Consider the following 136838-nt stretch of genomic DNA (forward strand, 5'->3'; position numbering starts at 1 on the left):
GATAAACCACGCCCCCTTTTCGCGTCAAACGCGTCTGTGCATTGACTTTGCATGAGGTCTGGACGCCGCGTTTGGTGTGAACACAGCATAAGACATTTATTTATTTATTTATTTTTAGACTCTTAAAATGATTGTGATTTATTTTCAGCTGCAAATTGTTGTCATACCTGACCTACCGCATGTTTGTATTATTGATTTTTCTTATATCTTTTTTCAAGAATTACACTACACAATCAATAAAGAAAAGCATTTATTCTAAATATTACATGCACAATGGAAATATAGATAGAAGTGCAAATATTGCATCTCTTCCCAAGAGAGACAAAGTAAGAATATATAAATACAGCTGCAGAATTCTTTTGTTACATGTTGAGAAACTCCTGAAAAAAGTAGAATTACATATGTTATATTTCTATTACAGATCAATAATCAAACTGATAATGGTGAAATACAAAAGTTACACAATTTGAACTACAATAATATGATTAATACAACTCATTAAACGACAACAACAACATAATACGTCTCGCCTGTATCCCAGACTACACTGGGTCCAAAATATCAACTTCAGTTACCTTCAGGCAGCTCGGTGAAGGGGAACCGTTAGTCAGCGCTTTCCCTCTTTGATGCAGTGTTTCATGTACTCACGAGCGAGTGAGTCAGCATCGTCCTGACTGAAAAGCAGATAAAAAAGAATATGAAGTCCATCCATCCATCCATTTTCAATACCGCTTATCCTCATTAGGGTCGCGGGGCGCTGGAGCCTATCCCAGCTGACATAGGGCGAAGGCAGGGGACACCCTGGACAGGCCGCCAGTCCATCGAGGGCACAGAATATGAAGTGAAGAACTAAAATCTTACATTTGAAAAGGTCAAATGCATACGGTGGGCTTTTGCTTTGGTCATTATAGGTCAAAGGTCTTGAGACAGCAGGTGGTGGTCAGCTGTTACACAAGACTGGAAGAGAAATGTGTAAACAAAACACACTCGGACCGGGCCTCCCCCGGATAAGTCTGATGTAAAGCTGGAAAAACTCTGTTCCATATATTATTTGAGGGCTGCACTGTTGCCTCACAGTAAGAGGGGCCCGGGTTCGGCTCCCGGTCTGGGCGGTCCTTCTGTGTGGAGTTTGCATGTTCTCCCTGTGGCAACGTGGGATGTGGGATATTTGCATGTTCTCCGGGTTCTCCGGCTTCCTCCCACAGTCCAAAGACATGGAAATTGCACATAGGTGTGAATGTGAGCGTAAATGGTTGTGTGTCTCTATATATGTGCCCTGTGAAAAACTGGCGACCCCCGCCTTCGCCTTGAATAATGTAATGTAATGTTGTATTTGGGCAAACTGTGGAGAGGAACATTTACCACCTTAACTGTAATTCCTGGTAGAGCCCACATACAGTATGTCACTAAATGTAACGTAGACTACAGACTCAGATGTGGTGCTAGAAGAAACCGTGCCCCTAAATGTCAGATCAATCTAAAACATCACTCCCCCCTTTGAACGGATGGCTGGCAATAGAAATGCTGACCTTTTTTCTATTTATTGCAATGTGTTGCATGTTGTGCATACCTGCTGTACTTCTGGTTATAGACAACAGTAGCTTGTTTATTAGTCTTATCCTGTTTTGATCCTATTTTAGGACATGTAAGTTACAGAAACTTGTTCTTTATACCGGCGTTCATGTTGCTTCCCTCACAAAAATAAACAAACAAACAAACAAAAACGTACCAGTTCTGACTGATCAGGTAGTCCACCAACTCTTTCACCTGGTTAGGTCGGCCATTCGACACAATGAGCTGCTTCAGATGCTTGAAGTGTTTGGTCTTCAGCAGTTTCTGGTGTTGTCCATTTTGGCTGATAAAGGTTAATACAGTCTCCCTGATCTGAGGAATCATAGAGGCAATAATGTCATAATATAATACAATATAGTTGAAACTAATAGTAATGGCAAAAAAGGTTGCACAAAAGAAAATATATTTTAATGCACCAGACATCTCTTTTGTTTTATACTTCAAAACAAGACAACACAGTTAACATGTTTACATTATCTTAACTAGTTCCCTTGTTCACAGCTTTACTGATGCTGATACACACATATAAAAACTATATACATATTGTGTTACAGGATTTGTTAAAACAACAGCTGTTATGTAGAAACTACAGGATGTAGTTAAACATTTGAAATTGCTGAAAAAACTCAGTTAAAATAAAAGCGCTGAAAGAGCTTCATGTTTTAGTCTCAGTGCAAGGTTTGAATTAAGCCGATTGAGTTGGTAAAACCTAAACTGACATCTAACCTGTGAGGGAACTCCAGCTAATTCCCCAGTGTTCATGAGCTCCTCCACCTGCTCAAGGACAGCGACCGGGTTACACACTGACAGAAAGCCCTGGAAACGGACAGAAAACACAGGGATGGGTGTGACACTGTGATCGTGATGAGGGCCTAACAGATACAGATCTTCCAAACGATTCCTCCTGACTTGTTGTATTGACATGGAGTTACTCACCTGGATCTGCTGAGCCTTTTTCATGGCACAGGGGATGAGAAGGAGTGTTCCCAGGGCAAAGGCTGGCAGATTGAACTGTGCAAAGCGATTGGCAATTCCTATCAGGTCCAGATTCAACAGGAAAGGGCACCTTGGGAAGAAAGATGAGTGTCAGGACGTTTAAAATAAACATCAAAGAGAATATGACATAATATATACGCAATCACTGCTTTTCTTTGAACAAATTCCAAAGTTCAATAAATCAAACCCATGTGCATGAAACAGACTAAAGTGTCACATGATGATATGGTTTCAAAACGTTAACACAATGTTCATATTCTAGCACTAGCAGTCCATGAAAGTAATACGCAAATGGAAAATTGGTATATGGTTGAATACGAGGAGCAACATACTTGAGCAGGAGAACAAACGTTCTGTAGAGTGTTGCCTGCTGATCAGGACTCAGAGGCACCGAGGCTGTCGAGACAGATCCGACAGGAAGGATGAACAGTGCAAACGTGGATATCAAAATTAACCATTTTAATGAACAACCTTCGAGCCAATCCATAACAATTATTCTACCAAAACATTGTATAATAAAAAGGTCAGTACCTGAAACAAAAGGTGCCAGTAGCATACTCTTCCAGGTCCTGGAGAAACTGGAAATCTGGGAAGAAAATAAAGTAATTAAAATTACCGTTGCAACCTCTTCTCTATTATCACTTGTCATATTGTAGTAGTGATAGTTGGAGCCGTTTTTATTTTTGGCTCCACCTCTGGGATGTCTGCTGGGGGTCACTTGCCATTTAACAGCACATTTCCCATCTATATCTCGACTGTCACAATTAAATAAAAGCAACTGGCCGACTTTGAGTCCTGGTTCTGATGCTTTTCTTTGTATATATTTTGAAACTGACGACATTTCTCATATACAGTTTGGGACCACATTTTAATTTACTTTACTTTAAATGTGTCTAAAGTAACAGAGGAAATACCAACATTATTTTCCTTTATTAAAATAACAGCGATGAAGTCTGACGTTACCTCCCACAGAGCAGGCACAGCCACGACCGCCTCTAGCACCTTCTGGAGGTGGCTGATCTGAGAGGGAAAAACATACCAACGGTTTTATTTTGAAGTGCAAAACCGAGCAGTCTTTATTCAAAGTCCCCTTCAACAATTCACGTGTGAGATACTGCGTTCAATTATGTTTTTATCAAAATGGACAAAATGGACAAATATTTTTCTGGTGCACGTCCTCTCACCAAGTTGAAGGCCAGCAGCTTCTGAAGCAGACTGTTCCACAGCTGATGGTCGTACACCTGATACTCCAAGCACAGGTCTGCCACCAACTGCACCGCCTAACAGGACAAAAGGTGCTTCAGTTTTCCTGCGTGCAGTTTGTGTGCAACATTTCTCATTGTTTCTAATTATGTACATTTTTTTGTTGTGAAACTAAATGAAGAAACTAGCTGGAATAGTTTAAATGTTTTAAGTTAGAAAGTACCTGCGGCTCATGACTGTGGTTCTTCCACAGCCCTTTAACCAAGCCCTCTTTGGGGCTACTGAGGAAGGACTGCACAGTGTAAGGGATGTTTAATGCCTCCAGTTGAGAGACAAAGATGTAGCACTTAATGTAATATCTGCATGGGAGTATAAAATACAGAAACATTAACACATCTTACACTAACAATTAATTATTCCACCAGTACTATCAAACAGATTTCCCATTACTGTATTTTGGTCTTGGGGATCTGCAACCGAGCCTCCAGAGTGGCAGAATCAGCGAGACGGACGAGACAAAGCAGAGCTCGAGTCTGATGGCAGAAGGTTAGACGAGGCCCAGAAGTGCTGAGAGGCTACAGGAGGAAATACAAAAAAAACAAACAGACATTAGTCCCTTTCTCCGGAAACAGAATTTTGACTCACTCTAATTTATGACTCACCCAGGTTTTGGCAGATAGGATCGGGTTTAGAAGACGGACAGCATCCTCCATTGGGCAAGACTGCAGCATGTACACCACCCTGAGGGCATCAAGTAAACACAATAAACAGAGAAGCCAACACACGTCGCTGATACAACTCATGGCCAAATCATTGTGCCCGTCAAATGAAACAGGGAAAGATAATTGTACGAGTAATAGAGGCAACTGTCAGTTTTAAACTGTATGTGCTGTACAGTACATTACAAGTACTCGACAAATAGATAAACTTACTTCATAATTAAATTCAACAGACGTTCTTTGATCTCAGTGATCAGTGATCTCTCACTATTACATTTAAGCACCAATTCAAAAGGGTTAAAAGAAAACAGTGCTTTCTTTTTTTATTGAATTAAAACATTTTTTAAACATAATAGAAGGGTATTCAGAGGCAATGTCTTACCTCATTAAGTCTGGATCCTCCTCGCTGACACAGTCATGATTACTAATATCCTTTATCAAAGAAAAACACGTTTTATCAAATTTCTACACAAAGGACTAAGTGATAAAAACACAATGTAAGCAGATTAACAGGAGACAAACAGAAACAGTGATTAGCAAATAGAAATTCGGTAATAAACTCAATGAGACAGACCTTGGTGACAGCAGGGCCTGTTTTGCAGATCCATTTTTCCAGCATCATGTTACGGATATTCAGGAGATCCACATTGTTGATGGTGGCTATTTCCTTAACCACTGCATGTATATCTGCTCAGAGGTAAATGCTCAAGTTAGGATTCACCACTGCTGATGACTTTGTCCCACTTACAACATATTGAAAATGTTTAGCCCACATTATGATCACAAGATAGTAATATTAATAAGTAGAAAATAATTGATACTGGATAGTTAAACAATTCAATGTCGTACAAAGCAGAGAAAAGCTAAATGGACGATATAACGCGCTTTAATCCAGTCGCCATCTTCATCACATGAAGCTGGTCTTAAATACTTCAGCTTCTCCAGCGGACTGCTGTATCAAAGCATGCTCACCAGGATACAGTTGACCTCCTGGTTCTCTGTAGCGCTGCTCCACACCACTCTGCTCATACAGGGCCACTATGAGCCTGGATGGCAGCCCCGTCAGCTTCAGATGCTCTGGGCTGTTCAGCTGGCTGGTTATCAAGGTATTCTCAGTAGCCGAGCGCTGGAACTGCAGTTTCAGCTTGGACAGAAATGTCTCCCCTCTGGCCCGCGCTGCCTCCTGCTCAGAATTATAGGGCAGTAGATTAAAACCAACCAGATTATGAAAAACTAACCAGATAAAGATGTGAAAGATGTCAAATGTGTACTGTTTGATTTCTGCAATCACTTATATCGACCTCAAGGTTTGGATCCTTCAGCCAGGCCTCTCCGAGAGCCAAACAGAACCTAAGAGAATGTGTCTTCTCATGGCCTGTGGAGAACAGGACACCATTCAGTCCAGAGAAAACACACACAGAGTGACGTGGCAGTGTATAATCTGCAGGTCAGACCTGGTGGCAGCTCCTGGGTGATCTTGTGGGCGGTGGCAGCTGCCCACTCCGGGCTCTGGATGCAGTGGATGTACTTCATCATGGTTTTGGCTACCTTGAAAGTCTCACTATTGCAGCCATGCCCCTGACCCTTTTTCCTCTGGTCCAAGAGTAAAGGCTTCATCTTCTTCTCAAACACATGATTTGCGGCTGACATGTATAACTTGTCAAGGCTCACCTGGAATGAGACAGGTAGGTTTGACTAACAGTCAAACTTTATGGATAAATCTATCATTTTCATGATTATATATTATACGTGTATGTATTATATGATCATGGCTACTTTTTAGATTAGTGTGCTTTACCTTCATCAGTTTGCTAATCAAAAGAAGTGTAGGGAAGGTCTCCTCAGTGAGCTCAGGAGCTAAACACAGAAAAACATTTTAGTTTCTTAAGTCTTAACATATCTCATTAACTCATTAAATATTGATACATCCAAATGACAGATTTGCCAACAGAAGCTACACAAAGAAGTTAAACACAGTAACAAGTGTAAAATATTTGAAATGTTAGGACCTCAAATGAGTTTAGAATAATTCCTCCTTTAAGATTCTACTCCATCACATATAATGCAATCAGAATATTTTGAGTTTGTCAGCTATAATATTTTAGAATGAAAATAAGACAACTGACTCACAGATAATCTTCCAGTAATGGTTGGTCTGCATAAGCAGGTGGAAGGGCAGTCTGCTGTTAGAGTGCGGGTTTGGCAGCTGGCTGTTTTCCAGAAGATAAGTGTTCTCCACATCCGAGGTAGGAGAGACGCGCTTGTAGGACTTCAGGTGTTGAAGGAGGCCCATTGCCTGTGGATTACAATACACTGGTTGCTTGTCTGCAAAATACATTTTGAAGACCAGGAAGTAATTCTGCTTTTAAACACATGTGGTCTTTTTACCTGACTAACAGAAAAGGTCGTCACATTCTCATCCGCAGCCTCGATGATCTTCAGCACTACTTCGATCCTCTCATAGTTGTACGGACTGAGCTGTACAAGAAATGCATTTTACAAGTTAGGTGAATAGCTTGAATTTAGTTCGGGATAGAAAGTAATACTTACTTAACTACGACAGTAAAGTGCTTTCAGTGTTTGCCGTTGCAGTTCTAAACCAAGTACTATACTGTATGTCATTCTGGACCAAATTCAAGTAATTGGTTTGGAAACTGAAAATAACGGAGCTGCGGCACCATAACAAGGATGTGGATATAGCTTTTTGATGTTTCATGATTACTATTAACTAAGCACTCTTGTGTTGTACGTTTTTCTTGAATCATTTGTCTTGGATGAGCCTCTGGGTGAAATTTAAACAAAATTAGAAATTATCAGAAATGTCATTTATGTAAAAGAGGTTAGAAAACTATTAACACAGAGCCTTCATGCTAACACTAAAAGGACCCCCTCTTCTAGTTTGTCCCCCCATGCACAAACCTTGAATATGGCAGCACAGAGACTGTCGGTGAGCTCGCTGGTGTTGTGTAACATCGGGATAATCTGCAGGACTCGCTCCAGTGCGTCTGCATGACACAGAGGCTGCATCTCTTCCTGCCCTGTGCCGTGGTCACCTGCGGCTTCCTCGTCCTCTTGGAGCAGCAGTAAGGTGGTAATGTACTGGTTGATCACACTGTCACGGTCAAGACCAAAGGTGCTGCAGACGGGAGCAGAGAGTGAGCCCAGGAAGGAACAGAATACGAGCCCATACGAGACCGCCCGGGACACTTCTGGACCGGAAAGGAAATGCATTGATATAGATTGAAGAATTTAACATTGTAGAGTGAGCAGCGGACCTGCAGTACTGGAGGATAATGTCTGGAGTGATTCTCTGGTTTTTCACCAAGTCAGGAATCAGTCTGCTCTTCATCTCAGGCCGCTGACGGAACACTGGTTGGATGGATATCTGTGGCCGAGCAGGAGCAAGCATGGTGAATGCCAAGTCACGTTAAATGTCAAGTCAAGAGGGACAGTAACTCGTGAAGTATACTGTGAATAGAAATGCGAGTGGTTTTCATCCACACACCTCCAGTTTGCCGAGCTTGATGCCCCATTCAGCATCAGTGATGACAGAGAGAAACTTCTCTTGTTCCTCTGCCTCCCCGTACAAGCAGCAGAGATCAGCCCCGATCCTGGCCACAGCCTAAAGCAGCCAACGACAATTTTAATTATCAAAAATAAAAAAGGTTTGACGATAACATACAGAAGAACAGTGAACATATTGCCTACCAAGATTTTGTTATAGTTTTGCCAGGTGTTGTCAATAACCTTCCACAGTAGTTTGAAGACTTCTGCTTTGGAGAGGAGTGTACAGAGGCCAATAGCCAAATCACAATCAACCACCCTCCAGTTGAACACCTGCAGCCCATATAAATAGAGATACAGTGATTTAAAAGCATACTAAAACGCAGTATATTGGCGACTACCATCTCATGACATGAGTCTGAGCAGACTCACCTTGTTTAAGAGAGCCACAGCAACAGCATTCAGAGACAAAGTAGTTGTCTTTCGAAGATTATTCAAGCATACATTGTACTTCTTAAGCTCTTGGGAATCGTAAAGCTGAAAGAAGAGTAAACAGTTTACTGTGACATTATCACGATACACATTACAAAATATCTTTCCTCGGCCTAACTGGCAAGTAGCTATTACTATAATAACGGTACAATTGATCCAGAAACACATGGCGGTGGCACCGATAGCACCTCTGGATATGTTGCAGCCATACCTGGACACTAAGATTGATGTTCATAACATTAGAGGTGACGTGCTGCAGGCAGCTGCCGTATGAGTTGACCAGCACTCTGAGGGCCAGCTCCAGCTGACTGCACTCCTGTAACATCTGTAACATGTTGGCCAGGGGACCCAAGAGGGGCTGCAGGTAGTTTGAACCTGTATGTGGGCCAGGCAAGACACATGGTCAACTTTGAAAATGACAAATTCCAACGAGAAACAATGAAATATAAGTTTTAGTACAGACCGTCTTCAAATGAGCAGTGTACCAGACAGGAACAGTCCAGTGGGTGCAGTTTGATATCTGCAAGATTAGTGATAAGCTGATGAGACCAGTTAGCTGGAGACTATCAAAGGTGAATAGATGATTAATTTGAGCATCTTACCCAGAGAAACAGGAAGCAAACAGTTGGTAATTTCATATTGGACTGGAAGCGCAGAAACTGGGTCCAGAACAATGCAGTCTTCACTAAAAACATCCTGAAAAGTCCACTGAGAATGTGGATCTTTTTCTGTCTCCAAGGTCGAATCCTGGGACATGACACAAACATTTGTGATATGCATTTGGCTAATTTCACAATTTTGTAAAGTTGTACGTTTGTAATCAATTTGAACTACCATCAACAACACAAGAAGTCTTTTACTGCAATTGAAGAACATCAAAACAAAACTATGTTAAATAATAAACTATTATTATCTAAATCCTCTTAGAGATTTCACCAGGAAGATTCCCAGTTACTAACTTGCAAAATAAGACATCCAATTTAAATGTCTGCAGAATATATATCGTATAACATATCAAGCATAAACCAGAGTAAAATAAAGTAAACACAGTATCATTGAATGGAGAAAGATACGATACTGACCTTGGCTAAGAAGCCATAGTTGTCTGATAACTGACACTGATGATAGACATCCATAGCTATCCGTGTGCACTTGCAAAGCTCCAGACAATCCAGGAGTAGATCTGCAGAAGTTATTATTTAAAATATGAACTTAAAGAGTTTACTTGAAGCAAAAGATTCATGGTAATACAGGGAGAGTACACTGGTACACAATTGGTCATTTTCACATTTAAGATGAGACTGAGGATACATTTATAGTCTAGTTTTAACAGCAAAAGGGTTTTACATTTTATCTGCAAGCTTACAACAAATTAACGATTACAAATCTAATAGTTGAATTGTGAATTCGGCAGTGATTCGCACAATAGCTATTGATTAACCAACATAAAATGTGGTTGAACATAATTGATTTTGCAGCGTTTTTTACCTGAGTGGCACGTAGCAATAGCCTGGCAGGCAAGCTCATGGATGACTGCTGGCAAGTCCATGTCTTCAGGAAGCACCATTGGTACATCTGCCTCCAGCATCTGGCATAACGTCTTGGCAGCAGTGAACAAAACCTTCCCTGTACAGGTGTTATAGTGGTGTTCATACAGCTCACTGAAAATATGGAGGAAGAGGAGAAAGAAAACATAAGAGATTCTCCATGTGCATCACTGGACAGGGATGTTTTTTTAAAAATCTGAATGAAAAAAAACAATTTCTCTATAGTTTCACTAAGAACTCAAGGGGGAAATAAACTAAAGCAAGGCCACTCCTGGATTCATACACACGGCACAGCATACACACACGCAAACCTGAGGATCTTGAGGGCCTTGTCCACCTTGCCCACCCCGAGAGCTCGCAGGGCTAAGTCCGACCAGAGCTCCTGTTCGGTGCGCTGCAGCTGCCTCCCTAGACGACGCAAGCCAGCTTCTGTGGAGATGGTCTTGGTCTTGCCATCGGGGTCATTAGCCACAACTGGAGTTGGCGTGGCCTTCCTCTTAGATGAACGGCGGCCATGTGTGTTTTCATAGGCTGTGATGTGATGCTCCTGGATTTGCTTTCTGATGTTTGGATCCTCATAGTTTGAGGGGGTGAAGAAAACATCAAAGTCCTCCTGTTGGAACAAATAAAGAGGTTGCCGGTGAAGAAGATGATGAAAGAACAGATGGAATAATAACACCTAAAACATTCCTTAAATGAAACTTACCTGTAGGTGGGCGATCGCCTTAAACATGATGAGGTTGTTTTCACACTCCATGCTTTTAAGAGCATCATCTACAGAGGACATGAAACCTGTTTAAATTTGATCATCAATATCATAATAAAATGTTGATTATTACATGTGTTAGAGTCATTATAATATTTGGATATCACATTTGTGGCCTAATATATATTATTGGTCCACTTTGCTTGGTTTACTTTGTTTCAGTATATTTAACTGCACTTTGATTTCAATATTGCTGAAGTTCTTTCAGCCTTTTATTGGTAGCATCTTCTGCCAGACTATTTGCACATGACACAAAATCCCCCCCAAAAGCCCTTATATAGTGTTGAGGTTAATATAGTGTTTGATGTTTTACTGCTCCATGCAAACTTTCCTAACTCATCCAACGCGTGGAGGTCAGAGCGATAAGGATTGTACTTACGTTTTTGGATTACATACAGGTATTTCAGAGCCTCCACCATCACCTGAGCTATGACCATCTGGTGTTTCTTGTGCTGTGGAAGACAGAGAAGAATTGAGATATACTGTAAATGTCAGAATTAATGCATGCTTACCATAATGCTGTTCTATTATGTTCAGATCTTGAAGCTCCATTTGATTTAATTTTCATGTCTGGTCTACTTTAAGGAATATTTTCCTATAGCTGCGTAAGCATAATCTCAACTGCGATCACAGGCGCTGAGGGAAAGGCTCCCAGGCAGGGAAAATCCTGTTATATCATATCAACTTTTAGTTGCAGCAGAGGTGTAATGTTAATGACATCTAAAGCTAAGCAAAAACTAGCTCTTATTCTTAAAATGCGACAAAATACGACTTCAGTAGTCTGGAAATTGCTAAATTAAGCAGGGAATATGAGCACGGGAAATGCTAATTATGTTTAATTTCAGACACATAACATCTTCCCTCTCCTCACCTCATCAGATATGTGGTCTTTGTCCTCCAGCTGCAGCCTTGCCCAGGAAGTGAGACGCTTGATCACACACTCTGCCTTTGCAGAGGACAGCCTCTTCAGGACAGTCATGCTTTCCTCCGTCTAAAAAGCAGCATAACATACTTTGCATCAGTATGCCATGGAAACATTAAAAGAAACAATTTAATCTAGGCGATTTCATGTTTCCATGTGGATGAGCATACCTTGCTTTGGCCAATCAGCATTATGAGATACAAGTAGTTTATCTGCAAGGTTGGAAGTTTGTGAGCTTCAGCTAATGTCAGGGAGTCTTCTAAAGACATTGGCAAGTCTTGCTTCAGAATGTATCTAATCAGCGTCTGGGAAAATATACTGTATATGACACAAGGCTCATACGAAGGCACCGCTGAAGTCAAATGTCACATAATAAATGAGATCAAAATTACCATAATTTGAGTGCTGTTGGAGAGGTCGAAGTTGCGGATGCCATAGCCCCTGAGAAGTTTCCTGATTTCCATCAGATGGTAACTCTCCTTTAAAAGCCCTTGTCTGGGGAATACATCAGCCAATAAAAAACGATATCGAAACTCATAATATTGCCAAATTTTACAGTATGAAAAGAATCATGGTGATGACAATGTGAACATACTTTGGTCCATCCATCTCCAGGTACTGTTGAACCAGTTGTTCTACCACATTACTCCAGGGCACTACAGTTTTCTGCATGATCTCCAGCACAGCATCCACCATCAGCTGGTAGTAAATACAATAATGTGAGATTTCGCTAATCTTGGTACACAATGTATTGATCTTGACGATTTTTGTTAATCGGTTGCCGTTAAGGCTGTTTTTCACACAAGTATTTGCACTCACAAACCTTTAAACATGTCATGAACTGCATGTGTAATGGTGTTACAGAAACTTACGTCTGTATCAGTCATACAAGCTAGCACAGCCACTGCTTTGGCTTCCCATTCTGTGAAAAGTGTTGTGGTCTGAGAACTACAGCGCTCCAGCAGATCCTAGTGAAGATGAGGAGAAATCTTTATCAGGTATTTGGAAAATGAAACGTCTGTTCCCAGTGGGGTCGGCAGTGATGGACTGTTACCTTGATGTACTGGAAAAGTAGCTCATCTAAAGGAATCGCATGCTCTTCAGTATACGGCAGGATACTGCTTTCCACTGTGGCTGCAATCAGCTCTGGAGCCGGAACTTTGTCCAGCATGAAGAATGCGACACTACGAACACTTCCCTTTCAAATTCACAAGGAAGAACATATTGAAGATAGGAACAACAACACAAAACCCCCTCAACATGTCCCCTAAATGCATTATTTTCATACAATCCGGCAGGTTAATACAAATAAGTGTGTCCTGCTGAAGATATCAGTAGCTTGCTTGAAACTCAAATGTAGTTCAAATATGTCATGAAAAAAAGAGACAAACCTTCTCAAAGACTGAAAGTGAAAGTCTGCAGTTGTGTTTCTGGTTGAGGTCAAGGAGCCGACGGAGGTTGGACACCAGGGACTTGAGGCTCTCCACCTCCTCTGCACCGTAATTATCATCCTAAAAAAAAGAAAGATAAAACATAGATTGACTGTGTTATGTCACTATAATTCAGCTACAATTAGCTCCCACAGGTAAACCATGATTGTGAAGGCACATAAATGTATAGCGGAAAGAGAACAATGTGTCGAACTGACAGATTTCATCCATGTCCAGAGAGAAGGGAGTCCAACCACAGCCAAGTCCAACCCGTTCTGGGGCCAAGCACCCTGGAACAACATATTACAGTTATAAACATTGGTTTAACTATTGTGACTGACATGTACTTACTATACAATGTTTTATCTATTGACACTTTATTATCTGTTATGCGCCTCACCGCTGGAGTGAAACATTTTTTCATTCCTCTGTATGTTTGGTACATGAATTGACAATAAACTGAATTTTTTACTTTTATACAACCAATTGAAGCTATGCGCGTTGCTATTGCCCATTATACACCATTGTTATTTTAGCCTGGCCTTAAGTGTTTCAGGCTTTTTTCTTTCTACCTTTTCTGTTAACTCCAGATTCCGTGCCCTCTGCTCCAGCCATCTCGCCAAGATTTTCTATGGGCACATCATACAACTTTTACAACTGGAAACATAGCACCATATTTTGAAATGAGCAATGATTCCTACCTGTCCTGGTGGAAGCACTCTTCTCACAAAAGGAACAAAAACGGCCCTAAACCAAAGACAGAGGTCTTGGGATGGCAGATCCTCTGGGATGGCACTGAGCACGGCTTCGAGGTTGCTCTCGTCAAACTCGGCTGCAATCGGTCCCTGTTACCAAACCCAAGAGTAAACATCACAACTGGCCGTGACACTAATATATTTCTCCTAGTGTTGTTTCATGGAGTGCATGAAGCTGTCTTTACCTCATATCTCAGCCAAATGAGTTGTGCACCCTTCATGTCTCCCTCTCTCAGGTGGATCAGAATTTCTCCTAAATTGTCAGTGCAGTTCAAAAACTCAATCCAGGCGATGCCACTATGGATGACAGAATAACTTACTAAAATAACAAATACGTGTACATTATGAACAAACCACATGATTAAACATGTATTGTACAACACAAGAGACCACTAAGACTTTGCTTTACTTGAAGTTATCTGGGCCGTGTAGGCTGCAGAAGGTTGCCAGCCTGGCCAGGGCCTCTTGGATCTGTAAGGAGGAGTATCGTGTGGCAGCATGGTTTAGTATCTTCTCTGCCGTCTCAAAGGTCGGCCACGGAGCCTTGAGGCAGTATTCCACCACATACTGCTCATCCTAGGAAATGCAGAACAAATATTACATTACATTACATGTCATTTAGCTGACGCTTTTATCCAAAGCGACTTACAATCATGTTACATTCATACACTGTAGACACAGCTACAGGGAACAATTCAGGGTTAAATAACCTCTATTAGTGAGGGGCTGAGCCTATCAACATTTGTAAAATTAGTGTAAAATTAAATTAGACTGACTGTGATCTTCATCAGGTTGGTCTTGGCCTCCTCCACAAGTTCAGACCACACATCCTGTCCATAGCCACCCACCGATGCAGAGGCCAGCTGCTCCAGCACAAAGTCAAGCTTCACCTTGTACACAAGCTAAACAAAAATAGGATTGATAGTTGTATAGCCCCAATTAAGGAAGTAATGTACCACTAGCTGCACCACCATTCTAAAGTACCAATCATATTGTACATTTCTGCTCTGGTCAAATATTAATTTTGCACTTTTCACTGACCTCTAAATCCAGCTCAAATGTGATGGCAAACTTTTCAGCTTCCTCAAACATGTGTTTGTGAAGAAGTCTGCTAAGTCTGAGAATAGAGAAAAATCTTAGTCAGTCAAATTATACTGACATCAAATACAATACGTGAACCGCAATTGATGTGGAAATGTATCCCATTAAAATGGAGGTACCTGTTCTCAGGCAAGGCCTCTGTGAAGCATCTGACAACCACAGCAGATATGGGCTCTCCACGACTACTTGATAGAGAGCAGGGGGAAAAAGACCAGTTAATATTTTGAAACATTCACCATATCGTTTGAGTACTGGCTGAACATTAAAACATGTCCTACCTTTCTGGGTTCTCACAAATCCCCTCAACTAAATAAATTGTATCCTGAAAGCAGAGGATAAAACAACTGACTTCAAGGTGCAGACATATTCACATCCAGAAATAGCACGTCCATATATCCATCCGTCCATATAACAAGTTTACAAGCGTTGATTGTTTACCATGTTTATTTTTGTCTGGACAAGACAGGAGACTGAGGAAACATCCAGAGAGTAGCAAATAGTCATGGAGGGCAGACATCGTATTTGCAGTGAGTTGATCTGAAAAAAGTAAAACCAGCACATCAAGTTTAGAAAAGGACTTCTTAATAATAATAATAGTAATCATCTTTTACAGTTTCTTCAAAAGGAGTTGCACTGCTACCCGACTCTTGTCTTGATTTGTTAGTGTAATCATCTTCATGCTGCCCTTGTCTTGGCTGTAACACAAACAGATGTATTTCAATTGTCAACATTGTTTAATTGAGGCACATTCCTCTGTATATCTACAGCTACTGTTTGATAAAACATAGATACATACGCCACCATGGAGGCCGAGCCACATTCTGTAGTGAGTTTAAAGTCATGAATGGCAAGGTCCTGCCAACAGTGAATCATGACAAGAAAATGTAGGTCCCAAAGGCTCAGGGCATTCTACAGCCGGAAAAAAACAAAACACAAGCCATCCATATTGTATGTAATTAAACCTGAAAATACGTTTGATTGAACCTCATGCAATGGTACTTCCAACAGCTACAGGTGATAGTACTGAACTCACCTCAGTGTCAAGAATATACAAGTGATTTTCCACCACCTCCATCCTCCTCACACCTTTGAAGTAAATATATAAGGAGAACGTATTTAACAACCCTCACACAATCTAGTCTTAGAGGCATTCTAACTGTTTTACTTGTTGTGCAACTGTATCATATTGTGTCTCTATTTCTTATCATTTCTCTTTTCCTCAATACATTGATTCACTATATATACACACACCCACTTATATGTTCTTCACTAACAAAGTTAAACGATAAATATGAAGATGGTAATACATGTTTAGTATTAAGATAGTGTAACTATGAACTGAACATTGGGGCAAGACCGTACCTGGAATTAAGCTGTCGTTGATAGAGTGAGCAAGGCACATCTTGCCCTGATGAGGGTCCATCATCCAGTGAGTCACAATACTTTCTTTGTCCCCCTGTGAAGTTAATGTTGTGACAAATTACATCAAGAAATACATGTTGTTTTACTGCTTTATATAAGCAGTAACTATCATTCCTAGAAAGGTTTTATTTACACTATTTTAAGCTTCATTTAAAGTGTGTCTTAATAAAATGGTAAACATTGGTTTCATTTTCAGCTTGAAAACATACTGAATGAGACATGTAACAGCACAGTAAGAAAAGGGAGGGACTGGCGAAAACAACACATATTTGACGTACCATCGCCCATTATGCTGTCATCCACAATTAATCAATGTATCATAGCTGCAGGTGGTAAATAAATGAATAACACTGACCCCGATCATTAAGTGAATTTCAGAGCCCAGATTGAACATCACTGCTGTACTGCAGCCCTCGTCATGGTAATCACTGGTGGAGCAGAAGTCTATCTTGATGAGCGACTCGAGCTGAGTTGAGGAATAATGTGATTAGAGAAAAAATAGAAAAAATACAAATGTACACTTTTATTGATCCCCTTGGGGAAATTCTTCTCTGCATATGATCCATTCTTAGTTATTAAGGAGCAGTGAGCTGCAGTGAAGCGCCTGGGGAGCAACTGGGGGTTCAGTGTCTTGCTCAAGGACACTAGGACATGCAACTATGGGGAGAGTGGGGATCAAACCGGCTACCTTGTGGTTATGGGACGACCACTCATCCCCATGAGCTACAGCCGACCCAAAGAGTTCTGCTGTAAAAATAAGAAGTTAACTTAACTTACATCATTCACAGCTCCCAGATCCATGTTTTCAATGGCTGTGTTAACAAAAGATGAATGAATAAATGTTTAGTCAAAACAATGGCTCCAATAAAACTTTCAGTCTAACACACATGATGTTTGGATACCTATCTCGATCTTTGCCAATGCAAGGTTTGTAATGTGGAAAAACCCATCCTCTACGAGAAGGAAGACATGGTACATCCCTGTCAACAAAAAAATAACAAAAAACATCTGAGAAGTTGGCAACACACCATTAATTAAAGATTCAGATTTGGATGACGTACGTAAAGATTCAGGTAGAGATAGAAATTCCTTCAGGTTTGTACACATACACCTTTGTTTCTCAGAAATTGTATAATATTCATAAAGATTTACCTAAGGATTCCTTGTTCTCTTCTACGATGAGATAGCGGTATGTCTTCTCATCTTTACTGGATGGTTTCTCTACCAACGCCTACAAACCCAGACAATAAAACAACATGTTAAAGTACATAAGTGAAACACGTGCAACACAAACTCATTAAAAGGACGACTATCCTATAACAATTCAAAGCCAGACCCAAAGTGATCACAGCTCATGTATTCTTACACTATTTGGCCTGATAGATATCAAACAGAAATCATACCCTGGTGAGATGGATTCTCTTGGTTGGCACATGGATCAAATGAAGGTTTCCATTTCTTTCACAGACCACCAAAAATTGTCCTTCCAGGCATACATCAATGGCATCCACATCAGTTTCTGAAAAACAGGTATTAATGTACAGAGGTTACCCAGAAAGGTGAAACTACATAGATACAAACGGGATGATGAAATATGGCATGCGACTGAACAATATCTTCAAATGTATTTAGTTTAAATTATAAAGGCAACCTTGACACAGAGAAAGCAGCGTCCATCTGTCATCTTAAATATTGGACCCACTGATATGAGTGCAGCTACAACGACCATCTCAGAGGACACAAACTGATATTTGACAAACAACCTACCAAAATGAAGATGCAGCAGGATGGTCTGATAGTTCTGGTCAAACAGGATCACTGTCTTGTCAGCAACAACAATGTTCCAGTTTGACCCACTGGAGGAGGAGAGACGGGGGTCTGTCTCCACCTGCAAGAACCAGCATTTTCATCTCATCGCTGACAAACTGATGTAACTGATATTATTATTATTGACTTACTGTCGTACTTTATATGGACAACATGGTTAGATTACAAGAGTTCTTGTAACATTCATGGAAATATTGACAACCATTACCTCATTTGCAGTGGAGATGTTGACCAGTGTATCCACCTGATACAAGCCGCTTCCATTCTCCTCCTTGGACGCACTGCCGAAGCGGACATTGTTTGTATCCTCGTTGGTCAGAAGTTCAACGTCGCTCCAGATCGCCATTTCGACGAGCTAAAGTACATAGAGGAACACCTTTAAAACTTTTTTATTTTTAATCTCAAAATGATTTCGCTCTCACGCTTACTTGAAACACGATAAATTAGACATGCTAAGTTAGTTGACATTGTCCACATAAGCTAAGACTTTAGCTAGTTGCACATTACTTCACCTTAATGTTATGATAACACTAGTTAATGCTCGTGAACAATTTCAGCTGAGATGTACAACAACAACATTTAGACTAACTGCTGATATCTTTGACCGATCGCGACTTAGCCGGAACGGCAGTCGACTACAATGTAGCTAACTGACGTTACAGTTACCTGATAGTAACCCACCAATCCGTTTAAATAATCAGATAGCTAACGTTACAACAGAGAGATTAGCCATAAAACAACAGTAAGAGTTGTACAATTTGGCGGGTTGCTGGTGATATTTGGGGTCTCTTTCTCCTGAGTTTTGTCTAACAGATACAACGTCTATCCCTGGCTAATTATTAACAATGTTTCCTTGTTTAATATTGCCTGAATTAAACCACAACCACAGTACGTACTTCAATATTATCCATTTGTAATCCAAACGTAAGCATGTAATTGACGAAGCATGTTTGGGCTGTACACAGTCTGAGGGAAAGTGTTGCCTGACAGGCTGCATTTAGGGGAAAGAAGGACGTCTTAAAGAACGGGGCGGGGTATTTTAGGAACATCCGGAGAGCGTCGTGGCGTTGCCAGGTTGGATATGTTTCAGTCTATTAAGCGAAGTGATCTGACAAGAGATCTTTACTGCTAAATGTACGGCAGTGATTTAAAGATTAGATAATTTATCAGTGATTTAAATATATTTTCAGGTTTTAAAATAAGATTAAAAATACCAGCTCTATTCCTCTTATTGCAGTTATCAGCCTTCAAACGTTGCACTCACCATGGTAATCATTGGATATATGTTATTTAATGGGATATCATTGAATTTACTTCGATAACATTGAATTACCTCATATAAGTATATATATATTAGATACTTTATGCGGCCCTTTTGGTTGTTTGGTCCGCTGATCTGGATCTGGGTTACATTAATTTATGGGCTAGAAAAAGTAATATCTGGCAACCCGGGTCAAATTAGCTGAGCAAGACATCGGCAGTGTAGCAGCTCCGTCCCTCTCCGTGTTCATATACACGGTCAACGAAACGGTTAGATATAACTCACAGTGGGCTTCAGGATTATGTCGGTAAGTACCATTATATAACGGTATTCAAGACCTACATAATGCACGGAGATACAAACAACGTTAGTTTCGTTTTACGATTATATTCAGAACAACTTTTTCTTTAAGATGGCGGTTAGCGTCGTTAGCTTAGAGACCTAAATTAACGCTAGCTAACGCTGAAACTGCTCTCTGACTGAGGGATGAGCGCTGTGGGATTTAGCTCGTGTAGGTAGTAGCATGCTGGCTAACTGGCTTGTTTTTGTTTCAATGCCCAGAAAAAGCATTGTCATGAGACTCAAGAAAATCAAACGGATGCCGTATTTTGTGAAAATAAGTGTCTACTTTAATCGTCAGAACCGTTCGCTAGCAGCTTTTTAACATCGGGTATCGCCAACGTTACTGTTTATTTAGCGAGCTGGGGTTAGTTGACTAACGTCAGTGCTTTTGATGGCACGTCTGAAAGCGCTGTTTTAATGTATATGTATGGTGACGTTAACCCCTGGACCACTTGACTACATTAGTTATATTATTCCTTACCATCTGACTGGGCATCTTTTTATTTAAGTTAAACAAGTACCATTATTCAAGGATTTTACATCTAGCTATACCACGGAATGTACAGTGACTTAAAGTGCTGGCCAGCATAAGGCTGTGCAACGAAAACAAAAACAATCAAACTCGAATGGTGCTCACACGAGAGAAAGCGTGAACAAAGGTGTTGGACTGTGGGGATGGGGATACAGCACATGAACCCATTCTTACCAAACTGTTAATTTAAATTAGTTTTTTTCAGTTTATTTAAATTCCCTCTTTGCTTAAATGTTGTCTTAATTAATAAGTAAAAGGACGTGTTAAAATGAATTATATATATATAAAAAAATTCAAAAAATAAAATAAAAACTTTATGAAATTAGTGTGTATTTGACATGTTGCCGATCACAAGAATGGTAAGAAGTAGCTCAATTATACAAGGATTACTGCCATAAAGTCATTGGTACAGTGACATTAAAACACATGTCCTATATGACCCTGTCTAACTATATTTGGTTTGGTTTACAGTTATCTCATACCCTGCTGTTATGTTTCAAGGTTTTATAATGGTCTAATGTCAACTGCTTTTGGGAGTGTATGCAATAGCATTGTTAAAAAATATCAAAGCATTGATATATACAGATACTGACTATTTAAAATGGTTTTCAATTTTACGCAGTATTGATACATAGATATATATTGGTACCAGTTGCACTTTCTGCTCTCTCAAGAGAGGGCGAGTGGAAACAAATACAGCTTTTTATATATATATTTTAAATAAAAATGTTATGCCCTCAATCGTGTCGTGACATCACTGGTATACAACAAGGACATCAATACTTCTGGATAGAGACGGTGTATTTAAGTTGGAGTGAAAAACTATTAATTTAACTGTTTTATTAAACTGAAAAACTGGACCTTTTTTTTTTTTAAGAAGACAAAAGAGGATTCAAACATGCAATAAGATATTGGTTTTAGGCTAGCAATCGTCCTGTAATCTAAGCTAAGTCATTTTGACGGTATGCAACTTGTGGAATGTGGGTAAATCAGAAAGCTAAGCAATCCCATCATGTTAGCATTGCTTACTTATCATCCCATCATCATTTAATTTATCGACTGGTAGACATAGGGTGCTAAAATAATCCTTTGCAATGCTAAAATCTGATGTTTTTAGCTAGCTATAGCATTTCAGCCCTTGGGTGAATATTGTGGTGACAATTGTTTTCACAATATGACGTGTTGCACTGTCTCTCTACAAAACCATAAGATTTGTCGCTAAATGTTTTTACCGTGTATCCTTTTCTTCCAGGGAAGTGACAATGACTCGGTCGACATGACCAGAACAGGCTCCCCAGTTCATCACAAAAAAAAACACAGCATGGAGTCATCCAGATCTCCCAGGAGCTCCAAACACCACCATTCTCGTTCAAGGTCACGCTCCAGAGACCGAAAACGTTAGTATACAGTAACCGTACCCAGACAGTGCTGAAAATGGCAGAATAATTGGGGCCCTGGTATTACATTTGTTCTCAGTAGACTCATGAGATCCATCTGTAGAATGTCGGACAAAAGGGCTGAACACTGATTTCGCAACAGAAATAGAGTTGATTCCCCAATACTGCATAAACTTTTTCACTAACTGCATAAAGTACTATAAACAGTAGCTTTACTGTGCATTATTCCAAACATGCTCTCGATTTTGTTTTACGAGTCTGCTGAAAAGGTAAATTTATATTTGTCAGCACTCTGCTTTCTGCTGTTTCCAGGTGACAGAAAATACAGACGGAGTCGCAGCAGGAGTAAAGAGGTAATTGATCAGTTCATTTCTTTTGTTCGAAACAGATTTGTATGTGTTTTTTTTGGATGATAAATTTGTATTCCTCGTTAATTTTAGGTTACGGTGAGTATGTTTTATAAGGTTTAATTTGTTACAGTAACCAAAATTAAGAATAATAAATAGATTGAGATGAGCTCGCTGGAAAAGGGAAAGGGTCCTCTTTTTTTTTTTTTAACCTTCCCCATGTTGACATATCTCAAAGGATGCTTTTATCCTTGGATATCTGTCATTGTTTGTTACCATATTAAATGGTGAAGAGTAGTTTTTTTTTTTTGTTAAATACTGTGTGTAGGATCACATGATAACATTTCTATAATAAATCATACTCAGCGTGCTAATGCACGAAGAGACTGAACAGAAGACCCTGCTGACATAGCAAAATAATATGTCTACCACTGGGACAGGTAACTATCTGCCATTCAAACTCCTATTTGTCTCACACTATTTGTAGAGAAAAAAATAATTAACTCTTGCATCTCTTTCAGCTAGGGATGGGCATAATTAAAAAAATCCTATTTATCCAAATTGCATTTCTGTGTAATGTCAGACTAATTTGTCTGGATAAAGAGTAACAACTACTGCCTCCCTCTTTATGGATATGCCACATTATGATAATCAAGACCCATTCCAAACTATGTTCACATGAGATAAAGTTGGTGTGCCTCAGTTATGAAGGGAATCTGACATAAAATAGTACAACGGACAATAGATCTCGTGAAATAGCGCATTGTAGGAATGCATTAAGTGTTTTATATTTAAATTATCATTGTGTGTAGTATGATTTGGACGTAAGTAAAGAAGCTGTAAAAAGTAAGTCGGATGCCCATCCCTATTTTCACCGTTCAGTGATTTTAAAAGTTTTTTTTTTTCTCTCCAGAGAGTCGGATCGTACGGTTTGCATGAACACTATAACAAGATGTTCCAAACATTCTAGTTTGATTATTTACGTCATTATATTACATTTACATCCAAAGTGACTCATTAAGTGCATTGTGGGTACAAATAGTGCAAGAATCATGCGGGTACATCAACATAAAGTATGCCATTCCATTGCTACACTTACAGACAATATGAGGTGGAGACCACGGTGCAGCCTGAACAGAGTTCAGTCTGCGATGGAATTCCATTGTAATTAGTGTATTCAAATAAGTCTATATCATAGAAATGCCAACACTTGCAATCATGCTCACAGAATGACATTCTGTATGTTTTGAAAGTGGATTTTAAAAGACAAGGTTTTTTTCAACTTGTCAACATTTATTACATACCGTCTGCCATAAGCCATGGTACTAACTCTTTTTGTTGCACTATTTTCCTGAAAGAGACAACTTCTTCTTAAAACAGGCTCGAAAGAGGGACTCAGAGAAGCCATCAAAATCACACAGAAAAACAGACGAGGGGCAGGAGGAGCCAGAGAGACTTTCTGCCGAGAATGGAGAGGAGCGATCCAGGCGCAAAGACAGGAGACCCTCGAAGGGCCGGAGCTTGTCCAGGTCACACTCAAGAGAGAGGTTAGTCTGGTCAATAAACTCCATGAAGAACTGTGTTCAGCAGGTTGAACTTGTTTAATAATTCAGAAGGAAATACAGTGGTATGTTATAGTTTCTTGATTAATAATGCTTTGCCAAGAATCTTTTTTGGGTTAACTGAACACATTTCTCAACATTTTTGATGAACAGTAGATCATCTGTTCTTAACATGTATCAAGGATCCATGTATGCACAATGAGTCACGACACTAATTTATTTGATTTGTGTTGATGGATCCTATTGCCTTCAGACGGCCTCACAGCAAAAGTAAGGACAAACGGCGATCACGCAGCCGGGACAGGAAGAAGAAAGCTAGGTCTCGCTCGGGTTCAAGGACCAAACACCGTCATCATAGCAGAAGTCGCAGTAAGAGCAGGTGAGCTTACATTGAACTTTGAATTAGGGGTGGGAATGTGGGAATTAAGTATTTTTGAACTTTTGTCCTGCATGTTCACCATTCTGCTTGTTATTAATAGTATGTTCATTGATTTTTATTTATTTTATTTTTTTTGGTTGTTCCATCAGGGAGCGAAAGAAAAGGAGTGAGAAAGTGCGCAGAAAGAGTCGAAGCAGGTCTGTTAATCCACCTGCCTTCCGGGGCCGAAACGCAGCTATGGATGCACAAGAGGCCCTGGCCAGAAGGCAAGGCAACAGTTTATGGGGCATTTACAATATAGATGGTTGGTCGTTCTGTTAAGGCCAAATCCAAGAAATGGTAGAGGTGCTTATTGCATCTGTGTCTCATAGTAGCTACAACAATTTATCATAGACATTGAACATTGTTACTGCCCTGCTAATGCCTGGCAGTTCAAGAATATGACATACCTAGCAGGCAAAGCACAGATTAGGTAGCATTAATGGTACCTAAGAAAAATACAGAGTACAAATACAGGTACAGAGAAATAGATTTAAGCTGACAATCAGCAACCATTCAATTCTGAACATATTCAGATGAAAGGTGTAGACCACTGAGTTTGGCTGTCATCTATCTCCAAGTTGCACTTGCCAGAGTGCATTGTTGTTCATAAAACCACATTGGTAGGAAAACAAGGAATCATAAAATCGCAATAAGTGGGGTGTATTGCTGGTCTGGAACAGACCATGTCTGGCCGGGGACCTTTGTTGCATGTTACCCCTGCTTTCTCTACTTTTATTTTCTTTCAAATCTCTACTGTCCCCTGTTACATGAAAGCAAGAATGCTCAAATACAAATGAAGTCTGGCCGATGTCTCCAACATGTGAAGCTATGATTATAATTTTTTTGCTTGCATGTAATATCACTTTTAGGTAAACAGTAGTGGGGAACAATAAGCTTTTACACCAAATGAGTAACATGATCTTTTATCTTCTTCCAGGCTGGAGAGAGCCAAGAAACTACAAGAGCAGAAGGAGAAGGAACTGTTGGAGAAACCGCAGCAACCGGAGATAGTTGCCGGTGAGAAGGGCTTATTGTGCCTTTTTTTTTTTTTTTTTAAACCTTGATGATTTAAGTGGAAATTGAGTTACTTACAATGCTGGTCTGTGTGTTTTGTTTCCAGTGACTGCCCCTATTGCGGCAGTCGCAGCTGCAGCGGCCACCTCAAACTCTGTCCTAAATGTGGCAGCCCTTCTGGCCTCTGGGACCCAGGTCACGCCTCAGATAGCCATGGCAGCACAGATGGCAGCCCTACAAGCAAAAACACTGGCAGAGACGGGTATCGCTGTACCCAGCTACTATAACCCGTCTGCTGTAAACCCCATGAAGTTCGCAGAGCAGGAGAAAAAGAGGAAAATGCTTTGGCAGGGAAAGAAGGAAGGGGTAAGATTGAATGGAGTGGTTATTTCTTAATTATCTAGCAGTTTTGTGCATGCATTTCTTTTTAAAGATATTCATTTTTTTTTTTATTTGTATATATTCAATATTCCATTTCTGTTTTTAAGGACAAGTCACAGACAGCTGAGTTGTGGGAGAAGCTGAACTTTGGAAACAAGAACCAAAATGTTAAATTCCGCAAACTAATGGGTATTAAGGCAAGTACAATTGTAATTTTATTTAACTAATGGGTATTTGATACTGCTGTAAAACTGAACTTCTTGTAATTAATTGAATGCGGTGTCTATACAGGGAGAGGAGGAAGCTGAAGTTGCCAAACCACTTAATGAGGAGGGCTTGAAGACTCTTCAAAAGCAGGAGGAGATGTTTAGGAACCTTGACGTTCAGTATGAGATGGCTCGGTCTCAGACACACACCCAGAGAGGAATGGGCCTTGGTTTCACCACCTCATTCTCACGTGGAATGGATTCCATCTAGTATTGTCCACTCATCTGATCATATAGGACCACCATGTCATCGCTAGCGCTCAAGCTTGCGCGGATGTTTCTCTGAATCTGTAATTTATTTATAGACTAACATCTTGCATATTGGAACATTATAATGTAAATAGCCAGATGCTGAGTTTGTGTTTATGAATCTGTACTGTAATCTTTGCAAAAGGACGCATCCGTTTGACTGGTTGATACTGGTTAAAATTAGATATTCGTTTGAATAATGTGGTAGCTTTTCTTTTTTTTAAACATGAATATATATTGATTTGTGATTGTTTCGACAAACTGAATATAATGTGGTTCAAGTGAACACTGTTTACATCCATTTAGCGAAAGGCATCTGAAGTAAATTTTGCATTATCAGAATCCCACAGATTCATTTCTCCTGACTTGAAAAAAACTAAACTGTGGGTTGTAATACATTTTGTCTTCTGGATTGCCATGGATACAGATGTGCTCAACAGGAGAAATCACATACTTCAAATGTTCTTAAAATAAATTAGTTTTATGTTGATTAAGATTTTTCATACATCACCTAATTTGTGTTTATTACGTTTCTATTCAAATGAACTCATTGTTACGAGGGCTGGGCGTTAACGATACAAAATTATAATTGGTTTTCCAAGTTCCATTCATAAAGTAATTACTAAGGCAAAATTATATAGAATTAAATGTCAAGTTTTAGGAACTGTGCATTACACGGTAAACAGAAAAGTAACTTATCCAATAAAACAGTCGCTTTGTCAAACAATTTGCTTAAAATCTAAATTGGAAATCCACTCCTATTTACATATAAGGCTGGAGTACAGCACATGCGCCACACCTGTGATGAGGTTGTGGTTGGCAAACTCGAGGATAAGGAGCAGTATTGGGTACTCGCTGTGTCTCTTTTCCATGGTGGACTCATCACTTAAGCCCATCCAATGAAGCAGCAGTGTTTGCATGGCTTCTGGGAATAGCTCTGTGGCGAGCTCTTCTGCAGGTGGCAGGTCACTAATATGTTCAATATGCTGTACTTTAAAGCCCTCCACTTTCTGGCTGATGCTGCTGTTGGCTGCATGAAACTGTTGCCCGAGCCATCGTCCTACACCACAAAGCAGGGAACTTGAATATGCACAGCCCCAACCTTTGGCCTTCAGCAGGGCTAACACCGTTTCTGTTGCATCCTTTTCTTCTAGGGTCCCATTTATGTGCCGATCAATGTTCTCCAAAAGCATCAAGATAGTCTCCAGCTGTTCTGTGTTGCTTTGAGTGTCAGTGGAGAGTTTGTCGTCCAAGCTGTGCAATTTCTGTCTCACTGTGGATATAACTTGTTGGCTTTGCTCAGCCTGCAAGCTCTGCTTGGGAAAAGAACAATAATCGTGATCTGACGATGTATCGCCGGTGTCACTGCAATACACATCCACTGATTCCATGCCAACATGGCAATGCTGAGGTGGTGGCATTTCGAGCTGCACATTGAGGCTGTAACTCATTTTCAGGGGGCTTTCATTTATCTGCGATTTCCAAACGTCCTACAAAGGAAAGACAAAACAAAAGATATCATGGGGTATGTATAAAACAAAGCAAATGGTTAAAGTAACTGCATAATGTTAACTGTACTGCACCTGGAAGTTCTCCAACACAGCAAGCTGCTCTTGCTTACTGTACAGCTCAAAGACTACTCGAAAAAGTCCTTGAACGCTGTAGAACCAGAGGCTGTTATTTGCAGTATGTACCTTCAACCCATGGAACCTGTATGCTGCAACAGGAAACGGTTTATTAGTGTATGTGTGTGGTGGAAGCAAAAGCATTGTTGTGGTTCAATTTTGTCTTGCATATTTTACCTGAGGAAAAATTTATTTTTGTTGCGAATCCTTTCTTCGCAAACTTGGCGTGGTATCTGGGATGGTTCTCTGTGCGGATGTCCGTGTTGGAGAAGACATCAGCTCCTAAATATAGAGGAACCACTGGAGTCTAAAAAAAATACAGAGATGATACGTGCCGTGATATACTGGTATTGATATCCCAAAAATTAAATTGATATGTTTATTCACATATAATAATATACACACACACATATATGTGTGTGTGTATATATATATATACACATACATGTATATATATACATGTGTATATATATGTATATATATATACACACATACATGTATATATACATGTATATATATATATATGTGCCGTGATATACAGGTATTGATATCCCAAAAATTAAATATTGATATGTTTATTCACATATAATAATATATACACACACACACACACGTATATATATATCTATATATATATATATATACATAGATATATATAGATATATATACACAAATCTATGTGTGTGTGTATATATATTTAGATTAAACCTTCATTACACCACATGAGACTAATAGCAACAATCAAGCGTCAAGTTTTCAATTACACAGAAAAATAGGATTTCTACAAAACCTGGCGTTATCAAATCAAAAAGCCAATCAGCTCTTCACGCAGGCAACATGCGTTTCCCATCATGCAGTAGGGTGTGAGCAACTTGATCGACTTTATGCGGGACTGGCTCATCTCAAACGAGTAATCTCGTGGGGAGCGAGTGGTCGTGCACCTCTGAACATGTAAAGCTTTGTTGATATTCGCCGTCGTGGCGCGAGCCTCCGCAGACCGCGCACGAGCTCCGAGCATGAACGGAGGCGTTTATACTCCATGCGCTGCATTATTCTCCGAAACGCCAGAGGGCGCAAAGACTAAGAAATACAACGAGTGTCACCCATCGATGTGCCCATAGCTTCTTATATATAACCGGAAAAAGTCATAAATCAACCTCAACAATTCATATTGCTACATGGCCTTTGTACACGCCCTTTAGGGTGGTGTATAGGTCCTCACCTGAAACCAAGGGCTATGGGAAATATAATTACAAAAAAAAATCTACATTTTCGTTGAAATATATCTTTGAGCCTGCACTCACCTTGTTGGAGCACTCAGTCAGACTGAACGATGTCAGATTCACCAAATAAATATAGCGAATTTTCCGTGAACCCCCGTCCCACTGCGGTAAAGTTAAGTGGATAGTTGAGCAACTTGACATTGCTGGATGCAAATTAAACTTCTCACTCGGTCACAATTGGAAATTGTTCAGTTGTAATCAGAATCTTTTACAATAATACTTGAAACGGAAGTAAAGAAGTCAAAAGGCTGCAAAAAAACCCACGAACTGTCTGACTCAAGAAATAAAAGCCGTGAGCGTACGTGGAGTTTTACCCCTCAACGTTGTTTTACGGACAAAGCAAGCCGCTATGAAAAAATGTGGCTCCTCAGGGCCGTGTGGTCGTGGTTTATTTGTAATGTACAGATTTAGCTATACATATTTAGAAAATATGTAACGCTAGTGTCCTATCCCTTGTTATTTGTTTTTGTAATCTGAGATCTCAACCTGTAATCCAACGTTGTGGGCAAAATATTAATCAAAGATATACGTGTACCTAACACGTGACATAAGGAGAACCAATGAATACGCAGAACAGTTGCTTTCACCTCTGAACCCCTTTCCTGTACTGCAAAGCTTGGTAAAAATGGCTGAAGTTGATTTTGGGGATAGTGAGCTCTTTCAGCAGCTAGATGACTCCGCACTGCCTCTCCCGACGCATATTCGCTTCACAAGTGATGCGGAAGACCAGGAGGAGACGAGCCAGCTCCCGAGCCGGCTGGAGGAGTGCGACGACTCCATTCAGAGGCTCACTGAGGAGAATATCCTTTTGTCAATTGCGCTAACTGTGTGCTAGCACTGTTGATGTCGCGTTAGCACGAGCTAACGTCAAAAACAGCCAACGCACAACCTCGACGTGTGTGCTGATTGTTGTGTATGTCTTCTGTCTATTACCTTAACTCGCAGGTTACATAAATATTTGAGAAGACAACTGAACATCCGACCGAGGTAGCGTTATTGTTAGCCGACACCAAGCAATGCGCAAATGAATCGAAACTGATCAAGTTACGTTAACCAGCGCCGATCTTTCCTCCGACTTTACAGCGGCATCGCAGTTGAAGATGTCAACATCGACGGGCCAGCTCTTCAAGTATTTTATACCAACAACATTATTTCAAAGTAAGGAGTCAAATGGATTTATTTTTTCACTTGTATTATTTGTCACGTCTGTCTAAGTTGACTGTCAAGTTAATTTACTGTTGAAAATATATTTACCTAAACAAAAACTACAATTAATGTCTCTTTTAGGCTGTGTCGTCAAGAAATTGAAGATTGCATCTGCAGTGTGATTTTGAAGCACCAGAAACTGAGCAATGAAAAGAAAAACACCATCGGTCAAATGAAACCTCAGGTGTCTACCCAGAATGTATTTTATTGTGATTTAATATTAATAGTTTTTTTAATTTGCTAAAAAAGAAAATGTTCTATCCTGTATGAAGAATTCCGCTTTTGCTATGGATGAAGATCTGCAGACGTCTTCTTCCAGTAGTGCCAGAACAACTGAAGCATTTAAAGTGAGTATTTACTCATATTTCCAGTGACTTGCATATTGCACAATTTCTCGCCACATGGAAAAGAAAATGTATTCAAATAGTCTACATGCAATGTTATTATCATTAATTATTTCCATATCTTCCTGCTTTAGGTGGTTGGAAGTGTCCTATATTTCACCACATTCAGTGTTGATACACTTGGACAGCCTCTGGTGAATGAAAACCCCCAGCTGACAGATGGTTGGGACATTCCAACGTATCTTTAAGATGGATAAATTGATAAATCATCAAAACTCGACAGTCTCGTCTGTCAGGTCATCTGTTGTATCATGTCTATTTTGCCATGGGATGATGTTCCTTTTAAAGTATATGTCCTGATTTAAAATATATTATAACATATTCAGCATATAAGTGGGACTTCTGTTAAGGTGTTGAAATAGACAAGATAAAGAGTTTGTTGATGATACACTTCCTGAATTGTTGCAAAGCTACCACCAGGTTTTCAACCAAGTCATTGGCACAGATGGACAAGAAATAGAGATGAAAGACAAAAGGTATGTCAGCCTATTAATTCAGCTTTATTCAGTTTACGTCTTTGGTTTATGACTTGCTTTGTTTCGTTGCTGTGTGGCATAAATCCATATAATGAAACCATCACGGATCTGTTCATTATAGATCCAAATCAATGTGTTTCAACTGTGGTTTGAGTGGCCATCAGCTGAGAGACTGTCCCAAGGTAAGACCAATTAAGCATTACTATGCTATGAGCCCAAGTTAAATATAAGAAGGGTTTTGATTTGCCACATTTATACACGTTTTCCTTCCTAGCCTAAAGACATGGCTGTCATAAATGAGAGAAGAAAGGAGTTTAATCAGAACAACAACCAGCCCATGCAGAGTAACCAGCGGTACCATGCTGATGAAGTGGAGGAGCGGTTTGCCAAGTACAAGCCCGGAGTCATGAGGTAGGATTGTTTTTTTGTAAAAAAAACAGACACAAACATAATTTATTCACATTCAATATCTATTGTACAAAGTAAAAAAATAATCTTGATAATTAATTGTTTGACATTGTGTTATGCTTCGAAAAGTGAGGAGCTGTTGACAGCTCTGGGACTTGATGGCAACACCCTCCCTCCTTTAATTTATCGCATGAGGCAGCTCGGCTACCCACCAGGTTGGCTCAAAGAGGCCGAGATGGAGAACTGTGGCATCACACTGTATGATGGAAATGGTATGTTTTTAAATGAGTTTAAACTTCTGTGGTCGCACTGATTTTCTCTTGTAAACTACTGGAAAACTAATGTTATTGACATCTACAAAGGTTGGGCTGAAATGCGTTTTTTTTCTCTCCTGTTTTCTAGTTTCAATTGTTGATAATTTGACAGACGATACCAATTCACAAAACATCTCTTATGATGTTTCCAAGCTGGTTGAATTCCCCGGCTTCAATGTACCTGCATCACACGAAATAAAAGATGTAAGTCTTAAAATATAAACATTTCTTGAATATATCACTAGTTATTTGTCAGTCAAGTTGTCTAAATTATATTTATGTTTGCTTTATCTTTATCTTCAGTTTTCTAAACTCTGATAGAGTAAAATGGAAATCAATGCAATATTCTGATGTGATTTCATCAGCATTTGTGCTCAAGTACTTGAATACTTAAATTTGAATTATAGTATAAATACAATTTCATTTCCTTTTACACTTTTAAGATAATTGATTTATGCAAATACAGTACATTTATTTACTTAAAAAAGGCATGAGTGTATTTTGTCTATCATAGGAAATGGCATCCTAATGGCCGCACACTGTTATTTGAGTCAACATTTTTAGTGGCACGGCATCTTTACAACAGTTGCATATTTCAATTGTTTTTCTGTTTTTCTGACCTCCAGGAGTTCATGCAGTATAGTTCAATTCCAATGCAGACCAACCACTTGAAGCAAAACTACGCAGCCTACCTGTCCAAAAACTTCCCAAAGGTAATTATCTTAAAGTCCCTGAAGTGATTGGGAGTTTCCTCTCAAACAATGTAGGCCACACCTGCTTCTTAGCTTCTATCTGACAGCCTTGCGCAGCTCGAACCAAACTTTCTGGATGTTACATGGAAATACTTACGAACACCGTGAGTACTATTTGTCTGGCCTTTTCACTGTAGTTTAAAATGACACACATTTGTAATAGAAACTATTGAGTTACTATCCTGTTCCATAAAAATTGTTGAATGTTTATTATAACCCTCGATCTTGGTACTTGATCTTGATTCTTAAACATGAGTAGATTATAGGTAGATGCATTACATTTTCCTAAGGTGACCAAATAATGAAAATAAATCTTATAAAGTCACACCACTTTGCTCCCCCATGTCTATTGTTTCCTTATGACTGGTTTGCACAGCTCTGGATTGCTGGTCATGTGATTGGCCACTGCAGCGTGACGTCAGCTTGAGTTTATCCAAAAGATGATTCTGTATTAATTATTCGCCAGAAAGCGCTGCTTGGTTTTCTTTTTCTTCCCTCAACCCCCTTGTGGTCTTCACTGCCTAGGTTTAATGCACTGCCCACATTTAAGACACCTGGTGTGAATGCAGCCTCAGCCTGCCACTTGGCTCGAGAAAACCATTCATTTTCACATGCAATGGATGCTTATTTTTCATAATCCCATTCAGACAGCCATTCACAATGCACAGTCCTCTCTGACTTTCCAGCCTCTGGGATTTATAGTTAACATGGTTTATACATTGACTGGAACTGATGGAGAGAATGTTTAATAATTCAGCTTTCGGGCAAAGCCCTGAAATATTTTCAGTCCATGTGTTCTTCATTGCCAACAGTCTGGTGCCGCCTGCAACAAGAGACGGCATGAATCTGAGTCATCTCCCCAGCAAAGGAAGAAGACGAGGTCCAGTCCGGATCGGAACTCAGATAGGAGCTCAGACATGGATATTGAATCGGGTAACTGTTCGTCTCAGTTACATTTTTCAGCAGGCCCTTTTTTTGTGTCCTTCGCAAGTTACTTGATCAAAGACTGAAGCAGTAATCTGTAATTTTCCTAATCGTGTTGCTTCATGACTTGATGAAAAAAAAAAAAAAGCTTTTTACAATGTGTTTTTCTAAAAGCAGCTCCTCGGTTTTTATTTATTGCTCAAATGCAGAATAATAATAACAATCACTTTCTCTTTTTGGGTGTCTCCTCAGACCCAGGAACACCGTATAATCATGGCCACAGGGATTTCCAGTTCCAACCTCCGCTACCCCCTGGCTCCCCTTGCTTCAGTTCACCGCCTCCTTTACCCCGGGGCACTCCCCCGGCTACGCCCACTCCCCCACCGCTCCCTAAAGGTACACCTCCTCCCACACCCACTAACGGCTCCCCAGCTCTGCGAGGGAATAAATGGGTAGTCGTTGATGACACTGCGGACGGAACAGAGGATGAATTGACATTGGAGGAACTAGAGGAGCAGCAGAGGCTGATTTGGGCCGCTCTAGAAAATGCTGACACTGCCACTAATAGCGACTGTGAGACACCTGCAGTGGGAACACCTGTACCCAGTTCAACAAGTGTGTCCACACCTGCTAATGTCTGCACCCAAACAGAGGTAGTTGAAGAAGTGATGGACACAACAAAGCCTACAGAAACCTGCCACAGCAGTACAAATCAAAGGGAACCAAGGGTTCAAGAGATTTGCCCTCAGAGTCCTGGTCCAGTCAAAGCCCAAGATGTCAGCCCTCAGAGTCCTGGTCCAGTCAAAGCCCAAGATGTCAGCCCTCAGAGTCCTGGTCCAGTAGCCCAAGATGTCAGCCCTCAGAGTCCTGGTCCAGTCAAAGCCCAAGATGTCAGCTTTCAGAGTCCTGGTCCAGTCAAATGTGAGGAAGACAACCCACAGAGTCCAAATCTAGTTTTCTTTAATGACGAGAAGATAAGAGCTGTTCCTCATCGGAGCAGATTTGCAGCTGGCATTGTTCCATTTGAAGAAACGCCAGAGTTCACTGAGGTTGCTGAAGCCACAGGGACATACCTTAGGATCAGAGACTTGCTTAAAAGTTCCCCTCGAAGTTTGGCGAAGAAAAATTAAATGTACCGTCTTCGTTTGGAAACCAGTATACGTGAAAAACTCTTTTCATTTTCATTATCATACTATCAAGCATGACTTTTAGGTGTTTTTTATTTTGTACCAAGTTGATTGTCTATGCTTTGTATACATTTGCTCTGTAAACATACCACCAGGGATAGGCATTTAAGGTTATGCTGCAACAGCAATAGTTTGAAGATTTCGACCAATTAGTTTTTTTTTTTTTTTTTTTGTAGCAGTTGTTACTCATGCTGTTAATTTTATTGTAAAATTGTAATTTTCCTGATATGCATTAATGATGTTTAAATGGCTTTTTCTATTTGTCGCACTCAAAATACTATTTGAGTAAAAATGCTTTCCCTTGCTTCAGTGCATTATTTCATCTGGCAGCCATGCATTTGATTTATTTTTGCTGTATGTTGATGGCAACATGCAAGCTAATAGTGTAAAGTTGATTGTTAGCCATCTTTATCAGAGCTCAGTGAACAAGTAGACCCTCTGTTGCAATAATCAGTTAACTGTCCTTAACTGATTGCTTGATGCACATTGCAATTGCATATAATTGGAACTGTTTGCATTTGTTTACAAAGCTTGTTCTACATTATCTTTGTTCATTCACTATTCAACAAATATATTCATATCACAACTGACAGTTCATTCCTCCCTTTTTTAAATAGATCTGCCAGCAAAAAGGCATCAAAATGTTCAAATACAGATTTTATATAACTTTAAATAAGAAATGTGTAAGGCAATAGAGACTGTTATGATCCCTCCTTTCCACTAGGGGTCTGTGTCCAGTTAGCTCGCTCTTTTCTGTCTTTCTGGACGTTGATCGACAGCTGATGAGCCACACCTGAGCCCGCGTGGTTCCAGCTTTAAAGTCTCTCCACCTGAACATTGACAGCTCTTTAGTTTGTTCCAGACATTGTCACACATCCACATGTGACATTACTGATTACAGACTCTCCACAGTTGTTTGGTTTAGTTCATGTTCTTTAAATAAATGTGTTTACTTTTAACTCGTCTGGTCTCCCATTTATGTTGCAGCCTTTGAGCTGGGTTGTAAAACGCAAAGGAGCGTTGGTCTGTCATGATTAACCTTTTTAATCAAATGGTCTGGTGGGTTTTCTTTAGCAAAAAACCCGATACGGACTGATTTGATTGGTAATAATTTCACATACGCATTTGAGAACTTTCTATTTTTAGAAAAACATTGCATGCTGTTTCAAAGTTAAGGGAATTTCCCAACATCGTGACTTGTGTGACTGTCGTGTGTCTCTATGAATGTTCAATTAATATTGCTAAATATTAGAACATACAGTACACACCAGTATTTGCACTTCCACATACTCGCATACTAACGCACATATGCACGCAAACACAAACCCGTGGATATGCTAAACATCGGACAATATCAAGATAAGTATGTCAGCTCTTGCAAAGAGAAACTATTGAGACCATTGACTATAAAAGAACATGACTCGTACCTTTTGTGATAAAGCTATTAATCGCAGACATACATTCATGAGTTTAAACTCAACTTATTATTTATTTCTATTGAAAAGTCAGAAAGTCAAAATCTTGAACATTATCTTGTAATTTATACTCGGATTTTCTTCTTCTGAATAATCTTAAAATGTTGGTATGATAATAAATCTGAAGAGTCTGAGATTAATTAAACCTGGTTTTAGTTGGTCCAATTGGTTTATTTCCGTAACGTGACTATGCTTGAATAATATACCATTGTTTGTTTAACATTATTACAACATGTGAACCGCCCAATAGTAAAACAAATCCAAATAAAATAAAACAAGAAAAATACAAATATGAGCACATTTGAGTTTTACGTGACTCCCCTTGACTTCCTGGTTGCAACAGTAAAAATATATATATACTTTATTAATCCCCAAGGGGAAATTTGTTAAAAATCAAATAAAGTAAAGTTTGTGTGTCTGGAAATAGTGTTGCTCTCTTTTCGCAGTGAGGGAGTGCTCCATCTGACTGGACATTTCGTCTCTGTTCGCGCACTGTTGACGTCGGACAGACGGCTCGCGCACCGGGCTGTGTTCCCGTCTCTGATCCGTCTCAATCCGAGCAGTCACTCGTCGCGGTTCTCCACTTAACTGTTAGCTCGCTAGCGGTGTATTTTCTCCTGAGAAGACGCCGGCTGTCCAGAAACATATCAGGTCAGTATTAACGAGTTCACGTTGAGGTCACGCGTTTCAGTAAACTTGCTCGTCCGTTCGCTGCTGATAAACCAGGAAACCGAGAGCCAGGCAAGGTGGAAGTTGTCCAGGTAGTGTCTCGGTTACTTGAGGCGTCAGTTGAGCTAGCTAACCAAGCTAACCAGCCCTTCTCTCGGTCCCGACCACGGGCCCTCGCTGCTAACGTGAATCGGACATATTATTACCGTGATCACAGGCTCGGATTCAGCCGGAGACGTGACAGTACAGTCGACCAACTTCTTATAGCAACAACATTATTGGGCAGTTTGCCTTTACAGGTGAAGTATGCTAATCCGTAACAATGTGTTGGGCTGACTCTCAACTTGCAGCAGCAGTGTGCCCTGCTGGAGTGTCGGGGACGGAGCGGACACTTTTGGACTTGTGGAATTTGCTCCAGTCGCTGTGTTTACCACAGCGGTCGGTCGGTGGGCTATAGGATGTTTAAACGTGTGTCTCTTAGCGGAATACGTTTGCATTAACGGCTTATCGTCTACCAGAGACATCGATGTAATTAGTAAGGTAAGTTAGCTGGTGTGGTGTGTTTTAACTGGCGGTCAGGCTCACCAGATGTGCCACCTCATCGACAGCTCTCAATCCGTTAGCTAACGTTACTGATGACATGAAAGCCAGGACGTTAAAAGGCCATGTCGTTGCCCAAACCTCAGGATACCTGACTTAACAGGTATGTAGTATGTCAACGTAGCAACTGCACACGTTCAATAGCAGAGTCTCTCCATTTGACAGCTGTGCGGTTTAAAGGTGCGACGTAGGCATTCATGGTTAACTAACATCAAGCCTTTCATACAAAAGCAGTTTAACTTGTTAGTCTGAGCTTTGATGGGTTGTAGTCTTGAGAATTGCAACGGCAATATCACTAGAAATGTTTGAATTATAGTCTTTTTACTTCTCCATGTGGATGGATGAGATGATGGCTAACATTGGTGTATATGCTATACTATATACTCGCTGAAATAGGTTTTATGTACGCTTGTTGACAATGAGAGTTGTTAACTTGAAAACCGGTGAATGTGTATTCACAGACAACACCAGTGCAGAATGCGTCTGGGTCTTATTCTGTGCTCATGTCCTGTTAGTGCTTTTCTAAACCTTCCTTTGTCAGTGCTAGCAGGGTCCGACACAATCATCCCAGCAGATGTTTCCTCAAAAAGGAACAACCAGAGCTCGATTTGGCCTTGTGATGACAAAAGCATAAGTGTAGGAGTGAGGGTTACATCTGTGAATACACACCTCTGAAGACGTAATGTTGAACTTCTGTCATTACCAACATGGAAGTTGACTATGTCAATGCAGTCAATTTGAGATGGCTCAGTTCTGTTTTACAGGCTACCATCTACACGTTTCTATTTGTGTATTTACATCAGAAAACATTCATCCAAACTACATGGGATTTGGAGTTATACATAAGTTATACAACACTTTTTTATTATATTGATTCCCTTAAACATTGGTATTTGGCTTTCTTCCTAGCTGCAGATTAAAGTGACTGTCAGTGGCAAAAGATTAGCATTAATGTAGTGGGAAATTCTCCAGACTAAGAGGACGATTATTTAGCTGACTGCTTCAGTTCACCAGACAGAGCTGAAACATCCTCTGTTAATGCTCACACAAGTCGCAGTAAAGCCGGGTGACGTTCAACTGAGGCATCATAATGCAGTTGGTTTTTAGGCACACTAGTCATATTCCACAGGCTTATGTGTCATTCATAGATATTGATAAGATTTGTGACATTTTTTAATGTTGCCCTTTTAGTTTTTGTACAATAGTCTTCAACTATTGTAAAGCGTTCTGGCTCAGACCTCCTCTTGACCTGAGGGAACTAATCAGTATCATTCAAAGGCACAGGGGGAGAAAACTGGAATGCTGCATTTGAATTAGGTCACTGTATTCTGATGGCCAGTCTTTACTTTCCGCTGAGAAATATCTAGGAGGGGGTTTTCCAGCGTGTCTTGTCGCCCCTTTTGGTAAACCTACACAGTGTAGCTCTTAGGAATGAAAGGTATGTTTTTATGACACTGTTGAACATGTTCTATATTAATTTCTACCCTGTGTGAGGTTGAGTGTCTTTGCTGACTTCAAACTACTACTACTTGCTAATCCCACACTAATATGTCGTGATCATAGAGGCCTGCTTGTACACATACAAATACATAATGCAGTAATTGTAAGGTCATGTGGTTGATGAAGCAGCTTATCCTTGCTTTAGGTTGCTGAAATGCAGTTTGCTTTTACAGACTGTGGTAGCTCAATCAAGCATCAGTCTTGGTGTCCTATACTTTCTATATGCCTGTTCTGCAGAGATCATGTTGGGGATGTTACAGATCTGGCAGTAGATTTGCCTGAAAGTTTTACAGTATTTTGACAGTAGTTTTCTGTTTTGATTGTATTAATCCAGGCAATAGCAGTATAATAACCATAATACAGCACTGAGTCATATTGTCAAACTACTAATAAATTCAGGGGGACCATGTTTAAATAGTACATTCTGCCAATCAATGCTGTGGTGAGGTAATCTGACAAACAGGATAATCTGCTGCTGATTGTGGTCTAGTTCCCAGAGTAATCCCGTTTTAGGAAAAAGTGCCAACCAGATTTAAAGGATTTTATACACCAGATTTATAGATTGAGTGAGAGAGTGTTTGGGGTACTGCTTGTATTGTGATCAAGGTCACAGATGATGAGCTTTTCAGAAGTTCATGATGGCAGTAACATAGACTGCATATCGTCTGGCCTTTGACAGCCTATTTTTAGATGTGGCGTGCTGTGTGCGTGTGCTGAGGAACTTGTTGTCATAACAGAAACAAAATGCCTCCATTAACAGGACACCATGAAGATGCAATGGACGTGCCTTATCTGTAGCCATTTATTAGTTTACTTATTACATTAAATGTTCTCTGTAAGTGCCACCCAGAGCAGAGACAGGAAAAGTTGATTTAGTTGAATTTCTTGTTAATCAGCCATCAGTGGTTATTTGAGTGCTCATTAAAAAGATATGCTTTATTTAAGTAATATATTTCTTTTTCCCCCCTTCCAACAGGGTCTTTTTGTGAGCAACACTTTTTCTCCCTCACCCCTTTTCCTAGTTTTTCTTTTTGTTTAACATATTTTGTTTGTTTTTAATTTAATTTTTTTTTGTAAAATTAATTTTGGTGAGGAGAGAAAAACTTCACCATCACAGAGCTGCAACTTGTTGTTTTGATGGTCTGGGGTCATTCTGTACCCTACAACGGAAAGCCTTGGGGGTCTAACGGATCACAGGAAGAAACATGAGCACAGCCAAGCCCAGTGGGATCAAAGGGCCCAGCAAGATAGCAAGACCACCAGCGACAGCAGCCCCCAAGACCAACCCCAGTACAGGTAAGAATCTTCCCTTGTGCAGCTTCTTCCAATTGTGGCAGTGCAGTGTTTGCTTTTGAGTATTCCCGAGCCAGGGGTTGTTTGGTTCATGCTTGTGTCGCTGGGACCATGTTGATTTTGTGTGTTTTTCTGAAATTCCAATAGAACTGAATGTGATATTATGGGTATATAATGTTGTGTCACGCTTTCTTCATACTTGTTGGCAGACCTGTAGTTTATGCCATAATACACCTTTGCTTGTCGTGCCTTGTAGCTATACCTTTTTAATGGGTTCATGCAGTAGTCTCATTTTGAGCAATGCAATTAGAAGTTTCAGTTTAGAGCAGTGCCACACGATCCTCCTCAAGGAATGCTAGGGAAACTCTGTACAGCTTAGTCCTAGTTGGTTTAGGTTTGCAGTAAAGGGCTCAAAGTCTCATAAGCAAAGCAAGTGAGTATTTTGTGCAGTGGATTGGGGATAGCATTCAGGAGATGTAGGCCTCCCAGCTTTTACACCCACATCTTGCCAAAACAAAAGTAATAATTCATATGAGACATTTTTTTGCTTTTGAAACATTTAGCAATTTCATGTATTTGAAGAACCGGACAATTTGAAGTTATGTATACATGTGGTTTACTATACCTTTTTTAAGTTAGTAAATGAACACATTTAGACCGAAAGAAAGATTAAACCTGCGTAGTCAAATCGTTACATCAAATCACATGATATTGAAATGGTTTTATGACGTGTCTTTTTTAAGACCCCCTGTTCGTTTTCCTTATTTTCAGCGGGAGCTAAAGTGAATGCGGTCGACAAATCAGATGCAGGTGCCGGTGAAGGAGATGCAGAGGGTGCTGGGGAGAGCTTCCAGATAGGGGAGCGTGTATGGGTAAATGGGAATAAACCAGGCCACATACAGTTTTTGGGAGAGGCACAGTTTGCCCCAGGACAGTGGGCTGGGATTGTTCTAGATGAGCCAATTGGGAAGAATGATGGGTCAGTTGCAGGGGTGCGTTATTTCCAGTGTGACGCCCTGCAAGGAATATTTACCCGCCCTTCAAAGTTGTCTCTCACAGAAGGGGAGGCTAATGGAACTCAGACGGCACCCCCCTCTCGCGCTACATCACCCACTCCTTCAGTTGGCAGCGTAGCATCGCATACACCTGCCACGAAATCAACATTATCCTCAACTACCACAACAACCAAGAAGGCCTTCTCCACTAAGCCAGCTACGCCAGCTACACCATCCTCCAACCTCGCATGCACAAACAGTGAATCTCTCTCCAACCTCTCCGAGACTGGATCAGTCAAGAAGGGGGAAAGGGAACTGAAGATGGGCGACCGAGTATTGGTAAAGTTTGCTACATTATCTAACCAAAAAAAGATACCAATTTCGTTTCTTGATATTCCCCCATATGACTAACCAAACCCTCATCTTCTGTGTAATCACAGAGAAATTAACACATAAAAATACGGTCGGCGTTAAAGGAAGTACTGCTACTAACACTGTTGAATGCAGTCACCATCTGTGTGCAGTCCTGTACATGTTGTTGCATTTAAATAATTACATGCTAACCATATGTTGTTAGTTTGGCCTCATTCTGTTCTACCACTGTTGAGGAGATTAAATGTTGGCTAATATTTTGTGCTTTCTTCTCAGGTTGGTGGTACAAAGGCAGGAGTGGTACGTTTCCTTGGAGAAACAGATTTTGCTAAAGGCGAGTGGTGTGGTGTGGAATTGGATGAGCCTTTAGGAAAGAATGACGGAGCAGTGGCAGGAACAAGGTACAAAAGCGACTGGATCTGTAAATAACTAAAAGAAAAGTTGTTTTTCTTGTTAACCACATGTATACTATGATTTTCATTATCATATTCGTATTCTGTTATGTTTCCCCAGATATTTCCAGTGCCAACCCAAGTATGGCTTATTTGCTCCAGTGCACAAAGTCACACGCATTGGCTTCCCTTCCACCACACCAGCCAAAGCAAAAACAACGGTTCGCAAAGTAGTAGCCACACCATCAGGGCTAAAGCGAAGCCCTAGTTCCTCCTCCATCAGCACCATGAGTTCTGTGGCCTCCTCGGTCAGCGCCAAGCCCAGCCGTACAGGCCTGGTGAGACATGGACACACTCGGTTTCATCTGTTATTTTGAATGTTCTGCTTGCTTCCTCATCTGACCGTGCTTGTATTCTGTCTCTCCATAGCTAACAGAGACATCATCACGGTATAATCGCAAGATTTCAGGCACCACAGCCCTGCAGGAGGCGCTGAAGGAGAAGCAGCAGCATATTGAGCAGCTTATGGCTGAGAGGGACATGGAGAGAGCGGAAGTTGCCAAGGCTACTGGCCATGTTGGAGAGATGGAGCAAGAGATTGGCCTGCTCAGGGAGGATCAGGAGCAGGTCAGCTCTCTCAGTGGTTCAGCAATAACAAACCTATTGATCTTAAAGAGAATTAGAGTAGCCTGGTCACCTACATTGATTCTTTTTTTTCTTTTTTTCTTAACCTTTCCGTTGAAGATGGAGACCAAGATGGATCAGTTACGTGCCTTGGTAGAAGCTGCAGACAAAGACAAAGTCAACCTGCTGAATCAGCTGGAGGAGGAGCGTAGGTAAGGATTCTCAGAGGTATCACCAGTCATGGATATACAGTCACCCATGACGGTATGTCAGCATCTATTGCCGGGGTATTCAATTCAAATTCAGCGGGGTCCAGATAGAGAGAATATCCAAATGCAAAGGATCACAATAATGTCTAACTTGCTCGATGATTTAGTGCCATATGTATTGAAGTAGCCCGACAGTTGTATCAACGTCTTTATGTAGTCCAAAAAAAATAGAATAATATCAATATTTATATTGGATTTCAAATTTGAACTGGATGAATTATAAATAATGCATACTCTTATAATAAATAAATGTCCATCTCTCATTTCAAATAAAATAAGGGCTTGATTAAAGAAATAAAATACATAACAGAAATCTTAATGTTACTCTTAAAATAAAGTACTTAATTTTAGAAAAGAATATCTAACTGAACTGTCCATGCCTTGCAAATTTATATTCATTTAATTCAGGTCTGATGAAAAAAGTCAAGATATCCATATTATTCCACTTTTCTCTTTTTGGAGAACGCCATCTAAAATAACTTCTCGGACTCACGTACCAACTGTTAGCTCTCGCTCCCGGTCTCCTCTTGTGTGTCTGAATATCGCAGAATGCAATAAATGTAATAATTCTCAGTTATAGGTCTAGGTCCAGAGACAATGACGTTTGGGGTCCGGATTCGGACCACGGTACGCATATTAGTGACCCCTGATCTATTGTTTCCATTTTATTGGGTCAGTTTGTTGAAAGAGAAAATGAAAAGAGACACGACTAGGCACAAATAAATACATACTGATATCCATATGGTCTTAAGTGAGCATTTCCATCATGTTACCAATGGAAACTATTCATTCTGCAGTCTCAATAAGCGTGTTTGCATGGACAGTTTGATACTGGCTTCATCTTGATGATGTCCTTTCAAATGCACCCAGTGGTGCAGAAAGGCTCTGGCTTTGATGATGATGATACAGAAATATGGTAATAGTAAATGGACCTGTACTAGTATCACACTGTTCTAGTCTTCCGATCACTCATCATTCACCCATTCATACACTGATGGGAGGGGCTAAGGTTTCACCTCCCCAACATTCACACACACATTCATCCACCGTAGCCACAGCAACAGGCGCAATTTGGGGTTAATTGTCTTGGCCAAGGACACGTCGACATGGGCTGGCAGAGCCGGCGGTCGAACCGCCGATTCCTCTGATTGTAGGAAGACACTGCTCACCACTGAGCCACAGTCAAAGTGCAAATATATGCATACCGAATTATTTATCATATAAAATGTATATAATATAAAGTCCTGAGGAAAGATATGTGCCTGAGCTGGCTTGCTCTTCATCTTTGTTTACATATGTCATAAGTTGTTAGTTCTCCTGTTATTTCACAACTCCAACACAATGTTTTTCTGTTGAACAGGAAGGTGGAGGACCTTCAGTTCCGCGTAGAGGAAGCTTGCATTACCAAAGGAGACCTGGAGGTAAATTCACAACACAAAGCCATGCCATTGAAACTAACACATTTGATTCTTGTTTGAAACACAAAACATTGATAAGTTCAATTGTATTAAATCAGACATTTCTTTTTTTATATAATACAAAAGTGGATGTTTTGTCCCATCTTTTTTTTAAAGTCAGAAGCAGCAGGTGCTCCATTCACCACTCCATTCCATAATTGTACAGCACATCAGTGTGTCTCCTTGTGTGCAAGTCAAATGCGATTTAACGTTGCAAGAGATTGACTCGTATACTTTGTCACAGTTGCGTCAAAAGCGAGCATTTCCATTATCTCTTGTTCATGTTAGCAATGGAAACTATCCCTTCTGCTGTCTCAATAAGTGTGTTTGTGTTGACAGTTTGATACTGGCTTCATCTTGCTTTTAGATGATGTGCTCTCAAATGCACCCAGTGGTGCAGGGAGGCTCTGGCTTTGATGACGAGGCAGAAATGAATAAATACGGATATCCATGTGGTCACTGAACAAAAAGCTTATTGATATTGTTCTAGTAGGGTTAGCCGAGTTAAATACTTATTGTAGAGTTAACTTGTATGTTATATATTATATTTTGGAAATATATTGTCCCCGTTAATTATCAAAGCTAGGGGATTGTTCCTAAAGGGTCTATGTTTTGCTTTTTCCTTCACATAATGTTAAAATGTTAAATGTATAATGTCAAAGATTTGTTATTTATTCCACAGTGCTACACAGGGGACCATCTCAATTACCTTGAAGGCAACCGATCTCAAACTAGATGTTTAAATTGAGGGCTACAGGGTTAGAATATCCCTTTATCTTCTTTTAAAATGTGTATACTAACAGTTTATTACTTACTCACAGCTGTGGATATATTAAAAACTTGCATGCAGCTTGAAAGATGCCAACAAAACATCTTCTCATCGGCCAAACTCAAAAATGCTTTGTTGACAAGCTGTTGAAAGTGTAATGACTAATGTTGTGCTATAACCCTCGGTGCCTCCCTGTTCAGTGATGTGATGTTATTGCTTCTTCTTCCTTCTCTTCCTCGTCTTATATGTTGGTCCAGTGCTCAGCATGGAACCACTGGAGATGCTCCCTTGTCATTTCACTGTCCAGTCACAGACCTGTATTCAGTTTGCCCACTGCAATTAACTGGGAATAACACTCAACTTCAAAACCTAATGTAATTTTTATACAAAGATAGATGTGCCAGGCTACATTATAGTGTGTACCTACTCCATGGGTATGCAGCCATTGTAACCCATCAGTAAACTTGCATTCAAAGTACCCAGGAAATGTACAGTGAGCCCTAAAATATATTTCTAAAAGTTTGATAGTGTCATAATCCTATTATTCTTGTCTCATTCATAACCTTTGTATGTGGTATATACTTAAGTTAGTCAGCCATGACAGTTGATTTTGTCATATTGTGTCCATCAAACACTTAATCTATGCCCCGGTATAAGCTGTTGGTATAACATTTGAAATTGGTGCCGTTTCCCTTTTTTAAATTAAACTTTAAGTCAATATATGCTGGGTAACATGCAAGAAAATAATCACCAAAATGTGCCAGGAAATGCTTCAGTAAGTAGCCATAAAACCATTAGTCGTAGCACACAATAACAAGAAGTCAAATGGGAACCCTTTCTGCTTCTTGAGCCCAGCAGCCTGAGCTTTTACGTTACTGATTGATTTTCTTAAGTTGGTCACAAATCATGCACATGGTGATCTGATAACTGGTGGATTCTATTACAATACTTTCTCTATACATTGTAGACGATGCCTCATCACCAAAGAGAAAGCAGAGTGACTTGATAATCCTTCAGGCTTAATGATTTTACCAATATAAAATCAAGACATAATGTTGGTTTAGATTTAAATGCTAATAATCTGTGCAGACTCTGGAGGAATGTGTACAACATTAGATATCTTCTATGTGCTCCAATCCATTCAAGTATGGGGGTCAGGAAACAGACATTACTACTTTCTCTCCATGATGTGGTGAAGTCATTTGTATGTAATATACTTGCTGGCTTGACACATTATCAGATTTCCAATGTATCATAACAATTAATGTGCTTTGTTCACCAGGTGTCAATTTTGCATGGTTACTTATAAACTGCCTCCATCAACATACTCATCCTGCATATTCATAACACATGGGCCCCTCTTTGGTCGCTTGTTTTGTATTTCCCACCATTCTTTGACAAATTCCCTGTGTGCAGCTGTTTATGGCACAACTGGAAAGTTCTGCATGGGGTGTCTTTCCATTTTCCGTCATCATTCCCTTCCCACCCAATACCATTTACCCAATCTCCCAAATACTCATATACACACACTCTCTCACACACACACACACACACACACACACACCATCAACATTATCCTTGTCCAAACACCTCCATCCTCTGTCCTGTCTCACTCCCTCTCTGTCTGCATTGGGCTGGCATGTGATGGTGGCACTGGTGTGTTCTCTTCCTCTCCTCCTTGTTTACTAACAGACGCAGACCAGACTGGAGCATGTCCACATTAAGGAGCTTGAACAGAGCCTACTCTTTGAAAAGACCAAAGCTGAGAAACTCCAAAGAGAGTTAGAAGACACTAGGGTAATGAATTCTGCTCTGTAGTGTGCTGCGTTGGAAAAGAGGGCCTGTGCCGGGGAGAGTGGCCAACACATTTCCAAGGGGTACAGAAAGGTGCTGGGTAATAACTGGAGCTTTGCTTTGTATGAGCTTGCATTTAAGGCTTCACACAAGAAAAATAAGTTAATAACATAGAATTAAATAATAAACTAATGTGTGTGTGTATATATAATGTTTATTTAAATGCTCAAATCAGTGCATCTAGTGTAGAGTAAGATTTGCTAATTTAGCTTGACATTAACTACAGAATAATGTTGTAACCTTTTTGGAAGTATCATCTTCCCTCACATTTATATTGATTCACTCAAAATTATGTTACGTTGTGTAACATTCTATTATTACTGTAAAATAATAACCATATGCGTCTTTCAGCTATCTTCAGTAACAGCTCTTTTATTTGTACTATTTTTCGATAAGTCCCCAACCTGAACTCACTCTTGCTTTACTGGTATCATTTCTTAACCAGACAAACAAACTTCTCGCTTGTCCCCGTAATCATTTCCTCAGTGATCCTATGTTTTACTTCCCCAGTCCTTCCCAGCATCCATTTGTCCTGCTTATTTGGTGTCCCTGCATTTTGCTAGTCTAATACCTGCGCCACCTCCCAGACTTTTTTTTTTTTTTTTTTTAGGGCTATAGTTTCCACAGGTTCCATTTCAACCATTATTTGATCAAGAAAATGTTAATTTTGATTAAATTATTTAATTGACCAAGCTATTAAATATTAGGTTGAAGCAGTACAAAGGGTTTTCTTACTTCATACCTCTCCTAAATCATGAGGTCAGTATTACCATGAATTCAGAGATTGAGAGCGATAGTGTAATGGATGGTGGAAAATGTCTTGCACACTCCTATAGCTCCATACATGCTTTCAGTGTTCGCCTCCATTATTTGGACCATACTGTTTATAGCCATGAGAGGTCAGTATAACACTTTATTTTTTTTAGATCAATGTTTTTCATGCCCTCCTCATTAAGCAAGCACATTAGAAACATTTTAATGTTGCTATTACCATGTGTGTTGTTGTCCATAATTCCAGTTAAACAATCTTTTTTTTTTTCATCTGTTCAGTAACGGTATGATCAATTCTTGAACACACTTGTTACTATTGTTACTATTGCTTCAGTATGTCAGACACATCTTTTGAATATAAGATTTCTGCTCTCAAAGGTTGCCACTGTGTCAGAAAGATCCCGTATTATGGACCTTGAGAAGGATCTTTCCCTGCGTACAAGAGAGGTAGCTGACCTGCAGCTGCGTCTTGGGACCCAACAAGGCTCCGAGGACTCTACTCTTTCTCCCCTTCTGGAGGAGATAAACTCTCTGAGAGATCAGTTGGCTACCCAAGTAGTTAAGCAGCAAGAAGAGCTAACAAAGTACAAGGAGAAGCTAGAAGCTCAAGAAAAGATCCACAGTGAGGCAGCTGCCCATCTCCAGGCTACATCTGTAAGGCTCTCTGGTGACAACGAACAGTTGCAGATGCGTGTAAGCCAGGCTGAGAAGGAGAATGCTGATGTTATTGAACTGTGGCGTTCCAAGTTGGAATCTGTCATTGCCTCTCATCAGCAAGCCATGGGTGAGCTGAAGGTGTCCTTCAGCAAAGGTGCAGGTGCCCAGACAGAAGAACTTATCGAAACCAAAAGTGCACTAGAGGGTCTGAAAATAGAGCACAATTTGGCTCTAGAGGAGGCTGGAGCCAAGCATGAGGCTGATGCTGCAGCGTTGACTCGTGAGATGCAGGCACTTAAGGCACAGCTGTTTTCTTTGGTTGAAGACAAGGAACGACTGGAAGAGTCACTACGGTCCAGTGTTGACAAAACAGAAGAGCAGCACCTTGTGGAGATGGAGGAAGTTCTTGGAAAACTCCATAATGCTGACCTTAAGGTGAAGGACCTAGAGGAGAAAGAAGCAATGTTGGCACAACAGGCCCAAGATGATGACAGAGAAACCAAAAAGCGGATTTCCGAAATGGTGGCTCTGCGCAGCCAAGTAGCACAAGGTAACCAGGAGCTTGTGACCCTGAAGAGTCAATTAGAGGTGGTTCAGAGCCAAGGGAACAACCAGGGAGCCAAGGTGGGTTCTTATTCACCTCGTGACCACTTTCATATTTCATCTTCAGTGCGTCCCATGTTTGAGCAAAGTTGTCCTTTTTTCTTCTGTTCGGTTAGTATGTGATTTCCAGACGATGCTTTTTCGCTTTGTCCATTGTAATTTTCACTTCTATAGGTCAGTGAATTGAACTCCCAGTTGGAGGGCCAACAACAAGAAGTCCTCACTTTACAGCAGAGTTTGACCACTGTTCAGCAGGAGAAGGATGCCCTGGAAAAGGAGCTTGGAGGCCTGGTGTGACTTTTAACTTAATTTTGGATGTGCATACCGTACCTTTTGGTGTTGGGATAGCAGTCATTATATTTTCCATTTTCAGTGCCCTTTGATGGAAGAAAAACTTACTTTTCTCTACTGCAATTTCTTGTTACTTATCGGCCAACATATGCAAAGATACCAATATCTGCAATGAGCTAATTTCAGCTCAAATATCTGCTCATCTGATGTATCAGCGGGTCAAATAATAAACAAACAAGTATTCAAATTCTGTACAAACCACAACAGGTTTTGTACAAACCACGATAATCTTAATCATCACTCTTTGTAAATTTGCTATTGCTGAAATTCATACACAAACATTTGATGCAAACATATTTTTCCAGAAACAACGGTTGGCTGAAAGCACAGAGGAGCAGACTACATCAGCAAACACTATGCAAGGTAAATGACAAGCAATTGTAACATTTCATTCGGTGTATAAAGGCTTCTAGGATCTAAATTGTAATCTTTTTCCTTTTGCAGAAACACTTGAGAAGCTCAGTAAGAAGGAAGAGCAGTGCACATCTCTGACCACAGAATCAGAGTCTCTAAGAAGTCTACTTGCCGGTGAGAACAATAGAACTGCATTCATCTTGAATGTTTTGTAAAAAGTTTTGTATCTAGTTTGCTTTTTTCCCCATTTCTCGTTGAACCTTACAAAGTTGTTTTGTCTTAACTCAGGGCTCGAGAGGAAACTGAAGGCTGCAGATGAAAAGCTTGAGCAGCTCTCAAAGGCCAAATGCAAGCTAGAAAATGATATTTCCGACATAAGGAAGACATCTGGTGATAGTTCAGAACAGCTGACCAAAATTAATGATGATCTCATACAGAAAGAAAGGTGCCACACTTCATTATGCCCTGCTCTTATATCACTTCATTACTCCACAAAACATATTATACCAATCGTGTCATTTCCCTATGACACATTAAGAAAGGTTCTTGCCTTTGTTCCATTCCATGCTGTAGTCAATGTTTTGTTCAGTAATCTAACCGGTCACTGAACATCCTCCTCAGATGTCCTCTTTTTTGTTATCACTCAGGAGGCTTGAGGAGTTACAGAGTCAACTATCAGAGGAGAAGGAGAAGGTGGCACACTCGAATGAACAACTCCAGCAAGAACAACTCCGCAAAGAGCAGGAGCTGATGGAGACCAGAGATGCCCACCAGTCTCAGATAAGTGGCCTCCAGGAGAAGATTGATAACTTGGTAAGTATTGTTGGGCAGTTGCAAAAATGCCACAGGGACTGTGTTTGAGAATTGAACTGCAGATACTTTAAAGTTGTATGGACATTAAAATGTGTGATACTTTCTTTCCCAGCATTGAAAAATCTTCCACTTTTCACTTAAGAGTATCCCTCAGTCACGGGCTGCTTCGAAACAAGTAGATCATATTTATCTTTCCAATCTCCTGTTTTCTAGGAGAAGACTGTCAAACAGGGTGAGACCCTGGTTGAGGAACTTCAGGCCTCACAAGAGAAATCCATCTCTCAGGTTTCAGAGCTTCATGTTAAGGAACTTGAGGTTCTGCAGAGTCAAGTTGACAAGTTGAAGCAGGAGCTTTCCTCCAACAAGGACACAAACCTGGAGCTTGAGAAGTTGGTGTCTGAGCTGCAGCCATACAAGGAACAGGCTCAGGTAAGCACAAACCCTCGGAAGGTACAGACTATATAGGTATTGGGTGCATTAATCAACGTGTTTACAATGTTTGCCAGGAGCCTGTTTCATGTAAATTGGTAGTTTTATGTTTTACTGACTTTACTAATGTGCGATAATTGAAAATCATTCTTTATGTCAATGAAATTTGACATAAATAATTATTTTCTAATGTATATTATCAACAACATTTCACGTTTAATTACCATCATACACACGCATACATTTGTGATGAGTTCCTCATTTCTACCCAAACATAACCTCTTTCATATTCATTGGATGGTACCACTTGCCATATGCTTGCAGGGGTACATCTGATTTAAAATGATGTTTTAATGTATTTTAAGACCATTCATGATTATTGCACAAGCCAAAAATAATGCTTACGATACTTAACGAGTTCTTTTGTGACTGCAAAATGGTTATCTATGCACTGGGTAGGATTCAAGTTGAATCAGTACTAGCATTTACATACTGTATTTACAGCTATTGATTTTTATTGTTGACTACTTTAGCAATGTACTCCTGCTTGCATGGTTTATGATATTTCATTTAAGTAGAACATTTTCACTTTTTCCCCAAATTCTTAATTTTTATTTGTTTCTATATTATGAAAGGCTATAACAGTATTTATTTTCCCATCATTTTTATTTATAAACAAATTAAATCAAACCTACAATAATACACAGAAAATTCTTGTGCAATGTGGATTCCCGTAATAATTTTCGAAATTGGTAAAAATAAAACGTCAAAATTAACAGGAATAGCAATTCAAGTTTAAAGCTTTTTAAATGCAGCAACAAATTGGTTAAATGTAAATTAAGATTCCAGTATATACTGTACATAGTTTATACGTATATAATTGAATTGAAAAGTTTGGCCCCATGGACACAGATCAAGCGAAATGCATTAGTATTGCTATTGATGCTGGTTCAGCTACTCTTTGTTTGTATGTCAGTCAAATTTGTTGGCATCAATTTTGTTAATACATGTATTAAAAATAAGTGCTGAAGTGAAAATGTTCCACCTTTTTTTATATTGCTGAAAAGCTTTTGTGGTGTAAGCTGTGGTGTGATCTTTTGCCATTTTGATGCTCCTGCAGCTTAACCTTTCCAATTGAATATCACTTGGTTGGACATATTTGCTTGGTTTAGGTTTTGACTCATCTTACTTTTCCCTGTGTGTGTGTGTTTATTTATATATATATATATATATATATATATATATATATATATATATATATATATATATATATATATATATATATATATATATATTCATTCATTCCCCTCCTTTTTTTCTTTCAACTTTATTTTCCCAGTGTCATTCTGCTGAGCTTGACGCCTACAAACATGATGTTGAACGTTTGACAAAAAAACTGGAAAAGCAGAGTCTAGATCTGGAAAATACGTGCAAGGGAAGTGAAGATGTTAAGGCTGAGAAAAGCGAACTGCAGACCAAGCTCTCTGCCCTTGAGATTAGTCACCAGGAGCTTTCAGTCCAGAATGAAGAACTGCTAATAACTAGGGATAAGCTATCAAAAAGTGTAGAGAGACTAATTGCCAACAACAAGTGCTCAGATGAAGAAAGGATTTCATTGAACAAGGAACTGGAGAAGCTCAACAATCTTCTTCAGGAAGTACAGACTGAAAGCAAAAACCTGAAGAATGCCAAAGGTGAATACCAGGCCCAGATTGAGGAGTTACAAAGACAAAATGCAGAGAAGACTGACCTGCTCCTTAAGTATCAGCAGGACATCAAGCAAATTGAGACTAAAAAGAAGCAACTACATGAGGATTATGAAACTGTCTGCAAAGAGAAGAACCAGCTTGAAGATGACTTCAATGAAAGCCGGTCAAAGCTCACATGTGAGAAGGAAAATCTCATTTTAGAGAGAGATTCCAGTAGAAATGGCAAAAAATTGCTTGATGCAAAGAATGCTGAGTTGCAGGCAAAACTTAAATCCTTAAACTTAGAAAAAGAAGATCTTACAATGAGTAACACCCAGCTGCAGGCCCTAACAAAAACACTGACAAAGGAAAAGGTGGCGATGTCTTCTGAAATTAATGCTGCTTTGTTGGATAAAAAGAGCCTTGAGACGGTGAAGGAGGAGCTCCAGAATAAGCTCAGTGCTGCCAAGAAGGATTTGGAGAGCTCTGTCCGTGAATGTGAAGAACTTAAAGCCTCCAAAATGAGCCTGGCCCAAATGCTTGAAGAATTCAAGACGAGCAGTCAGGTGACTGATTCTGAGAGTCTTCAGCTTCTGCAGGAGAAAGAAGACTTGCTTGCAATCCAAAGAAAAGTCTGTCATGAGAAGGAAGAGCTCCTCAGAGAGATGGAAGAAATAAAGGAGAAGTTTCAAGTCTCAACAGAACAACTGTCAAAGTCCAACGAGAAATTTAAAGACGCTTTATCATCTTTTGAGCAAGAGAAGCAAGCATTTCGCCTTCAGAATTCCGAAATTGAAATTGCGTTACATGTTATACGAAAAGAAAAGATGAGCCTGGATTCAGAACTAGAGCAGCAGAAAATGGATTATGAGCGTTTGGCAGGGGAGATGGGAGAATTGGAAGAGAAGCACACAAAAACCATATCTGAGAATAATGCTCTTTCTCTTGAGCGTGATAAGCTAACTAGTAATATTCGAACAAATAAGGACCAGTTGGATAGTTACTCAAGAGCTAATGACATCTTTGTTCAAGAGAAGTCTCATTTAACAACAATGCTGGAGGAAACCAAACGCCAAAAAGACGGCGTTGAAGCAGAGATTACCTCTTTGAACCGAGAGAAGGCTGACCTACAAAGTGAGCTGCAGAAACAAACCTTTGATATTGAAATTCTTGAAAAGGCCAACGCTGAACTTGTTCAAAAGCACAGTAAACTAAACATGGATTTTGAGAAGGCTAATTCAGAACTTGTTCAACAGGTTGATAACTTGACAAAAGATTGTCAGCGTCTGCAAATGTTGCAGACTGCAGCGGACAATAAAGTACCGTCCTTGCTTCAGGAGATCCAGGAGTTAAAATGTCAGACTGAATCAATGTCGGGGGCCAAGCACCTTCTGGAAACCCAGTTACAGGCTGAGTCCAGTGAACGAAATAAAGTTATATTTGACAAGGATGATCTAGCCAAACAAATTGAGGAGCTGCAGAGAACATTGTCCAAAGTTACACAAGAAAATAAAGAGATTTGTTCTAACCTAAAGAATACTGATGAGCAAAAGAAGGCTTTTATGATGGATATGGAGGATTTGAAGACTCAATTGAAGCAGCGAGAGCAAGAAACTAGTCTGTTGACAGAAGATAATGGGGAGCTATTATCTAAGCTGGAAGAAAAAGGCAAACAAATGACCTTCCTGACCACAGAGAAGGAAGACCTGTTAGCTGAACAGTGTAAATTGGAGCAGAACATTTCTTCTCTCCACACAAGCCAAGAAAAGTGGCTCGTAGAACGATCGAGACTCCTTGGAGAGATAGAAAACATGAACGCTACCCAGAAAGAGCTAGAGGTTGACATCAAGAGCCTACAAACTGTAAAAGAACTTTTGGAAATGCAATGCAAGAATGCTGTCGCGGAGGTTTCGGCCTCTGCCGTTGTGAAAGAAGAGATTTCTTCCGGCATCTCAAACCTAATGGCTGAGAAAGGTGCCCTGCAGGTGGAGAGGGATGAAGCCACCCAGAAAGTCATGCAGCTGGAGTCCCAACTAAAAAATGAAATTTCTAAGCAGCTTGAGGTATTCCTCTTCCAGTAGTACTCACTGACTCTCATACCTTAGAGTAGCTGGAGCTATGTCACCTTATCACTGCATGCTTGCTGGTTTCTGTCCCTTTGCGCTCACCTTTTTTATTTTCGTGCCTAATTTTCATCTTCCATCTACTAACTGCTGTAAATTACCCTTAGCTCCCAGCCTGTGCCTGTGGGTTTATAACGTGATCTAATTAATGTGAGGCAAATTATTTCGGCTTACATAACTATGTCTAAGGTGATCTTTATCACGCTGACCATCTGATGGTGTTTCATATTTCATTTCATTTGACACATAGTTGCTAGAAATTATAGGCCAGATAATCTGCTTTACAATTTAATTCAGTCAAACTTTTAAGGTTTTTTGCAAAATCTCTCTGGTCAAATACACACAAAATAATATTCAGAAAAAAATATGATTTGTTGATATATATAAAGCAGCTTTCAGGGGTTGTCAGTATCCGTTCTGAGGCCACAGGAATATTTTAGAGAACATACTAATGAACTTCCTGCTTAGTGTAATTTTGATGTTAATTCTCAACCAGAACTTGAAAATTTAAATGAACTGACATTTGAATACCTGATTCTAAATCAGAAATGAATGCAGATAAAGCATGCAATTAATTTATACAAAGATATTGTAAAAATCATTGGTTGAAGTCAAACAATGCATTATGAATCACATTTCTTATTCGGGTTGGTAGAGGTCAGAAGGTGTTTCTCAATCAACCATTTGCTGCTATCAATTTGAAATCCTTAGGCTACAGAGGCCTCTGGCAAGACTGCTGAGACCCTTGAACAGCTGACGAAGGAGAAAGCCAGTTTGATGCAGGAGAAGAACAAAACCCAATTTTCTTTGGAAGAAGTCCTGAGCTCCAAGCAGAAGATGGAGGCACAGGTAAGAGATGCTTTTCTTACTTGGATGTGTAAGCTTTGAGAGATTTTTGGTGTAACTGTAAATTCGGCAAATGAATGTCATTATTGTTTCAGCTGAAAACATTGAAGAACAATATTTCCAAATACGAAGAAGATATAAATGTTTGCAAAGAGCAACTTTGCATAGAAACTGAGAGGACTGAGAGTCAATGCCATGAAATGTGAGTATAAATCCTTTTGTTTTGGCTGCTTGGAAAAAGGAAATCTGTCAGATTTAAGTTTGATTAGTACAATATCATTGATGGGTTATGTTAAATCAAGAGACATGAAAAGCAATAAACCAATATGATGTCTACCTGAGTTGTCAGAATATGTTAGATGATTGTAATGTTTGTATTCATTCAGTGAGGAGCTTAAAGTAGCAGTTTCTGTAAAGACGCAGTCACTGCAGATGCTGCAAGATGAGAAAAACAAGCTGACGCTGGATATTGATAACAATCACAAAGCCCGGAGTGATCTTGCGAAGGTGCAACACTTTAAAAACCTTACATGAATTTACAGGCACCGGAACATTTTGTGTTTTAACCATTGATCTGCTAACCATGACTGTATTTGAACGATGCATCTTTTTTTTTCTCTTAGCTCAAGGATGAGCACTCAAAACTCAAAAAACAGCTGAAGCAAAGGTGAGAGAAGAACTTTTGTGATTTGGACATTTTCTCAGATCTCTGCAAATTTCACTAATACCTTGAAAGCCTTTTGTCTCAATAAACACAAATGCTTTCGCCTGTGTGACACATGTTGAAATGCAGTGCATGTTTAATTAAGCAAATGGTATGTCATGCTGTTCTTTTCTTTCAAAGCCTGCCAAATAATGCCTTCAGGTACTTCACAGCTTTAGTACTATGTGATGTCGGTCATCATCATTTAATAGTATAAATATATTAACCACATATATGTAGGCAGATATTTAGGAACAAGCAAGGCATGGTCACATTGCGTTTACTTTCAATGAATTCTCCCAGCAAAAGAGGATGTGATGCCATGTTTCTGATGCTAACGGATAACATGTTTGGGCAAAGCTTTACTCTGACCTGCGAGTCTGCTGGACTGAACCAAAACACATGCTTGAACATTGTCTGTCATTCAAGCTTTAGTTGGGAAACGGTGAATGTTTGAAGTGTAATGTGACCATTCCTAAGGGCAAAGCACATTACATCCTAAGTCATTATACACATAATGTAATTTAACCTGCAGCCTCATCTCTTTCATATGTACTAATTTTGCATGATCTTTTTCCATTGTCCTCCGACTTTATTTAAATTTTCAATATGATGTCTGTACTAATAAGTTCCTTTTGATATAGATATCTGCAGTCTTACTATTTTGAAGTGTACTAAGTATTTTGACTGAACAACTGCCAGAGAAAAATGAGTCTAAATTGTCTTAATGTTGCCTTAAATGAGTGAGAAAACCCAGGTAAATAGTTTGAGTTCCACATTTTGGTAGATTGGGGCCAGTTCTTCTCTGCCTGGAGAGATTGTTTGCTGTACCTGTGATATTTAATCGATATTGTATTTGATAGTGAGAGCACCTTGAAGGAGCAGTTTGACAAGGAGAAGGCTGTCCTCCAACACTCCATCCATAAAAACAGTGCCTTAATATCAGAAAAGGACCAGCAGGTGGAAAACCTGAGGAGTGAGGTGAGAATAAAATGAAGTGTGTGTGTGTGTGCGGGGGGCAAAAGAAAGAAGCTAAAATGAACATTTCTTACATTGAAGTCTCACAGGATGTCACTTCTAGGTCAAAGATATTGCCCTACTTTCATTTTTAATGTGCATCCTACAACATGGCTTACCTGAAAGGTCAACTTGTAAAATTGTGACCAAGAAAGCCCTCGAGTGCAAACCTAGTGACACATTTCTTATTGCAGGTTCAAAACATTGGTTATGCCGTCATTCTCTTCAATCCTGTTTTGAACTTAAAGATGTGAGGACTCTGTACTCTGAGGTCTTGACTAGTAGAAGAAATACTCAACTTGAATGTATGCTTTTATTGCTGTTGTTTTTAATAAACTCATTCAGTTGGTGACTTCACTTGTTCACATAACATAATGTTTTTGAGCAATGGGTAAAATGAAACGTAACATCTTTTTCAATATTGAAACGCCTTGTTGTTTTCCTCTCAGCTGGTTGGACTGCGTGGGGAAGGTGACTCAGTTAAGGCGCTGCAGGGTACAATTCAGGCCTTGGAGCGGGACAAGTTTAATCTACAGGACCGAGTTCAGAGACTGGAGAAGGACCTGGCCGCTGGGCCTGATGCCAGCAACAAGTCCTCAGGTAAGAGTGTGCTTAGCTCATGACTCGGCTAATATTTCTGATGGCACTAGGTCGATTCTCTGTAATGTGACCTCCAAAGGAAAACAAGATAACCTACTCCTGCGTTTAATGTGATCTTTTACCGGTTTCCAGGTGATGCAGTTTTGGACCAATTAAGGGAAGCTAAGGAGACTTCTGAGAGTCAGGTGTGCATATCTTTACTCTCATCCTATATAATACCAATCGCATGCCTGGATAGATTTAAGTGTTTTGCCATTCATAGATTCAGTGTTAGGATGCTTCCCATACACTGGCCCATAGTATTTTCTGGTTTGACAAATATGTATTGCCATTTTCATCCTATTTGGGCCAGTCGTACGGAAACAGTGTTTCCGAATGCTGTTTGTGAAATGACTGTGCTGCTTACTCAGACATTTACTGACGAATGCTATCTTTTGATGAAGCAGTATAATCTGAATTTGACAGTTTGTTTACTGATGTAGCGCTTACAGTATAATGTTTTAAACGGGTTAAATGAGACATCCCAGCTCTTACAGCGGTAATGGACATGACTCGTGAATTGGTATCGCAGTTGTATTAGAATATTTCCCCGACACTGGTGGGACGATGGTCATCAGTCTCAAACATTTCCTGCCTCTGTTTACTCAAATGTTTTACTGTGTAATTGATGACTTGAATATGTTGTCTGGTAACTGGGTCCTAATTTGAATCTAATTATTTATTTATTTATTTTATTCTTCTTCTCTCGTTCTCTTTCTTAAACTCCAACTCCTCTGCCCTGTCTCTGATGTTGGCAATGCTACACCGCCATCAGGCAGCGGTTTGTTAATGTTTTTCATCAGCTTCACTTGTGCATGTTTGTCTCTCACTGTGGCTCGTATGTTACATCCAGTTGATCACATTAAATCAAGCTTGATTTCTCGATACCTTCAGCATAAATAAGTCCTCTACTGAAATTCCTCGGGAAAGTTACAGTTATCATAGACGCTTAGATTAAATCTGTTACGGATGACACTTACTCAGTAAGGTGCTCATAAGTGGGTATTTTACTGACTCTTCTTGTGACTCATTCCAAGCTTGGAATTTTCTTTGGCTTGATAACTCACGGGGACAATTCACCTTCATAGTCCAGATTAGATTCATAATTCCGGGGATGTGGCGGGGTATAGTTTTACATATCTATAATAATGTTATAGGATTGAGGCAAAGTCTGGGTACATAATACAATAAATAAATGTCACAGGGAGACCCTATATCATAAATAGACATTTGTTGTATTATAGATTGTGTTAGAGATGATCATTCATCTGCATCAGTAATGATGCTACTTTTATGCATCTACAGATTGAGTTCCTGAATTCTGTCATCGTTGACCTCCAGAGGAAAAATAAGGAACTCAAGGAAAAATTGGAGATAATGGCAGCTGCTGCTCTCAATGGGAATAATCCAAGTGGGCTGGAAAACTATGATCGGTAAGTCTCATTCATAGCAGACTTTCACAGACTTAAAACTGCATAGCAGTACAACTCAATCTTTTTAGATACACACAGAGCTGCTCTCTTTTTTTTCTGCAGCCATGACAAGGAACCCCCGAAGAAGAAGCTTCCACCAAGGCTGTTCTGTGACATCTGCGACTGCTTCGACCTGCACGACACCGAGGACTGTCCGACACAAATGCAGATGCCCGACTCTCCTCCACACACCACCTACCACGGCAGTAAGGGTGAAGATCGGCCATACTGCGGCATCTGTGAGGTCTTTGGCCACTGGACCGAATCCTGTAACGATGACCAGACCTTTTAAGCCTTTTTCCAACCTTGTTCGCACAATCAATATATTTGCACATTGTTAGATTACGCTGGGGTTTTGGGATTTTGGTTTGTACGTATGTGCTTGTTTTTGCCAAGCGTCTTCATTGTCCATACCAGTCCTTAAGCGCTCTTATGGGAGAATGGTCTCAGAATCTCTTCAGAGAAAAAGACAGACAACATACAGAAAAATAATATACAGCAGTTAACAATTTGCAATCCTAAATGATTTTGGAGCAGAATGTTAGATATCTTTGGTTTGTGTGAGTGAGGGGATGCTGCAGGTGGATGTATCGTTTAATTTATCAATATCCTAACATTGTTTGCACAGCTTGTTGGGGAGTTAGTAAGATAATATAGTATCGTGAAAAATGTTTATTTGAAACTGTAAATTACTTGATTGAAACAAATATCAGCTGGCGCAAAAATTAGTGAGCGATAGTTTATTTTTTTATGCCTGGAGATACTACGGACTCTTTCCAGGTTTGATAGTATGCGTGTTATTTTGTGAATGGTAATCACAGGAGGGAGATTTTTCTCCCTCTTGTCTGGAGTGGAGCAGTTAGACCCACTGCAGTTTGGCTTTAATATGAACTTCATGAAGGAACTGATGGATGATTGTTAAAGAAGAAGCAGTGAAATCTAAAGCACTTCAGAAGTGCTGTAACTTACTGTAACCCCTCAGTTCCAGTGAAACAGCCTTTCCAAAAAGTTTCTTTACAATTAAAAGATAATTTCTCTATGAAACAATGAAATACTTAGGTATGTCTTTTAAAAAACGTTTTAAATATCTGTATTAAAATAAATAAATAAATTGTATGTATAATTAACATCTCTGTGTTGACTGTTCAATTGAAAGTGCTTTGCAGTCACTCTTTATGACAGCACACATTCATAAAAGATTTAATGTATTGTTGGCAAGACAATCTGAATTCAAAAGCTAAGGCTGTCTATCAGGTGCACTATGCTACTACATTTGTACAGATTACATAATAATGAGGGAATGCAGGGAGGAACGGGGGACATTTTATTTATTTTACTGGTAAGTAGATTGTAACACTTGAGATGAAGAAGCACTCGTAAACCAGCCTGGCCAGGAGTAGTTGGAGGAATATGGTTCCTGGTGTACAGTGGGTCAAACTGACAAAAGGAACTAAACCTGGTGGAGCTGCTAACCTGCTTGCTTCAGGAGTTTTGGTGTGGGAGCAGAAGTTGATGAGCTTCAGATGCAGATTGCCATTTCTCCAGCTCCACATTAAACTCCACAGTCATCGGTTCCAGTCGGACGGACGTGGAGTTTTCTGAGTGGACGTCCATCTCGCATTCCTGCCCTCCCTTTCCTTTGCCTACATAAGACGAGTTCAAACGGGGTTCATGATGTTAAGCAGACTGAAACGAAGAGTTTACTGACTGATACATAAAAGCCTACTGCTTTTAATTTTTCCTTTTGGATGCTAAATACTACTTTCTTTAGTAATGTTCCCCATGACACAAACCACAGATACTACACTGAAATACAAATATTAACAGAACACTTTTCCCCCCCTTTTTTAATGAGCTGAAATAAAAGATCTGACTTTTTCTATACACACAAAAGTATTATTCCTCACAAATGTTGTGCTCAATTTGGTTTGAATCCATGTTGGTGCCGGCTCCTCCTTTGTCAAGATAATCCATTCACCTGACACACGTCATATGAAGATGCTGATTAAACGCCATCATTATTACACAGATGTGCCTCGGGCTGGTCACTCTAAAATACAGTGCAGTTTTATCTGGAAAGTAAGACATTAGGGCTAAATAATTGAATTTTTTGGTCAAAAGACACCCAGAAGAAAAAGGGGGAGAGTCAAGAGGCTGATTGGATTTACTCCATAATTCTCAGAAATGACATTGGAGATTGCTTATGGACATTTGATTCACATGCAACAACTCGTTGCAGCTGGACATTCCTCCTATCAGCATGCCGATGACATGCAAAATCTGTGGAATTGTGTTGAATTTTAGAGTGACCTTTTATTGGGACCAGTCCTCGGCACACCTGTGTAATTATGACGCTGTTTAATCAGCATCTTGATTTGCCACACCTGTTGTGTGGATGGATTATCTTGACAAAGGAGAAAAGCTCACTAACGTCGATTTAAACAAATTTGTACACAACATTTGAGAGAAGTCTATTATGTGGAAAGGAAAGGATTAACGTTAGATGTTTTATTTAATCCAATGATGAATGGGAGCAAAAACAAAAGGGTATCAATAATTAATAGGCAAAAGTGGATGTATATTTTAAACCTATTTTCATAGTATTAATTTATGTCAAAACCAATCTAAAAATATCCCCTGTACTCAGCTGTACGGTTAGAAAGGTGAAGTATTATTCAGACGATTAACCTTTTGGAGCTGCTATATTCTTCGGTTTAGTGCCACTGCCTCCTCTCTGCTTCGATTCCTTGTCCTTCTTCTTGTCCTCTTTGATTTTCTTTCCCAGATCCTAAAGATGAGTGAAAAACTTATCTCATAAGTCCCAATTTCAATGAAACCTTTTTCCTGTTGCAACAATATTTCCTGTGAAATGGACAAGCTAAAGCGTGTCTACTAACACTTGTTAAGCATGTAATCTTGCCTTTTCAAGTGTTTGTGCTTCCACCCCAGACTCAGGGCGCAGAGCCCCAAGGTCACAGAGGACATCAACCTTTTGTGCTCCTGTGACCAGGCTTTGCAGGGGGATGTGGACAGAGCGTAGTATTCTTCTGATGGGGGCGTCCTGGACCAGTTCTGGAACAGGTTTCTTCTTTTTGTCTGTACATTTGTCTTTGGTGGATCCAGATTTGATTGGAGACTGAGGAAGATACCACCGACATTACATCATCATGTTGAGATGCAGTCTAATTGTACCTGTCAAAGTAGACTTTGACTACGCACACAGAGCTGATGTGACAAGTTCTGGTGGACTTCCCTGTTTCTTTAAAACCATGATACAGTGAAGGTACTGGTAACCATGCAAACAATTTATTTTTGGATGTGAAAATGAGAACACTTAACTATTTCCCAAAAGGAAGGCTGAAATAGAATATACATTTTGGGTGAAAATAAAAAAACCCTGACCTGTGCTCTTTAAAAAGTCAGACTGCACCAGCATCAACCAAAAAAATAATTACAATACACTCCCTCTTTCTGATCCCCACTACCTCACACATAACTTCTAAACGTATTTAGTCTTTCACAGCTGCAGAAACATAATTGCAGCTTTTCAGGGGCATGAGAGAGTGAAATTAGCCAAAAGGAAGGGCTTCCTCGTTCATTGTGAGGTTGCCCAAGGGCATGTCAGTAGATTTGGCAGCTGCTGTAGATTTATTGGACACTCGAGTCACCAGCAGATAAATGGAATAATAAAGCGTGCAACCTTCTGGTTATTTCATATTATATATATATATATATGAAGATAATCCCAAAAAATGTTGCGATTGCTTTTGGATTGATGCTATGTATTATAACATAGAGTTTTAATAAACATATTGAACTGTAATAACTGCAGCACTTTCCTCAATGCACTGGCCACAGTACAATGAGATGAAGAACAGCTGAGTCGGTTTGAATGAGGGAGTTGGAGCATAACAATTAGCGTGTGACCAGGGGTAAACAATTAAAATACCAGATAGACACATGCACAGATGTAAAGAAATCACTTTTTCTTTCTTCTATTCATTCCTATTCAGGGAATAAACAATCCAGGATTTCCCTTAAAGTCTATTCAATAGTGTCATGGTCCAGTTGTGCCTCTCATTCCTTGTGTTTCTTGTTTGGTCCCCTGTTTGTTCTTTCTCTGTTTGTGTGTGTCTGTCTGTGTGTGGCACTCAATCTCCCTATTGCTGCCAATCACCATGCACAACTGAGACCCATTCACTCGTCAAGCTCCTGCTGTATATCTACCCCGGCTCTATACTCCAGGCTTTACCAAATGGTTCAGTTTGCCACCATTGTACAAATGCCACTGCCTGTTTTGTAGTTAGATTCTAACGAATACTTGAGTTTACCTGAGTACTGTTTGTCCTGTGAATTCCTGTGTCTCAGGATAATACTCTGCCTGCCTTGCCCAGTGACAGCCAATCTGCTTTCCAGACTCCAGCTCTGCCACTCTCCTTGCAATCCCCAGATCTATAATCTCACCACCCATTGACTCCAATAAGCTTGTGAACCCTTTTTCATACCTGTGTGTGTCCGAGTTTTGCTCTTCCTAAAGGGGTGTCTTTCTACAGTTTGTCATTCATTAGGAATTAAATGGTGAGCTCACTTCTTTCCCTTTCCCACTTTTCTTCTCTTTTACAGGTCGGCTGGGATTGGCCACATGGACATCTTCAGAGGCTGCAGGCCATGACAGGACCTAAAATGGCAAATACCAGAATATGAGTGCTAACATATATATCATCTAAACAGTTACCCACTCAAACCATGTTTTCTTGACCTTTTCCTCCTCTATTGTAAGATAAAGTCCTCGATTGAAGAATCTCTTTAAGCCTCCCAGATCACTAACAATGTAGGTTTGTGTGTGACTGAAGTCCATGCACTCTGACCAGGTCAGCTTTGATGTGCTGTGTCCTGACACTGTAGAAAAGTCAGAATAATACACAAGAACAAATTTGGCACAAACATATGGCAACAGAAAACAGATAAAATGTAAGAAGAAAGAAAAAAAAGTGTGTGAGTATATTTTTTTTTGTGTGTTCAAACAACTGTGTCAGCTCTATCAGGGTTTGTGATGTAATCCATTTTCCTGTAGGCGTGAAACCTGTGTTATTACCATGGCAGGTTTCCTCAGTATACACCATTACGTCTTGTGTGGATGATTCTTTTTCACAGTTTCTGATTGATTGTAGGTCAGCATCACTGAAGCAGTCTTCTGTTACATGTGCAGCCTCCAATTCAGACTTCCTGTCTAAGTTCTGGTAACAGCACCACAACAAAAAGAGTATTATTAATTATTTTAAAGACAGTTTCTGGACATTTTTACTCGACATCCTAACTCCATTTTCCCCATTTAACAGTGTTGGTTTTAAAATAATATAACTAACAAAACAAGGCACATTTAAAACTAATGTGAATTAAAGGCACATATGTGCATTGAACAAATATAGATGCCTAACTGTTTTGTATTGTTGTGATACTTGTGACAATACATTGAATCTAATCTAATTGTATAACAAATTACATTCTTAAAGAACTGTAACATCTAATGTACATATTATTTTTTAAGACACTCTTGTTTACTAAATAAATAATACAATGTATTAACAAAAAGCCATAAAAAATGTAATTTAATTTTCATATGTGACATTCTGGGCAGTGTTAGAAAGAAAATTGTCAGAAGGATATGTCACCAAGTTAACAGTTTGATGACTGATGAACTCATATGTGATGAAATAGGCGTAGGTCACAACAGGAGCATTTTCATCCACTCTCATCAATGGGTTTGGGATTCCCTTCACCCTGCCCACACTAACTGTGGCTGATGCCCGGTCCACTATCAGATCTGTATGGAGAAAATTACAAAGCTGCTGATTTAGGAAATTAAAATGTTCACAGGACTCAGTCCTATAATTCACTGCACAGTCCACAATCTCACCACTGTTCTTGGCCAAGCCCCTAAAACACTGCCTTTCATCAGCAGAGAGCCATGACGTGTCCAAGCAAGAGAGCTGTGGGAGACTGTCCACAGTGAAGCCCGGGTAGGAGGGAGCCAGAGTGAATGGGTTTCCCTCCAGCACCAGCGTCCTGAGGCAGGTGAGCGTGCTCAAGGCGCTCAGCAGGGCCTGCTGGGCCTTAAACTCACAGTCACTCAGGTCCAGACTCACCAGCTGTGGCCTGAGGTCAGAGACAGTCATTGTTTTTACAGAACAGGATGTGTTGTTGCGCAAGACTGACGACTTTTGAAAAAGAGTACAAATTATTTATTCTTAAATAAAACACAAAAGGCTGGTTTAGGAAATATTATCTATTACGTTTGGCTGGAAAGCAATTATTTCAATAGAGGACTAAAGCGATTTTTACAACTGTTTGTATAAAGTAATTATGTCACAGAAAAAAAAAGAATACAAAAAAAAACGACATAATAATAAAATCACGACATAATGATTATCTTGCCTTAACTTGCAAACAATAAACATTGTGTTTGTGTGTGTGTGTGTGTGTGTGTGTGTGTGTGTGAACTAACCAGTGTCTTCCAGTAAGATGACGGATGTCGTCATGTGAACCCAGACTGTTTGAGCCGAGGCTGAGGTACTCTAGGCGGGGAGGCAGACAGTTGGTGAGACTGTTTAGGGCAGACAACCGGTTGGCACGTAGCTCCAAAATCTTTGAAAAAAACACAGTTGCAATCAAAGTTGGTCATCCCCACATCACAACACCTGCTCCACTTTGATCTATGAGTTAGAAGCAGGGCAGATCGATGTGAATCCCCCTTCAGTGACAAACTATTGCAGAGCAAACTCACCTTCAAAGTGCTGGGAAGGTTTTCTGGAGGGATTTCTGAGATTCTGTTGTCACTGAGCACCAATTCCTCCAGCTTTGAGAACTTTAACAGGCTGTCATCGATGACTGATACCTGAACACAACACAGACAAAACATCAAGAACAACTTTTCACAATTGTGTTAAAGCATCAGCATTTACTGACATTGTTCTTTGTGTTTGAAACCAGGTCAGGAGAGTTGTCACAAGGTGTTTCAGTGGTTTCTCGGAACCCCTCATTCATCAGAGGAACCAAAAACTAATTGAAAATACTATGAAACCAGAAGGGATTTAGGGGATTCAATATCAAACTTTGAGATTTGGGGAATACTCTTAACTACTTTTGGACGTCTATATCAGAATAATGTGGGTTTAGGGACACTAAAATAAGTTTTGGTATTTAAACAAATACCATATTGTATTGTCCAGCGAGGGCGGTTCTAGTGGAAAGCCTCCCAGCATGCACAAGGGCAACAGGTTTATGGACCCACATTATGGTGTTCCTACAGGTCATCTGTAGTTATTTCGGTCGCAAAGAGGAGCAGATATAGTACAATAATAAAGTACCCTTTTGAACTGGAAAACGTTGAATTGCTGAGTTTTTCTCAGAGAAAACCCTTTCATGCCATCGTGTTTAAGAACATTTTACAACATCATGGGTTTGGTTTAACGGGATGCTTATTTATGTCTTAAGAAAGACTGTACATGAGCATGGGTTGAATCAAATTTTAAGTACAACTCAGTACACTCACATCCTTGCCCACAATGCGAAGCGCAGTGAAGTAATTGTAAATGAAGTCTGTGTGCAGGCGTTCAGGAGTGAGCACAGCCAGTTGCCTCAGGGCCGGAGCTTGAGGGCTCCATGATGTCTCATGCCGCCATGGAGAGTGAGGGCAGCTCAGCAGATCCAGGAGGGCGTGTATGTCCTCTGTCTCTGCTTCCTCTGGACTGTCTTTGGTCTTTCTCTGAGAACAGAATCGCTCCGTTTATTGATATCTATATCTAAGCTACTGTATGCAGTGATGGAAGTTCTTTAAACAACTCAATATACATGATACCTTTTAAAAGATAATCTAGAAAACACTGCAACCAATTTAAAAAAAACTCACCCAGGTGCCGTATCCACAAGGAAAGTCATTCAGACAAAGGCGCTGAATCTGCTTCTCTAACACAGCAGAAAGCTTGATTGAGCTCATGTCTGTCAACATTTGTGTTCAGAGAAACACAAGCACCAGTATGTAAAGATACATCAGTTTTTCTTTCGTCAGTCTTCCTTCGCTAGCTCAGTCTTTCAGGGGAAAGGCCCCCGGTGTTTATTTCCAGTCAGTTGCTTGGCAACAGCTGGGGCTCGCTCCAAAAACACTGCATGGCGTCATGACTTCAGTGTGAGTGATTCAATTAAGCCTACTGAATTGAAATTAATGGTTAGTGTAAGTGATGCAAATAAAATAAAACTTGTTTCAGCTCAGGAATTGTTTTAGACAATCACCTCGACGACTCACCATGAAATGTTTAACATGCGTTGACAGTGCACTCGCTGTGGACAGTGGCACGATCTGACTTGGGGTCTTAATGGTGCTAAGCCATCGTGAATGTTATTAGTAACACCTGCGTTGTACCTGCTATGGCAAAGTCAATTTCTACTATGAAAAACTCTGAAATGAAATCTATCCAACTGCACTAAGTGGCACTCACTGGCACCCTCTAAAGGTACACACACATAGTCTTAAACAATCATCATTTCATCATTTAATTTAATTTTCTTCATACATTGTAATGTAACAATACATTTGTAATCATTTTTCTGCCATTAGAGTTTGAGAATCCCAGAGGATCAAACATGTTGTTATCTCTTTGAGGGCTGTAGCCAGACAATGCTAACATGTTGATGTCTAGCAGGTATATTGTTTACCATGTTTATCATCTTTGTTTAGCATGTTAGCATGCAAATATTTCTTAATCAGCACAAACACCCAATACAGATGAGCCTGATGGCAATGCCATTCATTTTGCAGGTGTTTGTTCATAAACTGAAGCGTTGGACAAATTGAAACTTGTAATGGTGGCGCTGGATGAAAAGTCAGGGGATTACCAAAGTAATTACAATTAATCTTGAGGCTAATTTAAATGTCTGTACCAAGTTTCATGTTAATCCATTTAATAGTTGTGGAGACATTTCATAAAAAAACATGAATATCAACCTCATGGTGGTGCTATTAATGTCTGGACAAAAATGTACAGCAATTCATCCCTCAAACCATCCCTCAACATGTTCTTAAACCTTGTTTAAGAGTTTGAACTCCCAATTGATCTTAAAATAAAAAAAGCTGAGAATAACACCTCTGCATTGTGAGCAGTGAGTTAGTCTAAAATTTACAAATTTGCCTCTTTACAATCTGTACACGTATACGACACCTTCTGTCCCGGGACCTCACATCAGCACAGGAAAAACTCCCCCCCAAAAACCTTTAACAGGGAGAAAAAAGGAAGAAACCTTCGAGAAAGCAACAGAGGAGGATCCCTCTATCAGGATGAACAGAAGTGCAATAGATGTCATGTGTACAGAATGAACAACAACTTGAAGAATAGATTATGCAGTGGAATCAATATGTGCAGCTCTTATATATCTGATACATTGATCTATTGCTATCTCGATCTGCCGTGACTTAAATTACTTCAATTTGAAATAAAAAAAAGCTAATTTGAGGAGTAATCATCCTGGAGTGTGTTTTCCACAGTACACTTATTTCAGAGATAGGACTCATGTTACTAGAAAATGATTCTCACATCATGGTATAAAGTATTCCAACAGCTCAATGCTGGTTAGTAATTTAATTACAGGTCAATGGAAAAGGAATAATTGTAGATAACAACTAGGAAAAAGTAAATGCGCAAAACAGGTGTTTTAATAAAAAAACAATAGAACTTAAGTAATTCTTTGCAAATATTTAAAAGAAGAAAACGAAGAGCAGTGTGATAAACCATGTTGGTTTATCACTTTACACTCTTAAGGTTTGATGGCCTCATAGCAACAATGAATACCTCTGCCTCTGGCAGGTGGTGATGGGTTTAACAATGTACCTTTTCAGACAACAGAGTTTTATGTTTATTTTTCATTCATCTGAAGTCTAGATAACTTTGATGTAGATGACTTTGTGGCAGTTTGCGTTGCCTTCCCACGTATGGCACACATTTAGAAGACAATACCACAAAGACGTCATGCACTGAATGATGGCATGGCAAAAAAAAATCCCATGTTCTGATATATAAGCACATTGAGTGCCAGTTAAGGATTAACTCAACAACAAAAAGACACAATTCAAACCATGTCTGTTGGAAAAGGTAAGCTCTTTTTAAATAAAAGTTAATTAATCTAGGATTTCTCGTTCTGCAAAAAAGTACAACAAGTTTAAACTAAGCACCTCGGCGTAACAATGCTTGAGACTTACTTCGATAATTATGTTCTGATTTTGGAAGTATTGATTGATTGATTGAAAAATCTGAAGGCATATGAGCTTCTAAACTATATTTGTTGACAGTATATTGTTCTCTCTTTCAGTAAAATCAGTTTAGAATCTGAGATGTTGATTCGAGATACATTTGAGCAAGCTTCCGGTTATTTGTGTGTCTCACCTCCTGCAGAGCTCCTGCTTTCCTGCATTGTGATGATGCATATCTCGTTTATGAACTTCGAATCAATTGATTTTGGAAAACTTCGGGAGAACATGAAAAAACTGGATAGCTTTTCTGTCTTCTGTCATCTACAAAAGGCGGAAGACTCTTACGTAAGTAAACGCATCTTTAAGTTTATATCATATATAGTGCATTAACATTGGCAGACGTTTTCCTAATTTTAGAATTACATTTCATATTAGATATATTCAGTGGTTAAAAGACAATTAATGTAATAAAACATAGAGATACTACAAAATAAAGTGTCCTCCTCACCAGGAATGTAAATAAGTACATTTGGTACATATAGTACAAAGTACTGTAATTAAGTACAAATTCAAGGTTTTTGCTATACTTGAGTATTTTCATTTTATACAAATGTATACAAATATTGTATTTTTTATTGCATTATGTTTTTTAGTTACTTTTCAGATTACAATTTGTCATACCCTTCTTGTGCAGTCCAAACCCTGTTTCACCAAATATAGTGATTCTTAATTAGAAATATTTTTGACAAACTGAAGGATAAAGCTTTCCTTCATGTGTTAGGAAAATGATCCTGTTACAATTCATAAACTATTGAAAAAAAAGGCTATTTCATGAAGAGATTACTTTTGAGGAGACAAGTGGTTCTCACAGAACACACACCACAAACATTTGATGATTTTATAGAGTATGATGCATTGCTGTAGATAAAACTACCCAACCGTTTATAAAGGATGTATATACTAAATAAAACAAACAAGAACATCTCCAGCAGTAAAAGCCAAACATACACATGAATGCAGCGGAAAATATGAACAGTGAACATTTTGTTGCACACTCATTGTGAAACAATGCAGGACTTGCACTTCCACTTAAAGTGGAGTATTTTCACATTGTGGTTTTGACACTTTTACTGAAGTAAATGATTTCTTTGACCACTGCTCCTTATGCTGTAGAAAGAGGGACCTTACGAACCAATTATGAGAAGTTATGATTCTCACTTCCTCTCCAGGTCAAGCATATGTTTGGAGGAGAGCCACCATGTACATTGGAGCCCATTGAGGGTATTACTTTGAAAAACACCACAGAAGAAGGTCTCCAGGCCTCCATCTGTGCCATCATCGACTACCTTGACAAGCACCTGCCGGAAATCATGTCTCTCTTTCGTAACAATAAGCTCATCCTCAAAAACACTACAGTGTTCCTTTTTCACTTCAATAATGCTGTTAAAAGGTCAAGCAGTGATCAAAATAAAACGGGCGCCTCGATACATTGCCACAGACCCGTCACAATGCAAGACCATTACACTATGAAAGTAAGAGGCCTTCAAATCATTACCAGTATCAGGCAATGGGTGGAAACTTTCACGGACACACCCATTTCCCACATGTGTATAAAAACTTGAAAAAAACATTGATATTTATTTAGTTTATTTATATATAAATATATATGTCGATGTGTTATTTAAGGTTAATTTATAGTATTTATTTATTTTATGTTGAATGATGTCTTCCACATTGGCTGTAGCCTAATAATATATTATTTAAAAAAAGTTGGCAATAATAAAATATTTGAATGAGATCCCTGATGCTTTTATATGTATGTATATGTCTTCATTATTGAGAAAATTAAATGTGTACCACAAAAAACAGTTATCTACTTTACAGATTAAAAATTAATTGTAATGTTACAAATATGAGTAGTTGTTGGAAATTAATAATGTATTGAGTGCAAACAGAAACTAAAGTTGGAAAAATAAGAAAATTGTTCTTATAATAAATAATTTCAGCTCGGCCCGTTACAGGACGTGTAGGTTTTTCTAGACAAATTCTTAAAGAGGGAATCCCCAGAAAGTAAAGCTTATATGACTCTTTCGGAGACATCCAACACGCAGGGGAACATTTTAAGATGCTGATCTTTATCCCAATAAAAGTGATCATCGATGGAAAGATGGATCAGAGAAAGTGTCACCTCAGAAAACCTCCTGCTGTACTGGTAAGCATATTGAAATGTTACACTCTATTTTAAACCAGGTTGCAAAGTTAATGTAGTAGTGACTGTATGCTTCTCTCACTCTGTGTGTGTGTGCCTGTGTGTGTGTCTGTGTGTGCGTGTGTGTGTGTATTCAAATCGAATTCATCTCCACTCTGTGCTCTTTCATGTCACGGATGCAGTCATCCTCTTCCTGTGCCTGCTCATCCTCTTTCTAACAGCCTGCGGACCTGTTAGAAAGGGGATGGAATATGGGACCTTGAACGCAACCGTTCAGCTGATGTGGGAGGAGATACAGAGCATTCTGGGCCACCTCGTAAGTCTTTTGGAGCACAATTCAGTCTTTTTTTTTTACCTACAAAAACTTTTTCCCATGCATTAAGTTGTTTCTAAACTCTGATTAACGATTGCGTATAGCCCACCACAAGGTTACTTTTGGGGGATTCTGTTCTATAATCACGCTGGGAGCATCACTCGAGGAAACGTAGCATACTTTGGCTACTCTACAGCGCTGGGTGTTCCTTACTGACATGGACACCTATACCGTACTGACCAAGTCCGTCTCCTGCAGGCTGTACCTGGTCGCCCCAGCTGCTGATAACCAGCCAGCGCACTCAGGATCTGGAGCGGCTGACGAGCGGCCAGGCGGTCCAACGGGGCTGCAGCCTGCCCACCTTTGAGCAGGACATGGACTGTTATGTTTATGTCAAATGTATGCTGGAGCTTCTGGACCAGCAGCTCAGCTCAGCAAAGTTTTGATTTCACTGCTTAGTAGGAATATTGCATTTATTTAAGTTACACAGTTTTCAAATTATAACATTCATTAAAACATACATTTTTGTAATCGTGTTTTCTGTGGCTGAGAAAGTAAACTTGTTCTGGATATTACTGCATATCAGTATCTGATAACCAAGTAATATTTTTGTTTTTTTAAAGTGACATTGCTTGAAAATAAACCAAGTCCAGATTTTAATTTGTGTTGCGTTTATTACGATTCAAAATCATTTAAGGCATCAAAAAAGTTGTTGCATGAAATTGGGAAGTGAACAAAAACACTCAGATGCACATATTAAATATATTTACTTCTTAAAACAAATGAAATAAAATATACGCAAATCCAATCGGTAATGATATACTGTACATAATCAGGTACAAATGCCCTCTCACAGAAACCTGGCATTTTTAAATCAGAATGAGGAAAAAAACTAAAACGTTTGTAACATTGGGGCTTTCTGTCATCATTTGAGGACTGCTTTTCCTGTATTTTTGTAAATTGAGCTGTATTTACATCAACAGGTAAATGATTTCTATCTTGTAAAAAAAGTCAAATTGACTATTAAAACCGATATGCAATTCACAATAAAATGCAAAAAAACTGCACAATCATCAAATAAGAACTGTGGTTCTATTTGCCATCAAAAAACTCAAAATCAGTGCTGAACCACAAATAACAGTAAAAAGACTAATTAGCCTGCAGCGGTCATGAGTAAGGGCACTTTGACGTTAAGGCTGTACCTCAGACATGCAGACTAATTCTGCACATTGTCTAATTCTCAAGCGGTCAACAGAGTCAAGTGTGATCTCAGTAACACAAACAATGACCTGAATGGACGGGTGGACTACTCTTTCCGTTTCTGTGTAGTGTAACTTTTCACAGATTGTTGTCTCCTGTCTGTCTTTAGCACACCTTATAAAATAGTGTAATTAGGAGGGGGAGAAAACAACAGGTAAATCAAACCCTGTGATGTAACCTGTACCCTTAAACAGACATGTTTTCCTGCTGTAAAGGACCCTGACTCGATTTGTTCATAGCTGAATGAAAAACAATTACATTGACCAGCGCATCCCTGAGTGACCAACAAAGAACAGGAAGACGCCTACGACTACTGTGCATTCAGCTGAGATCTTGAAACACTGTACATGTATATATACTGAAGTATATAAATAATCTGTACTGCAATTTCAGTTATGCTCCCTATGAGGGCTGTAAGTAACATCTCTTCATTATGCTGTGACCTGCCCAGTAGAAACCCATGTATGCAACATAATGTATTTAAGATGACTGCTTTCTTGTACAATTAGCAGTTGAACTTGCTGGAAATGGGCAGAGCAAGCTAATAATGAGGGGAAATGTTCATCATGGGTGGGAACCAACCAAGAAACCCCCATTGTTAACAGTCTAAATAACATTCACTTGAGTAAATGAGGGAGGGAAAAGACAATTGCGGTCTCAGTTTTCTTGTAATAATCACCGACCAGCCAGCGAGTGACCATGTTTCAGACGATCCGAGACTTTCTGATGGGAAACCTTTCTGGGTGTTTCAGAGATTCCAAAACACACAAACTATTCTGACAGCTAGTCCTAAAGATCCCACATTCATCTCATCTCCTTGTTGTTACAACTGAGTGAGTACATAACATTTACAACCACACAATATTTCCCTTTTTACAACACAATGTTGTGTTTTTTTACATTATAAAAGTGACTCCAATTTTAATATAAATTGTTCAAAAACCAAACAACCAGTACAACCATCAACTAAAATATTTAGAAACTCTTTACCTGAAGCCGGTGATGATAGTATTAGCTGCTGTCATTAAAGAAATATATAAAAGCCACAATTGTTAAAAATGTAATGTCAAAGCCTCCCTGTGTGCATCATTCCACATACTTGTACATACAGAGTAAAAGTAGCTTGCATTTATCATTGTGTTTTTCAGGGAAGTCATGCATCTGTGGAAGACGTGGTGGCCTTGCTGAATGTCTTTAAGATAAACTAGAGATATGTCATTTTGATGATTGCTGTTAAAAGATTCAGGTGGCTTTTGGGTCACCTCATCACCTCTGAGAGCAAGACCACCCATCTGTATGTGTGACGGCCTGGATGGCTTCTTCAGACAGCAGGGACGGATCACTAAGTATGGACGTGGTTGTGCTCAGCTGGCGGAGGGTACTCAGCACCACTGAAAAACAAGAAACCACATTTTACTAACCCGACTGTAAAACACAGCATTTGGAAGACAACTGTCATGCTATTTATCATTAGAGTGCTTCACAGTAGGCATGTAATAGATTCACCATTTGTTCAAAACTGATTGTGATTTGGCAGCTCGATACCTCACCTATAGTTCAACTTGTTGTAATAACTGAGTGTGAGTAAACCCACTGCTGCTACTTTGAACACTCAGGTTTTCCAAAGAACCATGCGTGTCAGTGACTCAGAGGAACTCTAAAAATGTTCTTACAAATTATTTGACTGCAGGTCACTTATGAATCATTAAATCTAAGGGGAGAACCCTGCTAAACATGGAGTAAAAAGCTAGAGCAATAACCTTCTTAATTCTTAATAGTTTAAACTTTGACTTCAGCGATAGACATCTTTTGAAGTCATCAGATCCATTAAGTGTCATAGCTAAAGTCAAACTGAGTCAGAAACAAAGGCGTATTATTTTGACCAAGTGGGAGGTGAACAAAGATTATTGGAAAGTGTGATCATCACCATTTCTGCCCAAGATATTGAAGATAGAGTAATTTATTGCACCATTAAAAGATGAGATGCGCTGTTGAATTTGTTTTCATATCATGGTTGCTCGATAACAACTTGAACCAAACAAAGATAGTGAAAGATAGGAAGTATAAAACCTAATAATAAGTAAATTAATTGCTCACACTTTGTAGCTTGAAGGAAGTCCCTGCTGGGCTGAAAATGATCCAAAACTACTGATACGACTGTTGGTTTATGCTGGATGTCTATAAGAAATAGTCCTTTACTCACTGGGTCGGAGCGCTGGAAGGGAGCAGTGACGATCGAGCCATTGCATTGTGGTCTGACACAGCTCTGCTCTGCTTGTAGTTAACACCATCCCATTGAAAGACTCAAAGAGAGGCTTGATAATGATGCTGAACTATAACAGATGACGGTCAAGGATCGGTTATACTGCAGAGTGAGACAAATGCAATTCGGCCTGACCGACTGTTTGAGTTTTTTCTAACGTGCATTTAGCTTTGATCACTTCATGCTTCAATCTTCGAGTGGCTTGAACTCAAAAGTATGCAACTAACAAAATCAGAGATTGATTTGAAACAAGATTAGTTCAACAACATGACTACTGCATTTGGTAGATAACAACAAATAACAGCAATTCCCCTTCTAAAACACAGTCCGACTGGTAAAATTGTCAATGTACATTTTTGGTCATTATCATATTTTTAACCCTCTAGGCACTGTGGCCACTGAATAAGGTTTAAAAGAAGTCTGTCTATATAACCTTGAATAACAGTGGCTTGGTTTTTCTTGGTGTTTTAAAGTGTTTCAGTTGTGTAACATTTACTTTCTATTAAGTATTCCGACTGTGACATAGGATTTATATTCACGTATCAGTCTGATCTGAACAAGATGTCTCCAAAAGCCAAATGCTCACACTAACTATACTCTCTTATTATTATGCAGAAAACAGTGTCAGAGCTCCTTTATTGAAGGATACAATCCAGAACTTCCAGTTCTGAAAAGTGCGGTTCTTTACATATTCATTGAACCTCTCCTGCATTCGCTCAAACCGATTTTGCCTGATAGGGACCCCTGTTGCAGGCAGCTGCTCCTGACACAAGCTGTGGTTAAGCAGAAACAAGAGACAGAAACAGTTGAGAATGAATGTGTTGAGTGCACATTGAGTATAGCAGAAGAGTGGTGACACATATACAAGTTTTAACATACCTAATGGAGGAGTTGATCTCCTCTATCTCCTCTCGTAGCCTCTTGACCTCTTCCAGCATCTGCTGCCTCTCCTGTTGGAGCTTCCAAATGTGATCCATGGTCTTCTGCAACGTGACTGCATTAGTGATCTAAATGCAGAAAGTGCATTAATGTGGTAGGAAGGGAGAGTAAATAAAATACTTAGAGCTATATATAAAGCAAAAACTGTGCACAAAAATAAAAATAGTGACATCCCAAAATTAATATTTTTATGACGACACAGACTTACATTTGATTGTGACTTTAGAGTGGGAACCAGGTTGCAGAGTGTTTTAAAGCCAATGTTTATGTTTGATCGTCTCTTTTGCTCAGAAGATGTGCATGTTGTCCTCCGGCTCTGTCACACATCAGTAATGGAAATATTACACACAGGATTACTGTGTCTCAATTCATTTTTAGCATGGGGGTTTATGGTTAACGCACATTAACAAAAAGTGCCATTTCATTTTCATAAAGAAAAAAGAAAATCAACGATTGCCAAAGCCTGTGAAGGCCAATATGTCATTCAAATAATAATATCCACTCAAAAATGTATCTAACACACTCGCAAATTTATGTTAAGAAAAATAAACACACAAACCTGATTTTGTTCATTCTTTACCAGAGGTATAGTGCTGCTGCTGATGATCAGTGACTGGGGACTAGGAACTTGATCTAACCCATGTGGTGATCCTTCAGCTGATCCTGGTTGACTGTGACCTGGAAAAAAACAAAACAAAACACTTGGAACAAGTTGTGGGCTTTGAGTTATGGTGTACTTTCTGGGTGGAGTTAAGTCTCACCGACACTAGAGGAGGCTTTCTGACTTTTGCAGCTGGAAGACCTTTCTTTGGGGACAATCGGCTGGGGAGACTTCTGTGTCTGAGACAAAACGTGAAATCCAGGAGTCTGAGATGCATGAAAAAAAGAATACAAAATAAAAAGCGGTGCAGATATGATCTTTCTATAACTTTGTAACTTATCACCTTAGTTTTAATTTCACACCTATGAATTCTGCACAATAGCAGAACAAACAATGAAATGTAAATGCTGCAGTTTTGTAATTTTCTTTTGGCAAGTCAATACTGTGAGGACCCACTGTTGCGTAAGATCTAAAAACATACCCCTCCAAGTTGAGAAGGAGTGATGATCACTCCAGTAGTACGGACCACATCTGCTTTCAGAGGCGATGGTGTAATAATTACAGCATTAGCATGACCTGGGAAAGGGGCTGAGAGGATAAACATTGGCAGTAAGTTTTATGTCCATACAAGAATTAGCTATATTTGTTTACAACTGGATTTCCTCTGACTTTTCCATCTTTAATTTTAATTTAATATCTTGATTTTACAAAGTTATTTTAAAACAAAACCAAGTGGCACACTAGTGGTTAGGTGGTTTGGGTTAAGAAAGGCAAGAGCGCTATCTTGTGGTGATTAAGTTACAGTAACAAAGCTCCTCTTACAGATGCATGCCATTATCCGAACCGCTTATCCTATTCAGGGTCGCGGGGCGCTGGAGCCGATCCCAGCTGACATTGGGCGAAGGCGGGGTTCACCTGGACAGGTCGCCAGTTTATCACAGGGCACATATATAGAGACACACAACCATTCACACCTACGGGCAATTTAGAGTTTCCAATTAACCTGAGCTGCATGTCTTTGGACTGTGAACATGCAAACTCCACAGAGAAGAACTGCCCGGGATCTTTCTGTGAGGTGACAGTGCTAGCCACTACACCACCGTGTAGCCCTCCTCTTACAGATCAACAATGTTAAATGCACAATTGCAGAACGAAAATCTGGATCTTGAGACCAGAAAAAACAGACCTGTGAGGATGAGGTGGGAGGAGGCAAGGGTGTTAGCAGGAGCAATCCTTTGCACAGGGCGGATTTTGTTGGCACTGGATGACTGAAAGGGGCGAGGCAGGGCAAAGGTTTGAGGGTGGTGGACAGACGTGGCAGTTAATGGAGCCAAGGGCTGAAGCTGAGAAGGAGGAGTTGGAGGTTGTGTGGATATGGAGCTATAATCTGAGGTGTGGCTGAAGGTGGTTACTGCATCACTGGGTTTAACAGTCGAGGAGGTCTTGTGTGTAATCACAGATGGTTCAACAGTCTCATCCAGTGCTGGGGTGTTGTCCAAGGCCGATGGAAGCATGGGTGCTGCTGAGGCCATATCCTGACCTGGAAGACACTGTGCCAGAGGATCACGGGATAATGGCTGAGAAACTGAGGAAAGAGCTGCTTGATCTCTTGGCGCCACCTGCCCAGGAAACAGAGGCATGTAGTTTTGTACAAAGACAGCATCATCTCTACCACCAGATGTTCGACTGGTTTGAGTGGCCATGGGAGAGGAGATGGGCAAGGGGCCAGGAGCGGAGATGTTGTTGCTTGTGAGCATGGAGGACATTAACTCGGCCTGGAAAAGGATGAAGCAAAGGGAACAAACCGTGAGTCTTTCTCCTCTCAAAAACGAAGCAGTTTAAGCAGCAGGTCATCTATGAAAAGTGCTGTGTCAATAAAGTTTAGTAATATTATTATGTTACAATATTTTTTGTGAAACTATATTAACACAGAAAAATGGAAGAAGATCTGCCAGAAATCCTCACAAAACACCAACAAAAAGTCTTGCATCAGGGAAAAACAGTCCTTGAACAAACTTATCATGGTGGTGTGTGTTCGGAGCCGTGCCTTGGGTTGGTGTTTACCTGTGACTGTGAGCGGCTGCTGGGTTGAGGGGTGACAGATGGTGCAGTGGGTAAAACAGAGGTGAAGGCAGACTGACGGAGGCTGTGGAATAAGTCTGGAACAAGAGTCTCTATGTTAGCTAGAGGTTAGTAAAACCACACTACGTTTTGTGTTAAGCTAAGCCGACTGCTTTAGCTGAGTTACAAGAACATGTGCGCTTGATTTCTATAAAGTGTGCACGATTAGTGTGTGTGCAGCACTACTGCAGCTATGGGTGGCGCCTTACTCCTACCCTGCAGTGGATCAAAAGAGTCCATGAAGTCTAGGTTGGGTTGTAAAGGGATGAGTCCTGGTTGGATCATGTCTGCGTTCCCTGCATGTGCTGTGGAAGGGTAAAGAGGCAGAGGTAGGGAGAAGAAGTGCCAGTGACAGTGAACAAAAGACAGCAGTAACAAATCAAATGTTAAATCACTTATTGGTTTAACTTATAAAATAGACAAAAGATTTTCTCACCAATCTCCCTTGGATTAGGCCAGGCTATGGGCTGGTGCGAGGCCAACGTAGAGAACAACGTGTCTGAAAACTCAGACATCAGAACATCCATGTCGAAGAGAGGGTCCATCTCCATAGGGGCAGGTGCTTCATTATACCTACGAGGCAGGCGGCGTACAGCTGTGTCTTCATCCTGATAAAAGCAGACACGGAGCATCTCTGGAGAGACTTCCCCAAACAGCAATAACTGCTCCTCTGGTCCCTTTGAGTGTTAAAAATGCAACCACCAAGCGAGTTATTGACACACACGCATGCAGTGTTGAGTACAGCCAACATGGGACGTCACTAATTAACTAATAAAAAACTTTGTCTGCACACTTCATGCACTAATCTTAAAAAATAATTCACTGTATCTATATATAGACATACATTTGAGTTACAAGCACAATTAAGTGAAATTAGATAAAATAACTTTGTTTGCATCGTCAAAGATGATATATGACAAAGTATGTAATTATGTGAGGGTGACTTGTTTAGCGTGAGTTAATTACATTATTAACATCCGATTGATATTAATAGTAATGTTCATCTCGGTTCTAACAGCACTTTGTTGGCTTGAGCATGATGCAGGTTTGTATACCTTAAGCAAGCTTGAGAGGTCATCATCCGTGTGCTTTTGTAACTGTAAGGAGAACGTGAGTGCAACATTAGATAAATATTAATGTTTTAAGACCAATCGATCAAACAACACACATGCAAAATACCCAGAATCCCCCTGAAATATTACAGTGCATTTACAAAAACGGAACAATACAATACCCTTTTTTTAAAGTAAGTTCTCCACTTGTGGTATTCTCTGATGACAATTTCAATTCGTCTTTTCCAGTATATCCCCTCTGTGGCACTGCCCTGCAGAAGAAAGAGGAAGACGATGCATAACAAACACACAACACAAAGGAAACATAAAAGTAAGTGCGTGAGAGGCTGGACATAAAATCATACCCATGGAAGGTTTTTGGAGATAAGAAACCAAACAAAGTCTCTACTGCTGTATTATCAAATGTTTCTGTCTTTACCTCTGCAGGACGATGAACGTCCACGTCCATGCTTCCATCCAGGGGAGTTGCAAAGTGACAAACAGGATTCTCCCTTTTCTCCACATCTGGGGGTAGAACAACAACCTTAAAGTCACCCTCAGTTGAATTGAAAGTTTTTTTTCTACTAGTAAATTATATTTACAATACAATAAAACCTAAATTAACACATGTTGCAGCATTCATTTCTTACATTAGACAAAATAATGGTCTTAGCTCAGCTTGTAACTCAAGAAAAGCTTGACCCAGTTTGTGTTTATTTTTGGGACATGAATAAGAGATGCCATCAGTCACTGTCACAAAACTGATTATGGTATGTAAACAAACCAACACTACTGCAGCAAGTTGCAAAGACGGCGGCAATATTTATCTTTAAGTCATGGAAAAAAGAAACAAGTTATATATTGTAATAGTTTATGAATTAAAAAATAAAGCCTGGCGACATCATAGACCCCGAAAAAGCATATGTGCTGAAATGTAGATGAATCAATAAAAGAAATCTGATTTATGAATGTCTTCCTATTTCTGATTACATATTCTTGAAACAGATCCTGATGTCTCCACACTTGCTCTAGCTTGATTAAAGAAGTGTTCAAATTCAAGTCACTTAAATACTATAACAATAGCGTCTACACTCATGGATACCAAATGATAGAGGAACTCTTACACTGCATATACCAGGCCCTCCATATGGCGTTGTTGAGGCGGATCTTGTCTCTCCAAAGCAGTTTTAGACCTCGGAAGTTCTTCCATTTGGGAGATACCAAATTACCACTGAAAAAACAAGAACATTTGCAGTGAAATAATCTTGCAAGGAAGTCTATGAAACAAATACAATTGCTTAACTTTTACACGTAGAATAATATCTTAATACTTAATAAGGGTGATGCTACACTGAGCCAGTGCACGTTACATGAGTTACATGTCGGACGACCGTTTCAATGATGCACCGACTTAAATGTGGCTCCTAATGCCAATGAGCTCTTCAACAACATGTTTATTTTACAATTGACAAAGAAAGTTACTTTTTAAAAGAAATTTGACATAATAAAAAAATTGTAAAAAAAAATGTATTACTCGTTACAGATTTTTAAACGTACCTCTGCCCTGAGAATCAGAATAATTTGAAAAGAAAAAGTTTCAGGTCCCCTTGATCAACACTGGCTGTGTACTAAAAAATACTTTGAGATATAAAGCAAAACAAACAGGCTGGAATCTGACAAGATTACACTCAAGTCAGAAGGATAGTTACAATTGTGATCGGAGACAAGGAATCAAATAAACACCCAGGAGTTACAGTGTGTGCTACAGTGTGTGACAGTTTTCATAACAGCACAGTGACATCACTGGAGCTGTGGAGAGTCCATAAACATTAGTGTACACTTTTGTTTAAATTCAAACAGGCAGTAATAAACATCCAAATTGCCCTCAGCTCTCAGATTCAATCTGAAATGTTAAAGACCACGGACCAATCCAGGAAGGTGTAGTGAAGTCATTAACCCAGACCTGCATGTCAACTGCCACGTTGAGACCATTACAAAGTCAGCCTACTTTCAACCAAAAGAATATATGAAGGATAAAAGGATTCATGTCTCAGCAGGATTGGGAAAAACTTCACCGTGCATTTATTTCCGCAGACTTGTCTACCATCTTGGTGTTTTTACAGGTCACCCTAAAATAAATCGGTAAGAGAGCTACCGCCGATTCAGAAAGCTGTTAGATTAAGTCCTCTCTAAGTGGATCACATCTCTTCAGTTTTGAGGTCTGCAAACTGGTTTCCTGTCCGTCAAACAATTGATTTAAAACTGCAGGTCTGCTGCAACTCTCAGTTGTTTTAAATCAAGGCTCAAGACTTTTATTGAATCAAATAATTATGTATTTCTTACACTGCACTGTATCTATTATTCTTGTATTTTATACTCGTTTTGATCTATTTTAGCTGTTTAGCTGTTTTAATTTTCTATTATCTTGGCTCTTTAATGTCTGTTTTCATTGTATTTGATATCCTTTTGTGGTGTTTCTTTTGCACTTTGTTTTGATGCTTTGATTTATGGAAAGGATGGATGCTGAAATGGCTTTGTACAAGAATAAGTTTAACATCTAACTGAGTGTTTTAACACTTCTGCATGATTACAGCAACATGCATCAATCTTTAACAATGTTTGTCAAATGACATGACTTAAGTTTATGTTTAACTTTAACAGGACAGAATATAATGAGGTTCAAGAACATTGTATTTCCAATCTGCTTCGTTTATTCCTATCCAAAACAGTTTCCCTATTTTCTTACTCCCTCCCCTGTCACACTCTGTCCAGCCTTTTACCGTTATGATTTGTGCGCTTACTTATTGTACAAGTACTGTATTAGCCCATGGGAGAAGAAAAAAAACGTTTTTAACAAGTAGGTAGGCAGTCCAACTTGGTGCAGTGAATAGAGAAGAGCCATTGTTCTTGTTCTGAGTAAAGCCTCTCTCATATACATATATGCTCTCTGCTTCTTCGTTAGGAATGAATGACAACAGCAGAACAGTAACTGGTAGGGCTTTCCAGGCCTATAGATAGTCCTCTCGGTAAATCCAAGTAGGTGCCATTAGCAAGTCAGAGGGAATCCTCTGAGCAGCTGGCTCTCCACCAGCTACAGTAACACAACAGCTGTAAAAAGAACCATAAGAAATGGGAGCCCAGCATTTTCTTTTACAACTCACCTCTAAAAGGCAGGGTTGGTAATCTTGAAACTAACAGGAGTAAACCAGATTTTTAATTATTCAACCAGAAACCAAGTCCAGTGCTTTCCAAAGAAATTACAGAGCAGTATTAGCTCTGTTAAATTGATTAATCCTGCAAGAAAGTTTCAAAGTCGGCAAAACAAAGGCTTCCCCCCAAAGCCACGTCCACAAAAAGATCATAACTAATCAACAATAAAGGATATTGTTAGTACTCACAGCTGTCAAGCTCGCAGCTTGTGGAAGACTCTGGAAATGAACAATAAGTGTACGGACAGAATATGTGAAGATAGTCTGTCCAATCATTACATCTGGGACGATGACATGATGACTACAGCTGCAGAAAAAGGTTTTTTTCTTTTCCCAAAGCATTGGATTCAATGATCAAATTCCATGTATGTACACGCATACATGACCAATAAAGTAGATTCTGATTAACATTTCCTGTAGCCTATAAACTTATCAATATATGCTGTCCTGGTTTTTGTCTTTGTTTGCCTTTTCATGACACTAGGCTGCATTATGAGTGACATCTTTTAATTGACTCATCACTCCCAGTTTACACAATTATTGACTAAATACTCTTTCATGTTTGTCAGACTACCTTATTATCTGTGGACCCAGCAGATCTAATAATGTGAAGAAGCCTGTAGTGGTGCCTGTCCGTATTTCATTTATCCAAAATGAAATATGAATATAGATCTGGGTGACGGAACATTTTTTCTTCTTTGGTACCCCATGTACCCTCAACTGTATCTTGTGACATTTTGAGGAAGTCTAAACCTCTGGTTGGGAACAACTGGACACAACTATCTTATTGTACATGTGTTAAACCAGGCTGAATACATTAATAATAACAATCTAATAACGTCACCAGTCATAGGAGGAGGGGTATTTTATATGGAGACTTTAGTTTTTCATTATGATCGTAATACACCTGTGTAGTGCAGGACCTTTACTTGTGATGGCGTATTTATACTACGTAGTATTGGTACTACTTGTTGAGTAGACCTTCTTCCCTCACCACAATCACGAGTGGTCAAGCAGGAAGTTACATGAAGAGAAGACTCGTGGCAGCAATTTCCCACGAGTGTGTCCCATGCCTAACTTTTGTATCTGCACATGATTGAAGTCCGCTCAGCTGGGTGAAGCAATGACACAGTGAAAATGAACGTTTCCATGTGAACACAGGGTGGTAACGCGTGGTAATAACATACCTGTACGCAAGAGTCATGCACTCAAATAGTTTGGTCAGTGACGCATCTATGGAGAGATGTGACATCCTCAAATTGCCAAAATGATAGGTCTGACAGGTCTGTTTGTTGACAGTATCGAAGTCATAGCCTTTCTTCGGAGGGTGCTCGATGTGGGGCGATGACACCATGAAGTGTCCGCTGTGGATGATCTGCGACTCGCGCCCGTCTAACCTCTTCAGGCCCAGCAGGTGGGTCTCCGAGTCCGAGTCGTCATCCTGCTCCTGCTTTATGCTCGATGGCGGGCGACGGTACGTGTACCGTGAAGACATCTCTGCAGCAGCCATGTCGCCACCTCACCAGACAAATAGCTAATGTTAGCCAGCAAGCTAGGACAATAAAGCTTTCGCTTTCATCAGGCTCGCCAAGGCTCTCGGTTATCGTTTGTCAACTTCGTGCCGGTGAGTCCGAGTTCTCGGTTTACTCATTGTTAAAGCTGTTGGGAATCAATGGTCCAAGTGAACTTGTTGTTGTCTTGTTAGATAGCATGTTAGTTGACGTAGCTGAGAGTCGCGGCGACCAGCTGGCGAAAAAACAGCTTGCAGACTCTTTTCTGTCTGGAGCAGGAAGTTCCTGTCTAGGTCGCTTCTGATTGGTCGGAGTCAGAGCCCCACCCACCGGAGAACTCAAAATAAACCCACTGCAAACGTTGCAAATATGTTATGACCAATTTATACAGCTGTTACTGAAAATAATTATTCTGCAAATTTGATAATAACATGAATCAATGTATTATAATAATGAATGAATGTGTTATTTATATATACATATATTTAAATATATTTATTTGATTTCTGAATGCAACCAAAACAATTATTGAATCACAGAGATCACCACCTCTTGGTAGGCAATTTAAAATGTGCCCTTCCTGTCAAAAAGTGCCCACAAATGTACCTTCTCGTTTTAAATATTGATATTTAGTCATCAAATTTGGAATAAAAACACATACACATTCCAGCATCTCTGTTAGGGCATGTTATGTAAAGCAATCTTAAAAAGAGAAGTAGAGAGTGTGAGGCTCGTTATCAACTCAGCTTCTCTTTGACTAACAGACAGTGTCCTTGCTTTCATCACTCTGGAGGGGAAGATCTGCCTCATTGCTCAGCTGAGGACGGGAAGCCCAAGATGTGACCTGTAAATGTCTTCATGGATATCTCATCTGGGATCGCACACACCAGTGAATATCCTGAATTTCCACCTGGACACACACAAACACACACACACACACACACACACACACATGGAATGCTATATTTCAGCTGTTGTGTGAATTCTTAAGCTATGGTTTGTGAGTGAGTTGTCTTTTACATACTGTCAGATTTATAATGGTCATGTTCAGATTGCTCCCCCCCTTGTCCTTCTTCTTCTTCCTCCTCCACATTGAGGCACAAAAGTGTAGTGAAGCAGTCTGCCACCTCTTCCTCTGTCATGCGTTCTCCTGTCAAAAGATGTCAAAGAAACGTGAGCATTGCATGTATAAACTGGAACAGAGGATCAATATTTTCTTAATAATGCAACAGCAATACAGTTAAAAGCAGAGAGAGAAATGCTCTTCTGATTGAATAACATGCACATACCTCGAGTCTGTAGAAGTTCGAGCAGTGCATGTTTATTTAAAACATGCTTTCCTGTATTATCACGGTCACCAAGGATGTGAAAAGCTTGAACAAGCTCATTGCTAGAGATGCCCAAAGCCGGTCGATGGTTGACATACAGCTTTATGAACTCCTCCAGGTTGATGTCGGTCACATATTTTCCTGTTTCTGCATACGTGCTGAACTTAACCTCGTTATGCATATCTTCTATCTGGTAAGATATAATAAAGCAATTTTTTATCACAGGTCTGAGGTATACAACCGCTTTTTTTATAATGATTTTACTGTCAGATAAATTTACATTCACTGTTGAAAATGTTGCTTTAGTGACACACATTGTACCTCTTGCTCCGTAGGGAAGTAGGCCAGAGCTCTCATTAGAAAGGGAACCTCTGACAGCGGGATTTTGGTAGACAATTGTAGTTTCTCCATTGAGTCAGTGACTAGATGACGAATTTGGCAGTAATAGAAAAAGTCCTCCATCTCCTAAAGACATAAAAGCTCAGAAAACTGAGAATCTGTGAAAGTTGAAAACTCCTAACTGAAGGAGGAATGCAAGTAAAAGCTGGCTTCTTCTTATTGAGGCCTAAATATATGTGTGAGTATGAGCAATGCTGCCCAAAAGCAAGTAGATCAAATATGTATGTTGAATGTTACATTTTTTAACAAAAGAATCTACTGTCCAAAATAATCACCCTCCCACCTTTTTACAGTTCTCTATAGTGTTTTACAATTAAGGTCATACTGGTTTATTGGTTTATTACTGGTTTAATTAAGGTCATTCTGGTAAACAGTAAACACTCCAACAAAAAATAGCCCAACAAAAATAAAATAAAAGCTGAATCAATCACCTTCACCATCATACAACATATGAATATTTAACAATACATCTTCAAATGCTAAATAAAACTCACTGTTTAGAGAAAGTCTGTTCCACCAGCGCACTGAAATACTAACATATACGTTGTGAAAAATGACCTAACTTCTTAAAGCCTGTATGGCACAACCTATTAGAGAATAGGACACATGCTTCTACTTTCAAGTTAATGGAATAATCTATGCTGTTCACATAACACTCAGTAGTCGTGGGAAATGAGAACAACTTTTCACTGACCCTGTAGAATGCTCCACCTCGGCCTCCTTCTAGAAGAGTGTAAAAGGGCATCATGTCCTTCCCTCCCAAGGCAGCTGCTGCCTCCAATGCACTGCACTCACAACAAGAGATGTGATTAACTCCAGAAAGAAATGTTTCCACTAATGCATTTCGCCTTCCTCTCAGGTTGGCACTATTCAGCCTCACTTTAAGCTTATCCTCCACGATAGGACAGTGCAGTCAGATCTTCCTGCAGTGAAAACAAATCTTCCGTTGTAGGAGCAGGCAAACGTGGACACCCCTGTCGGGTGGCAGATTACAGCATTGGACTTGAAGGGGTTCCCATCCAGAGGCATAATCTGGAGACCCACCTGGAGGTGCAACACACTCTTAGCGGTAACATTATATCATATCATACATAGTCGAGATCTACCGTGCACTATTCTTATATCCAATTTGCCTACTTTACTTTCAAATCAACAACACTGGAACAACAAGCAACAGAGTAAACAATTGTCAGAAATTAAAAGAGAAAAAAGGTTTTGCACACAGCTTGTCCTGCAGTGCAATTATTTTGTAAGAGTAATACATTACTTATGTGAGACAACGAGCACTATTTTTATTTAATAAAGCAGGTATTTAATGTCCCCTTGAGGAGTTTTTTTCTTATTCGGTTTCTATACATATATTATCATTTTTTTACACACAGGCAACATCTCTGGAGAGATGCCAGAATAAAAGCCGTTACTAGTTTGGTGCCTTGCTCAAGGGCACACCAACAGTGCCCAGGAGGTGAGGTTGCACCTCTTAATCTACCAGCCCACATTCCATACTTGGCGTCTGCTGGGACTTGTCCCCAAACTGAGCTACTGCCAGCCTAAAGCCTCTCACTGAATAAAATACTAGAAACAACTTCCAGCACTGACCTTGTCCTCTGTGACGTACGCCAGGTAATATGAGTTGGTTTCAGGTTCTTCACTCATGGGGAGGACCACTGCTTTCTTAATGGGAGAGCCATATGTTGGGCCAAGGAGAGTCTTTCTGTTTTTGTAAAACACACGTCATTAGGTTTTCAAGTACTTGTGTGACAAAAGTCTGAGAAATACATTTTACAAATAATCTTGTGACAGTATCTCACAGACCTGCACATCTTGGTGGTGCTGTTGAAAAGCTTCATCTTGTATTGGTCTGAGGCAACGAGAAGAAACTGCTCTGCAGTAAGAGGAGGATACCAAGTCATGCCCACTGGCACAGCGCTTTGCTCAATGCGCTCCGAGCTTAGGATGAGTAGCTTATTTAAGTCACTGTTTTCCAGGTCATACTCCACCTATTATTCACAGAGCGATGTGTGGCATTAAAAAACAGTATCACAAAACACTAAACTATTCCACAGTCCTACAACTTTAACAAAGCGGACTAACCAGTCGGCGGTCCATTCCCAGAGAGAGCAGTCTGGGTTGTGTGCTGTCCAGATGAACCCCGAAAAGAAGGTCTTTGATGGGCTTGTAGTGGGAGTGGTACCTGCCCATATACGCCCAACAAGGCAGAGAGCCTTCATTAGTCTGCCAGCGTAATACTGTCACTGCTTTTCCCGCATCCTAAGAGTGAACAAGGAAATAAAGCTACCACGTCTCACTTGAGCTTATAAGCATGTTAAAGCAGAGAAGTATAGATGTGCAAGACAGTATCATTGTGACAAACCTATTTTATTTCACAATTACAGCTTTAATTAAAAAGGTCAAGATGATTTTGTGCAGTGCCAAGTGTGAGAAAGTGGACGTCACAATAGAGCCTCAGTGAGCGCCTCAGTGAGCGCCTCAGTGAGCGCCTCAGTGAGCGCCTCAGTGAGCGCCGATGTTCGAGCGATCACAAGGGCCGCGACCGAGGAAGTGTCCAGGCAGGTCTGCCCGGAAAATTCAGCAATTTATCTGCTTCAGAGTGGAAACAGGCTTTCTGCACAAGGTCATCTTTTCACAAACAGCTCCCTCTCCCACTCCTCACACGCTCGTTCAGCTCCTGGTCACGGCTATCATATTTACATTCCAGCTAACGTTGATGCCCTTTACAATTAAAAGACTCCACAGTTTCAGACAGAAATGGAAACAAAATGTATTTTCAAAAAGTCTATTTTACCTAAGAACCAATTCATTACGCCTGGATTTTCTCCTACACGCTCGCCATGTAACCTGTTTTCAGGTTCCTTCTTTGTCCTGATTGTGAAAGACTTTGTGACCTTTTTACCAAGAACTGAACAGATACACTGCTCTTTTATACCCTCAAACACATTTAAGTTTACATAACACAAATACCACAAAATATATTCAAGTTGATGCATGAAAAATATAATCTATTTAGGGGGAGTGGCTAAAAGAACCCAACATATGTAATATGGTTGTATTAATTATATCCCTCATATTTGAAGGAATATTACAAAGAACACGACCGCGGTCTCCTCAATGGTAGCTACGACATTGTAAACGGATTGAACACCAATCAAAAATGGCTTTTTAAATATTAGAACTGGCACAATGTCTTAATATTTATTGATCAACACATACGCTGATACAGAAATATCGGTCATAAACTTGAATCGGCTGATATTGTTATGATATGATTATAATATTATACAGTCGGTCCTCGATTAGCTCACGTATTGTACGAGAGGCGAAGCATCAGAAGTCACAGTGAAGAGACAATGTTGTTAATGCAGTATCCCACCCTCCCACCACTCCACCCCCACCCCCACCCACACACACACACATAAATGTTGCCAAACATATTACACTGGATAATAAAAAAGGACTTGCTCACCGCAGTGGCAAGGTACTTTGAGTCTGAGGAGAAAGTGATGTGGTGGATGGCGTCTTTAGTGTAATGAAAACATTCCTCTGGATCACTTTGCAAAGTGCTGGGATTCAGTATGTGAACCGCTCCACTGCCAAAGCCAACTGCCAGGTACAATCCTGTTCAGAGACAACAAGGGGGCTCTATACAGTTCACAATTCAATGACAGAACACTGGCTTATATGGAACATGTGTTTGTTGACAGTGTTGCCTCACCTTGAGAGTCATAAGTGACACACTGAATCTGCTCCTCTGTCTCGAAGACCCTGCTGCCGATGATGACTTTGTTGTCATAGTCCCACACTTTTAAAACACCGCTTTGATCGCCCATGGCCACTGCTGGCTGTTTGGGGTGGCAGGCCACTGCATGTATGGGCTCACTTTCCTTATGTAGCAGGATCTGAGGGACGCCTTTCTGTGAATTCACATGCACCACTGTGGAACTGGCTGTTGACACAACAAAGTTCCTGCAAAAAAAGAGAGGTCAGCACATAACAGTGTAGACCGGCAACATAAGAGATTGTATTTCTTCCACCTGAAGATGAATGGTTTGGCCTCCAGAATGTCGTCCTCCAGGTATCCCTCCGCACACTCTTTGGAAAAGGAAATGGAAACAATAGCATCCAGGTTGAATTCAGTGTACCGAGTGAGAAGCAGGAATTCTTCATCATAAAAGTTGACGTGGCCTTGAGTGTCGCCAGTCACAATGCATCTGTGAAGTCAAACAGAGAGAGAAATCAAAATCAATAAATACATCATGACCCTTTTATAAAAAACAACAACAACGTGAATATTTCTCTCTCTCTCTCTCTCTCTCTCTTTTTCTGGCGACCTGTCAATGACGATGAGGACAGTGATCGGATCCTTCTGAAGGGGAATGAGTGTGCTTCTATGTTCGGAGAGGCTTTCATGTGCACCTAAGTCTTCCGTCACATCCCACACAACAAGGTAGCCGTCCACCGTCGCTGTGAGGATCTGGGGCACTTTCCAGTGAAACACAGACTGGCTCAGGGACCCGGCAGCCATGTTGGCAGTTTGAGTGTCTGAAAAACACTGAGCAAATACAGAAGAATCAAATCCACGAGTGGCAGCATCATAAGACTTCAATCTTGAACAGTTGAAACATTGTAATATATTTATTGAAAAAAATGCCATAAATGACAGAAACATCTATGAAACTTTGATAGCATCTTCTACAACATTGTAATGATTGTTTTTACCTTCTTAACCTTCAGGGCAAAGTATTGCAGACTGCCATTGGCCTTAAAAAAGATCAGATGATTATTGCAATAAACATACACTTAACAGCTGTATTATTTAGAAAAAAAGGAACAGCAGGACTTACACGGCTGTACAATAGCAACTGGCTTTTACTGTTGCTGAGCAGCTGAGTGCTATCATTTGGATTAAAAATGATGTAATCCTGAAAAACAGTCCAACATTTGGATGTTTGATGTGCTGAATGCCATTTCTATAAAGTAATGTTAAACGAATACAAAGGTTACTTACCTGGAAACCATGGCTGGGATTGAGTTGAGTAAACCACAAAGGCTTATCTGTTGCATTTGTCCAATCCCAAATAAACACACACTGCAAAGATCGTCAAATGGTTAATTGCGATTAATTTAGTCAAATCCGGTAAAATATTATCCATCTAAGCTGTTTTTGTGTTTTGTGAACTTATCTGTTATATCTAGAAAGAGGAGTTTTTAGATGTTTACAATTTGTTACATATGTCATAGTTTTTTTAAATGTATAAATGGTACTTAATCTCTAATGCTAATCCTAAAAAAGGACAATAAAATCATGACATAATGTTTAACAATCCTAAATATATGGCTACCTGTGCTACAATACCATGTCACCAAGCGAAGGTTTTTGGAGCCCTGACAAGTCAAATGTCACACTCTTGACCTCGAGACCGTCTATTTCCTATTCATCATGAATGAAGAAGACCAGAAGGTTCTACTTGGCAAAACCACAGATCATAAATGCGTCTGTGTTTTTTTTTCCTGGTTTGTGCATTTCGCAATCTAGATTATCCAACACAGTTTACTTGCTTTAAAAAACAACTGCTGGCATACTCACTTGAACGTCCTCACCCCCGAGAGTTACCAGATGCTTTGTGTCTCCTGAAAATGCCATCGCAATGACACCTCCCTCAGGGTGGCAATCGAACAATGGAATGCTAGAATATTGATCATGCATGTTGTTACCATCAAGAGCAAAGGTTAATACAAAAAAAGCCTCCATGTAGAATCAAGAGCTACCCAGAGTAGGAGTCCCATATCATCAAAGTGCTTTTCGGCCCCTGGTCTGCTGATGCGATCCAGCGTCTGTCCTCACTGACACACATACATGAGATTGGGCAGCAGTGACCCTGAGAAGATTGAGTATATATACTGTACATTAAGCTATTTCAATCTACACTCTGCAACCTGAAACTTGGGCATTTTCTTTACCTGGAGTGTGTGCTGGGAGCGTGTTGTGTGATTGTAGATGACCCCAACATTAGCTCCTGCATAGAGGACCACCAGCTGGTCGTGGTCTTGCAGACTAAAGGCAGGTGGAGCAGAATTCTTCCCAAAAACCCATTCTAGAGACTGAATAAAGAGCAAATGTTCAGTATTGTTATGAGCCAGTGACAGTTCACACCAAACGTGTTGCGAATTTTTCGTGCGCCTGGATCCCATGTAAAGTCAACGCACAGAACTAGTGGTTATTTCGACCGTGGTGGATGGCGGAAATTATAACTGTTTTTACCGAGACAAGCCACGGAGATAAGCCACGCCCCCTTTTCGCAACTGGTTGCGAAAGACACAAATGAACACAACTTGACTGGCGAATAAACTGATGCGAGTAAAGCGCGTTTGGTGTGAACGCACGCGTTAGATTACCCTTTTATCCAAAGAAATGTGCATTGTTTGACGTGAACATTTTTATTTAAACTTTCTTGACTTCAAGCCTTAATATCATCACAAAGAGTACTCATTTTATACAAATATACACATTCAACAACACATGCTTACCAGTGCATGTGCTCCAGTGTGAGTACTCTTATTTGGGACGAGTGTCTCTCTGGTTGCAGTGTAGACTTGAGACTGTTCGGTCATCCCGAGGATGCTCCCTGCTTCCTCTCTCCTAATTCCTGACATCTTCCCCAACTCTTTCTGACACGATGTCTCACCACTTCACGTCTTGGATGATGAATCTCTCTTTGCAGTCGCTTCATAAACAGCTTCACCCCTCAACTGTCGTTGAGCTTTTCCGGTTCGTCCTTTCCAAAGAGTTGGCTACGAAACATAAATGAACGAAAACACATGAACACAATATCAGCTCTTGTAAAATTGGCCTCATTCAATTCTCGAAAGAAAAAAGCTCCTTTCTTATTTGGTCAATTGCTTAAAAAACACAATCTCCGTAATTTAGCTCGCTCCTGCGAAGCGTCTCGTTGCCGAGTTACCGTTGAGATGACGAGTGAAGCGCAATAAAATAAAATACAGCTTTTCCGGTTCGTCCTTTCAGAATTAAAGCACGGTTAATAATATGCCTAATCGTTTGGCTGCCGTATTGCTTTGCAACAAATAATTTGATATGCAAACATGTAAATATCCCATAAAACATGATGCATCGTTTAAGTTTAGTTTAGTAGCAGGTTTTAGCAGCTTTCTTTTTAAACATACTCAGTTGTATATAATGTTTGTGTGTAATTGTTGAATGTAAAACACCTCCTTAGGTCATTAAAACCTCACATTTCCCAGTCATACACTGATGAGTAGTTTGTTTTAGTTGAATATCACTTTTCGCAGTCATTTTTATCATTTATTTATTTTGAATGTCGAAGGCGTAAGCTCAGGCTTGTATTTATACAGGTCACACGTGATGACTTCATCAGTATTTGTGATGTGATGACTTGAGTCTTACTTTTGGTTTTACTCATTTTTTTATTGTCTGTCACTGTTTTATGTTGTATGTCTGAATCTGTGTTAAATGTGCTTTGTATGGAACCAAATCCATGCCAATAGTTTCGCTTGTTTGAAAAAAGGATTTGAACATGAAAATTCAAGTTTAGGTCTTGAACATTGAAAAATTCAACAATGTATTCGAAATAAGCTTCTAAATTGAACCAAAAAGCTTTTCTTCCAGGAATCTTTATTTTTTGTGTTTTTAAAGACTTATGATATGTTGAAGTTTAAACAGCTGATGAACAGACGGTTACCGCTGCTTCTTTGCTGTGTTCAGAGTGTGTGTGTGTTCAGTGTGTGTGTACAATGTGTGTGTTCAGTGTGTACAAAGATCTGTAAGTGAAAAAAAGATCTGAACCTGAAAAAAAGATTTGAACCCGAAAAAATAAGATTCGAAACTGTAAAAAAAAGGTTGAAAGTTGACAATATAAAATCTGCTACTGAAAAATGAAAAAATATATTTTATTCGAAGAAAAAAAACATAACTGAATCTAAATTATATTTAAACCAACAGAACTTTTCATACTGTTATTTTTAGACCAAAACTTGAATAAAAAATAAAATTTATATTTATTTGTTCACACTACACAGTAGGTTGGTCACTGTATTTTGAAAGTATTTGCCGGAATCTTTTTCTACGGCGAGCATTGATGACGCTTGACGAGTCTAATGTTGATCTTGCAGTTCACCGGTATGACCACTGGAGGGCGGTAGAAACACTCTGATTTACTAAAAACATTAAACTAGGTTTTAACTCGCCGTAGTTGATGGCGAGACGGATATATCTGCCAGGCCGATATTCATTTTGTAATTTAGACAATATTTAATTATATTGAGTCAAAGACAGACATTTCAATAAGTGAATGAGAGGCCATCTTTAAGGCATATGTTTTTTCAGAGACTTTAGGTGAAGACGGACCTAGTTGAGAGGTTACTTTGATGGTAGAAAAACAAGCTGAGGTTATTGTAACAGAAGATCAGAGACAGAAGGAATGGAAGAACACAAAAGAACAGTAGGACGGTCATAGAAAAAAAATCATCTCAAATCATGTATACAACATAAATACTATACATGTGGTCTGTTTGGGCTTAAATGAGCTATACAATGAAATACAAAAACAAAGAACAAAACTTCCGAAAGAACCTCTCTAATAATTTGACATTTCAAAATAACCAATATTCAGTAAAAACAACAAAACCGCCGTTTGATAGCAAAGTACCGCAGAACAATTGACTTGATCGTTATCATTTGTATTCGTTCGTGATTGTTTCATTTTGGTTCCTGTATTTTGAAAGTATCTACCGGATGTCATGTTGTGTTTTATTAACGCTGGCCTGACTACTGTAAAACAGGGGGCAGTACACGTGTTATTATAAATACCGTCAGGACATGAAACCTTCATATTTACACCGCGAGGCAGAGGTCATTGTGACCGACTACGGAGGCATGGTACTTTAAGTTAACTTCTCAATAGTATAACGTAATTTATAACGTAAACAGGAAATAAAGAATTAATAAATAAGACGTCACTGACTATGATGTGGTTACGCGTTGTGACCACTAGAGGGCAGAAAATCCCAGTCGTTCAAAAAAGCTTAACATTAAACGCTCTCGTGACGACCATCCTCCACGAGCGTGAAAGCAGACACACTTCCGGTAAAGACATTCAATAATGAAAATGTATTAAATATATAAATCGGTTTTCAAAACGTGCTGAATCGTGGGCTTTGTTATGAAGACGTCTCTGACACGTGCTTGTTGCGTGTTAACGCGGGGAATCAATACACATGCAATGCGATTTGCTTTGAAAGGTCGATGTTCTGTTGATCACGACTTCCAACTTTACACTTTGTTTCCACAACACTTTCCGGTTGCACAGGTTTGAAAGCAGCTGGTTTTCTGTCTTCGTTTTTAGTTCGTCCAACCGGAGTTTTCGCTCTCTAACTACCGGTTCATACGAACTAATCCTCTAACGAACTGACCGACGTCTGCGGGATTATTGATCTCATTGTACGAAACAAGTTAGGATGAGTTGGTGAAGAGGAAACCAACTCTCCGACAAGGAAGCGGCTCACGTCATGATTTCAACAGCTGACAGGTGAGGAGGCATTTCAATAACTGACCTTATGCTCGTGGAAACGTGACCATCAGGTGAATTAGTTTATTAATCTAACCGAGATAGTTTAATGAAATAGTTATCCGCTTTAGCCACTCGACGTTAGCTCACATTAGGGAGGCGTCTTATCAGCTGACAGTCATCCACCGACGAGCTCTTTAACTGTTCGTTAACTCTCATAAACTGTAGCTGAGCATTAGATATTGTGGGGAAAGTATTTAGAAAAAACGGAGATAAATTCTCGGACAATTCCTTAAACTGGTTAACGGGTCTGCACCAGTTAAATCCACCTTTTTGTCCCTGAAAGTGTGAGTGAAACGCTCTTTTTAAATTCACCAGATAAGACACGAATTGGTCTTTTACATCTCAATCTACCCACGTTCTTGTTTCTGCTTTGGTTTTTATTGACGCAGAATCTGACATCTCAAATAAAATCAGTTTCAGCAAAATAACAATTTCCACCCGCTTCTTGGAAACGCATTTATAAATCATAAAGTTCTAAGCATTGGGCAGTAGTGCTCGTGGGCGTTAATCTCTGTAATCACAGCCGTGTGTGTCCCAGTTGAATGCATGATGCTTGAACAGGGCCTAGTCAAGATGCAGGAGGTTAGCACCACCAGCCTCAGGGATCACTAAACCTGTGACTATTCGGTCCTTGCAGTCACAGGACAAACTGAGCTTTTGGGTTGAAAATGTGTTTTTTTTTATTGCTTGAAATATTAATGTTCTGTCCATTAGGTGATAATAGTATATGGAAGAACTCTACGATGTGGACAGACAAGCAAAGAGGAATCAGAGTTTCCCGAAAGGAGCTGCTCTGCAAGAACTCCTGTGGCTATTATGGAAACCCTGCGTGGCAGGGCTTCTGCTCCAAGTGCTGGAGGGAGAAGGCACGGCCGGCTGCAGCCTCGAGGCAAGACGCGAGGTAAACACACCCTGTCATTCAGGCTCACGGGAGCGTTTACATCCTGGTGGTTTGTGTCAGCTGCATGTTATCAGCATGATGGGGAAGGTGTGTAGATGGAGTCGCATCTCAAGACCATCACAAACTGTATAGTTCCACCATTGATGATTACCTGAATAGACATTTGCGGGCATTGCTCTGGATACTCATTTTACAGATGCGCTTTGTTAAAAATAACTCTCCGCTAACATGACTGTCGTCTAACTATCGGCTTCATGCTAAGTGCATAACCCGGGTTCAGATTTTAATGCATAATGTCTTGTTCATTGTAGGCCGAGCAATGATGGAACTCCTCTCACCTTCTCCAAATTTGAGGAGAAGAAAAGCACAGAGAAAGGTCGTCGAATCAACACCATGAGGAGACTCTTCTGGGGCAGCCCATCGCCTCCCAAACCTCAAGGTGGTTCTGCTTGCTTTGTGTACTTTGATTCAGGGTTGTTCTGTGCCATCCAGTCAAACCTCCTCAATAAATGATTTCTAGGTGCAGTCGTGTAATGACAACAACGTTCAACAAAGTGCAGGTGTGGTTTCCTTCATTGCGTTTTGTTCCAAGAGGGCCCCGTGTGTACATGTTCGGGTAGTGTCTTTATCCCAACGGGTTCACAACTGACCTCAATGGACGAACCCGTCTCCTCCTGCGTGCCCCATTGATTTACTATTTTACCAAATTCAGTGACTTGGCCAGCAGAGTTTCAACAAATAAAGCCATTCTGAGTAATGTGGTTCTGTTTTTTTAAACATGTTTACTTATTTATCTGGAATAACATCCTCCTTTTGTCCCTCTAGAGTCCTCTGAAAGGCATGCAAATGTGTTGAAACCTTATCAAAGCCTCGAGCCCGGGGACTTCACTGGTTTCCTAAAGATACTAAAGAGCCCTTCCTCTCAGCGCCTGCAGTCCCGATGTACAGCTTTCCTCAACACAATGGAGGCGTACCATGTAATGATCTGTTGAAAGATGTGACACTGAGCTTCTCATAACTTCTTATTAACTCTGATGCGTCCGAGCCGTTCTGATCAAAGCGGATCATCTTCTTTATAGGATCTGCCGGTACCGAAGCAGTCCGATCTTGTGCAGGATTTCTTCCAGTCTTTTGCTGAATATTTCAGCAGTAAGTACAGATCAGGTCAACAACTCTTGGACTGGTTAACCTGAAAGAATGAGCATTTTAATGACTATACATTTCATTGTATTTTCAGGTTTTCCTGAGGCTCAGGTCACTCAGATAATGGAGCATGTAGAGAAGTTGATAATGACACGGTTACACAAATGGGTTTTCTGCCATGACAGCTGTGACGATGAACAGAAGGACCTCGCTCTCCAGAGGAGGATACGGTAATCCTTAAATACAAGTGTAGATACAAGTATTCCGTTGTGAGCTGTATTCGATCAACACCTTGAATTCAAAGCCCTGTTAAACACCGATGTCTTCACTTTGCAGATCTTTGAACTGGATCACTCCGCAGATGCTGAGCGTGCCTTTCCCTGATAAGAAGACGGCGGTCTCCGGCGACCCCTTTCTGTCTGCTATAACAGGTGATTCACGACTTCAGGACTGAAAGCAATCGTTTAAAATGCTTATTTGCTTTCTAACTCTGAGAGCAATTTTAACTCAAGTCTCATCGTTAAATATCAGCATTCATAGTTCACTGTAAAAAGATGCTATGGCCATTTTACACTGTTTTTCTATGAATTAAACAAATGCAACGTGTTAATGAGTGAGCTTGAGAGGGGATTTTCTTCCCTTTTTGACTAATATTTTATGGACAGACAGTATTGCTCTTTTCATCTAACTCACTGCCAGAAAGTTTCCCAAAATGTTAAACTGTTCCTTTTAGCTCATGGAAGAGTTTTCCATATGCTGTAACTATTATGAAAAGAAGTTGGTCTTTAAGGTTTTGCTCTTCCCTCCTGTGTTTTTTATTTTATTTTATTTTTTTAAACAGCTATAATTGAAATGGATGCCAAACGAGCGCCTCAGGACAAACTTGCTTGCGTGTCCAAATGCAGTCAGCATGTCTTTGAGGCGCTCTCCACCTCGAACAGTGAGCCCGCCAATGCCGATGACTTCCTGTCCGCTTTGGTTTATGTGGTGCTGAAGGCCAATCCACCTCGCCTCCACTCCAACATGCAATATGTGATTCGTTTTGGTCTCCCTCACAGTCTGATGGCAGGAGAGAGCGGCTACTATTTCACAAATTTGGTAAGTTTATTGCAAAGCTGCTCTTCCACCACAGGTCGCTGTGTGACGGGGTCAGTTGATCACTCATGCTCGAGTCCTCTTTTAGTCTTGTGCAGTGGCCTTCATCGAGAAGCTGGATGGACCAGCACTCAACCTCAGTCCAGCGGAGTTTGAGGGCTACATGCTGCGTCAGCGTGCTCCCTCTGAAGGAAAGAGGCAGCAGGTTGCCAGTGACACACAGCATCTGTTCGAAGAGCTACAAGGCAGACAGGAGAAGCTGGACCAGGGGATGGATGCGCTCAACGTGCAGCTACAAACTTGGGTCGCAGCTGTTCATTCACAACTGGATGAGGCCACAGCCCAGTTTGCTCTGGTACAGAAGGAGATGGCAGCTCAGGGCGATCTGTCGCAGGTCTCGTCATCTCATGATGCTTCACCACAAGAGGACGACGCGGATGAGTCTGTCCTGGTGCTTACGGATCCACATGCAGGCACACAAGATACAGACTGTTAGCTATATTAACACAAACGCTTGATCTGGTACTGGACCTTTTTAAAAATAAAATCATCAGCACTAATTTGTGTAGGCTTTAAAACAAACACAGATGTATATTCCAATCTCACACTTGCACATATTCCAGCCGCATGAAGCCGGGATTCGTAAGCCAGTTGAACATGAAGGAAAACCTCCTTGAAGGAAAACTTTTTGCATTCGTGATCACAGAGCTCACAGCTTATTTTTAATTACTTTGATAAAGATTTGCACTTGTATCCTGTTTGAGGATGAAGGCCATTAAAATTACATTCCCATATATAATAACAGATACAGATATTTAAGCACTCAGGTAGATACACCGCACTTGGGGATATCACGTAACACTTAGAGTGCTTTTCTAATCACTTTTTTCTAATACTGTATAGCAATGTGCCTCTATGTAGACTGCTGTGAAATGAAAAATATGCTACAGGGAAAAAAATGTGATGGCCGTTGTCGACCACCGTCTGTATTGAGTTGAACCGCGTTGCCGAGCCGCTCCCAACATGCTGCCTTGAAGAAGAATTAGCTGGTGCAAAACAGTTTGAAACACATATTGTCATCTGCGTTAGTGTACTGAAGATATTCGTTGTTTACAACTGTTAAAAAGTTTATGAAGAAATTATATGCTTGTATTTTATGATCAGTTATTGTATCCAATATTATATTCAAATTGATTTAATGGGTTTTTGTGGGTTTTTTAATTATTGAATGTTTGAGAAAACACTTTGGTCTACAGTAAATGTTTTGTTATTTGCTTGTATGCAAACAGCAAAAAATACTCTGTGAAAGAAATCCTTGACTGAGTTTGTGTTCTTGAATAATAAATATTGAGTATACATCTATATTTATTTTATTATTTGAACGGTGCTTTGCTGTGGGGGTAGAACAGAGTTTATGTTTGGTATTGTTGATCATATCACGCAAACCATCAGAATATTTAAAGGAAGAACTTAAATATGAAAATAGAAAATGCTCTTCCACTGCTAAAGTATGATCGGTGTACCTATCAGACAATCTTCTGTAACCTACCATCTGCCTCATAGCTAGTCAATTATTACAAATTATTAGGTGGCTACAGGACATGCAGTTTGGAGGGGGGGGGGGAATCTAGATTTAATGTAATCTATTTTCTCATCCACCAGCTGGGGGCAGTAAAGTGCGTTCACTCACGTAAACCTTCCACAAAGAAGACGAGGAGGAAGAAGCCCGTAGTGACGTCGCAGGTTAGATCCCGGATGTAGCTGCAACCATGAAGATGACAGAGGAAAGCAGTGCTGGAAAGTCCGAAATGACAATGGATGATGTAAAAAACCTGGTGCAACAGAAAGATGAAATTGAAGAACAGATAAAGGCTTATTACGATGTTTTGGAAGACGTAAGTTAGTGAGACAAACACGCAGTTCAAAGCTCACCCAAGGGAGCAGGCATTAACCGACATGAATAGCATCTGTATTTCTGTATGGGTCACGTCACTTCTTGTTTACAGCAAGGTGTCGGAGTGGAAGGTGTCCTGGTGGACGCAGAGGGCTTCCCCCGAGCAGATGTTAATGTTTACCAGATCAGGACAGCAAGGAACAGTATTTCATGTAAGTTGTTTTGGATGGTGTTTAGTTATAGTAGACAATAGGAGCAGTAGAGGGATGACCCCATGGTGATGAAACCAGAACCAAAACCATATGTGACACCAACATGTAGGAGTTTTAACGAAAATAATGTACGATTTTCAGATAATTTCTTCATCTACGGATACGGATATCACTTTTTAAGATGATGCCATCTTATACTTATTGTATCAAATATAGTTAGTCAACATATCAAGTTAAGACAGTCTGCTCCAAGTTATCATTATTATTTTCAAGGTATTGCTTTGATAATTTCAGGCCTGCAGAACGATCACAAGGCCATCATGGAGGAGATAGAAGAAGCTCTACACAAGCTGCATGCTCGGGAGAAGGCCAAGCGGGAAACGGATGAGACTGGAGCCCGGGGGGAGCCGATGGAGCAGCAGGTCACTCTGCCCCCTCCCTTTGCACGGGTGGATGCTGTGACACAAGGCTCGCCCGCCTGTGGAGCTGTGAGTGATGTGTGAATTAAGCTTTTGTATCTGAGACCTAATTGAAACATACTTGTTTTTGTTCCAGAGATAATAGTACATTGTTTTTTTTCTTTCAAAAGGGTCTCAGGGTTGGTGATGAAGTCATTGAGTTTGGTTCTGTGAACACTGACAACTTCCAGAACCTCCAGAATATTGCTTCTGTGGTTCAACACAGTGAAGGTGTAAGTTCCTGCCATCATTCACACCTTTTGGGCTTTTCTTTTGTTAGAATTTGAAGAAATATTCTGGTAATTCAGCTTTTATATCCATGGTTTTTCATGCCCAACTATAGGTTAGATTTCGTAACACACATTTAATATCTGTCGCATAAACTGCAATGTCATCTGTCCTTTTACAGAAACCATTACGTGTCACAGTCATCCGGGATGGCCAGAAAGCTCAGATGAGCCTGACTCCACAGCGATGGTCAGGCAGAGGTCTGCTGGGGTGAGTGCTACAGACACTACCCACGCCATGTATATCTATTGACACATATTCATTAGTTAAAAGTTCAGTTGCGGGGCATATATTTTTCCTTTGACAAACGTCAGTGATTTTGATAAGTACACAACATCAGATGCATTATTAGCAGGTGTTAAGTGGGTCACATTAATCACGAGTCTGTCCTTGTTTTCTTCTTCAGATGCAACATTGTTCCAATCCATCGATGATCAACAGGACATTATGCAGAATTTAAATTGTGAACCTCTTCCTCGCCTTACGTTACCTGAAGGGTACGCGCTTTGTACACGGTGGAGACATTTCCACCTGTTTAATTTCTCAATATCTTATCCAACTGGTAGTATTTTCTTTATACAAGGGCAGTCTTCAAAATGGTATAGATGAAAATAAAGTGTCTATATATTGAAGAGGCCACGGTGAATTTATTGAATAATAGCTGAACAATTAACTCCATTAAACTACTCTGAATCAAATCTTGCATATTCTAACAATTAAATGTTGGCATTAAGAGTTAGCCCGTTTCATTCTTCTTTATCTAGTGTGCAAGTGGCTATTTTGGCACGAGATTTCCACCAGAGGTACATAATGTGGGATACCAATTACAAAACTCTGGGGTGTTACAATATATTTCAGTGATCTAATGTAAAGAACAGACTGGAGACTTTGAAAAATCTTTCACTTTCATCAATAAAGGCTTATTTTCAACTCTTGGATAGCATGACCCATTATATATGTTATGGCAGAACAAGAGCAACTCTTGGTAAGATGATGGATCATTACCAATTTAATGTATATACTTAAACTTACAGATGTTATTTAGTTTTGAGTGAACTTGAAAACGTATTATTGGCTTAATACAGCTTCTCCACCTGTTTGGAAGCTGAACACAATTCACTGAACTCAGTAAGTAAAATGTTTCCACCTTAACACAATTGATTCAGTTAAAAGACTAAAAAGATTGAATCTGCACAGCTATGTATGTTGAAAGGTCCACACTATAATGACAAAGGCAAAACAGATGTGTGACAAACATTTCTAAGAACATGTTTTATTTTAATTATATAAAAATTACACAAAAATGCCATAAAAAGCAATAACTCCATTTACATTAGGCTGAGCGAATTATCTTTTCTAAACATCAGAAATGTGTGCTAATTGTTTCTATCAATATGAACATGAGAAGATGCTAACCCAACTAAATGTTTGAGTGCATGTTGCATACGTTATATATCTGCATGTATACCTATTGACCAAACTCCGGAAAACAGCTTGTTTCTATATAGAAGAAATATTTGACAAAAGCAATTAGCCTCTTTGTGTAAAGACGGTCAACAACTACCTCAAAAGGCATTTCCAGGATGTCATTGAAGTTTGTTACAAACATATACTCAGTGGTATAATCTGCTCATCAAAAAAAGTAAACTAACTAAATCCACTACATTAGTGTAATCTTAAGAGAAATCATGTAGGTTGCTTGAGTTTCTTCTTTTTGGGCTTGACCATCTGTGGGAGTTGGATTTTGAAGGCAGTCCTAAAAAGAAAAATATTTTAGATCATCTTAATACAGACAAAGTGAAGATTAAATCAAATTGTATAATTTCAGATGTAAAGTATGTAAACAGTGTAAGAAGAAAGAGGTTTTCTATTAAAGATTTCTGCCATATACATATTATATTTATATATATATATAAAAAATATATATTATTTCAAAGACTCACTCGCACGTTGTGCAGATGGGGCTGAAGTTGCAGAATACTTAAAGAGAAGACGGGACAAAGCATCATCACAAAAACATACTGTAGCTGCAGCTTTTACCAGTAATAAAGACTGAGGTTATGTACGTGTTTCTTTTAACTGGAAAATGAGCTTACTTGACAGACAAACTGAGCACACATAACCAATCTCAATGAGGTTACGGTGGCAGAAACATGCCGCTCTGTAGTCCACGTGTGCAGGCGGTGGCAGCACCAGCTGGGAGCGCTGCTCAGAGTCAGGCAGGAACACCCACTGGCCAGAAAACACCATCATCAACACACAGCAGGCTGTATTTACTTTTACAGAAAGATGAGCTGAAAGATACTCTCAGAAATGCGAAAATCTGTACTGCACTCTCACCAACAGGTATTGTGCCAGGGCAACTTTCTGTGGAATCTTGAGGTACAATCCTCCAGTTATATCACAAGCCTACAAAACAAACATATAAAAAGGTAAAAATATAACCTAGGGACAGGTTGTGTAACATTACATGTAAATGTCCTAACAAGGTCATACATACCTGCTGAAGGAGACCCGAGTCTGAGTCCAACACACAGGCATCAATCAGGATGTTCTGTTTTAAAATACCAAACAAATTAATTATATAACAATATATACAAGCTACTCAAAAGGTAAATGGGACAGAAAACACAAGCAAGATCAGGGATTGTACCTGCTTTTGGGCAGCAAAAATGACATTCATGAAGTTCATGTACTGGCGGGCACAGTCCTCGGCTGCTTTTATAACCTAACCGATAAAATAAAAAGGGTCTGTGTTCAAAGTCATGCAATACAACAAAAGCACTCATTAAATTAGGCCATTCAGAGCTCACCAATATTCTTGATTTGATCTCCTGTCCAACTAAAAAAAGAAAAGGCAACATTAATTAGGATTGAATGGACCTATTGAAGAGCATCATTAAGCTTAATAAAACATTGAACTACCTTCAAATTCTTTTGAGACCCTGTTAATATCTGAATAATAAAGGATTAAGGAATGTTCAAAACACCTCCAGAGGAAACAAGAAAATTGCACACATTCAGAGTGGAAAGTTTTAAGATAAAACACTACTTAATCTTCAACATGTACACTTCTGTGCAGTAAATAGTTCATGTGAATGTATTCCTGTATTTGTCGCTTTGATTATTTTTATCTGAAAAAAGTCCAAGCAATGATAAAACTGTAAATAGTTGTTTTTTTAGTAAAAGGATACAGCAGAGAGCTTTGGCAAGGGTTCCAGCCAACAAGGTATCAGTTGAATTTCCCCTCACTTCAGCTGTAATCACATAAGATGCATTGTCAATTTTAAAGAGTCACTCATACTCTTCTACAGTGTCAGTAAACATCTGAAAATAAAGCGAGAAATACAACACATTAACTGCAAAGACAGCTACCAAACTTGTTTGCATGCTATGAAAGCTCATGTGCTTATTAAATATACTGTACTGTGTATACTTCATGTACATTTTACACAAACAGAAAAAGACTTACTTTTTGACATAACCTTCCTGATCTCTTCAGCAATAAGGTTATTGGCAACTGCTAGAAGTTCATATTTTCCATCCCCACTGGAGGATGCATCATCCCCACAGCTGTCCCCCATTCTCCAGCTCTTACCGGGATACAGGAAGTGACTGAAACAAATCAAGTTAGATAGATGGGCATATAAGCAGTGACGGGAGCAAAGCATTACATTTAAGACAGTCAGTCCTTTAAGCCTTAACGGAAGAAGTACTCTTACCGTAGTAAGTAAAAGTACCAATACAACAATGTAGAAATACTTCATTATAAATAAAAGTACTGCTTCTGCAGATACACACACATATACATATATATATATATATATATATATATATATATATATATATATATATATATATATATATCAGTCTTTGATTGTTGTTCATTCATTTGTAAGCAGTAGCCAACTGTTGTAGCCAATCCAGTGGAGCTAGTTTTAAGCTTTTTAAATACTCTTGGGGAGTATAGACCTAGTGGTCGAGCACACCTCAAAAGAGTCACAACATCAATCTGAGGCTGTGAGACGAGTATTGGGATAGGAACTAAGAAAAGGCTTTTCTGTTGCACAACTATGTGTTCATTTTTTGGACTTTGGCCTGAATTTTTGGTGAAATACAAATATTATTGATATCAAACCATCTGAGAAGTTTAACGATGACCTCTTTGTTGGTGTTGCTAACAACCGGAGATGTCTCAACTGTGACTTGCCACTGTTTTTGTTTGCGAGCTGAACACAAACTACAGTAGTTTCATTTATGAGCTCTTCATCTGTTTTTGTGTAAAAAAAGAAATCACAAACTGTAGCTGTCAAGTAAATGTAGTGGAGTAAATCCTACAATACACCCCTCCCTCCAGTAAAAGCAATACGTTTTCCCCAAAGGAAGCGGCTGCAGCAGGTTACCTGTCTTCAAAGTGGCTGGCGATGACAGACAGCTTGTTCGTCCTGGACATGGCCATGTGGGAGTTGCCCAACACCATGACTGCATCCAGACACTTGGACAAGGTGAGCTGGGCGGAGACGACAGGACGGAGTTGTTTAGCCGCAGCCACGTTTAAAAACCCACAATCTGAAAACCATCCACAACAACACTTCATCGTCCTACCTCCGTCGCGCGCTGAGCCTGCTGCCCCCACCATATCGGATTCACATCCACAACGATGACCAGCAGATTGATTTCTTCCTCTGGGGAAATGTTGGAAACGAGTTAACATGATGCAACACAATGACAAAAGCTAACCAGCTCTTAGCTACAACTCTAACGTTACACAACTGTGAAATAACCTCATTATCTGCATCAATCGGACTAAAGCTAGACGTACCTGATGCCATCACGGCTGCATGTTACTTAAAACAAGAGACCAACAAGTGATAACTGTTGTTCTAACGAAGCTTCATCTTGTTAGCATCCATCTTGGATTTGGACATTTAAACACCATCCGAAAATATTGAGCGTTTCAAGGTCTGGATAATCTCTATATGTATATAAATACATATGTGTATATGTCAGTAAAACTGACACTTGTGAAGATGAAGCCACGTTAGCCTGCTACTGCTATGTTGCTCTTCTTCTGCCTTTCATATTGGTATCACATGGTGCACGGCTGCCATCTAGCGTCTGTTTGGTGTAAATTCACCTACACGGTACAAACGTGTTTTTTTCCACCTGATTAGAACTGATCACAATAAGTATTTAGATATCTTATGTAAGGAATAGTAGGATCAATATAAGAATACTCGACTACAAGTAAAAAACAATCTGAGGTAAGTACAAAGAAGTATTATCAGCGAAATGTACTTTAAGTATGAAATGTGAAGTATTTGTTATGTAGACAAACAACCACTATGATTTTAATATTAATCATTTGATTGTAGTTGATAAAACAATGATGTGGAAGAAGAATTAACTGCTTTAGTTGGTCAAGTTGGAGCTCATTTGTACTAATTTGTCCTGTTGGGTAGTTTTGGTTGTAAAGCAAAGTAATTCTCTATCATTTTAGACTTGTGTTAAGTTGTGTTTAGGAGAACTTGTGTATATGACAAATTACATTATAATAACAAGTCTTATATAATTTACCGTGACAATGGGACATCAAAATAATCATCCTTTTTGTCTACCAAAAATTTCAAAAATAGTTGTACCATTTAATAAATACAATTTGGTAGTAAACCAACTTCAGTGTCAAAGAACTGCAAAACCAGTTAGAATAAACTAGTAGTAATTTCCTGCAGCAAATAGACATTTCTAAATCATATTTGTTCAATGTCTTCAGTAATGCCGTTTTCTGGTGTCCATCAGAGCAGGAGCACAGTACTGAACAGTGAACATCACAAAACTCTAAGGTTGTCCAATTGAAGCACTAAAAGGACACACAGCCTGCAACTGTGTGTCATTGACTGTCCTATATTCCTCTTACTACATTATACATTATTTTCAGATATTTATCTCCGTCATACTGTAGCTTATTGGCTCACACACTTAGTAACAGTTGTTTGATAATAATTATTGTGACAAACAGATTTAAAGGTTTGAAATGCTTTCCAATGAAATACAAGAAAACGTCTTACATTGTCCTTGAAGCATTTCAGTTTTAAGTAATCAATTACCTCTAAAACAATCCTTGAATGTCTTGTTATTTCTTGGCCATGGGTTTGGGCTGGGGCTCGAGTAAGTCAGTACGATATCTCTCAGTCTGGTAAACGTCTGACTCGATGGCCTCACGAGAGTCGTTCAGTGTTACGTATACATTCCCGTTGACCTCAGTGACCTTGTGAATCCTCTGTTTGACACCCTTGGAGCGCCAGTGTGTTATCAGGGGTTTGGCTGAAGGATCTTCCACAGCTTGGTAAAGCCCTTCCCCTTCTGCAAGTGTGATCTTGTACTTGTGCCACGGACACACGATACACAGCCGTCCATTAAACTCCTGATGTTGGAACAGCATGAAGGTGATTAGAGAGATAAGACTGTTGCAGCTATAGAGGAAGTCTTATGCGTTTTATATATATATATATATATATATATATATATATATATATATATATATATATATATATATATATATATATATATATATATATACATACACATGAAAGCTTGAACAAAGGCATTGCAACAAACTGACAACAAATATTATAACATTAAATGGCTATTTTACTGCAAAATAAAGAGAATGTATATACCTTACCTCAATGTCTCCATATTGTAATGCACCACCTGAATCTGTCAGTGGAAAAACAAGTTTCACTATAGGCCTCAGTGTAATGAGCCATTGCGGAGAGTAAATTCCACACTATAAATATAATATGACAATAAATGTCCTCATCTTTCTAAATGTTTCAACAGGAAAACAATTAAAAGTGAGGAAATGCTGTACAATTGTAGCTTCCTGCATTTATCAACACCAACACATAACCAGAGCTTACGGTAGCAGCGTGGGTCCATTGCATGAAGCTGCCCCTGGTGGTACAGAACCAGTATATCTCTGTATCCATTCACCATCTTGGTCACACGCCTGGCCTTGACAATGTCCTCTATCTTCCCGATGAAGTGGGAGGCAGGGGGAGGTGAGGAGGAGGAGGAGGAGGAGGAGGCAGAGGAAGAGGGAGGGAGAGTGAAGGAAGAAGAGGGAGGGAGAGTGAAGGAAGAAGAGGAATTCTCAGAAGTCTCCTCCTCAGAAGACATGTCGATCATTTCTTACAGCAGGTGTCCTGGTATGAAATAAGAATATAGTTTATAATTATTATTATTATTAAAATAGTTCTGAGGACATGATTATTGGCAAAAAACTGTTGGATTTAATTCACTTGCAATACAATTCATATGAAACTAACGATACACAGGTTTTGTGTTTGTCCAAATAATATATCTGTCAGAGTTAAGATGCTGACCTTTAAATCCCAATCGGTTATACACTGAAAAACAGAAAATATTTTAAAAAAGAGTCAGAGTTGGTGTAACGGAGAGAGAGAGGGGGAAGAAAGAGAAATACCAGGATTATTTTTGGCCAGAAACAGACTGGTTTAGAGCTCCTGCAACTTGCAATCTCTATCTTCCTCCCCAGTCTACATGTTTCTTTACAATGAAAGTTGGTATGTTCGAAGAATTCTGACAGTGAACATTGCACATAATCACCATCAAGGCCGTAACAGAATGGAGAAATCAACACACCATAAGCAATACATTAGTAGTTCCTCTTCGATGCTTCTTCGAGTTAATAATTAAGTACTCATTAAATGCAAGGCCAAGTTAAATCTGCCTACCTTGTAATGTTTCCCGTGTACATCTCTGACGCCGTTAGTGCAGCCCTCCTCGCGGGATGGGTCTCAGCCTGGTTCCTGATGGACTCGGCTTCAAGTTCTGGGCGGGACATGCGGCTGTATTACACACGCGAATGAATGTCCTAGTGCTTTAACCGCATTCAATATAACTCGTTTATTTGGACGTGTATCAAGATACACAATGCAAACCAAAATGCGTCAGCATTTCAAGGGAGCCATGTGTCAGAGCAAAAGCAGAGCCAATGTTGTGTGTTACGTTTAATGTTGTCCCCAGTGAAACACGGTCTGATTAACGAGATCCCATGAAGTCCTTCCCCTTTATGACTTAACACGTTACTACATTTCCATCAGTGTGCTAAGAATACACAACGTGTGCAAGTATGCATTCGCTTGTGAGGTAGAGGCTTTATTTTTCAGTTACGGTAGGCCTATAAAGTTTACCAATATACTGTATAGGATTACCGCAGGGTAAATGATGAATGTAAATGATCAAGATAATACAACAAATACAACTGTAATTAAAGAATACTTCTATTAGTATCCTACTATCTATACATCTATAACCACATTGCCACCTCAAACATGTATTGTATAGTAATGTACAGAGCATGGGTGTAGCCATGTTGTCTATACTATATCATGCTTTATACAATATTGTACCTTAAACGTTTTTAAAATACCTCAATAAATAATAGTAATCCACGTTTTTTTTATCATTAATACATCCAGAAAATATATGTTTATTAGCATTGCTCAGCTCTCCATAGAGTATGTTGTAAAACCAGCGGGGCAAATATTATAATGGTTTAGTCTGAGAAGGCTTTTTGTCTTAGCAGGTTTGTTGTGGGCATTAAGCCCTCTGAGGGATTATCTCTCTTTCATGCTGAAGTGAGCGTAATTTGACCGACTGTCTTTCTAAATGTCGGCATTTAAATCTTATATAATGTCGTATCCTAACTTCTGCCCCCGTGAGTCTGCTTTCACACCTGTCTGTGCAGCTGAGCGCCGACCCACACGCCCGCATCAAACCGTTTTCGTCGCTATGGAGACCTACGTTGGTGTACGGAAATAGTGATACTACTCACGCTAACTTTGGGGAAATTAATGCATGTTGTCAGTTCGTGCCTTTTCAGATACACCGTCGTGTTCACTCATTTGTCAATGGTTGCTTCAGTCTGGAGGGAATCAGGTACGTTTAATTTATTCTTGCCATTTAGAGAAACGTATCAGCTTTAAGTTTGTCATTTCATACATAAATATTTTTTGTTATCTAATAATGTAGTATGTACATTTTTATTTGACAACAATTTAAAAACTACAATACCTTTTTCCTTTTATTTTGAAGAGTTGGCTTGTTGTTGTAATAACAGACCAGCCCTGCTAGGGACAGAAGTCAACAACCCACTACCCCTGGAGTATACTACTCTGCAGGTTGTCTTCTTGTAATTTGATTTGCAAAATTAACAGTTGCTGACACTCAAATCCCAACAAGTGTTTGCTGAAAGGATTGTGGCACACCCCGGAGGAAATATAGACCTCAAGAAGGGGGATGAGTTGGCGCAGTGAGTTTCATAAACACAGCAATGCACAGCTCTCAACCTAATGCATGCATATGAAGAGGATCGCATTCAAGTGACATATGGCAGGTCTATCAATGCTGCCAGCTAATCTACTTTAGAAGCTGAGGAAAGCAACAGTTGCATGGATGTGCCTGCTATATTTACCATATTTGCTGAGGCACATAAATGTGTGACATGGCTGCACTGTGCGGCTGCCTTAGTTCCATACAGACAAAGTGTCAAATGTCAGCATCATACCAGGGTTGTGTGCTTTGCTTGACACCACAACTGTGCAGCGTGGTAGTAAAGACGCAGTGTCCGAGCAGACCATTGGCCATCAGTGTCCGACAGGAATCAGGCGATTCAAGTTTGTAGTTGTTGTGAGTTTATTTCTGTATGTTGGGCCTGTTGTCATATAATTACTCTAGTTGTAGTCTGCAGTCATTTCTTGCATGCCTTTGATTTATGTGACAAACCGACGAAGAGACTAAAGCAACATGTCTGCCACTGCCAGGGTATGAGTGGAGAGAAGTAAAAGAAAAAGAGAGAGAAAGGGAAGGTGAGGAAATGCCACTTTGTCTGTATGAGTATCTGAGGGCTGTCGGGTTACAGAGTCACTATGCCAGGTAATCTCACACGCATAACATCCAAACTCACAATTGTCCTGAACCCTTCTCAGACCATCTAGCTTCCTCTGTTTCCTGTCCTTCAGGTTTACCTCGGGGGGTGTTTATCGTGCAGCCCACCTTTCGGTGCTGACTATGGAGGACTATCCCATTCTGGGAATCCGTTCTATGGAGGACAGGACTCGGCTCTTCCATCTGGTCCAAATGGTCAAAGCTCTTGACCTTGAATATGAAGATGACGATACAGATTACGATGCTGATGGTGGTGATGGTGATGAAGGCTACCCTGGAGCAGAGAGTAGCTTTTATGGTTGTGTGGATCCCGATGACGATGTATGTGATGATGACAATGAGAAGGCTGCTGCTGTGAGTAAGCGAAATGCAACACGTTTTTCTACACCGTCACACATTTGCAGGCGGCTTGATTGCAATTGTGAAACCATGGATCATCATCTAAAGCTATTTTCTTGTCTAGAAGATACTGTTCATGTATGCGCAAGTCATTATAAAAATAATGTACCAGATCAGGGCAAAGGATCAGCCATACCTGTGCAGCTGGACACCGTAAGTGGCTGCAAAGACAAAAACAACCACAGGCCGGATTTCCATAGTAGGTTTAGCAACAAACTGGTTGGGCACAAAGTTAGAAAAGGAATTTCTAGGAAGGAAAAACTCTATTGCAAAATAAACAGTAACATGGCTACTGAGCACACGGCTAAGCCAACACCTGTTTATGAATCGAAGAGAACAGCTGGCTACAACTATGGACTACCACTGAGTTCCCCTCCTGCTCCAAACAAAAAGTAAGTGGCAGTGGTTTGTGATGCATTCTTTATGGGGCTGTGTCCCTTCTTTTGCATATGAGCATTGTTTCCTTTGCACATGCTCTTTAATTGTGTGTGTGTGTGTGTGTGTGTGTGTGTGTGTGTGTGTGTGTGTGTGTGTGTGTGTGTGTGTGTGTGTGTGTAGGAAACCAGGGGGGCAACGGATCAGTGTGTGTCTGAGGAAAAGACCTCTGACACACACAGAGTGCAAAAGAGGAGAGTCAGATGTTGTAACGACTCCGAGTGGAGAGTGTGTGATTGTCCATGAAAATAAAGAGGCTGTGGATCTCTCACAGTACAAACTACAGGTAGATATAATTGCTTGAGAGGATACACTGACAAATTAATGTTTTGTCTGAAACTGTGTTTTTTCAATGCAGGTACAACTAAAGATAGAAGTGTCTCCAAATAAACATACATTATCACATTATCGTCAAACTGTGATGATGTTAGATTTCCATCTGGGTTGACTTAGATTTTCAAATGTGTAAATATTGCAACACTTTAATTAGTGGGCCATAGTCTCTAACACCATTGTGTTATCTACTTTGATGAAAGTGACTTAACTTAATTTATTTACATGAAAATCTGAGATTGCCACTTTAAGTAATGTTTTTCATAATTAACTGGCTGAATTGTGTGTAGGTTCACCTTGACCTATCATCACGCTGTTGTTTTGTTTATTTAATGCCTTGTCCCTCCGTCTCTTGTTCCTGCAGCACAGGTTCTACTTTGACGAGGTTTTTGGGGAGGAGAGCTCCAACGAGGAGGTGTATCAAAGAACAGCATATCCTCTGGTACAGCACATGCTCAATGGGTAGGTTAGCATGGACCTATACTATCCTTTCTTTTTCAAATGCACTAAAGTCCAAATTAGTCAATTCTCGGGTTTGAAGTAAATGCTTTTTTGGCGTTGTGTTTCTACGAATCAGTGCTTTCTAGCAATCTTTATTTGTTTGTATTATTTGTTCTGTGTGTGTGTGTCCATAGAGGTAAGGCCACCTGCTTTGCATATGGCCAGACAGGTGCGGGGAAGACTCACACCATGTTGGGTTCTCCTTTGAGACCAGGGTTGTATGCACTGGCAGTCCTGGACATCTTTGCATACCTCTCCACCACTCACATGCACACACCCTTGCTGGTGTATGTGAGTTTATTTGAGATCTACTGTGGTCAGCTGTATGACCTCTTGGACCACAGAAAAAGGTGTGTGTTGTGTTAAAAAAGCGTAATCATTTTTGAGGTGGAGTTGCTTTTGAAGAAAGATGAAAAGATAATCAGCTAGCAATTGATCAAAAACAGATGTCCTAGTTTTTCCATAGACATGATACCTTTTTGGTTACATCAAAGTAAACCTCTTCTTATTACTTAGATGTATGAGAACCCTTGATTTTCTGCTTCTTTGATTTCTTCTCCCTCTTTTTATTTCTTCCTTCATTAGGTTGTTTGCCAGGGAGGATGGACAAAAGGTGGTCCACATTGTTGGGCTGCGTGATATCAGAGTGGACTCAGTCAGCTCACTGTTGGAGGTTTCCCCCTTTTAAAATATCGTCATGTCCATAGTGTGTAGTCAAGTGCTGGATTACTGAATGTAATATAATATGCATACCTATGTTTTTGTTAGTGTATACTCACCTGAGACTAGGAATCGTTGTGTTTTTGTTAGATTGCGTTAGATGTTAGATTAACTGAGCCCTTCATATATCGGGATCAGGAACTCTTCCCGGAGTCTGCCATGTTGCACCGCCATGTTTCTGCAATAGCCCGGAATAGACAAACCCAAAACTGGCTAGAGAGATCCTTTCGTGTTCTAGTCCAACGGCGTTGGAAGATTTTGCGTTTGATGGCTCCCATCACCACAGTCTTGGAAAGGAGTATTCCGTTTTTGCATTCTGCATCCATGCTGCTAGATGCCAACAAATCCCACACACTGTGCCTTTTAAGTCTAGTTGTCCTTAGAAGTTTTCTTGTTGGGTAATATTTCAAGTATTTAAGGTACTCTAAAGTCTGCTGGTGCATCCGTGAGGATATGAACACAACCTGAGGTGCTAGCTAGAGTTGATAAAGAACTTAAAAGCATATATATTTACTGTTGTATTTCACTAAATATTGCTATGATTTCCTCATTGAACGATCTCTCTCTTTCCCATGTTTCCCTTCTGCGTTCTTCATTGCCTTTTACAAAGGTGATTTTACGGGGTACAGAAGAGCGCACTCAAGGAATGAGTGGCGTGAATCCCCTCTCCTCTCGTTCCCATGCCTTGCTTCGGATTCAGCTAAGAGATACAAACCAGCAGATTGCTGGTAGGTGAGTGACAACATGTGTTTTATTCTTGTAGGCTTATTATACACATTCTGACTGTTTTCATTTCTACTTAAAGCACTACTAGGGTTATTGTAGGAAAGGCCAGTAGTATTTGTGTGAAATGACTGAACAAAGAAAGTTGTTTGTGCCGGTAGAATGTGGTTTGTGGACCTAGCAGGAAGTGAGAGGGCATCAGATACCAAAGAACCAAATAGGCAGAGCCGTATGGAGGGAGCTGAGATCAACCAGAGTCTCTTGGCTGTAAGCTACACACACACACACACACACACACACACACACACACACACACACACACACACACACACTCACACACACACACACACACACTCTCTCTCTCTCAGAGATCACACATAAAGTCGAAGATGTTGAAGAAGGTATTGAAGGATTTTACATATTTTCTCGTTTTTTTCTCAGCTTAAAGAGTGTATCCGGTCTCTTGATCAAGAGCAGTCGCACACACCTTTCAGACAAAGCAAACTCACTCAGGTACTAATACTTTTGCCACTTGCTGATTTTGATTGTGTGTGTGTGTGTGTGTGTGTGTGTGTGTGTGTGTTTGCGTTCATGTGTGTGCGTGTGTTAGTAATACAATGTGTATTAATATCATGCTTGATGTTTTTGTCCAGTTTGATCAATAAACTGTGTTCTGGAATACATTTCTTTCTTTCTAGGTTTTGAAAGACTCGTTTGTTGGAGACTCGATGACATGCATGATTGCCAACATCTCACCTGGTCACTTGGCAACTGAACACACACTAAATACACTGAGATATGCCGACCGGTAAGTGTGTACAATTAGTTTGCATGGGATATTTGTTGTTGTTGTTGTTGTTTTTCTTAGAGCCTTAATGGATTTCATTCATCCTACTTTAAAATGTGGAAACTTAAAATAGTATAATCATTTAAAAAGTTTATTTTTCATCTTGGTCCCATTGTTTACAACTTCTACAGTCCTTTTTTAAAATTATTTTGATAGTGTCATGGACTGTAGAGACAATCATCAGTGACTGCTATTTGAGATGTTATACATCTTGATTTTTCATAGGGTGAAGGAGTTGAAGGGACAAATAGGGCTGAGAGGTGGAAGAAGGGGCAAGACAATACACTCCCCCAAACGTAACCTGTCCAACAGCAGCAGCAGCAGCCGAGGCAACATTGTTGGCACAAGAGGGAAGAGTCCCCCTAAAAAGCCAAAGTTAGGACGACAAAGAGAGGATTTTGGCCTCACCACACCTACCACGAGATTGACCACAGGAGGTTCAATTATCTGCTCCACACCCAAAAACAGCAGATGGGGAGAGGAAACAAATCCAAGCGCAAGAAAGGGGATTGGACTTGAACACATTACACCAGTCAACGGTTTGGGAATAAGTGATACTAGAAAGAGGACAGGTGGGAGGGAAGGTAGAATAAGAACAAGGTATGGAGTAACTGACAGTGTAGGCCACTCAGATGGTGAAAAACAGTTCATGGCAGGGCTGGTCTTGGGACAAGCAATAGATGAGAAGATTGTCTTGAGGGAGGTACATAAGGAATCAGGATTCAACCACAGAGAAAAAGAGAATCAGCAAAGCACTTTAGAGGAAAGAAGACGGATAGAACAGGGAAGACAAGGGGAAAGCAGGACAGACACAAGTAGTGAAGTAGAAAGGCTACATAAAAGAGATATACAAAAAGATGATGAAAGGAATAAGGAGAGGGAGAGGCATCTGAGACAGTATCACCAGCAGCTGCAGCAGTGTATGCCTTCGTCAGCTTCTTCATCTGTCCATCTCTTCTCACCCTCTACATGTCCATCGTTTTCTTCTTCTAATCAGGCCTCTCTCTCTTCTTCTGTCTCTCCATCTTCCTGTTCTTCTCTCAAAAACACTTCCCGCTTCTCAGTTTCTGAGTGTATGCAGCATGGTTTGGGAGAGATGTTAGATGCATGCAGAGCTAGGGTTGAGGTTAGGGCTGATTGTATCACTAAAAAGTTGTCTTTCATCCCCCGTGGAGACATTTGCTTACAAACTGAAACCTCTCCAAGCTACAGTAAAAATAAGGATCAGGTTGGTGACGGTGGTTCAAGTGGTGTTGGTGAAAAGTGGAGGGTATCTAGGGAGGGAAGAGAAGCAATATGTGGACAAGACAGAGGTAAACATGAGAAGAAGTCACATAAGGAAACAGGGGAAGGAGATGTAAGAGTAAGGAGGGAAGAGAGGAGGCCAGTTGGGATAGAAGGAGGAAAAGAGAGGTGGTGGGCTACAACATCAGAGACAGAGCGGGCAAACAGGATGACAGGTCCAATACCAGCTGATGGAGAGGCCTTAGTGGTGTACAACTGTGACTCAGAAGAGAGCAGAGACGTGGGTGGAGAAGAAACAGATCCATCAGATGACCCAGGTGATGGAGTGTGGAGTACTGAGGAGCGAGAAGAAGTTGATGGCTACGGTTTACCGTCCAACCACAGCGGCATTGACAGCAACAGCCTCTTTAACCACCCTCCTGCTGAGTCATCCCCTCAACGAGCTCCAGCTGAACGACCCCTCTGCTCAGCCTGTAAACACACCACCGCAACCCTGACCCCTAATAAACTCAGTGATCTCACCCGTAAGTTTAAACATACCAGATGCCCCTCAAACATTGCCCCTCTGCTATTGCGAAATGCTCAAAAGGAAATGCCTTCAAGCAGCTATAAAGAGAAGCAACCAGGGCTTGCTGCTCTCGCCAATAGAACAAACTTTTCAAATTCTCAATCGGCCATACTACCTCTCACTACTCCCATCACACGGGGCGGTTGTAAAATACCTGCTAACCCCCTCAACATATTATCTGAAAGTCCAGCTTACACAATGGTACACAACCATCCAGAGGTCAGAGCCAAAAGGTCTGTTTTACCTCAAGAAGTGACCGCTGATTCTCTCAGTTACATCATAGACCCCATTAGCATCTCCTTGCTTCAAGTGGACCGACAGACTGCCACAGCCTCGTTCCTCCAAGGGGAAGAGAAACAAACCTCATTGTGTCCGCTTGAACTTGAAAGAGAAGAAGATGACAGGCGGGAAGTGGAAAAAGAACGTCTCACATATGAAGAGATAGCGGGGGAAATTTTAGTGGACGAGGACGTGGAATTTCGCTTGTCTTTTTTGGAGCTGCCAAAGGCAAAGACTGTCTGCCCTCTCATCTCTGACACCATGACAGCTACAAATCACACTGAGCAAATAAAAGGCATGTATACACATATGACCATTGTGGAAGAGGTACATGTGAGTTCTTTGTGTGTGTTTGTGAGTGGACTAACTAGTGCTTAAGAACTAGTATGTGAATTTTCTTTTCAAAATCTTGTCCAGGTATGATGAAGCCTCCTATCCTTGAGGTTATGCTGGTCTCTCTCCAGGACCAAGAGAACAATCAGAAACCCCAAACTACACCAGCTATTGAGGTCCTGGGCTACATACCTCCTGTATCCACACTTAAAACCTCTACATGTGGTTCTACACAAACGTCTATCATGCAGTCCATCTCATCCTCTGTCCAGCAGTCTGGAAACACTAGTTCACCGGGCTCACACAATCTAATGACATATTCTGGTGCCACCCATGTGCCATCAGAATATGCACGCTATATGCTCAGCAAACTTGCTTTTTCCATTTCAACACCACAGTCAGACAGTGTTTTGGGCCAGTTGAATACAGTGCCAAAGCAATGTCACACAGTACATTCAAATCATCCGACCAACATAAACATCTCACTCCAACAAAACTGTTCAAACAGTCGAGAGAGTGCCAGCAATTACAACAATACACCCATCATCAATCTGTCTACGCTGGAAGATTTGGATCACGGGCAGTAAGTACCTGGAATGTCACAATGTTGTTTCCACAATCATTCTAAATGAGCGTTTGAGAAGCCACAGCACATTATACTGAGACATTGCTAGTATTAATCCAATTACAAATAATGATAATACCCAACTGTGTTAAGGTGATATTGAATTCTGATTACATCATAATTCTGCAGGCATGATACAGAAACCATACACCCTTTGTTGACAGATTTAGAAAACATGTGGTGAAATTTAGGGTAGAGGTTATTAGCTTCAATAAAATATTTTGTTTTTCTAATCCAATCCAACCCAACTTTAGGTGGTGTGTTGTGCAGGCTCATTTGGAGCAGCTAGAAGAGATGGAAGCTTTATGTTGTAAAGAGGGGACTCTTCTGTGCCAGCAACCTGCTATGGTCAGAATTAATCAAAGTCACATTTGTTAGCTCATTTCTTTTTGTAAACTACATTTTACATTACATTACATTACATTACATGTCATTTAGCTGACACTTTTATCCAAAGCGACTTACAATAAGTGCATTAAACCATGAGTCCAAACTCAATTTTAAAATGTATTTAATTTGTCCCCACTCTCCGTCTTGCTGTCTCTCAACAGGCATTTGGAGAGTATGTGCACAAACTGGTGGATATCATGGAGAGAAAGGCCCGCTGTGTCCAGAGCATGATAGCTCAACTGCAGCCATACCTTAAGCCGAGTAACAGTAACAAGCCACACAATAGGGAAGAAGATAATCAGTATCCAATTAATTTAATTAATTAAGTTGATAAGCAATAAGCAAGAGTATTTGTAGTTGTATGTGTAGCCTACACATTGAAGAAATGGCAGGTATGCAAAGCTGTGACGTTACACAGCTTTGCATACCTGCCATGCACAATATATTTTTCACTGACAACACTATATACAATATGTGTCAATATTAGTATTTTATTATTTTATAAATGTACAATTGACTTAAGCTATAAGAGTTTACTGATGGACAAATATTACTTGATGTGTGTGATATTAAGATTTGATTTACTTGTGGGGATTTGTCAAGAGATGTTTCCCATGGAGACAATAATATGTAATAAGATATGAAACGTGTCCATTTGTAGATGTGTGTGTGTTTCTTACGTGCAGGTATGGGGTTGCTATTTTTTCCTCTTCGATCCTCAGAAAAGTATTAGTATTAATATATTATGACATTCTTACATATTTAATTTTGTTAATAATAATTGATAAAGTTCATCTTAAAACACAACTTTGGAAACTTGGATCACTGGTATTTAAGAAAGGAAGTTTTAAGTTAATTGCTGCTATTTATGTAGCCCACTTTTCATCTAACCTAATCCAACAGGTTTATTCTTTTTCAAACCCGGTCTTGGACCAAAGACAGGTTGTCTACTGAGCTATTTAGTGAGCAAGTGACAAGTGTACTGCTATTTTATTTTATGTTTAGAAATCGTACACTTTTTGTTTTCTAAAGCAATTAGGCTATTTTGTGTATTTTTTGGTTTTCAGCTGAGGCGTTGAGGGTATTTGTTTTTTGGAACAAAGTTCTAAGGGTTTAAGATTGAAGAAGAAGAATAAAATTTGCCTAAAAGTGTCTGTGTTGTGAATTATTTATATCAGGAAGTGGTGAGTTGATGCTTATGTGTAGAGTGTAGAAATGTTGTTTTTACCTAGTCTATTTGCCTATGCAAATTGCCTTTCATTATGAAAATGTATATATTCCACAAAGAGCAAAGCTACGAGTAAACGAGTGAATATAATTTTAATATGAGATGCAAGCTTATAAAGACAATGCGAATTCAGTGGGTCACATCTAGTATTACACCATCATAGAAGAAACCCACTCGACCTGTTTTGGATCAAGAAAAGAAGAACGATATCTCTTTCGAAACTCCTTCTTGGACAACAAATACATTTAATCGTAGACAGATGTAGGCTATATATGATCTCACAAGATCCTACATATGTGGGGAATTTGCTACGGAAAAATCAGCAAATGATTTGTGAGAAAAGTTTTCACCGGTTCTTGGGCTGGAAACAATAAAGCAAAGCGCGCTCCCAGGCGGGAACGCGTACGCAAGGGTACGGTGTTAAACCACCTGACCAACTCGGTGGGTTTTGGTTGGCAGTGTTGGCCTCAGAACGTTGAACAACGGCGCGGTGGGGTCACGTGACAGCATCTGCTGCTGCTGGCTGAGCGAAGCGTGTTAGCAGGTAAAAGAGAGATTACGATGTGTTGTGCTAATGTTGTCTATCCAAAAGCCACTTGAACGACACACTTGTCTTTATAGTGTAACTTGTACATTCATGTAAGGAAAACCGACGGGTCGGTTCAGAGGAACCTTTCGTCCTCTTCGGTGGCTAGCTAACTAGCTCGCTAAGTAACCAGCGCTGTATCCGTAAGTTACTGTAGTGCTGCATTCATTGTATGCGGACGGGCCGTTCACATGCCGTCCACTCGGCCTGCTGATGATATCGCTCGTAGCTTAACACGAACGGGCCACGCGTTTGTCGACAACTTTTCTTCCCTACATAGCGTGTTGCATTCGGAGCACACCGCTTTGGACACCGGTCGTTGCAAATGTTCACGTTGATTGAACACGCGACGTTCGCCGGTGTCATTGTATGTTCGCCTGCTAACTTAAACTAAATGTACGTCCGATTTAGCTTTTCTCTTGGTGAACACAAAGGGTACGTCGTCACTTTGTTTATTTTTTTGTTCCCGAGTCGTTGGGTCTATCTGAAGGGCGCTCTCGCTCGCTTACAGGTTAATTACGGTCACACCGCGGATATCTGTCCATTACAACGTGACGTTTGAAGGTGTGAGTCGGAACAAAGACCAGCGGTAGCCGAGCTACAGCTAGCGCGAGCTAACGACGAGCTGCCGTTGATGTGAACGTCATCGGCTCAGGTTTCAGCCGAGATTCTCGAAACGTTCATCTAAATAAGGTTACGGCTCCGTCATAATGTACGTTAGCTAACTAGAGATGAACTTGACTGGGAAATACTGACGCATTGCTAACGTTACGTCATACAGCTGACCTTAACCGTGCGTTTTCTGTCAGCCAACATACGATTATCAGACAATATGGTCACAGCCGGTGGATCTCATTTGTTTTGTTCCCATGTTGACAAGTTAGTATTATTATTATTATTATTATTATTATTCGCTAGAACCAATAACGATAAGTAATATGATCTAACCCTCAGTAATTGTGGGTTCAACGGATTTCCATAGACAGTTTGGTCTGGCATAAAGCCCTGCTTCCTTTGTTCGGTTTCTTATTACTTTTGCTCAAATGCCGAATAGTTGTCGCTAACCTGACTTTATAATTGGGGTAACGTGTCATAATTAATAATACACATAGCATATGGCGGTGCATACTCGCTGTGTTTTTGTGTGGGAGACTGAGGGGCGGTTGTAAGTTGACACCCGGACAGTCATCTCTTGGATGGCTAAATTTAACTGGGGTGGTGGGGGGGTGACAGATGGGTTCATAGTCTTACATGGTATACTTGACAACACTGAGTCTGCTGCACACATTCAGTTCATTGTACTGGAATTGGGCATTTATTCAGTATAATATTTGACTAGGAATTGTGATTCAATTAACCCATTTCACAGGCATGTAATTTCACTTTGTCACTGTCACCCTCTCCCCAGATTTTTCTATTTTGTACATACATTGTTTTGTATATACTGTAAATGATGACTTCAGTGGTCAGCAATCAAGCCCGGGGGGCTCGGGACGGAACGCTGTCCACAACTACACAAACAACACAGCCACAGGTGGGTTCTCACCATTGTACAGAGTTAGTCTGTCTTAATGTTCTGCTCAATTTGAATACAGTCCGTCTTATAATTTTTAGCACAATGAAAGGTTTTGAATGTTATGCTGATAATTGAAAGCAATATTATTTTTAATGAATCTAAAATGTAATTTCACACACTTAAAAGGTTAGGTAGATGCATCCTACATTGGATACCTTTGCCCAGATTTGTAGCATCTTTCATTGAAATGCGTAAATAAATCGTGGCGTAAGATGCAGGGTTATGGGGTAATGGTTGTCATAGGCAAACAATTCTTATAATATTAGGGACAGCAAAATGTGCACCGTATTATGCGGATGTATAACGTCATAGTATCTTAATTACTAAAAATATAAGTTGACTAAAATGGCTACCATATTGGCAGCCAACAGCTGCCTGGTAGTGGGGCCGATAGCCAGTGTGGCAATCACTTTTAAAAGTTAGAGTTCAGCCGTGTTGATTTATTGTTTGAATATGAAAATAACCCAGTTTCTAGTTGTATTATTTCTAACTGAACTGTTTGTTTACCAGGCCACAGCAGAACAGATTCTTTTAGCCCAAATGTTCTACGACAAAAATGATGCTGACTTTGAAGACAAAGTCAAACAGGTAATATGTTTGTACATGTACACACTTTTAGACAAATACATTTTCTGGGTGACCAGCACATCTTTCTGGAATTCCTGGGCATTGGGACCCGTAATTGAATCAAATGGTGATCTAACTCAATGCTTTATTTTTGTTTTGCCCACACGCAGCTGATTGAGGTAACTGGGAAAACTCAAGATGAGTGCATGGTAGCCCTCCATGACTGCAACGAAGATGTAAACAGAGCCATCAATTTTCTGCTGGAGAGCACCCCTGATACAGTAAGTCTCTGTAACACATGCACACACCATATTCATGTATACATTTTATGCACATCTTGTATAGATTCCTCTGGGTTTATGCCGGAACTAAAACACACCGTGAACAATGTACAATTTTCAATCACAATATTGCTATAATTTTATTTATGTATTTAGTCAACCTCATTCTCTTGTTTACCTCGGTCAGACCTCCTGGGAAACTGTGGGGAAGAAGCGTAGCCTTGGGAAAGAAGGAGGACCCTCAGAGATAAAGGAGAGCAGGGAGAAGAAAGGAGAGAGGGAGGCTAGTCGCGGACGTGGGGCGTCCAACAGAAGGGGCAGAGGCATCAGCCGAGGGCGCGAAGGTAAGAACTGGAAGAAAGTAATTTGTCCTGTCTGGATTGTGTAAATGTATGTTCCTTGTAAGTCCTTTGAAATTGTGTTCTCTGACAAGTTTATTTTTGGTATTAGATGGATTTGTCATTCAACTTTTCTCATTTGTTTAACCTTGATATCCCAGTGGGTATATTTAAAAGGCTCAGATCTCTCTCACAGTTCAGTGTTAATGAGTTCGTACCTCTTGTTGGATTCCAGGTCGGTTAGAGGAGAATGGGTTTGAGGTGGCTCCTGGAGAGAGAGGGGGAGACCGTGGAGGCAGAGGGCGGGGCAGAGGTGAGAAATACAGAAAATTACAACACTGGTTTATTGAATACTTTGCACATTTGGTCTCTTTGCTTACAAAATGGTACCGTTGGACTATACAAAGAATATTGAAAAGGGGTTATCTATAGCTCCTAGTTTTCTGATGCTCTTGTACCAATCATGCGCTATTTATACAAATTAAAATGCTTAGATATCTTCCTTGGGCACCCTGGTCTCAACCGCCATTTGCACATATCCATGAATTGTAATATCTGTTTATTGTTCACTGTGATGTTTAGATAGGGAATTGTCTCAGATGTTGTTCAGCATGCTGATGTAGTTGGCAACAATATCTATTTGTATCTACAGGCATTTAGAGTATTGCAGCACTCAACATGTGTGGAATGCACTGAGTCCCTGCAGCTGCTTGCATGTATGTTTAGTGGGGTGAGGGATATCGTCGATTGGAGAGGGTGAAAAGGCAGGGTGTCTGACAGGATGTTTAGGCTGTTTTTTGTAACGACATGCGCTCTAAGAATGGTTAGGTCAATCAAGGCCTGGGTCAGAAAAAATTCTGTTTGATGGATGGTTATGCTTTAACCCTGGAGAAATGCATGTATTCTTGTGGCGTCTTAATGTATGGCTGTTGAATGTCTGAAGTTAAAATATTGACTTCAAGATATTATTTTGGCTTATTTAGACAACCTGTCTACTGTTACCTCAATGGCCCTTGTTTTTATGTTTATGTGATATCATTCTGATAACTACTATGACATTGCACTCTATTATTAGTTTACTTATTGAATAATCCTAAAGCAATGCCACATTTTCAAGAAAGAAAATGGGTATGAAATCGTAAACATTATACAGGGCTATGCTTTCAAACAAAAGTCAACTATGATATTGTCTAATGCTAGGCAAAATTAAATGACCAACACATTACTTTAAGTAAACTTTAAAAAATCTTGAGGCTGAAAGGCACCAGTCAGCAGAGGTCATCTGGTTGTTTTGTGTCTCCTCAGGGGCTGTGGTTCGTGGTAGAGGAAGGGCAGCTGCTGGCAACAGGTTCTCTTCCCAGGGAATGGGGTAAGAATGTGTGTTTAAGTCTGAAGTAAGATCAAGAGATGGTAATTACAAGCACATATCTAAAAAAAATCAAATCTGTGGATAAATTAAGTATCTGAATCTCCTCATTCAGTAGTAACAATATACCAGATGCTATTCTCTTTAGTTTTGCTTATGTTTCCCTCTTCTTTCCACTCTCCTACTTTCAGCATCTTCAATCCGGCTGACTACACAGCTAACTCCCGAGCTCGCCAGGATACATGGGCAGGCAATGAAACTGCTGAGGGAACTGGTAACGAAAATAACAGATTTCACGTTTTGAGCAATTTCCTATGTTTGCTGTAGAATGGCTTGATTGTCAGCTTAAACGTATTTGCCTATTGTTAAATTTGCCCCAAAACAGTGAGAAATTCCAAATGTAGGCCACTAGATGCTGAATAAATAAATTCAGAAATGGGCAAATTACTCCTATGGGTTTAATATTTTGATGGTGTTTATATTAACCCATGTAGTGTGCTATATTTCGTTTCAGTGCTTGGAGTGGTTAATAGTTGCTGAGAACATAAGTAGGAGTGAACAAGGCAACTCTAACTTGGCTGCCGTTCTGTGTTTTTAGGAACATGGGAAGGCAATGTGGAAGACTGGGCTGCAGAGGACTGGAATGAGGACGTAAGGCAGCCCTTTTAATTATGTGAAAGGGATTTGCGTTGCTTCAGATTGAGGGTTTACACAAAGTTTGGTAACTTGCTTTCAATTTGTACTGGCCTGCATAGCCTTTAGAGAAGTTGACTAAATACAATCAGTCAGTGGTCATATCATTCTGGTTCTTAATTGTTGTTGATATACAGTACAGCACATATGCCGATATATAAATCTGATGGATGCCTGTGTTTGCAATTCCTGTCCTTTTTCACAGTTGTCTGAGACCAAAGTATTCACTGCCTCCTCTCCTCCAGCAAACCTCATCAAACATGGACCCAAGTAAGCCATCCTGCCCAAAATTCAGTCAACTTAAAACAATACAGAGAAAAGGCTTTATTTTGGAGTAACATTTTCTGTTATCTGTGTGGTTATCTTCTCCTTGTTATCACTCCTCCTCAAACCCCTCTCTTCTTCATCCTCAGTTCGGACCAGGCTAGCCTACTGCCGAAGACTGGAGTGGCTGTAGGGGGTTCTATCGACTTGGGAGCGATAGTCGATGGTCCCTCAGCTGAGCATTTGGGCCAAAGCCTGGTGTTTACCAATTCCCAACACAATGGACGCACTGCAACACACAGCTACGCACACGCCACAGCCAACAGCTACGCCCATGCCGCCTCTGCTAGTACAACCTATGCACATGCTGCACTGGTACATACACACACTTGCACACGTGCAAGCACCAGTAAATACATAACGGTGTTCATGTCCCTACACACTGATACTGGTGTATTCAGTTCTTGTTTTGCTTCTCTCATCCTCCCAGTCCTCAGTCCTGGGTTCTGGTTTTGGGTCCCTGAATGCGCCTAAGCCAACGCCTGCCTCCGAAATCAGGACATCAGAGCAGCTCAATGGCCCTCGGCTTGGTCAGAGAGCCAGTCAGATGTTGGCCAACGCCAGCAACGTTAGCATTTCCAAAGATGCAGGGCCACCTCTAGTACAGAACCCTGTTCCTGCATGTTCTCCCTCTCTAGAAGTCAAGGCTCAGAGAGTGGAGAATGGCCCTGTTACTGCCCAACACAGTAAGTTTCCATTTCTCAAAGTAAATAAGAAATCTATGACATGACTATTTAATCTTAACTAATTGTTCTTGATGACAATGCACAAACTACAGTGGTACAATAGCTATATGAATACTTGTGTATCTCAAATCTCTCCAGTGGAGATGAAGCTTCAACCAGAGCCATCAGCAGTGCTCAGCCAGCTGGCTCAGAGGCAACAACAGTCCTCCATCCTTCTGCATGCACCACAGGTCCCCACACCACCAGGTAGGGCTGCAGGACAGTCACACTGCCAAAAAAAGTAGAGAAACAGATCATTGGCCTGCGGTAAAACTGACCTATTTGGAATTGCAATTTTTTTGGTGGTGACTTTCAGGACAGTGGTGAAAAAAAGTTAGCGGCGCCTCACTATTAATTATGGTTCCAAAACGAAAATCGGAATCGGCCAAGAAAATTGCAATTGCTACATCTTTACATTCAAGGTGTGATAGTTTGCTTTGAATTCCACTTGCCACTAGAGCTGCAACTTAACTAATTATTATCATTGACTTTTGATAAGAATATCAGCAGTAGTAATGTGTTATTCCTGAGCTGTGTAACTACAATTGCTGAAATGAGCGCAGTCACTTAAATATTCCTTCTGCCTTGTTTGTGGACTGTAACACACGCAAACGCTAAAAGTGAAATTTAAGATGGCAACAGCATCATTGTCATTATGTCTTGCTAGACAATTATTGACAGTCAATCTCTTATAGGTCACGAGTCCTCCGTGCCTCATTTGAGAGATCAAGCTTCTCCAGGAGGGAAGTTGACATGTATGGAGCATTCTGTCACAGAACCCCCTCAGCGGCAGCTAAAGACTCAGAGACGCAGAGTACCTCCTTCCTCAAAGGTAAGCTCTTTGGATATCTGAACTCATATTAGACAAAACAAGTGTGATTAACTTTCTTGCAAGACATGGTAAGAACTGAGTCTTCAATAATGTATCTGTTCTCGGATACTTGACAAAACAACCAGCTATGTGTAGGACCTGATTATTTCAGTGAGAATTTGCAGAATTTGATGTTTTAATATAATTGTAAAACCTTATCCGTATCCTGGAATGGTCCCAAATATGGATACCATTTCTAAAAATCAGTTTTGCCTGGAATAAGTGCGTTTTTTTCACAGCGACTAAGCTGAATGAACGGAAAACCAACTATGCTGCTATGTTTTTATGTAATTTACGGTCGGTCCTCGACACCGCCACTAGCTGGTGATCATCAATGTACATTTTGGACTGAAAATGCTGTTGCACACTTTAACAACCCAATGTCTGTAATTTAAACATGTTATACTTAGTATAAACACATTTAAATTTAATTCAAAATAATCAAATTGGTAAATGTTCTACTTAATTCCTTCTTTGTCTTCTCAGATCCCGTCGTCAGCAGTGGAGATGCCGGGCTCTGCAGATATACGTGGCCTGAATGTTCAGTTTGGGGGTCTTGACTTTGGGTCTGAGGCTGGTAGTGGAACGATAAACATGGCACAGACGGAGCCGGTCAGGGAACAGGCCCCGACTCAGGTCCCAGCTCCAGCAGCTTCTGCACCCATGCCTGTTCCTACTGGTGTTACTACACAGCAGCAACAGAGCAGCCTGTTCTCCAATCCAGGATCTGTGAGGTGGGTGTGAGCGAGAGTGCATGGGGGAGTTGTTTTGGGTTGGGGTGTAAGGCATACAATTTGTCTTTTTATGGGGATTTTGTGCATCTGTTCAGCATAAAATCTTGAGCCATTGAATTCACAGACCATCTATGGGCAACTTATTATTGATGAGATTAAAGGATTTGGAGGATGATGTCTGTATTTTTGCTGAGCTACAGCTAGAAACTGCTGGTTGGTTTTAAATTAAGCCTGTAATAATATATCTCGCCTCTCGTTCTGAAACCTTCTCTGAATGTTTCTCTTTCCCCATCTTCCTTTCTCTCTGTCCTGTGAACAGCGAACACATGAGCAGCTTACCCACCTTACCATTAGCTGTATCGGATCCCAACTTCCCCTCACCATCCTTGGGCTTACCCAGTGCCACGCCCTCTCCCTCCATGGGTCTTCCCAGTGCAGCCGCACCCCCCTCTTCTACAGCCCCATCCGCAACCAGCCGTGTGGAGAGCAGTGGCTCAAGGTCCCTGCCACCTCATCTGGGCTTCTCTCAGACCAAAGATGTCTCCTCAGCTGCTGCTCTCACAGTGAGGATACATCTTATCTGTGTATACATGAATGACCCAAATGAAGAGGAAATTAACCACTGCTGATTTCACTGCTGTCTCAAATTCTCAATCTCTGCTTAATACCTGACAAAAAACTGAACGTTAAGACTTTGATAATTTCCTCCTCTCATAGAATGGCTACAGTGGCATAAAGACACAGAGCACACAGGACAGTAAGTACACTTGGCAAAGTCCAATATAATGAATACTGATCACTAGGGCTGCAACAACGAATCGCTAAAATCGATTATTAAGATGGTTGGCAACGAATTGCATTATCGATTCGTTGTGTCGCGTGATTATTACGCCACCCAATAAGACCCGGAGATGTTTGAGTATAAAAAAAAAAGAAAAGTTGAGTTGGGAGCGGAGCAAAAAAAAAGCCGGTAGAGCAAAGGCCATCGGAGAGACCCGTAACGTTGTGCGAGAACTAACGGTTACTTCCCCGATGGTGAACGGCTGTTTTTACGGGGACAAGCCCCGCCCCCTTCCTGCCCGCCTGCATGCTGCTGCTGCTCCGGCAGCGCTGAAAGCAGAAGTTTGTGAAATTCCCCAAGCTGTGTGATGTTATGAACACAAACACGAGGGCGTTAGATGTTCCGACGTTTATGGGATGTCCAAAACAAGTATAAAGCAGAACTAGTGGTTATTTATTCCGTGCTCAACGGCGGAAATAACTTTTTACCGAGACAAGCCACGGACACAAGCCACGCCCCCTTTTCCTGCGGTTTATAGACAAGTGCGTCTTTATGTACATTTTCTTTTTTTAAATTAGCAGGTGCGGTCTATAGTCCTGAATTTACGGTACCTGTTACCTGTGCATTTTCTGGCACAGTTCTGTTGATTAAAGGGTTGGAAATGAGTGCTTTTTTGTTTTTTTATCCGATTCATCGATTAATCGAACAAATAATCGACAGATTAATTGATTATTAAAATAATCGTTAGTTGCAGCCCTACTGATGACTAAATGCATCAGATAGAAAATGGAAAGAGTCCTTTCAGTGAAAGCTGGTGAGGTTTGATAAAGTTCAAGACGCACTCAAACCATCCGTCCTGTCTACCTTTGTTTTATTTATTGTATTTCATTCTTTTTTTCCAGTTTAACATCAACACAAAGATTTAGACCAAATTAATTTCTTAATTATCTTTTAAAACAGCTACGTCATCAACGTCTAGAACAGTCAAAACTGAGTCTCCCGTTATGACGACTGACACTGGCCACCACATCCACTCCCCTGCAGTCACACCTTCCCACTCAACATCCATCCCCTCGCTCAGCAGGTAAGGGTTGCTTCAGATATAAAGTGGCTTTTTATATTGCACATTGATTTAGTTGTCCTTTGTCTGGACATATCCTACAACTTATGTGGACATGCATGTCACTGAATCTCCCATGTTCTTGCTCATTATTTCTTGAAAAATAACATATTTAAGCAGGCTAACAGAATAATTTTACTCTCTAGTCACGTGACCAGTACTCACTCAACGGGATCTGCTCTTGCCACAAGCTCCTCCCTCACGGTAAGTGTGTACATGCTTGCAATCAGACACAAGCTTAATATAAGATCACTCTACAGTTGTGGCAATAAAAGGATATAGCATATTTCCTGAAAAATCTAGATACTTATTGTGCAATTGGGTTGTTTGAGTGCAGGACTTTCTTTTCTGCTTACAAAATTGTTGCTGCTTCTCTCCTCACACACCCGTTCTGCTCTTGTCCTGTTAACACCAGATAAGTAATGTGGAGCACAATAGTATTGGCAACCTCCATGCCTTTTCATCGTCGCCCAGCCAAGCTGTCGATTCGTGTCCTCCCCTGGCTGTTAGCAACTCAATCGCCAATGGTCTGCACCCATCTGGAGCACCTGGACTAACTTCTAATGGCACAAATGTCACACTCTCAGCTGCAGGCAGCCGCACGGCACCCCTGCTCACCACTTCTGGTAGGCTCATAGTTTGACACAGGAATCACATCACCATAACACAGGAACTCAACTACAGACCTCTTTGAAATAATAGATTATATAAAATTACAATTGACCCTCTGCTAAATTCAGCCCCTCTAATTCAACTGGTCACTGATGGCTTTGCCAGCACTGTCATTCCTTAATCTCATTGTCTTTTGTCTCAATAGCCAGGTGATGGAGTAGTTTAATTTTTTCCAAAAGTTAGATAACGTGTATGCCGGTAGTGCAGTACGTAACACTGGGCTCCGTGGTAGCTCGAACAGTTTGACAGAGTTGCAGCGAGGGGCGGGGCATAGCGAAGGTCAATTCCTCTTGTAATCAATTTGTTTTGACAGTCAACTAAAACCATACACCTCTATACAAATTTAACAAAGTTATGTACAAATGTAAACTACAACATAATTAATGTCCATATAATATCTCATGTCAAAATGTTTTATTCTTTTTGCCAGGTAAAGCTCCTCCCAACTTGTCCCAAGGAGTGCCACCTCTCCTGGCAAACCAGTACATCATGGGCCCTGGTGGCTTGCTCCCTGCTTACCCCGTAACTATTTAAATACAATTTTACCAATATTTTGTTTTTTTTTTTAAAGGGAAAGTTTTATCAAGAAAAATAAGTGGCATCATAAGAGATTAACATTTCCAGAACTGTTAAACATTTTCAATCTGTCAACAATCCGTTTGTGATAAGGATGTTTATATTTAAATATTAACCAATGAGAATTTTGACCGATTTAATGCAGTCCGTTAAGCTGAGCAAGCCTCATCACTAAAATGACAATTGAGGGAACACCTTAAAAGTAAGCCTACCTTAATTAAGTGAGATTAGACCAAAGTTATGGCTAATTTAAGAGCAAACTCAACAGATTGCAAACAAGACCTGGGAACTTGGCTCGGGTCTTGAGGAGTTGTGGCATTCATTAATTAACAAATAGTGCATGTACAGATTAAGCTTGTTAGGCACTTCAACCACAGCAGCCCTGTGTGCGCGGCACTAATATTGTCTAACTGTCAATGATCGGTTAACAAGGGTAGAAAGATTTATTTTATTTTTCTTTATTCTAAATTGGCATTTATTCCTTAGTATTTACCATTCGTGGATATATTGCATTGAACAAGTAAGGCAGTGTGTTCACTCCTTATTCTATAGATTCTCAGTGTTGATGACTGCTTTTTAGTAGGTTCTGATCAAACATGACATCTATGAAATGCACTGAGACACTGACTGAAGCTGAGTAGAAGCTTAAACATTTTTTTAAATGTTCTTTTCTCCATTATTATTTCAACAGCAGATCTATGGATATGAGGACTTGCAAATGCTGCAGTCTCGCCTTCCTATGGTAAGTCCTATTCCGCAATGTACCCTGCTGCATATTACTGTGATTCTAGTATTTTGGTAAATCAGTGATGGGCTTTCAAATGTGTTTCCCAGTTTGTTACATTCCTGCTGCCTTTTTAGTAAAGTAACCACACATAATATGTATCCTCTCTGGCAATATCAGAAAGTTCCAAAAGTAGCAGTCTGAGATGTATGGAAAGGACAACAAATTGTGGAGGGTTACATTTCTTTCTTTCTATTTCTATACAGGATTATTATGGTATACCATTCCCTGGCACTACACCTACTATGCCTGGAAGAGAGAGCCTGGCTAATAATCCATATTCTGGTAAGTGAAATGTTTAGTTGATTGCTGAGTTGATACGTCTACTGCATTATGTTGACTGACACTGAGCAATTGACACAATTACTTTGTTTCATAAAACTACACATCTATCTGTTCATACCATTTTTCATTTAATGTATAGATGTTAATTTTGCACTTCAGCATAGTTGATTAGATCAACATGGGGATCGTGCTTAACTGTTAATTAGACAGTCCAAATAATTTTATATGTATTTTTTTATTAACTTCTGTTTTGTCTTTTCTGTCCAGGTGAAGCGACAAAGTTTGGCAGGAATGATTCGTCATCTCCAGCTCCCCCAACAAGCATGTCTACGGCCGGGGTGCAGTCCCAGCCACAGCAGGCACCACAGGCAGGAACACAAGGGCAGGGCCAGGGTCAGCAAACACAGAACCAGGCCTTCCTCAATCCCCCTCTGCCCCCAGGCTACGGATACACTGGTAAGGAAAAGTAAAATAATGTTTAATAATGGGGAAGTTATCCGAAGTTATTTCCAGGAAACTCATCCACAAACTTGGCATTTACTCAAAACGCAAATTCCAAGCTACCATCTTCTCTCTCTCGTTATTTTTGGCTTCTTGTTTAAATGTTTCCAAGGAGTCTGTTGAAATGTGTAAGGAGTAATTAAATAAATAAATCTTAATGTACACATTTCTAAAAGAGCAGCGCCATGGCGTCACTATTTTATAATTAAACAAAAGTGATCCAAACATCCAATTTTACAGGTCTGCCGTACTACGCCGGTGTACCGGGTGTTCCCTCTGCTTTCCAGTACGGCCCCACAGTCTTTGTGCCTCCTGCTGCGGCTAAACAACCTGCAATGGGACTGGCTAACCCTTCCAATCAGTATCACCAACAGCATCAGCCCAATTACGGACAGCATGCATATGGCACAGGTAAGACCAGGGCAAAACAAGAAGGCTGTCTCTTTCGATGCTCTGACAACAATGATAAAAAGTTTCCATGTGAAGATTATATTCGGTAGCTTTAGTTCATATTCTGAATTGATATGAACTATGACAACACCGGTTTATCTTAAATTATAAATACGGCTATCACGGTACCACAAACTGTCACAGCGATTTGCCACGAAAAGTAGCTGAGGTGGTGATGTGGTCAACCTTAACAGTTTGGCCAGATGACCCACTAATGTGCCCATAACTAGTCAGTTCGTTCTGGTGTGTTTAATGCTCAAAAGTACACCTCTTGTAGAGGTTCAGCAGGAATGACTGTCATCTAGTACAGAATTTTTTTTCAAGAATACGTGTAGAGAGAGGTGTGTGTGTGTGTGTGTGTGTGTGGACCTCGGCAGAAATACGATGTGGACAGTGTAGAGGGAGACAAAGACAAAGAATTAGATTTCCTAATTTCCTACACTTTAAACTTGTACATCAAATGCTGCATGTGCGTGTGGAATCAGGCCTGTTTTTTTTTGCTTGTGCTGCATGCATAGCTCACACCCCCTGCTGAAGTTGGACACGGCTCAATATAGACACAGCTGCCGTTTTAGTCAGGTTACCTTACTGCCTCTCTCCCCTGCCCCCTCTCTTTTCTCCTCCCATCCTCTTTACTCGTCCTATTCTTTTCTTCACGTTATCCGTTTCCTGTCTTTTTCTTCCTACCTCACCTCTCTTTCTCCTTTGCTCGCTGTGCCTTCTCTTTTTCTGTACTCCTCCTCCTCCTTCAGCCTTTGATGACCTGTCTCAAGCCCACGGTGGGGAGTACAGTAAGGGAGGGTACGGAGGCTCTGTCCAGTCACAGGCCAAGTCAGCGGGCAGCGGCCCAGGGAAAGGTACACACACAACACATGTGCGCACACTCTAACAACACGCACTCAAAGTCAGCGGGCATTTCCCTGTGGGAAAAACACATGTACTCACAATTGCAGATGATTCGACAGTCCAGAGTGTTCTGGAGACAGGTGTGTATTTGCACATGTGTGATTGCACTTTGATGTGCACATAAAATACACGAATAGGGTGACAAAGTGAGAAATATGCACCTCCTCACTTAATATGCTTCCTCCTACTGGCTGGCCCCCATCCTACTAACAGTGGAAATGAACATTCAGTGCTTGATATTCAATCATCAGTGAAGTGACACAGTTGTGCTTCTTCTCCCTTAACTCCTTTGCTTTCCCTTCCCTGTTGTTTTCTTTTTTTCTTCTTTCGTTTGCTTCCTTTCCCTCTTACATTCCACAATCTTTTTTTCTTTTTCTTTTTTATACCCCTTTCCTATTCCCTCTTCATTCTCGTCTCAGCACCAGGACTGTCGGGGTCAGGTACCGGTGGAGGAGTACCTGACATGGGAGGCTCAATCTACAGCAAAACTCAAGTAAGTGACTTGTTGGCTAAATGCCTGTGCCTGTCTTATGATAACAATAAGTGACCTTTTCTGCAATTATTTCTCAATCAAAACTGTAAAATGTCTGCACATCACCTTGAATAATAATAATAAGCCCATTAACTTAAGTTGTATTTGGATACAGAAATGCATTGGTAAACGATATTTATTGAAAGCTAAATTTACATTTGCATTTGATTTATTTATAAATCAGTTTTACTTGCATGTATGTAATCAAGTTGTCCTGTATTCACAATGTTAAGCTCCTGGGTCTTCTCTTGGTTATTCCCAGTCATTTGATAAGCAGGGCTTCCACACGGGGACACCACCTCCCTTCAGTCTGCCTTCGGCACTGGGGGGAACGGGGCCCCTGAACCCCGGGGGTGCTCCTGGCTATGCCCCTGCTCCCTTCCTGCACATCCTGCCACCGCACCAACAGCCCCACTCTCAGCTGCTGCACCATCACCTCACACAGGACGGACAGGTAAACTGAAGTGTCTTTGCAGACATCACATTCTGCCCACATAAATTTGCATCATTGAAGTGTTAATCTGTCGCTTTATCTATTTCATTTGACACCTATGTTTTCTGAATAGCTGTGACCTAATCAGCTGATGTAGGTGGGCAAACAAATATGACCGTTCCTGTGCATTAACTTGCATGCTACCTGTAATGTTCAGCAACGTAATTGGCCGTTTTTACTAGTCCCAGGAACATTTTGTCCCAAGAACCAAAAAGTCAGGGACTTAAACGACTTTTCTTAGCAGCCACCACTAGCCGCCAACACGGCAAGCTTCATGATGGGTATTGGGCCCTCAATACTTCCTCTGGAACAGATATTTTCAAGGGGCTTGAATCACATAACCAGGACCAAGACTGGATCTGTAGGTCCCTGCGGGTTGTACAAGTGAAGTTGAGCTCCTCAAAAGGTTCCTGATAACATTCATGCAGCTGAAAAGGACTAATAAACTTAATAAATATTTAAATAAACCTGTTGGGTAGATTAATTGTTTTAAACATCAGTGACTTACTGGACTTGTTTTTATTTTTCGCCACAGGGTGGTCCTGGTCAGCGCAATCAGTCCAGCAGCATGCAGCAGAAGACCCAAGGCAGCAAGTCCAGCTATGGCAGCTCCCCCTACTGGGCCAACTGAGGAATGCTTCCCAATCCTCACTCTCCCAAAAGGCTGTGTGCGTG

At 40.2% G+C, this 136838-nt stretch overlaps 16 protein-coding genes across 33 annotated transcripts in view; 9 read left to right on the top strand and 7 right to left on the bottom strand.

Annotated features, from left to right (window-relative positions):
- Positions 1 to 233: 233 nt before the first annotated feature.
- Positions 234 to 19260, bottom strand: kntc1 (kinetochore associated 1). Of its 6 annotated transcripts, none has more exons than XM_034540629.1 (62): positions 19153 to 19260; positions 18465 to 18611; positions 18197 to 18317; positions 17833 to 17948; positions 17582 to 17660; positions 17332 to 17409; positions 17207 to 17241; positions 16785 to 16895; positions 16370 to 16463; positions 16041 to 16093; positions 15804 to 15916; positions 15648 to 15702; positions 15446 to 15544; positions 15286 to 15329; positions 15127 to 15189; positions 14948 to 15023; positions 14683 to 14808; positions 14316 to 14482; positions 14092 to 14203; positions 13853 to 13996; positions 13724 to 13780; positions 13370 to 13441; positions 13113 to 13232; positions 12776 to 12919; positions 12594 to 12689; positions 12317 to 12420; positions 12114 to 12216; positions 11892 to 12026; positions 11671 to 11790; positions 11179 to 11251; positions 10740 to 10825; positions 10345 to 10646; positions 9975 to 10147; positions 9569 to 9669; positions 9089 to 9233; positions 8950 to 9006; positions 8698 to 8861; positions 8427 to 8531; positions 8199 to 8327; positions 7996 to 8112; positions 7766 to 7875; positions 7410 to 7626; positions 6879 to 6968; positions 6621 to 6786; positions 6289 to 6347; positions 5945 to 6161; positions 5792 to 5865; positions 5463 to 5673; positions 5065 to 5177; positions 4873 to 4922; positions 4434 to 4512; positions 4222 to 4346; positions 3995 to 4130; positions 3753 to 3848; positions 3532 to 3588; positions 3100 to 3154; positions 2901 to 2964; positions 2509 to 2638; positions 2299 to 2388; positions 1730 to 1884; positions 576 to 674; positions 234 to 380 (listed from the first exon to the last, which is right to left on the bottom strand). In XM_034540629.1, exons 1-61 carry the CDS (start codon positions 19186 to 19188, stop codon positions 608 to 610), a joined length of 6633 nt encoding a protein of 2210 aa, XP_034396520.1. In that variant the 5' UTR covers positions 19189 to 19260; the 3' UTR covers positions 234 to 380; positions 576 to 607. The 6 variants fall into 6 exon arrangements, with proteins under 6 accessions (XP_034396520.1, XP_034396521.1, XP_034396518.1 ...); XM_034540630.1 differs by having other exon boundaries at positions 10740 to 10807; positions 15127 to 15192; XM_034540627.1 differs by having other exon boundaries at positions 15127 to 15192.
- A 454-nt stretch (positions 19261 to 19714) lies between these two features.
- Positions 19715 to 26522, top strand: rsrc2 (arginine/serine-rich coiled-coil 2). 2 transcript variants are annotated; one of them, XM_034540636.1, is made up of 10 exons: positions 19715 to 19824; positions 21644 to 21788; positions 22101 to 22141; positions 23516 to 23682; positions 23951 to 24076; positions 24226 to 24342; positions 25056 to 25135; positions 25239 to 25498; positions 25621 to 25710; positions 25805 to 26522. In XM_034540636.1, the coding sequence occupies exons 1-10, from the start codon at positions 19819 to 19821 to the stop codon at positions 25988 to 25990; spliced, it is 1218 nt and encodes a 405-aa protein (XP_034396527.1). In that variant the 5' UTR covers positions 19715 to 19818; the 3' UTR covers positions 25991 to 26522. The 2 variants fall into 2 exon arrangements, with proteins under 2 accessions (XP_034396527.1, XP_034396528.1); XM_034540637.1 differs by having other exon boundaries at positions 24226 to 24273; positions 25805 to 26518.
- Positions 25157 to 29265, bottom strand: si:ch211-110p13.9 (uncharacterized protein LOC562347 homolog). Its single transcript, XM_034540639.1, has 4 exons — positions 28958 to 29265; positions 27831 to 27960; positions 27612 to 27745; positions 25157 to 27518 (listed from the first exon to the last, which is right to left on the bottom strand). The coding sequence occupies exons 1-4, from the start codon at positions 29075 to 29077 to the stop codon at positions 26787 to 26789; spliced, it is 1116 nt and encodes a 371-aa protein (XP_034396530.1). The 5' UTR covers positions 29078 to 29265; the 3' UTR covers positions 25157 to 26786.
- Positions 29266 to 29407: 142 nt separating this feature from the next.
- zcchc8 (zinc finger, CCHC domain containing 8) lies at positions 29408 to 35197 on the top strand. 2 transcript variants are annotated; one of them, XM_034540635.1, is made up of 15 exons: positions 29408 to 29736; positions 29887 to 29923; positions 30020 to 30094; positions 30224 to 30326; positions 30415 to 30489; positions 30621 to 30724; positions 30957 to 31022; positions 31144 to 31204; positions 31297 to 31433; positions 31560 to 31702; positions 31833 to 31948; positions 32371 to 32457; positions 33309 to 33429; positions 33673 to 34176; positions 34216 to 35197. In XM_034540635.1, the coding sequence occupies exons 1-15, from the start codon at positions 29562 to 29564 to the stop codon at positions 34548 to 34550; spliced, it is 2139 nt and encodes a 712-aa protein (XP_034396526.1). In that variant the 5' UTR covers positions 29408 to 29561; the 3' UTR covers positions 34551 to 35197. The 2 variants fall into 2 exon arrangements, with proteins under 2 accessions (XP_034396526.1, XP_034396525.1); XM_034540634.1 differs by having other exon boundaries at positions 29515 to 29736; positions 33673 to 35197.
- A 641-nt stretch (positions 35198 to 35838) lies between these two features.
- Positions 35839 to 60469, top strand: clip1a (CAP-GLY domain containing linker protein 1a). Of its 3 annotated transcripts, XM_034540624.1 has the most exons (27): positions 35839 to 35970; positions 36529 to 36733; positions 39828 to 40147; positions 40916 to 41478; positions 41788 to 41912; positions 42025 to 42241; positions 42333 to 42530; positions 42648 to 42739; positions 44157 to 44217; positions 46715 to 46819; positions 48026 to 48928; positions 49082 to 49198; positions 49564 to 49621; positions 49703 to 49786; positions 49901 to 50057; positions 50260 to 50425; positions 50639 to 50854; positions 52194 to 54605; positions 55377 to 55514; positions 55607 to 55713; positions 55898 to 56018; positions 56135 to 56178; positions 57078 to 57195; positions 57681 to 57831; positions 57964 to 58016; positions 59176 to 59303; positions 59406 to 60469. In XM_034540624.1, exons 3-27 carry the CDS (start codon positions 40057 to 40059, stop codon positions 59632 to 59634), a joined length of 6654 nt encoding a protein of 2217 aa, XP_034396515.1. In that variant the 5' UTR covers positions 35839 to 35970; positions 36529 to 36733; positions 39828 to 40056; the 3' UTR covers positions 59635 to 60469. The 3 variants fall into 3 exon arrangements, with proteins under 3 accessions (XP_034396515.1, XP_034396516.1, XP_034396517.1); XM_034540625.1 differs by lacking the exon at positions 46715 to 46819; XM_034540626.1 differs by lacking the exon at positions 52194 to 54605 and having other exon boundaries at positions 35840 to 35970.
- Positions 60470 to 60824: 355 nt separating this feature from the next.
- LOC117735927 (leucine-rich repeat-containing protein 43-like) lies at positions 60825 to 67369 on the bottom strand. Its single transcript, XM_034540845.1, has 12 exons — positions 67252 to 67369; positions 66895 to 67107; positions 66127 to 66237; positions 65848 to 65987; positions 65260 to 65498; positions 65015 to 65166; positions 64440 to 64579; positions 64102 to 64255; positions 63931 to 64020; positions 62263 to 62478; positions 62031 to 62130; positions 60825 to 60985 (listed from the first exon to the last, which is right to left on the bottom strand). Exons 1-12 carry the CDS (start codon positions 67348 to 67350, stop codon positions 60825 to 60827), a joined length of 1815 nt encoding a protein of 604 aa, XP_034396736.1. The 5' UTR covers positions 67351 to 67369.
- Positions 67370 to 72778: 5409 nt separating this feature from the next.
- On the bottom strand, positions 72779 to 85321 carry mlxip (MLX interacting protein). Of its 4 annotated transcripts, none has more exons than XM_034541725.1 (17): positions 84737 to 85321; positions 81465 to 81571; positions 80780 to 80865; positions 80523 to 80612; positions 80344 to 80385; positions 79725 to 79896; positions 79504 to 79593; positions 79232 to 79326; positions 78354 to 78942; positions 77649 to 77755; positions 77328 to 77433; positions 77126 to 77244; positions 76775 to 76882; positions 76507 to 76634; positions 76277 to 76400; positions 75568 to 75697; positions 72779 to 74755 (listed from the first exon to the last, which is right to left on the bottom strand). In XM_034541725.1, exons 1-17 carry the CDS (start codon positions 85057 to 85059, stop codon positions 74631 to 74633), a joined length of 2541 nt encoding a protein of 846 aa, XP_034397616.1. In that variant the 5' UTR covers positions 85060 to 85321; the 3' UTR covers positions 72779 to 74630. The 4 variants fall into 4 exon arrangements, with proteins under 4 accessions (XP_034397616.1, XP_034397615.1, XP_034397614.1 ...); XM_034541724.1 differs by having other exon boundaries at positions 77328 to 77406; positions 79725 to 79965; XM_034541723.1 differs by having other exon boundaries at positions 76507 to 76610; positions 79725 to 79965.
- A 216-nt stretch (positions 85322 to 85537) lies between these two features.
- cfap251 (cilia and flagella associated protein 251) lies at positions 85538 to 93773 on the bottom strand. Its single transcript, XM_034541518.1, has 20 exons — positions 93334 to 93773; positions 92767 to 92907; positions 92575 to 92684; positions 92393 to 92492; positions 91814 to 91894; positions 91650 to 91727; positions 91525 to 91566; positions 91137 to 91357; positions 90840 to 91016; positions 90521 to 90771; positions 90272 to 90423; positions 88882 to 89058; positions 88603 to 88787; positions 88387 to 88501; positions 87668 to 87831; positions 87482 to 87572; positions 86710 to 86853; positions 86350 to 86578; positions 86085 to 86210; positions 85538 to 85970 (listed from the first exon to the last, which is right to left on the bottom strand). The coding sequence occupies exons 1-20, from the start codon at positions 93457 to 93459 to the stop codon at positions 85867 to 85869; spliced, it is 2814 nt and encodes a 937-aa protein (XP_034397409.1). The 5' UTR covers positions 93460 to 93773; the 3' UTR covers positions 85538 to 85866.
- Positions 93774 to 95620: 1847 nt separating this feature from the next.
- Positions 95621 to 100911, top strand: LOC117736293 (rab5 GDP/GTP exchange factor-like). Of its 2 annotated transcripts, none has more exons than XM_034541520.1 (10): positions 95621 to 95719; positions 96150 to 96368; positions 97125 to 97311; positions 97623 to 97750; positions 98137 to 98288; positions 98391 to 98460; positions 98549 to 98684; positions 98791 to 98885; positions 99296 to 99552; positions 99638 to 100911. In XM_034541520.1, the coding sequence occupies exons 3-10, from the start codon at positions 97154 to 97156 to the stop codon at positions 100043 to 100045; spliced, it is 1404 nt and encodes a 467-aa protein (XP_034397411.1). In that variant the 5' UTR covers positions 95621 to 95719; positions 96150 to 96368; positions 97125 to 97153; the 3' UTR covers positions 100046 to 100911. The 2 variants fall into 2 exon arrangements, with proteins under 2 accessions (XP_034397411.1, XP_034397410.1); XM_034541519.1 differs by lacking the exon at positions 95621 to 95719 and adding an exon at positions 95787 to 95926.
- Positions 100912 to 101269: 358 nt separating this feature from the next.
- psmd9 (proteasome 26S subunit, non-ATPase 9) lies at positions 101270 to 103140 on the top strand. The gene is made up of 6 exons (XM_034541628.1): positions 101270 to 101444; positions 101556 to 101655; positions 101950 to 102143; positions 102245 to 102346; positions 102523 to 102611; positions 102808 to 103140. The coding sequence occupies exons 1-6, from the start codon at positions 101319 to 101321 to the stop codon at positions 102833 to 102835; spliced, it is 639 nt and encodes a 212-aa protein (XP_034397519.1). The 5' UTR covers positions 101270 to 101318; the 3' UTR covers positions 102836 to 103140.
- Positions 103141 to 103645: 505 nt separating this feature from the next.
- gtf2h3 (general transcription factor IIH, polypeptide 3) lies at positions 103646 to 107501 on the bottom strand. The gene is made up of 13 exons (XM_034542246.1): positions 107224 to 107501; positions 107007 to 107086; positions 106805 to 106911; positions 105874 to 106016; positions 105596 to 105658; positions 105327 to 105356; positions 105215 to 105243; positions 105055 to 105129; positions 104902 to 104955; positions 104742 to 104810; positions 104498 to 104633; positions 104345 to 104381; positions 103646 to 104157 (listed from the first exon to the last, which is right to left on the bottom strand). Exons 1-13 carry the CDS (start codon positions 107231 to 107233, stop codon positions 104088 to 104090), a joined length of 903 nt encoding a protein of 300 aa, XP_034398137.1. The 5' UTR covers positions 107234 to 107501; the 3' UTR covers positions 103646 to 104087.
- Positions 107502 to 108025: 524 nt separating this feature from the next.
- LOC117736729 (Rieske domain-containing protein) lies at positions 108026 to 110433 on the bottom strand. Of its 2 annotated transcripts, XM_034542248.1 has the most exons (5): positions 110162 to 110433; positions 109790 to 109813; positions 109325 to 109609; positions 109087 to 109121; positions 108026 to 108825 (listed from the first exon to the last, which is right to left on the bottom strand). In XM_034542248.1, exons 3-5 carry the CDS (start codon positions 109590 to 109592, stop codon positions 108535 to 108537), a joined length of 594 nt encoding a protein of 197 aa, XP_034398139.1. In that variant the 5' UTR covers positions 109593 to 109609; positions 109790 to 109813; positions 110162 to 110433; the 3' UTR covers positions 108026 to 108534. The 2 variants fall into 2 exon arrangements, with proteins under 2 accessions (XP_034398139.1, XP_034398138.1); XM_034542247.1 differs by lacking the exon at positions 109790 to 109813.
- A 1549-nt stretch (positions 110434 to 111982) lies between these two features.
- LOC117735928 lies at positions 111983 to 113171 on the top strand. The gene is made up of 2 exons (XM_034540846.1): positions 111983 to 112364; positions 112451 to 113171. Exons 1-2 carry the CDS (start codon positions 112306 to 112308, stop codon positions 113169 to 113171), a joined length of 780 nt encoding a protein of 259 aa, XP_034396737.1. The 5' UTR covers positions 111983 to 112305.
- A 216-nt stretch (positions 113172 to 113387) lies between these two features.
- LOC117735931 lies at positions 113388 to 118849 on the top strand. Its single transcript, XM_034540850.1, has 10 exons — positions 113388 to 113496; positions 113913 to 114005; positions 114179 to 114394; positions 114630 to 114717; positions 115375 to 115496; positions 115649 to 115754; positions 115929 to 116000; positions 116186 to 116295; positions 116560 to 118753; positions 118844 to 118849. Exons 1-10 carry the CDS (start codon positions 113453 to 113455, stop codon positions 118847 to 118849), a joined length of 3051 nt encoding a protein of 1016 aa, XP_034396741.1. The 5' UTR covers positions 113388 to 113452.
- A 3-nt stretch (positions 118850 to 118852) lies between these two features.
- On the top strand, positions 118853 to 120138 carry LOC117736718. The gene is made up of 3 exons (XM_034542235.1): positions 118853 to 119342; positions 119639 to 119732; positions 119936 to 120138. The coding sequence occupies exons 1-3, from the start codon at positions 118873 to 118875 to the stop codon at positions 120098 to 120100; spliced, it is 729 nt and encodes a 242-aa protein (XP_034398126.1). The 5' UTR covers positions 118853 to 118872; the 3' UTR covers positions 120101 to 120138.
- Positions 120139 to 121417: 1279 nt separating this feature from the next.
- Positions 121418 to 136838, top strand: part of LOC117736062 (ubiquitin-associated protein 2-like) — a 16110-nt gene continuing 689 nt past the window's right edge. The window contains exons 1-29 of one of the 4 annotated variants that reach the window (XM_034541089.1): positions 121418 to 121546; positions 122997 to 123122; positions 123675 to 123752; positions 123902 to 124012; positions 124200 to 124356; positions 124586 to 124663; positions 125656 to 125719; positions 125908 to 125990; positions 126315 to 126367; positions 126615 to 126679; positions 126823 to 127048; positions 127164 to 127419; positions 127558 to 127665; positions 128154 to 128290; positions 128816 to 129063; positions 129383 to 129626; positions 129781 to 129820; positions 130805 to 130928; positions 131111 to 131168; positions 131380 to 131590; positions 132067 to 132158; positions 132904 to 132954; positions 133203 to 133281; positions 133549 to 133737; positions 134023 to 134193; positions 134985 to 135089; positions 135558 to 135631; positions 135933 to 136124; positions 136699 to 136838. The exon at positions 136699 to 136838 is cut by the window's right edge and continues 689 nt beyond it. In XM_034541089.1, coding sequence (XP_034396980.1) covers positions 123039 to 123122; positions 123675 to 123752; positions 123902 to 124012; positions 124200 to 124356; positions 124586 to 124663; positions 125656 to 125719; positions 125908 to 125990; positions 126315 to 126367; positions 126615 to 126679; positions 126823 to 127048; positions 127164 to 127419; positions 127558 to 127665; positions 128154 to 128290; positions 128816 to 129063; positions 129383 to 129626; positions 129781 to 129820; positions 130805 to 130928; positions 131111 to 131168; positions 131380 to 131590; positions 132067 to 132158; positions 132904 to 132954; positions 133203 to 133281; positions 133549 to 133737; positions 134023 to 134193; positions 134985 to 135089; positions 135558 to 135631; positions 135933 to 136124; positions 136699 to 136794 — 3474 coding nt within the window. In that variant the 5' untranslated portion in view covers positions 121418 to 121546; positions 122997 to 123038 and the 3' untranslated portion in view covers positions 136795 to 136838. The other 3 variants (XM_034541091.1, XM_034541090.1, XM_034541092.1) reach the window with 3 other exon arrangements.

This window comes from Cyclopterus lumpus, chromosome 9 (genome assembly GCF_009769545.1).
Source record: "Cyclopterus lumpus isolate fCycLum1 chromosome 9, fCycLum1.pri, whole genome shotgun sequence".
Classification (NCBI taxonomy): domain Eukaryota; kingdom Metazoa; phylum Chordata; class Actinopteri; order Perciformes; family Cyclopteridae; genus Cyclopterus; species Cyclopterus lumpus.

Coding starts and splice junctions, on each gene's coding strand:
- LOC117736729 (XM_034542247.1), bottom strand. CDS start 109,592: ATGATCGACATGTCTTCTGAGGAGGAGACTTCTGAGAATTCCTCTTCT. Junction 109,122..109,324: donor AATGGACCCACGCTGCTACC/GTAAGCTCTGGT, acceptor TTCCACTGACAG/ATTCAGGTGGTGCATTACAA. Junction 108,826..109,086: donor TACAATATGGAGACATTGAG/GTAAGGTATATA, acceptor TTCCAACATCAG/GAGTTTAATGGACGGCTGTG.
- si:ch211-110p13.9 (XM_034540639.1), bottom strand. CDS start 29,077: ATGTCAAGTTGCTCAACTATCCACTTAACTTTACCGCAGTGGGACGGG. Junction 27,961..28,957: donor TGACTGAGTGCTCCAACAAG/GTGAGTGCAGGC, acceptor TATTTTTTTTAG/ACTCCAGTGGTTCCTCTATA. Junction 27,746..27,830: donor AAAAATAAATTTTTCCTCAG/GTAAAATATGCA, acceptor TTCCTGTTGCAG/CATACAGGTTCCATGGGTTG.
- LOC117735927 (XM_034540845.1), bottom strand. CDS start 67,350: ATGTTGACAGACATGAGCTCAATCAAGCTTTCTGCTGTGTTAGAGAAG. Junction 64,580..65,014: donor GTCATCAAACTGTTAACTTG/GTGACATATCCT, acceptor TGCTGTTACCAG/AACTTAGACAGGAAGTCTGA. Junction 62,479..63,930: donor AAAGTGGGAAAGGGAAAGAA/GTGAGCTCACCA, acceptor TATCTTCCTCAG/TCTCCAATCAAATCTGGATC.
- mlxip (XM_034541722.1), bottom strand. CDS start 85,059: ATGGCTGCTGCAGAGATGTCTTCACGGTACACGTACCGTCGCCCGCCA. Junction 81,572..84,736: donor TGCATGACTCTTGCGTACAG/GTATGTTATTAC, acceptor TTGTTTTTTCAG/TGGTAATTTGGTATCTCCCA. Junction 77,756..78,353: donor CTCCCACCTCATCCTCACAG/GTCTGTTTTTTC, acceptor TTATCCTCTCAG/CCCCTTTCCCAGGTCATGCT.
- LOC117735931 (XM_034540850.1), top strand. CDS start 113,453: ATGAAAATAAAGAGGCTGTGGATCTCTCACAGTACAAACTACAG. Junction 113,497..113,912: donor TCTCACAGTACAAACTACAG/GTAGATATAATT, acceptor CCTGCAGCACAG/GTTCTACTTTGACGAGGTTT. Junction 116,001..116,185: donor GACAAAGCAAACTCACTCAG/GTACTAATACTT, acceptor CTTTCTTTCTAG/GTTTTGAAAGACTCGTTTGT.
- clip1a (XM_034540624.1), top strand. CDS start 40,057: ATGAGCACAGCCAAGCCCAGTGGGATCAAAGGGCCCAGCAAGATAGCA. Junction 42,531..42,647: donor TCAGGGAGGATCAGGAGCAG/GTCAGCTCTCTC, acceptor TTTCCGTTGAAG/ATGGAGACCAAGATGGATCA. Junction 42,740..44,156: donor CAGCTGGAGGAGGAGCGTAG/GTAAGGATTCTC, acceptor TCTGTTGAACAG/GAAGGTGGAGGACCTTCAGT.
- psmd9 (XM_034541628.1), top strand. CDS start 101,319: ATGAAGATGACAGAGGAAAGCAGTGCTGGAAAGTCCGAAATGACAATG. Junction 101,656..101,949: donor AGCAAGGAACAGTATTTCAT/GTAAGTTGTTTT, acceptor TGATAATTTCAG/GCCTGCAGAACGATCACAAG. Junction 102,347..102,522: donor TGGTTCAACACAGTGAAGGT/GTAAGTTCCTGC, acceptor GTCCTTTTACAG/AAACCATTACGTGTCACAGT.
- cfap251 (XM_034541518.1), bottom strand. CDS start 93,459: ATGTCAGGAATTAGGAGAGAGGAAGCAGGGAGCATCCTCGGGATGACC. Junction 92,908..93,333: donor ACACTGGAGCACATGCACTG/GTAAGCATGTGT, acceptor CTCTTTATTCAG/TCTCTAGAATGGGTTTTTGG. Junction 85,971..86,084: donor TGACCATTATAAATCTGACA/GTATGTAAAAGA, acceptor GTGTGTGTCCAG/GTGGAAATTCAGGATATTCA.
- LOC117736293 (XM_034541520.1), top strand. CDS start 97,154: ATGTGGACAGACAAGCAAAGAGGAATCAGAGTTTCCCGAAAGGAGCTG. Junction 98,886..99,295: donor CTTTCTGTCTGCTATAACAG/GTGATTCACGAC, acceptor TTTTTTAAACAG/CTATAATTGAAATGGATGCC. Junction 99,553..99,637: donor GCTACTATTTCACAAATTTG/GTAAGTTTATTG, acceptor GTCCTCTTTTAG/TCTTGTGCAGTGGCCTTCAT.
- gtf2h3 (XM_034542246.1), bottom strand. Junction 105,659..105,873: donor CAGGAAGGTTATGTCAAAAA/GTAAGTCTTTTT, acceptor ATGTGATTACAG/CTGAAGTGAGGGGAAATTCA. Junction 104,811..104,901: donor ACTCGGGTCTCCTTCAGCAG/GTATGTATGACC, acceptor TTTGTTTTGTAG/GCTTGTGATATAACTGGAGG.
- LOC117736718 (XM_034542235.1), top strand. CDS start 118,873: ATGCTGGTCTCTCTCCAGGACCAAGAGAACAATCAGAAACCCCAAACT. Junction 119,343..119,638: donor GAAGATTTGGATCACGGGCA/GTAAGTACCTGG, acceptor ACCCAACTTTAG/GTGGTGTGTTGTGCAGGCTC. Junction 119,733..119,935: donor TGTGCCAGCAACCTGCTATG/GTCAGAATTAAT, acceptor GTCTCTCAACAG/GCATTTGGAGAGTATGTGCA.
- rsrc2 (XM_034540636.1), top strand. Junction 21,789..22,100: donor ACGCTCCAGAGACCGAAAAC/GTTAGTATACAG, acceptor TGCTGTTTCCAG/GTGACAGAAAATACAGACGG. Junction 22,142..23,515: donor GTCGCAGCAGGAGTAAAGAG/GTAATTGATCAG, acceptor TTCTTAAAACAG/GCTCGAAAGAGGGACTCAGA.
- LOC117735928 (XM_034540846.1), top strand. CDS start 112,306: ATGCCACTTTGTCTGTATGAGTATCTGAGGGCTGTCGGGTTACAGAGT. Junction 112,365..112,450: donor TTACAGAGTCACTATGCCAG/GTAATCTCACAC, acceptor CCTGTCCTTCAG/GTTTACCTCGGGGGGTGTTT.
- zcchc8 (XM_034540634.1), top strand. CDS start 29,562: ATGGCTGAAGTTGATTTTGGGGATAGTGAGCTCTTTCAGCAGCTAGAT. Junction 30,490..30,620: donor GAACAACTGAAGCATTTAAA/GTGAGTATTTAC, acceptor TTCCTGCTTTAG/GTGGTTGGAAGTGTCCTATA. Junction 31,434..31,559: donor TACAAGCCCGGAGTCATGAG/GTAGGATTGTTT, acceptor TGCTTCGAAAAG/TGAGGAGCTGTTGACAGCTC.
- kntc1 (XM_034540627.1), bottom strand. CDS start 19,188: ATGCTTACGTTTGGATTACAAATGGATAATATTGAA. Junction 14,809..14,947: donor CATTTGAGCTGGATTTAGAG/GTCAGTGAAAAG, acceptor ATTTTTGTTTAG/CTTGTGTACAAGGTGAAGCT. Junction 11,791..11,891: donor TGCTGATTGGCCAAAGCAAG/GTATGCTCATCC, acceptor GCTGCTTTTTAG/ACGGAGGAAAGCATGACTGT.